Raw genomic sequence first — 128,771 nt, 5'->3', positions numbered from 1 at the left:
TCGGCAGATGCTCTGCTTCACTGTGCATCAGATTCACTGATTTACCAACCAAAACACAATCAAGTGATGGAAGTTTGGAAGTACAACACTTTATTTAAGTCAGTGGCAATAACTCTTCAATACTGTAGTTTGTTGTCATTTTCATATATTTAATGACCCTAAATAATCATTATCTGATTCAAAAAAATATCTGTATGTGCATATATACGTATTACCTGTATGTTTATATGAAGCAAGAATAATAAGATGCGTCATGTTTTAAATGAAATGCAACACAATCTTCCACAAAACCTTTGATTTCTGTCAATATTTTTTTGAGAAATATTTTCGCTACAAACACATCAATGTATAAATATACAGGTTGTGGCTCATTGTTTTTACATTCACAATTTAATTTAAAGTCAGCATAAATGATTTCTGACATGTCACATAACAGTTTAATATAACAGCGTCATTTCATGACCAACAGAAACCATTAACCCTTTAAAACCTGAGGAAAATGGCTTGATTTCTCTCAAAGAAAGGGAAAGAAGGCAATGAGCAATTTCACAAAGAAAATTACCCCAAAATTAGCAAGAAATTAATCAAAACTTAAAATTCCATGAAGTTAGCAATAAACATAAGAAGAAAAGTAAAATTACAAAAACAGGAAATTTCCCCAAGTTATCTGATAATTTTCTAGTAATTATCTCCCTTGCTCACTCCTTCTCTCTGTTTTAAGATATTTTTCAAGTTATTTTTGTCACCTTTACAAATCTGTGCCAAGTTAGTTTTTTTTCCCATGTTTTTGAAAAAATTCAAACCAATTTGCTCACTGTTTAAAGGTTTAAATGCTTCAGAAAGGAATGCAGCACAAGAAAACAAATATCTGTTGATCCAGCTTTCAGAGGCTTATTAAACCTATTTGTGGCAATTCTTAAGCGTTCAAATCCACTTGTTTTGCCACAAATCTCTTAAATTGCCACATAAATATTATGCAACAAATACAAGTCCACTCTACAGGTCACACATTGTTGACCTGCTTACTGTGTGTGTGTGTGTGTGTGTGTGTGTGTGTGTGTGTGTGTGTATGTGTGTCCCTGCTGCGCCATGTTTGTCTTGCTTGACATGATGAGATAATGACTTGTTGCCTGCTCAGAGGCCTCCTGCTGAGTTTTCTTAAATGCTGAATGTCAAAACAGACATAAATGCATGCGCATATAATATGAAGAGACACCTACACGCACAGACGCAAGCACACACACACACACACACACACACATCTCGACTTCTGTGACCTCACCGTCCCTGGTATTTACATCACTGAGCTCATTAAAACTTTCAAGGATGTCTTTTGCAGAATCATCTTGACACAGCAGCTGGTCCCTGAATAAATTAGCATCATGATGTGGTGTTTTCAGCAGCTGAGACACACTGTGGACATGTGGAGGCATCAGTCCGCTGACGACAAACACTCCACGACTGAGATTCTCGGAGTAGAAGGTGTAAAAGACACCGTGTTGCAGCTGAGAAAACGTGCTGTTTTGCTGACAGCACCGCACACTTGATTGACTTGCAGAATTGGAGCCGCGATCCATCCAGAGGGGGGAAAACCTGTGGGAGCTGCACGTGCATCGCCTTTGTTTGCATGTTTCTGTCACACACTGAGCAATCTCCCCGTTTTCCTCTGTGTCTCTCCTGTCTCTCTCCTGTGGTATTCTGCATTTGGTACAACATGGCTTTACTTAACTCACCCTTTTCTCGTTTTCCATTCGCAAAAGTTGTAAATAATATTCATTCAAAGTTCCAAGCAAACTGAGATGGGACTAGATGGTGGATTAAAACCCTACAGACCACTGATTGGTCGGAGAGAATCGTGACAAAAAGGGTCCGTTTACACGGCAAAGGTTCTTGCATGAAGCATAAAAGCGAAAAAGCAAACTTTTTGCTGCGGTTTCGCCTTTCGTTAACATGACAGCAGCGTTTTGGGGGCCTAAAAACTTTTGAAACCTGGTTCCAGAGAGTAATTTTTTGAAAACTGCACCCCTTCTGTCGCTGTGTAAACTGGCAATGTGTAGATCCTGTGATGAACTTCTCCTCATGATAACACTCCAAGAAGCATGGCGATGGATGTTCAAAACATCAGCAGATTTATTTCTGTTGCAGCCACAGCACTAGCTGTCATTATTTCCAATAGAAGGCAACGTAGGCGTTTTACGCAAGCGATAATGGAAAGACAAGCCCCTTATACGTGGGAACGACCACATATGAGGGATTTCTGGGAGATTATAGTCCACGATTTCACAGAGGAATCGTGGATTCAAAACTTCCACATAGCCATTGCATCATATGACCTATAAAAATGAAAAAAAAAAAGTGTTTCCATTGCATTTTTGCAAAATATGGCTTTTTCAAACCACTTGAAATACCCCCTAATGTGAGTGTAAAACTATTTTTGAGATAAATGGGAGTTTGTTTTTTTTTAATTTACAACATTTCCATTCTGCGTATTTTATATATTTTTATATCGCGCAATTTGAGGGCTAATGGTTCCTTGAACATGCAGTCATACAGGTGCAAACAAAATATTAGGCTGATGGGTCCAGTAGTTTGCAATTTGCTGCGGACAGACTGATACGCACACACGCACTGATACACATGGACGATCCCTTCTGGGATTCAAAAGTCATCCAGTAGTTTTCGAGACACTCAGATTCACAGATATGAACCTCACACTGACGCTGGAGAAAAACTCAGAGGATCACCAAATTTACGTGGATTTATCATCAGGGAACCAAGAACGGCAATTTATCCAGTACTTGGGGATAGCCTGATAAACCGACTCATCCACACTGGCGTTCACAGAGCCATAGCGCCACTAAAAACAGGAACACAAATTTTGATCAGTCAGCTGAGGGACATAAACAGCCCTCCTGCTTCTTTTTCTCCTCAAAAACACAAAAAAAAGTTATAAAATATCTGGATAAATAACAACAGAGCCGTAACGCTCTGCTGCTGCAGTCTCCATACAGCCCCCATGATGAAAGGCAGCAGGGCGCTGGGCACAGATCCAAGCCTCTTAAACACGTCCAAACGGAGCCTGGACATAATTTTTCCGTCACCATGGCAACCCGGAGTCAGCAGTCACTAAAGGGTGACCCGTGAGGGCAGCTGTGGGGGTCAGATTGCTTTCTGTGGCTGTATGTCCAATCCAGCGACGGTTACTGAGCAGGCGGGGAGATTAGAGGAAGAAGCTCGGATCAATACTGGAATCCTGATATCTGTCTCTTTTCGCCTTTTTTTCACTTCGTGTGTCTGTATTAAATACCCTTCAGTTATAGAGTTGTTGACAACCTCTTGTTTTGTTTTCACTTTCACTTTACTATCTTGGTATGGATGAAAGTATCTCAAATTTCACACCAACTGTGTCTTTCCCGGAAGTCGACCTTGTTGTCATTGGTGTGGATGCGGGGGCGGGGTGTTGTTGTTGCAGGGGAGAGTTGTTGTTCGTACCGGACACACTGCAGAATGAAAGTCCTTTGTGGGTTGAAAAGGGACAATGTTTGTGGGAGGGCTGGATTAGTTGCTTTAGCTTTTATTCCCAAAAGGTCGTAAAGCTGCCACTTGGCCTTCGTTTAGAGCCGAGCCTGCAGGACTGAATGGATGTGGAGGGATTGAAGCTTGACTCAGTGTTTCACCCTCGGGGCCGTGAGTGAACAAACGTCGCCGCTGTATTTCTTAGATGTGAAGAACACAGTGTCACAGTAGGTGGGGCCCCTGCGGTTGTATGAAATTTACCTCTGAGGTGACCCCGCACCAAAACATATGGATATAATCATCCGTCTTTTTCATTCTTCGCCGGCGGCTATAAGACGTAATCATTTCCTTTTTATTTGTGAAGAAAGGGAATCACATCAGGGGTCAGGGAGCATTTAATCATATTCATAAATACACTAAAAGTCAGAGTGAAGGATGATTCATCGCTCATGGGAACCATGAGGAAATTATGGGCCTCCTATTCTCTGTGATTTAGACTGTACGTCCAAACTTTTCAGCGGCAAGGGGGATTTAAAAAAATGACCTCATGGATGATTTCATGCTTCCACGTGAGCTCTCAGAGGGTCGAGATTAAATCACTTTTTAAGAACTTTGTTGATGCCGTTTTCATAAAGCCATGCACAATAGTGTCATTTTGAACATCTGATTTTGGATTATTATACACCATTGGGAACTGGAAATAAGATTTTGTGACATATTTTCTTCTGTCTTGATTTGGCTTAGATTAATCAGCCCCAGTTTCTAGAGGACAATGTTGGCATTGTATGTTTCTGTCAACCACCTACATTTGTACATTACATCAGTTGACTTGGTCACGGTGAGGTGGAGGGGATGTTGATGGCATAACAACTCGACGGATGCCTGACAAGCTGCAGACCTCTTTTTGAGACCAGGTTGTGATCTAACGAGTCATTGCTGAAATTACCTTGCATGGCCTCAAACAATCTGAGTCAATAGTTCCCGTCCGTCTATTTCCATTTGTAACAACCTATCAGCAGGTAGCACCATGAAAATTGATTGTTTTCTACAGAAATCACTGCTTTGTCTGCTAGAAATGTTAACCCCAAACCAGATATTTTAAACCAAAACATGATCTTTTCCTAACCACAAGAAGTGGTGTTTGTGCCTAAACCTGACCACACGTTCACCAGGTATCCATAGTTTGCAGAAACGTACAATGTCAACATTTTATCTGGTGATGGGTTGAATTAATCCACTATACTCCCACACCGCCACCCAAGGTCTACCCCGATCCCACAGTGGGATTACCCAGAAACCCATCTGGTGCTTGCCAGCCAGCAGGGTGTACATGATCAGTTCCCAGTGGCCAAAAAACACCAGCTCTTCTTAATCCCGACTATTAACACCGTTTAAAACCAGACATGCCTCCGAGCTGTAACCCAGATAGCTGTGGATCAGACGTGCTGTGAGGTGCTATATCAAGATCAGAGCTGTTTATTTGTGTCAAGCTGCCAGTGGGCGGATCTGGGAATGTGCTGACCTGGGAGTATGAGGCTTGATTTAATGTAATGGGATGATCTGATATGGTGGAGTGAGACAAAAATAATTAGCGCTGTTAAAGATGGACTCAGAGATCACACTGTGACTCATCGCATGCTGAAAGAAGAAGCCACAGGACGAGCAACAGTGGAGACCCTCTCCCTGTTTGGACTTACATGCAATAGATGTCGTGTGGATAGAATAAAGAACTATAATTACCGCCTCACGGTTGTTTGCCTCCACGAAACAGTCAAGTTGCATTTACAGTTTACATCCATGTCAGTGAAAACATGGATACCTAACACAGCAGCACAAAAGATGTATACAATCAGCACAGTTTCAAGGCAGACACCCAAGATTAGTGTCACCAACTTAGAATCTGACAAAGTTGAGTAATGACGAAAAATAAAATCTCATCATTATATCCTGTCAGTTCAGTTTATGACTAAATGATACAATCCCTCGCACACTGTGGCATTTGTGTGATATTTTCCCACAATCATCACATGATTTTGTGAGTTATGGCCAAAAAGGTTGTTGTTGTATGAGGTCACAGTGACCTTGACTTTTGACCTTTGACTGCTGAATTCTAATCAATTCATTCTTTAGTCCAAGTGGACGTTTTTACCAAATTTGAAGACACACCCTTAAGGCCCTCCTGAGATATTGCGGCTACAAAAATGGGACAGATGCAGGGTCACAATGACCTTGTTAACCAACTTCTAATTAGTTCATTGTTGGGTCAAGGTAGAAATTTGTGCCAAAATTGAAGAGGTTCCTTCAAGGTGTTCTTGAAATATCTTACCTGCAAAAATGAGACAGCCAAGGTTACTGTGAACATTGTGCACCAAAATCTAATCATTTCAATGTTAAGTGCAAGTGGATGTTTGTGCTAAATCTTAAGAAATTCTCTTAAATCGTTCTTGTGGTATTGTGCTCATAGGAATGACACAATCACAAGGTCACAGTAACCTTGACCTTTGACCTCCAAACTGTGGATGTTTATGTCAAATTTGAGGAAACTCCCTCAAGGCCCTTTTGACATATTGCGTTCACAAAAAAGAGATAGCTACAGGATCAAGGTAACCTTGACCTTTGACCACAGCCTTCTAATTAGTTCATTGTGGAAAATTGTGGACTTTTGTGCCAGATTTGAAGAAATTCCGTCAAACTGGTCTTCAGATTTTACATTCAAGAGAATGAGATGGATGCAAGGATACAGTGACCTTGACCTTCAACCACCAACTCCTTATCAGTTCATTGTTGAGTCCAAGTTAACATTTGTGCCAAATTTCTATCAGAATATAAAGTTGTACAGTGCAAACTGGGGCGCCAACCTCTCAAACAAGCTGACAAAGTGTGGATCATTCCAAAACATGAGCAAATGAAAATTGTGCCGGATCATTTTACAGCCAACAAATTCGAGGTGATATAGTTTCAAGTGAATGACCACATCCCCTTGTGGGGATGAACTCAGCACTGTAGTAACTGGAGGACCGGGGTTTAACTGCGGAGCCTCAATAGAAAGAGACGCTCCTCTTTATCCGAGCATGATGCCTGTTCTGGCTTGGAGCGGCAGCCTGACAGTCTGGCCAACTTCAAACTCTCAAACAGTGAAATCTTTGATAAAATAACACGAGTAAGTAACAAAAGGAATGCTGTGACGGCTTGTGAAAGACCGGAGCATGGCTGGGATGAACAAAAAGACCACTATGAGCGCCTCATTTGGGAGACCAAGCCCCAAATACCAGATCTGATCCGCATGGGTTCCCCTTCACAACCTTGGTTGAGATTCCTGGGTTCTTCTCCACAATGCAGTGTTCAGTCTATTGTGCAAACACAATGAGTATTCATAACTCCAATATTCTTTAACCCTTCAACACCTGAGCAAATTGGCTTGATTTCTTTCAAAAACATGGGAAAAAGGCAAAAAGCAACAAAAGAAATGTCCCAAAATTAGCAAGAAATGTATAAAAAGTACAAAGAAATTATCTAAAAATGTGTAAAATAATAAATAAATAAATAAGATTAAAAATAACATTGGCTTGAAAAAAAGTGCTTTAAAATTATAATAATTAAATAATAATAAAACATAATTTCACACTATGACAATTATAAACAAAGTTTTTCCCAGACTTTTTTCTTTTTTAAAATAATTTTCTAAATCTACTAATTTTTTTTGTAAATTTTGGAACATTTCTTGCCAAGATCCTTGTTGGCTTTATTTGGCTTTATTTGTGTTTTTGAAAGAAATCAAACCATTGTGTTCAGGATTCAAAGGGTTAAATACTGAGTTTGGCATTTTCTTTTTGTTTTCACGGTTTGTGTACGAAGGTATGATGATTCTGCAGCTTTTCCATTTTTCTAATGAAGCTGGTTTAGGAAATATTGGTGCAAATAGCATCTTCAGCAGAGTAACTTTTATGGCCTGGCAGGAAAATAAATGGATCTGGTCCATAATGTGAACTGAGAGTCTGATGAGGTAACGAGACGCAGGTGAGCAGGTGAGCTGTGATGTAACTGCAGGGCTGATGAAGGAAGTGGGAACAGGAGTGTGTTTGTTTGGGGAAAAGTAGGTTACTAAACACTGGCATTATGGCATTTATGCACAACTTTGACCAAATAAGTGCACAAGCCAAAACACATCATTTTTAGTTTTCAACTTTAAACTCATGAGGATAGAGGTTTGTGATACATCCGCACAGAAAATACTACAAAAATATTGAAGAAGTGCTACAGGAGCTCAGAACCCATCTAAATGTTTAACGGACGCATTTCCACGAGCAAAATTAATCTGCTGATGAAGACTGATGAAGATGTGGTTTAAAGCTCCAGAACAAGCAAGTAAGTGGACTTTGAGTTGAGATTAAAAAAATATGGATTTTTATAATTTCCTTAATGGTTATTTTACTTAATTTACTTAAGTGTTAAATGTCAAAACAAATCTGCGGTGCTGGAATAGTACATAAAAATATGTTGTTTAACATTTTAAAAAAAGACACAAGTGACTTACAACCATGTCAATTTTGTGACAAACACGCTTTATAGTGCAATGGATTTGCAGCACAGAGCTTCTTCTTTGAAGTGTGGTTAGACCTAACGGACTGTTCTTAATTTGTCAGAGGGGGGTTATTTTGACCCTCCTCAAAGCTCCAAATATCTTTCCTTGAGCCTCCCTGAGCGACTTGGGGAAAATGCATGAAGCTTTCGTCCCACATGTTAAAAGGACCGTCGGAAATGTGAAAATCCAACAATAATTTCTGATTTTACAGGTCATAGTTGTGATAAATTGTGTCATTTTAGCAAATTTTATTTTAGCGTGCATGCATGTTTGGAAGGCAGGTTTAGAAAAAAGAAAAAAAAAATGGAAAAAAAAAATAATTCACCAAAAGGGAGAAAAAAAATCTCCAAAAATCAAAATTTTTTTTTTTTTTAAATTATTAAAAAGGAAAAACAAAGTTGCCAAAAAAATGTTTACTCTTATGTGCAGACCTAATGACTAAGGACAGATCTGGGCCCAGTGGTTTTTAGACCCATAATTTAGAAAAGAAAGTAAAGGAGGACTAACATGAAACAGACAGTCTTTGACTGTGATCAACCCATCACAAGCAGAGAGAAAAACCTTCCCAACACGTCCGGTCAGTAGAGGATGATTTGTTTGGCCATGAGCTCCACAGCTCACGTGCAGTTTCACTCCCACGTGTTCCCTCTATCTGTACAAGGCCGAGAGGAAAAAATCTCATCGCCAGCCCATTTACAGCTGGTCCTGTGTCCAGGGGGGAGCCACAGCACGGGGGTCCCACACTTGACAGAGCTCTGATCTTGATCTGCCAGGCGGGACGCGGTGTCAACAAAAAGCTACGCGGGGAGAGACGAAACAACCTCGAGGATGGAGGAGAGTTTAAGGTGGATTGAGTCTGTTTTTCTTTTATCACAGCTGCAGTTAAATGCATTAACAAGGTCCAGATGTGTCCAGAATCACTCATTCATCAGTGTTATATACAATAAATACATCAATATTTTCATAATTTTGTAGGTCATTTTCTTGTTTACTTTTGTTTTTATTTTGGCTAATTTTCAAATTTTTGTTCTAATTTGGACCATTTCTTGCAATGTTCTCACCATGTTTTTTAAAGAAATCAAACCAATTTGCTCAGGTTTCAAAGGGTTAAGTATTTGCACTTTATACCTGTGCTCCACTACACTCCAGAGTGAAATATTGTACTCTTTCCTACACTGATTTGACATTTACTTTGCGTATTAAGACTTTACAGCAGAAAAAAAAACTATTGAAGATAAAAGCCAATAACAGAGACATAATTCAGCCCTCTATCTCATCCAACGTCCCTTTACATCAGGGACACTGTATGTGTTTAATCACGTCTACTGACACCCTCTGTGGGTAAGCGACATACACAGAGTCCCTTCGAAGTTGCTTTAATCCTGTTACATAGACCTGCAGCTGGGAGTGTTGTCAGGAATCACCATACGAGACCAGCAGGTCACAAATAACCCTAAGTCCCGTCTAGACAGGACAGCTAATGGACTGTAACACCCTGCATGTGCAGACCCATGCCCTGCCAAATCATTAACGAATTATGTGTGAAAGACTCGAGCAGGAGAAGAGGAACACTTTATGCTCTTCCTGTCGATATAATCAGTTAAAAGGTGCAGTTTACGAGAACTAGCTCTCTGTTGTTAGTAATTAAACAAGTTTAATTATGAGTTCTGCCCGGATACATGCACTGTCATTTTTCTCTCGCTAAGTCTGGAAGCTGTTCTGTTTTTAGCTGCACAGATTGGCATAAATCTCCACATCGGCTCCCAGCATGTGCGCATGCAAAGAGAGAGCGGTTAAAATGTAATTTTGATGAAAATGTTTGAATGTGTTAATCACTGTTCGTCAGACTGCTTTACCAATTGGGTCGTCACCCTGTTCCCAGAGCCATATGTTCTTGACATAAACTATAGAAGATGGCTCCCAATTCAGGGTCTGCAGCCTTCGGAGGCTGCATTCAAAGGCCGATTACGTCACAGCGCTGCGTGAAGGCTGTCCCATTTGGTCACAATTCGAAGGCTCCTCCTTACGCAGCCCACAAACGGACCTTCTTTTCCCTCTTTTTGGAGGACACATCACTACTATCCTTCACTGCGCGCCCGCGATCTTCAAAAATAATTGTCATAATGGCGGCACAGAGCGGAGATCAGAGCGTTGATTTAAGTTGATGTGGGTTTTTACAGATATGTTAAACTTAGAGGGACATTAAAATCTCATAATTTCCTTCATAATACGTGACGTTAGTAATGCTAACACGTAGCCACCTAGCATACTAGATATGGGAATGTAGAGCCAGCTCGGCGCTGTCGCCCCGCTGAGCGAGGCTCTACCGCCCGGAGATAAATCAGCTTCCGACGCAGACAGAGGCACTTCTCCTCCTCCAGCAAAATTTAAATAAAAAAAAAAAAAGAAAGAAATAAAATCATTTCTTTGCTTTAGTAGCCCCCCCCTTCGGAGGTTCCTCCAAAGTAGTCGCCTCCGAAGGATGCAGACGCTGAATTGGGACACAGACATAGACTCTATTAATAATGGACGTAGCTATCATGATGTCACACACTGGTTTGTCGACTCCCATTCTGGTGCCTTGAGTTCGGCATTTCATCTGTCACAATCTTGTTTTTTGGGATGCAGAAGTGACCATATATGGATGAGAGGCTGGTGTTGTGGAGGAGCGAGGGTTGGATCCATAGATTTATAATAACACCTAGATAGCAGATGCTAATATGGTACCGATTCATCTCAACCATAAAGATAGACGACACGCCTGCAGTTATTCCCGCTATCCTTAAGTGAGGTTAAAATATCCAAAACAAGGGTGTTGCCATCTATTGATGGTGATACCACGGTGGGGGAGTTCCCGCCAAAACACCCATTTGACCAATCACGAGTAGCTCCATTGAATGCGAGTGCACGGATTGGCTGTTACAATCGTCAATCATGCCGAAAAAAATCACCCTTTTTGTACCGAGCTTATTATAAAAACAAATACATGAACAAACATCAGGGTGATGGGAACTACCTTCAGTGGTAGAGACCATCTTTGGGAAAAATTTATTTGGCGTGTACCAAACTTTTTTTTAGTTTGGCCTATTCACTAACATGGAGGGGGCGGGCTTTATGAAATATACTGCAGTCAGACACCAGGGGGCAATAGAGATCAAAAGCTACACTTTGAGGGTGCTGTCATGTCGTCCATCTTTATATACAGATCCAACAGAGTAACTCGCCTGGTGCAATACGCTGAAAAAGTTTTTAGCTTCCGTGTTTACTTTCGCTGTATGTAATCCACTGAATATGCGCACTATCCCATCAGCCCCGCTCGCCTCACAGACTTTGTGATGATGTCACAGATTTTCAAAATGCTTTTCTTGGCTTCAGAAACATAACAAAAAGTCAAAGAAAAGAAGAAAAAGTACAAACATAAAGTCATCGTTGCCCTCAAAATCTCCTGTAAACTTTTCTAATAACAGTAGTTTACGTACTCGTGTGAATGTTTGTAAACATGTGTACCCGTTAACTCTACTTTTATAATCACCAAATTTTATAGCATTTTCATCTTAATGAGCTTTTTTTCTATTCTGGCATTTGACACTAAAGGATGCTGGGGAGGCACACACGACAAAAATCTGAAGCTGAACTTGAACCCGAAATGCCCCATTTTTAGCGTGCTAAACATATTAACGTAACTATTTCTCAAAGTAATCAACACAGTATGTAAACAAAGGACAGAATATATTGTCCTGCAGATCCTGAGAACTCATCAGTGTCAAACTATTTCCACATTTTTCTGCCTTTCCTTATCATTTTCAGCGGTACATTGTTGATGAAAGAACAGAAAACATTTCCTTCATTTCCCTCGTTATTTTTCCACATGGTGCAACGTGCTGAAACGCAGCAGAGTTGGCACCAGTACTTTTTGTCTTAGCGTGCAGCCATATATATTTATTTTACAGTGACACCAGGGTGCACACATGAAACCATCATGCCATTTCCAAGGAGGGAGGGGGGCACTGTGCTTTCTTTTGTCTGTTGCCTGAGACACCCCCGCTTCCATTACTATAATACGAGAGGAGAAGCAGGAAAGTAAATGGAAAGCCATTGTGTGAATGCTTTTCGGAATATGTCCCATGGCACACATTTAAATCACCCTAAATGGAGCATCCAATGATCTGTAACTGTGCAGAGGAGATTGACTCAAACAGCTTCCGCCGGCCCTCTTTCATTAGGAACTTATTAAACCTGAATGGAAACTCGGAGAGTGCAACAGTAAAAAAAAAAAAAAAAAAACGAAGAAAGAAAAGAAACGCCTCAGGCATCAGTTGAATGCGACTAAATACCCTGTCATTCTGTCAAGGGCAGGCTGCAATTTTAGGGAAATGCAGAGGATTTGAGGACTGCAGCGTGGCACTTGCTTTTACTTGAGTATAGTTTTATTACGGCAATAGAGGCCACGATTTGCCATTCCATTCATTATTCACCAGCTGTGTTTTATCTACGCACATACTGGGATTTAGGCTATAACAGCTGGGAGGAAAAACTGCACGTTATCAGGAAAATACACTGAATATCTAAATATTTGTTGTGGGGAAGGAGAATAAAATGCAATTTGTAGCCGTGAGCGAGCACCTGGGCATCGGCCAAAACACTGACAAACATGAAACAGACTTTGATTGACCTTCATCATGTTGATAGAAAGCCAGAAAACAAATCTTAATCATATTTAGAAAAACATTAATCTGCAATGTTCTTAAAATTCATTTACACCAGTTGGGTCACGCTAAATAACTCATCAGATGTTATAGCTGGTTACAGCCGGCTCATTTTGATTTATCCAACAATAAAAGATGTAAGACGTATAAAGTGCTTCCTTATCCAAACGATCCCTGCTGAAAAAAAAACAGCTTGACCAGCTTATGATAAGATAAAATAAGATAAGATACCATAGGATATGAAGCCTTTACTAACACTGTATGTAAATACAATGAAATCGTGAGTGCCCCTCTCAGCAGAAAATACAAAAAGAACACAAAAAAATTTCACACTACAACACATACACATAATCACCAATCCTAAAACCAGTCATAACACAAGGGCAGGGAAAAGTGCGTTAGTATAAAACATAAAATAAATAGAATACATAAAATGACACATATTGCACAATTAGCAGTAGTGTTGCATGTCCACAATGATATGTATGTCTATAAAAATGTAAATGTTAAATGGGTTACAGAGTCATTATGTGTGTTGGTGGAGAAAGTACCATCTTATTTGACCAGTTTAAAGTACGTTGGCGCATGATTTTGGTGGTTTAGCCAGTCATATCAGCTTGTGATGGTCACTCTAGCTGGTTTATCCATTGAGGTTCCAGTAAGATTGAAACCAAATCAATGAAATAACAATTTCATGAGGGGGAAGTATGAAGAGCAAGAGGCATAAAGTAATCAAAGAGCAGGAAGAACTGGGTTAGGACCATCCAAGACCATCTTCAACCAGCTAAAACCTGCTCAGTAGTGTGTGAAGCCAAAAAAGCTCTTTTTCCACAGAATGAAAATACCGTTATGTTTCACATTATGGAGTCCGTAGAGCGCAAGCAAGAGTGACTGAGCTGCTGTTTAGTGCTCCTTAATATTGAATACAATGATTTCATCTTGTCGTCTTCTAACTCTAGTAGACTTTTGAATAGTTATTTTGCTAATAACGAATAGATTGAACCTCGAAATGAAAATGAAATGAGTGTGAAATGAGTGATTTTTGGGCTCAAGAAAACGTCTTCAGTTGTTTACATACGTCTCTTTTACAATATAAGTCTGCGGGAGAACGTTTTGATGGTCACTTGATGGTGTAATTTCACTATTGGCCACCATGAAAATGGGCTTTAAAGCTGGTGCTTTAGCCGCTGTGGCAACTCAAATTCTGCCAACACAAACCCAGAATTCCCAGTGGGCTTGTGGCCAGCTGTGTAACGCCAACAACAGAAGTGTGCTGATCCATCTGGGACTCAGGGTAGTCCAGGATCTGACCCCCGGCACTCAGTGTCGCTCTGGCTGAATTCAAGGCCCCTTATGTACTGTTTTGTGTTGGTCGTCTGTTGGCGTTAGCAGTCTCTACCTCTTAGCTAATGTTAACTAGTGTTGCACTCTGTTAACGCTGTAGGGGAGCTAAACAGGGGCACAGAAACACGCATAACATCACATAAAATTTGGCCCAAGTGCTTTAAAAATCAAGTTGCTAGAGGCAACAGAAAGTCTGGGAAAGTCTGTTTTTAATTCATAATACAACCTGTTCACCTGTTGGCTACAAAACACGATTAAGTTACATACAGAACCTGTAATAAAATCTAATTTTTTATTCCTGGAAGCAACATTTTCACATCACTGTCAGTGTAAAGCTGAGGGCTCGATGTGCATCGGGGACAACAGCTCAGAAGGTGAAACCGGAGGACAGAGGAGGTGTGCATCGTATTTCTGGTCCTGGATGTGTTGCCTGGCGGTCGCTGCGTGCACGGGGGGAGAGATGACAGGCAGCAGAGGCCAGCAGTGACACTCGGTGCATATGCTCTCCTGACAGTCTGACACTGCAATGCAGAAACAGAGAGCGGAAGAGAGGGGGGAGGACGCAATTATAGGTGCACGCTGACACAAATAACTCTCGTTCTGTGGTGTAAAATTACTATTATTAGACAGACTCACACTGACATGATTGAATGGATATTAAGAATGCATGAAGAGTTCCCAGGTAATTTTCACACGCTGGGAGGAAAGATGTACTCGTTCGGCTGGTGACAAGTACATGTACAGTATGATGAATAATAGACAGAAAGGTCTGAATATTAGAACTATTATGTTCTTGTTGACACTCAAAATATCTGAGTTAGCTTTTTTTTAGAGTAGCTGAAACTATTATCTCTGTATTTTCAGTATTTTATTTTTTTCCATTACAATCTCAAATTCCACCTTTATTTAAACATCACTGGCCCACAGCTGTGAAGCCGGACTTTATGTATGATTAACCCAAAATTTACTAACATGCCTGCTGTATGTTTTAATATCAGATGAGGACGTGTTAATTATTCCAGAGATGCTCAATTATTTTTATCATGCTATATTGTGAGATTTTATTACTTTGTTCATCTGATTTTGCAAAAAGACTCCTGCTGTGGTCTTACCTCGTTTGCCTGATGATGGTCGAGTACCGAAACGTTGCAAATAAAGTGATACTGCAAGTTAGACAGTGTGCGGGAGTCCTTTTGCAGCTTTTCGGTCGATCCGTCCCTCTGCTGTGCACCTGTCTCATCTGACAGATGTGCAAAGTGTTATTTTGTGTGAGTTCATCTGAGCTCGTCCCTGCATTCATGTGCATATGGAAATGTATCACTGAGAAAGAGGCTTTGCATGTTTCCAAACACCAAAAGCCTCATGGGAACTGGCCCGCCAGTACATATCTCTCTGATTGGATTAACCTGAAGCTCGTCACGTTAGCCTCAGTGTGGCAGCATTAAACATGATTAACCAAGCTATTTTGGGACTGTTTCATCAGAAAAATGAGATTATATTGTTGTTCTTAATCTATCTACAAGGAACCACTTTGGCTTTGCAACAGTTTCTGTAAAATCAGACAAACTTTCTTTGAAAATAGTTTAGCAATGCTGCAATAATATATCAACCATTTCACAGCAGTGGTAACAATAGGCCATGTGAATAATATGCAAAATAAATGTAGTAGAAGAAGAGGAGGCACTGGGCCATTACACGCTGATGAATTATAATTGGTGTAAGCACAGTTTTGTTCAGGGCAAATTCCTTTATTAATAGTTTATAGTGTATGAGTGCACCACTGACTGAATTTAATACAGTTTTTGGGCCAATAGGAATACAAGCGTGTTTCCTGCGAGGCTCACGGCTTCTAACTTGCCTTCAGGCAGGAATCAGGGCCGCTCAGGGAGCACGAGTCAGTCTTTCACTCTGCAGCAAGAAACAAACATCGGGCTCATGTTTTTATCCCAGAAGTAGGTTGCTTCCTCTAATCTGCCCGGTAACAGTTATGCAGTGTGCATATGTATGTTGGAGTTGTGTGTACGTGTGTGTGTGTGTGTCTGCGGGGTTCGGCTGTGTGCAAGCATGCATAAGTGTGCATGTTTGCATGTGCAGCCAACAGTGAGTGGGCTGAGAGGAACGGAGGAGGAGGAGGAAGAGTGGGAAGAGTAGGAGGAGGCCAGTGGTAAAAGCTTCAACAAAAGCTAAAGATAGTACAGCGCTCGCAGGCACTCAATGAAGCTTAGATTTCTCTGTCAAGGTTACACACACACACACACACACACACACATGCAGGGGGACAGAGGGACCACAGCGAGGGCCTCGGAGAGCAGGAGAAGGCCTGTTTCACACAGAAAAAGCGAAACAACTGAGCAGATAATTGAGATAATTTAAGGGTTAATGTACATTTTTCAGAAAAAGCTTGTGCTAAATAAATATTTCTGATATACCGTAAGATAACAGTATGTTTAATAAATCACTGTCGGCAACACTATTGCATGTAGAATGGGAAAATTTTAGATTTATAGTTGGATATTGATTCTTAAATTAATCATTTAAGACCCTAAAATGACATTACTTTCCCTACTGCTTTGAGATGCCTTTCACAAGTATTTAAACCTTTGAACCCCAAGCAAATTAACCCTTTGAAACCTAAGGAAAGTTGGCTTGATTTCTTTCAAAAACATGTCATATGGCAATGAGCAACAAAGGATTAAATGACCCAAAGGAAAAAATAATTTTTTAAAAAAGAAAAAGAAAATTACCTAAAAATATTTTTTTTAAAAAGAAAAAACGAAAGAAACCTAAACAAACAAGGAATTAACTTGAAAAAAGTGCTTAGACATTATAATAATTTTGTAACTTTTTTTTAGTTTTTTAATTATGATCATTATGAATATAGTTTGCCAAATGTTAAGGGGAAAAAATGCTAGGGAAAAACTATATTTACGATTATTATGATTATTTTATTATTATGATTACAGATTTAAAATTATGTTACAAAATTGTTATATTTTTTAACAAGCACTTTTTCCAGGTAATTTCCATGTTTCTTTAATGTTTCTTTTCTTTTATTTTATCTATTTTTTATTTGTTTGTTTGTGTAGGTAATTTTCTTGTACTTTTTACTGATTTCTTTCTAATTTGGGGAACTTTTCCTCTTTTGTTGCTCATTGCTTTCTTCCCATGATTTTGAGAGACATCAAGCCAATTTGCTCAGGTTTTAAAGAGTTAACCAGTTCAGCTGTTGACCTACCTCAGGAAGAAGTTTCCCTGTCTGGGTGGATTAACAGCATTCTCCCAAAACATATTCCCTTATTTAATATTTTTAAGATAGTGATAGTAGTTGTCTAAAATCAAAAATCTCAGAAGCAGGGGACGAGTGTGGGCACATCCAGGCAAAAAATACTCAGCTGCAGGCACAAAGGAGGTCTGCACACTGTCGGGCTCCTAATCCAAACAGCTGGAGCCCAACAGTGTGCAAATCTCATTTGAGCCGTGCAGTAAAATCCAAAATCTTTCATGGATGTTCAGTTTAGTTGAGGTCAGGTGACTCTCCATGATTCACATAATTTCCCTATTCTGTCAAGCCCCTTTTTATATGAATTTTCCTTTTAAAGAGTTGCTGTGGTATTTTTAAACTTGGACCCTATTTTACATGTTTTTCTGTCAAAGCGACCACTGAAAACTGTATTTTTTTAAAAAATGGGCCAGTATGGAGCTTGAACAGGCTGTGAGTTTTATTCTGTTTCAGTTGACTTTAAAAGTGTCTTATATGATGATACAAATATTGATTATCTAAATAATTAGGTAGTTCGATAGAGAGATACTTGTATCTTGTATTTGTCCCGGTGGGGAAATTGTTTTGCAGCAACAGTCACTTGACATTTTCATATATCGACATAACAAAAGTAAACACATCAGTAAAAGTACCATACACTTACACCGCACCTTACGTGATTAGACAAAAGAGATTTTCCTATTTAACGAAAAGGTTTATCTCTGTGGGGATCGTTTAAATGTTGTCGGACATTTAGAATAACAATCTGAGCCTTTCAGTGACAAAAAAAACACTTTAATGGACGTAAATTGATAGTGAAAAACATCTCCAGGGTGGTTACATTGCAACCCGTTTTCCCGCCGCCATCTGCAGCACTCTTACTTAATATTGGACCAGTTTCAAAAGTTGCTGTTCCCATTAGTCACTCAGACACAAAAACGTGGAAAAATATGGTGCAAGTTGAGAAATACCAAATTTACCCTGAGATGTTCCAGCTGTCTGCATATCTAAACTGTCATATTAAGATTTACGTAAACTTGAAAAAAGACTAAAGCTACATTTCCCCTGTATAGAAGTGTGTAACATATGTTCGATTGCATTTATTTGACTCAACATCCCCACAAACCCTTGAAGACTGTTGATTTACGGCGCTGCTGAACAGAACAATATGGCAGACTGCCTGGATTCTTATCAGCCCTGCGGCAATAAATCGCAACTTCACACTGATCTCGACACGAAGATCCTCAGTCAACCGTGTCTGAGACGGTCCAGGATTTAGAGCTTCACGGTGGATGCAGGTCACCGGTCGTCCGCTCTAGTGGCCTTGAGACACCTGGTCATCAGTATGTCCTTATACCTCCACAGTGAGCAGATTCTAATTGATCACATTCGGCACGCCGATCCTGCCAAACATGAGCGTTAAGTGCTGAATTAAACAGAAATTACATCAGCGGCAGCAGTGACACGCTGATCTACTTCCCTTCAGCCACACGTCAATACGTCTCGCCAACTCCATCCAGCTCACTAATAGGTCGGGTCTAAAGATAGAGGTGAACTAATGGACGCTGTCCAGAAAACTGCACACGGCCACGAGCTCGATCACAGGCAGGTCAAAGCCTCCGAGGAACTCCGTTTAGTGGATTAGTAGCTTTACAGTGGTCGCCTTTAACAACCAGCTTTCCTCAGAAACGGGATAAAACGCTTGTGTATCTTGGAAGACGTCTCGGCTTACCTCCGACACACTTTTGTTTCGTGGTTTACAAATGACGGGATCAGATTACACGGAATCAGCTCGACACAGGAGACGTGGGAAAATAAGTGTGTAGTGTGTCGTAATGGAGGACAACCAAGCAGCATCTGGGACGCCTCGTGTCCTGAGAAAAAGACGATCACAGCAGAATTATTTCAACCAGTTTCACAATTTTTAGGACATGATGTTTATACAGTACGTGTAATCTCCAAGCCAGGAAGTTTTTACCAAGTTAATCCCGCCCAGTATCCAGTTACATCTGTACTGGACGATTGTACGTCTCAAAACTGACCTCCAGTATCAATGTTCAGAAACGGAGATCTGAAGCATCCTGTTCTCATTTTGAAGTCACAAATAATGCCGCTTCTATGGTGATTTTGGTGTAAGATCCCAAAAGACCTCTTTGGTACGTCGTTGGGAAGCATCAGCTGAGAACGCAGTCAGACAAAACCGTTGGCAGTGTTATAAACTGCCGCCCGACAAACAGAAAATGTAATTTAAAGAGCATGAAGATCCCTACTCACGAACAAATAAACAAAGAAAAAAAAAGTATTCATGATTTTTGTATTAAAATAGTATTTCTCAGTTGGTAAAATGGAGTTTTGGGCGCATGCAGACTTGTTTAGGACTTGAAATTCAACATTTAGGACCTGGAGCTCGACTTGCAACTTTTTAGTTGTAGAACTAAACCATCGTGTTTTTTTAAAACCTAACCACGTAGTTTCATTGCCTTAACAAAACCATTAACTTTTATAGTCTAACGCTAACGTCACGTTGTGTTTAAAACTGCAGCCGTTACAGGTGATATTTGTCACTCTGGCAGTCAGTGGAAATAGTTAAGAGCGGTATTGATCCTGTATCAATGTCTATCAGCAAAAAAAGGGAACTATTTTCTTTTCTTTGCACAAGTCCAGACTCAAATCGTTTTCAAAGCCCTGAGAAACACTGGAGGTGGTCGCAACATAGTGGCTCTTTTAATATTTTTGCCACTGTAAGAAAGACTTTTTGATGTAATACTCAATTTTTTCACTTTTACAATTTTTTTTTTTTTTTTTGCATTTTTGAAGAGCCTGGATTCCTGTTTATCCAGACTCAACTTTATCACCTTTTTCAGAATAATTGTCACATGTATTGTCACATACATGTTGTTTTGGTGCACAATATACACAAAACAAGAGGAAATGACAGGAAACATAAAAGCAAGTTTTTGCAAAAATCAAGAAATATAAAAATATTAACCAGAAAACAAGCATGCACAGAGGTCATGCATGTTTTTATGCAGGTCATGTAGTTGTGAATTTATATATTGATATGTAACCAGATTATCTGTCTGATGTGAAAACTGTTCAGTCATTGTGATATAACGTGATCCAGCGAGCTTACATAAGAGCTGCCGTGTGGATTTATGAATTTTATATCATCACACTGTGGCTGTGGATTCACTGAACCTCCTCGTCCATGTGATTAGTGACCCTGTCAGCTGAGACAAACAGCTCGCCTTGTCTTTACACCCTCAGACTCTTTTCTCCGAGGCGTCATTATTTGATCAGAGATTAGCTAAGACAACACAGGGTGGCTGCGGTTATCACATTATCACCCTCTGTTGTTGAAATAACATTAAGCCCGATCACAGTTTGACAAAGAGGCCATTGTGACTCGAACGCGGCCGTAAATCGCATTTCGTAAAATGGAAGAAATCCTTTCCTCAAACACTGAGAAGACTGAGGTTTATTTGTATTTGCTGTGGAGCGAGAGTGTTATCAGTTTCCACACATGTTAATGGGTTAAGCGCCTAATCACTGTGAGCTTATACAGGTCAGTGTTTAATCGTGGCACAACCTTATTTTAGTGAATTATGGAAGTAGGTTATGAAACAGTGAGTTAGAGGGAGGAGAATCCAGGCAGGGTTATAAACTGCAGTCTGTTTTATAGGTTTTATAGGCGTCATATCAAGGACTCTGCTAAATAATGAATTCATGTGCCTTGATTTATGATGTTAATAATTCAGATGATTGGAGAGGAATTTGAAAGGAAGAGAAATATGGTTGCTCTGTGGTTTTAGAAAAGTCTAAAAATAGGGATCCTCCATTTTCACTTTTTTTTTTAATAAACAAGCTCTATTTTTATGTTGTTTTAAGCACTCTGGCACCTTATGTATACCAAAAATATAAAAATAAATACCAGTGTGAATCACCATTTTTATTATGAATTAGAAAATGATTTGGGAGCCACCTGACACCCCATCAGGGACCAGATTTGGCCTGTAAGCCATAGGCTGAGCATCACTGATATGTTGTGTACAGGATGTATTGGTTTAACATACAGACAGCATCTCAAAGCTCTTCATTTGTGTTCTGTATTTTCATTGTCATTTTAAACCAGCAACGTTTGTTTTCTCGGTGGAGTGCAGACCTTCATTTTAATTAACCACGGAGGAAAAACACAGTCAGACAAAAGGTCACTCGCTGACCAGGCACAGCTCCGCATTTACAAGTCACATCAGAAACGAGCAGACTGCTCAGACCGAAAATGACCTCCCCTGGAAGAAAAACACCCGAGGTCGGGACCTTTTTCCTCCACTGTGAGATTAATGTGGGCACAGAGCGGCCACCCAGAAGAGTGGACCGAATCACCACGACACAGCAGACAGGCTCGATTATACGCAGAATAAACACACAAATAAATGCATGCAAACACTTGGAGGCAGCCAAGTGATCTCCCAAATTATTATGTCCCTTTTACACATTATCTTATACTCTAAATTATTTTGCGATCAATCTAAAGGCATCAGCATCCAGATAACACACCTCTCCACAAGTTTAATCAAGGTGGCCAGTCAGGCAGATGGTTATATCAATCACACTTCACAATTGTTGTTCCCCTCTTCCTATAGAAACTTCTATTGTTATATCTCCTCCAACATAAGACAAATAACCTTCTACTGACTGCCTACAAAAGCTCCTGGCTGCAGCCGGACCGAGCGGGGGTCACTGCGAATAAAGGGAACTCAGATTGATTGAGACGCACTGTTTCTGGTATGAAAAGAGCTCAGGGCTAAAAGGCACCACGTGCAGATATGCATTACAATAGAGCACGCATGTAGAGAGGCAGCTTTAAATGATAGAGTACAGCACATGCAGAGACCATCTGGATAATTCAACTAAAGGCTGCTGCTGGCTGGAAATCTTGCATCTACAACTAAGAAAAAAGCTTTAATTTATGCTTTAATGCTGCCTTAAAGGTCCAGTGTGTAGGGGGAGATATTGGCAGAAATGAGATATAATACATATATATATGTGTGTGTGTGTGTATATGTTTATATATCAAAGGTTTTAAGAAATGACTTGCAGATAAAAGTGAGTTCAGACCATATCCATGTGAAAGCACATTTTAAAGTGTGTTCAAAGAGGGATTTTAAAGAGGATACGTGGATGTAAAGTAAAAAATAGATCTCTACTGGTGTTTCTCGTACAGTGGTGGGTGTCATTTTGTAGAAGGAATACTGTGTTGGTCAAGAGAAGGAAAACCCATCAGTGCATGATCCACCCACGCAAGTTTTGAAGGAGATTTCAGTCTCTGGATTGACATAAAATGCAAATCTGCCCACTGGATACACCAGCAAAGGAACGTCCTGCATGAAAATGTATATTACATGTTGAAAATGGGCCAGTTTCCAATCTGACCTGCTGTATGTGGCTGATGAAGATGCAAACAAAACCCAGTCAGAATGCTTTGAGTTCGCTGAAGAAAATTTGACAAAGATTACCAGATTTCTGTGTAGAGAATAATCAGATTTAGCTCCCTTCAGTCCCTTCAACCTGTACACAAAAAAGTTCAGTTTACCAATCAAAGCTTAATCATTGAGTATCTTTTAAAAAAAAAATAAAGCTGTAAGCAGCATTTATCAGGGATTTTTTCCCACATACTGAAATTTCCTTGATAATTTTAGACCAGTGATGTCCAGAGATGATCCCGCAAAAAAATTCAGACAATTGAACCAACAGTCTGGGACAAATTCAGGGAAATAGGATTCAGAGAAAAACCTGAAAATTCACAGAACGTAACGTTTTACATGCAAAGGACCATCTGAGCAAAGATTCAGATGGATTTAGAGATTAAAACTGTGAAACAATTCTGGCTCAAAACCAAGCCGTTTTTGAGGTTATTGCGAAAACGTACATTTGATTAATGCAGCGCCCCCTTGAGGTCAATGAGCATCATAATTGTGCTTGAAAACTTGGTGGAATTTGCAAATATTATTCGTCAATTTTGTTGACTTTTTGTGTTATGATTTTTGCAGCAAGTAAACTTTTAGTGGAAAAAAAAAAGAAAGAAAGAAAGAAAAGAATAATTAGAGCAAAAACAATTAAAAGCAAAAACAGGCATAATAAATAAAAATAAAAATAAATACATAAATATATACCACCTATAAGTATCCGTTTTTATAAATCTATACTTACAGGTGGGACTCAGCTGTTGTTGCTCTTATCAGCCTCTCACAGACTCCATGCAGGTTTTCTGTATTAATATAACAAAGCTAATATCAGATATTATTCAGATCTGGGTCACTTCAAATCAGATTTGAGTGCTGAGTGTAACTCCGCTGCCTGTCACTGATAGCTGATTTGCAGGAGGACTCAGGTGGTGGTCGTCCAATTATCTGCTCGTGCAGCATCATGATGCAGAATGAGGGAAGAGGAAACTGTCAATAAAAATGCCTCTAAATCAATGTTAAGTCTTGACTTCTCACAGCCAGATGGGACTCGTGGTCACAACCCCCCTACCAGTAATTTATCTATTCTGCATTTTTATTTTACATTATTGCTGCCTGCTGCTGTCCATTGTTTGTTTAAATGGGCGGTTGAAAAAAGAGCAGATTTTGTAGATTGTATTGCAAAACCTCAGTGCTGCTAAGAATAAATGGAAATTTCCAACAACTGCATTTGAGGATGGTGCGAATGTTTAGTTAAATATAAAACAGAGTCCTCTAGAGATGACGTTTTTCTGCAAGCCAATGCGGAAGTTAGCGTCGCCCTGGTTCCCTCGACAAAAAGACTGTGGGATTTTTCCATTGGATTTTGGATTATTGCAGAAAATAAACTGTGGTAAATTATGGTACTTTCATTTTTTGTTCGGCGAGATTATCTTCACAAATTAACACCCCTTTTAGGATTTTTTAAGCCTAAATGCAATCACCAGAAGTAAAAAGCGAACATAAGGACTACAATATCGTCACATGACTTCAGGTTGCCATAACAACATGGCTGTAAAGTCCTGTACGGCTTAATGACGTTCTGTTGTCTCTTTTAGCACCTTAAGACACATAAAACCTTTAGAGCTAACAAATGGGATATTTACTGACATATTTTATACATCTTAAGCATTTTTCCCCAGTGACTGTGACCGTTGAAATCAGATATTCTCAGTGCCTCATTCATATGTGGAAATACATCAAATATGATTCGGATATCTGCAGTCTTTGGTCTAAGCACACACCCTGACATTGCAAATTATACGTAATTGAAAACGTGACAATGGTTTAATGTGGTAATTAGATGTGTTTGGAAACCGAAAAATACAGCATTGGAGGACGAGGGCTCAAGCTTGTGGTCAAATGCAGAGTTTAACTGTTTTAAAAACCTTTGGGGCGAAGAAACTGTTCAGAAAATATAGGGTTTGTATCGAAAGAACACATTTATGAGCACATTTCCATTTATGCATGCATGTTATTTCAAGTATAAGCAAAGTTTAAGCAGGTGTAAATGCAGATATCGGATTTGAGTCATTTTTAAGAGTAGATGTATGCACTTGGTCCAAAAAATGGCATATAGGCAACAAAGCAGAATTGGGCATCAAGATTTTTGGTGTAAATCCAGTCTTAAAGTTAACATGTTTTTTACATTTCAATAAATAAAATTGAATATGTGATAATTTATCAAATGTGCAGACCGTGAACTACGTACTAAGGAGAAATATGGAACCAGTGGTTGGACCAGTCGGGAACCACTGAATTAAACTGGATCAGTGTCGTGCTCCCTTCATTTACCATTAAACGTTTTAAGGCCACTGTTACAATGGACACACACACACACACACACACAGGTGTGTGCACAACGGGGAGCTCAAATTTTTGTTCCACAAGATCTGTTGTTGCCATGGTGTTGCACTGCATCTCCTTACATCGCCATGGAAACACAAAAATGATGACTGGCATGGGGCTTTAAGTGAAATGGGTCAAGAGCATCCAAGTTGAGTCGAACCAGATTTATGTGTAAAATGTCTCGGTGGGATTTACAGCCCACCAACGGCAAACAGCTAAACCCGACCCGCTCAGAGTCTGTAAGAAGATAATGATGTAACCTCCCAAAATCACTCAGCGCACAAGAAAACAAAAGGCTCAAATGTTGCGTAAAATAACATCTGTTTGTCAAATTAATCCACTTTAGATAACTTGCAAACACTTGGTTCACATGCACCTCTGCAAACTGCACTCTACAGATGCAGTGATATGCATTTAGTTGAAATGCAGTTGTGTGACATTGCACTTATTTTACACCTATCTGAAAAAATTTAACCCTTTAAAACAAGAGCAGCTTTGCTTGATTTATTTAAAAGTGGTAGAAGGCAATAATCAACTTAAGATGAAATGACCCAATAACTAGCAAAAAAATAGTAAAAATTTACACAATAAATAAAATTAGTTTTAAAAAATCCTGAAAAGAAAAGATCTGAAAAGGGTGCTATCAAAAATAATAATAAAATATGTGTGCGCAACTGTAAGATGAAATGACCCAATAACTAGCAAAAAAATAGTAAAAATTTACACAATAAATAAAATTAGTTTTAAAAAATCCTGAAAAGAAAAGATCTGAAAAGGGTGCTAAAAAAAAATTCTTTAACATAATTTTAAATATATAATTAGAGTAATTACAAATATAATTCATGAAGATTTTCTCCTACTTTTAAAAATTTATATTTTTCTAAATCTAATAATCTTGCAATTTGTGGAACATTTTATGTCAAGACTCTCGTTGCCTTTGTTTACCCCCCAGTATTTTCAAACCAGTTAGCTCAGGGTCCAAATGTTTAAATACATGTAAAAGGCATCTGAACACAACACAAAAAAGCGATGTCGTTCCTGGTTCAAAGGGTTAACACATATTTTCCAAAATAATTCAAGTTAAACTGAATTTGCAGAGACATATACAAGCCTAACAGTTAGATGAGATGAGATGAAAACCTTTTAATCTGCACAGGTCAGCAAACCTTCATTCACGAGTCGTTTTTACTGGATGAGATCACTATTATTTTGCGGGCCACTGGCTGAACATGACTGAATGCACCTGAATTATTTTGACTCATTAACCTACTTTAGAAACAGCTTGTTCACGATGTTACAGCGGAGAACAGCTTTCACGTGCTGCACGGAGATTTAAGCCCCAACTCTGATGAAACACACCTCAGTGTGATTATTACTCATTTGTTTCTTATTTTTCACAGCGCACACGGTGATAATTGTTTTCACCCTTGCTGTGCCTCCTGAAATCACAGTTTGAAACGCTCAGTTGTGGAATCAGTGTGTTGATTTGATAGAAATGTGGCTCCATCTTGTGGTTGTAAATATTTGGTATATACTGTGTGTGCTGGTTGAGCAATTTAAGACTTTTAGCTCAAAGTAACGTGTATTCACTGTAGTGAGATCTAATTGAAACCTCAAAATGTCCTCAATATACTGTCAAAAATCAAATTCCAGTGCGTAATTTCCACTTGCATTTCAGCTGTTTTCAGATTTGCATTAATGTCACATGATGCATACATTAACACAGACTAAAAATAGTATTTCTATACAGTAACATCACCACCAACAGGCTGAATACATCACCTACTGAAGCCTTGTGCTGACATCTAGGGGTGGGCAGAAGAAATACATCCATAAAGATGTATATAAAGCTAGAAATTGTGTATTTCAGACATAAATAAATAAATAATAATAATAATAATAATTGCAGATGTACTATTTTCTTGTCCTATTTGCTCTCGTGGTTCTCTTTTCATATTATTTGATTATCTATACCGTTTATGCCACATTTTATCACCATAAAAATATATAAATATTCCACATTTTATGGATTCACACACATTTTCACTGACAAAATTGCCAAACTTTTCCATGACTTTTCAAGGACCCATTGTATATATTTTTTTTCTTGCCCTACTTGCCTGTAACTGTAATTTCAGCAAGGTGGCACACATGACGGGAGAGACAGAACTCAGAGAGAAATTAAGAAATGATGGTAAACAAACGTCACACATGAACACGTTTGAGCATTAAATTACATTACGAGGGAGGTAATTCAAGGAAAATGACTAAAATTTAAAATTCTCAAAAGAATTCTGACTTTTCCAGGTTTTCCATCTGTAAATCTGCAAAGTGTGTATCAGATAAATGTAATTGTATTAGTATTAGTAATTGTATAGTTGAGTAAAAAGTAGAAAATAGCAGAAAATGGAATAACAAAAAACCTCAAAATTTAACTTTAGTACAATACTTGAGGAAATAATACTACTTTTCCACCAGGCCCAATTCTAATTCTGCAAATATTGTCATGACAGGGATTAATAATTTTTAAAGTGCACATACGTGGTCCTATAATAAAGTAGAGTGCCAGTGCAGTATAGACAGTACACCTGTCTAAAGGTGTGCATGAGCATGACAATTGTGAACTGAATTAGTAAACATGCTGCACTGCATCGACATAATGTAACACAGTCTGATTAGGATTTTTTTCAGGCTACTTCTGACAAGAATAAAGCAAGAAAGCAAGAGGATCTACTCTACAAATCTTCTCCAGGCAAATAATAAATGATAAAATCGGGAAATAAATAAATGAATAAATCTTAGCTCTAGGCATTGAGGATCAAAACCAGTGTTCAAAATGTAACTTATGCTCCTACAAAACATCAACATTCCCACTTTTAAAAGAAAAAGACCACTTGTTGTGGGTCCAGCACAGAAAAAAAATCCAAACTGAACTTATATCTTCATTATTTACCCACAAACAAGTCATCTGTGAAGCAGGGACTTATGGGTAGATATCATGTGCCACCTGTTTTGTTAGAAAATCATCCAAAATGCACACTGTGCCAAATTTTAGGATGTTCCGAGCAGCCTCTGAAGGCAGCACGCTCTCCTCTCCTGTCACCGCTGTCCTCCTCGGGTCCAGCTCGTCTCCTGAGTGTCTGCCTGCCGGTGGGGTGTGTCTGCTGGAGGTGGTGGTGGAGGGAGAGGCAGCGGAGCGGAGGCAGCGGAGGCAGCGGAGCAAAGTCAGCAGCAAACACACTGAATACAACCGGAAGCTGCAAGATTTTGTCTTTAAAATAAAAGCACTGCAATGTCTGCAACTGACATTTCTTTTTCAAAAGGCCAACAAAGGAGAACTGACTGGGTATGTCTTATTGTGAAACATGAACGCTTATTATTAACAACATTTAAGAAATCCAATTTAAGTCCCTTAAAAAACTGGGAATGTCACCAAGTTGAGACCAACAGTTTTTAAACAGTCAGATTATAGCCGTTATATCTAAAGTATGTGGACTTTTAAACACAACTGTGTGATTGTTGAACAACTCAAAACTTGGCCATTAATATGATGCTATAATAGCTTCCACTCCCTGCAGGGATTTGCTCCTATTCAACCACACGTATTGATGAGGTACAACACTGATGTTGGGCAATAACCTCACAGTCATTTTTTATATATTTTAAAAAAAAATTATTATTGTTATGTTTATAAATATTTTTATTATATCTATTATATATATTTTTTAGCTTAGCTTGTTATATTTTCAACTGCAATAGTGACTTAATTTTGCAATAATTCTCTGCAATAATTCAAGTGATGCAAGAGGCTACTCAGATACTCATGATAATATACTTTTCAGCATCCAAATTTACTGTTGGTTGCACAACTCTTGAATGCATTATATACATACATACATATATATATATATATATATACACACACACATATATATATATATATATATATATATATATATATATATATATATATATATATATATATATATATATATATATATATATATATATATATATATATATATATATATATATATATATATATACACATACATATACATATATATATATATATATAGCCATGTAACATAATACACACATTTTTAATTTTCTAAAACTTCACCAAATAGTTCCATACATTGTAATGTAGCAAAATGCACTTTAATTTTTTTTTTTAACATACTTAGGATAATATAGATATATTTATATTCTCAAATGTTTTACATACTTAATGTACACATTATATATGTATATATACACACACACAAAAATATATACATACACATATACAACACAAAAAAATTATGTTTTTTGTTATTTTATGATTATTAAGTATTTCTGATTTGACTGATAAGTAAGTGTGGGCTACTTTGTTACATTCAACCACGTGTCTACTGTTTTTATAAGTTTTATAATTTATAATCACGTTTTATATGGTGCTAGTTTATTGATTCTCGCGCTTTTATGAACATATTTAAGCTCTCTGTGCAGCGCTTGTCAAAAATATTGGTTTGCTGTCGTTTTACTTTGAAACTCGTGACAGGAACTCTCCGCTAAACCTCCCTCGCGCTTGACGTCATAAACTGTAGAAAAAACGCTCGCGCTTCATCATCATCATCATCACCAGACACCTTGTAGAAGAGAAGACAACCACGCGCACGACTCACGTGCGGAGGTAAAATGCAGCTGAATAACGAGACGAGGCTCGCGAGTTCGGCGCTGTTTGTTATCTAACATTAGTTTGGAGAGAGAAGGAGGCGGAAGAAGGAGAGGCGCCATGAAGAAACACCTGAGTCCGACCAAACAGCAGCAGCAGCCGCCGGCGGAGGTCCCCCCGGCTCCCGGCGGAGAGGTGACCGTCCAACAGCTCAACGAGCTGCTGTCCAACGGCAGCGGCTTCTACAGCCTGCCGACCCAGCACTTCAACGAGGTCTACCCCCGGATATACATCGGCAACGCGTGAGTCACTCAGCGTTATTGTTTGACACTGACAGGTGAGCTGTTTTTTTGTTGTTGTTGTTTTTTAACCGAGCAGACACGACCATGACAACAGTGTCGCATGTCCGGGGAGCAGGCGCGCAGGGCGGGCTTGTTATTTTGGTGTCTCCGCTGTCATCATGGAGGAAGCGACAGCCTGTTGTTGTCAACAAATTGTGTTGTTTGTCCTCGAAAATGCAGCCAGCGGCGACGCGTCGGCGGTCACACAGGTGGACTCTGTAATTCTGTGGTGTTATGTTAAAATAATAATTTTCATATTTACTGTTTTAATTCATAAACACACCCGGGATCGCACACTGAAGGACGGACACAGAGACCTTGTTTTTACTCAATGAAACCCTCCATCATTAGTATCACCGCCGTGTAATCACGTCCTCGTCGCTCCACACCCTGCTCTGGGCTGCAACAGCCATCACATATCAGTTAAAATAGATGTATATCTGTTTTAAAATACATTTTCATTCATAAGATGCTCTATAAAAACAACAGGCGGTCTCGTGGCTCCTGCAGAACAAAGAGGAGCACGTGAATGTTGTAGTCGTGAGTGAGAAGATGCACGTATCAGTGAGGTGAGCCTGATCTCCTGTCAGTTACACCTTTTTAAGCATTTTACACCTAAATACACACTAATAAATCCCAAACCTGCCTATAATAGTCTGAGTTTTTAGGAAAATAAATTATGAAATCCTGAGAACATGAATAACTTGTGTAGTTAGAGATAATAAACCTGTTGTGAGGCCACCTGGAGCTGACTTTTTAAATTTTTTTAAGTAAATAGTATAAAAATGCGATCGTCTTATACCAGAGAGGAAACAATTAGTCGATTAATTTTCGTTTATGACCAGAAAACTAATCTGCAAATATCTTGACATTGGACAAAAGGTTGGAGTGAAAATTAGGGCAATGAAAATTTTAAATACTTAATAGTGTTATAGTTTCTCATGTGTGGACATTAGCATTTTGGCGTTTTGCAGATGTTGGGTTTTGTTCTTCTTAACTCTGCAACTAAATGTTGTTATTCTAAGGTGATGTTGGATTTTGGTTACTTAACAAAACAACTTGAAACCAATAAAATATCAGCGCCATCTGTTGTCTGCTGGCGTTTTCAGCTGTGGAAAAAAAAAGCTTTGCTGGAGCCTTACTGTAAAATAATGTCATTTTCTGAATTTACCTGTTCTAGCGGTTCTGTTATTTGCCTTTATCCACTTAGTCATTGTATCCACGTTACTGATGACTATCAAAAATCTTGTTGTGTAAATATCTTATGAGAGCATTTCTAGTCAATTAAACAATGTAATTGCAATATTGATAGAAGTATTTAGTCAAAAATAACATGATATTTGATTTCCTAGATCCCAAAGTTTGTCTGACTGAGACTCCAAAATCCACTTACACTCAATTTACTGTAACGTCATCAAATTTTCGTATTTTTGTCTGTCTGAAAAATGACTGAAACAGTTAACGAATTATCAAACTTAATGCAGATTTCTCATCATCAATCATGATGAATCAACTAATCACTGCAGCTCTAAATCTAATAATAATGTATATCTGGTAGTTGGTTATAAACATAAACACGACATAAACATTTTTTGATAAAAATTTCTTATATTTAGAAGTTTATGGCTGCAACCAGCAATTGTTTTCATTATTGTTAATTTAATTTTGATACATCAGTAAATTATTTAGTTCACAAAATGTGAAAAAAAAAATTCCATAACAATTTCCCAAAGCCCAAAGAGATGTTCTCAAATTTCTTGTTTTATTTAACCAACAATCAAACCCAAAAACCCAAAGATATTAGTTTATTATCACATGAAACAAAAAGAAAAGAGAAAATTATAATTTCTTGGTGTCTGTCTTTGCTGTTATGTACTTTAGTTCCTGTGCTTTCACCTGTATCAGTGAGAGGTGCTGATGTATCATGTATATTAAACATGGCGCACGGCCGATCATAAATCCTCGGTTGTTGGTTGACTGGATGCTATCGGCTTTGTAATGAACATGCCGACCATTTAGAAATTTACAGCTCGCCGTTCCAGTAAAACCAGTTCCTGGTACTTCCCGCACAGATTGTGTATGAGATGTATTATGCACAAATATAAATACACAACAGTTCTTACTGTCAGTACACTTACAGTATTCGGAGGGGGATATTCCGGTCATGTCACGCGGAAATAAGATTGTTTTTATCGGTATGTAATATCAGTTTTTATGAAGAATAATGCAGTGGTTGTCATGACAAACCTGTTTGTCAGGTTTTTCACGCTGTATTCTTTTAGCCATCCTTAGCCTTGAACCTGGGCTAACTTAGTCCGTTTTCACACACACATTTTTAACCCGGGTTAAGCTTAGCCCGGGGCTATATGATCCACACTGCACCTCTATGAGCTCTGGTTCAAGTGTCAGTTTTAACTAGGGCTGCAACAACGAATCGATAACACTGATTATAATCGATTATTAAATGTGTCGCGGGACTGTTTACGGCACATGCAGATGGGGTCTCGACAAAAAACGACGTATGTTCAGGTTTAATTCATCGATTAATCGAAAAAATAATCAACCGATTAATCGATTATCAAAAAAAAAAAAAACGTTACTTGCAGCCCTGATTTTAATATGTAACTAATGTTAACTTTCTTAAATTCTGCTATCATTCAGCCCAGTTTCACTCTGGCAACTTTTAGCCCAGGATTAGGTCCTTTTAGAGGAGTTAACCCTGCAAACTCGGGGTTAACCCCCCTCCAGAGCAGGGCCAGCAAACCTCAGGCTCAAGTCAGGTTTAGCACACCTGGCATGTGTCGGGATTGAGTGGTTAAAAGCCTGAGTCTAAGAGCAGTGTAAGAAGTCTTACAGCAGAGTCTTACAACTGAAAACTTATAATATGATCTATAGCCTGACTGATACTGGATTTTTGAGGCCGATACTGATATTGATATTTTGGATTTTAAAAATTCAAAATATCACCTTCACACCTGGAAACCTGGAAGAGTCATGGAATTAGTAAATGGCATTGAAAATTTTGCAAAAATCTTAATAATAATAATGGTTTTAATAATAATAATTATAATTATAATAATAATTATAATAAATATCTTAATTTACATAGCACTTTTAAAGTTTAAGTACAAAATGCTTCCCAGACTTACAGAATAAAAATATCAGACACCCATGTAGCCCCTCCCCCGCCCCCCTTATGACATAGAGCACAAATATTAAACAACACTGTGTACATGAACAGATGGGGTGAAAGTACAAAAATACAATTTCATAAATAAGTAAAATGTAGATAAGCGAAATAAGCTTGTATAAGCAGATATTTTTGTATATGCAGCATATAAAGGATTTCTAATAATGTACCTGAACCCAAAGTTGAAATCTGATCACAGTACAAAATAATTTGGATTTAATTGTATCTAAATTCCAGATATTTTCTTAATCTCACTTTGGACTGACAGAAAAGAGTTCTTATTCCTGAAACGGACATATTAAAAAACGTTTTGGTGTTATTTGTACCATATTGGTATCAGTATCAAATATTTATGGTACTTGTTCTGTCTTAGCACATTTAAGTAAAAATAATTTTGCAATGAAGAAGTATTTTTTGGCAACATAACAGGAAAGAAGCCACAAAAAAACCAGAACAAATCTAATTACGTGATTTTTACAAGTTTCTAACAAAAACAACTAAAAAATCCTACAGTGCACAAATATCAGAAATCATTTTCAGGTTTCAAGTGTCAAACTTGTCAGAACACCCAGTGAAGAGAAAAAGCCCAGTTACAGGAAATGTGATATTTAAATACACTGTGCTGCGCTGTAACGTAATCTAAGCTTTCACAGAGCAGCTCTTGATCTCACTGTTATGGATTCATGGTGGAGGACGGGTTCAGGGACGCCCCTGAGAGACGTGGTGTCTCTGTGCAGTCCATCATTTGGCTCCGGCCGCTGCCAGCAGGGTGGTGGAGGAGTACAAGCATATTACTGTACCTCTGTACATCAGAATCACTCTGAATATGCCAATCTGCCCGGGCCAAGTCTGCAAACAAAGAGCTGGCAGTCGAGCGAAGCTCAGCTGAGGCCGATCAGACCAAACTGTGGGACTCGATGTGTCTCAGCTTTGTTTTTTGATGTCCGATGAATGAATCATGTTTTTGTGATCATTTAAAGTAATGTTTTTCTTTATTTAATGACCGGGTTCAGTCAGGCGGGGTTATTACTAAAACATTTTGGCGTAAAAGTATCAAACGAGTACAAAGGGCAGTGTGGTGTAATGTGATATCACAGATGGCTCGGGCAGAGCGAGCTGGTATTGATTGTTGATGAAAGCCTGCATCTCGTCCACCGCTGGGACCCACTGAGCCTTTCTGCTGATGTGTCCTGTGTATTATTCGTACACGGTTACGACTTAAATTGTGCAGCTGGCCCAGATCAAAACAAACGCACCGATTAACACAACATATACAGTACTTGATATACTATGTGTGCTGCAGCGATTCGCACACTTATTCGCTTACAGTTCATGAGACTATGAGCAAAGACAGAAAGCTTTGCCCTTGAAAATATTCATCAACGTCTCACATCCTCCAGAGGGAGTTGGGCCCATGAACTATTTTAGGCTACGATCTATACTTTAAAGCAACAACCAGGACAGGATTTAATATAGGATTGTTCCTCAGAGTGACAATTGAACGCCCCGGGCTGCCCACGTCAGTTACTCAATCTTAAAATTGTGGTACAGTTTCAAAAATAGTATGCAGGCCCTTACAAGTAATTCATTTTTTGTGTTTTTTATATGTGAAAATATAGTGGCAGCATGAAAAAAAGTCATTTAAGGGGTAAATGTGGTGAAAATGAATGAATATTTGATATTTGCAATTAGGACTAATGTAGGTTAAAAAAAAAACCTCAATGAAAGCAGAAAATAATTTATTTTATAATTAAAGCCTGATTTTGAAAAGGGCTTTTGTATGCAGAGCGGTATGAGTTCACAAGAAATATATAAAAATCAATGCTGCTGCAAATCAATGACATATCCTAGGCTGTGATCATCAAAAAAATCAACTTTGCATGCAGTATATTGAAAATAATTCATTTTTTGTGTTTTTTCATCTAAAAACATAGTGGCATTATTACAAAAAACCTTCATTAAAAGGGTTAAAATTCTGAAAATTAATGAATATTTGATATTTATGATTAGCACTGATGTTGGTTTGGGAAAAGCGATACAAGTGTGTGTAATACTAAAGCGGGCCCTAAGGGTTAATTATCCAGAAGAAAAGTGTATAAAACAGACATCTGGGACGGGGAAGAAAAACAAATCTGGGCTCATCTAATTGAATCTGTATGACTCCAACAATAGAGTTTTAAAAATGATGATCTATCAAAAATTCTGGCACTTTGATGAACAAGTCAGTGAAATCCCCTAAATGCATTATGAGCGTTTTTTTTCCAGAAGTCAAACTCCTTCCACTGTTCTCAGATCAGTCGTAGTCAGCACTATGAAACCACCGCGCAGCTCAGGGACACACTTAAGGTGTGGTTTGTTTGCTTTGAGGAACACTTTGGCTCTTTGTGAAGCCGGTCTTTAATAATGGATGTTGTGGGACTGCGGATCCCAGGGTGGAGGAGGCTGGGACAGGCCAGGTAAAAAAATTAGAGGGAGCCTGTGAACTCGCTTGAACCGGAGCGCGTGCCTCTGCAATGTGTTGTGTACAGTCTGCTTCCACATGCATCGATGCACATTACTTATGTTGCATTGTAAGCATTTACTCAATCATTTATGCACATACGTCTAAATATACGCGGACGTACTCTGAATAAAAATGCAATAATATGAATGTGAAGGACTCTGTGCCCTGCAGCTGACACACGAGCAGATGGGCCGTCTCATCCCTCCTCCAACGCCCATAAAGCAGAAATGGTGGCAGGGAGGATTTTTTATTAGTCCTTGCAGAGGGGGCTTTGCAGCCGCCACCTCCAGGGAGCTGTCCAGGGTCACCTAGCCTCGCCTCACCAGCGGCGTATTGACTGTAAGGAGATCTAGCAATAAAAGCTCTCAGCGCTGTCAGGGCGAGCCGTTTACAGCAAGATTTATCTTCCTGAGGTCTGAATAAAAATAAAGCAAATATAGAATAAAAGCTTTTTGCTTTTATAGTTTTTAAAAGTGTCTATTTGCACCTTGTGAGAGTTGTCCCGCTGCAGTCGGCTGTTTACGCTCATCCCTATGATGCGTTATTATGGATCCTGCTGTGTGCAGATATTGGTTTTTACTCGTCACGTTGACACGTCGAGGTCCGAGGTGGTTAGGATCAGGGCAAAGAGGTCAGGGTTAAGGCTTGTACCAACTAATCTGAGGTATTCTGTGACATTACAGGGAAACTTCACCCCACAATGAACATTCAGTCATTTTTTACTCACCCTCATGCTGATGGAAAGTCGGGTTAAGTTTTATAGTCCACAAAACACTGCTGGAGTTTCACGGGGGAAACGTGTTTTACTAATCTCCCAAAAAATTTAATCAAATAGTGACAAGGATTCAAACGTTAAAAAGATACATGATAAAACCACAAAATGTCTCCGTACTGCTCGTGTGAAGTAATCCAAGTGTCCTGAAGCCCAGACATGCCGGTTTGTTTTGAAAAACGTCTCAAGCGTCATGTTTTCTTCCAAGTTTGGAAGTTGCGTACATGTGGTATCTACACGCTAGCGTTTACATCCCCCACACAGATAGAGAGAGACTTGTGGAGTTAGCAGCAAGCAACAAGTCTTTTTGTTGGATTTAAAAGGACTGTGTATGGGGGGCTTCCAGGGAGCATGTAAACACTAGTGTGCAGATACCGAGAGCTCTCATTGGTCTTCCGTGAGCTACAGGATACAAAAAGTCTAAAAACATGACGCCAGTGACTTTTTTCAAAACAACTTGGCACGTCGGGGCTTCAGGACACTTGGATTACTTTGGACGAGCAGTATGGAGATATTTTGTGGTTTCATTATGTATTTTTTTAACGTTTGAATCCTGGTCGCCATTTGCTTCAGTTGTTGGGGAGATGAGCGTAACACCTTTTCCCCGTGAAACTCAGACAGTGTTTTTTGGACTGTAAAACTTCCATCGGCATGACGGTGAGTAGATAATGACTGAATTTTCATTTTGGGGCGAACTATCCCTTTAAAGTGGTAAGTTTATATGAAAAAAGTGAAATGTTATGTCAGAATTTAGGTCATGCATGACACATTTACTGGCTTCCTGGACTGTTTTGTCCAACTACAGCCTGAACTTCCACATTTTGATATTGCCCACCACCTCGGACACAAAAAAAGGCCTGTATAACAGATTAAAAAATAAATGGATGTGTGGAAACTAAACTAAATATTATACAATTAAAACAAAAAAATGTAACAATAGTATACTTACAAAACTAACTAAAGGAAAATATATATAGGAAATGTCTTTAATTTTATTCTGACAGTTTTGTCAAATGTGTCAACACAGCAAGTATGAAGATGCATTGGTGCAATTTAAACAATAAAAATGAAACAAGCACTCTGGAAACTAATCTGAGCTGAGAACCAAATTTTGAATAAAAATAAAAACTGATGAAAAATACCAACTAAAATAACTCACAATAAGTCATTATCTGCGTCTCCATCAGCTGCAGAGTAACATTATGAGGCAGTTTTTTGGTGTTTGAACATAAATTCTGTGCAGCTAATTAATGACACTAAATGTGTCATAAAACTTTAATGCAACAAATACAAAAGAGGCATTTTATTTAGAATCAATGGGCAGTGCCTTCGGCCAGGTTGGACCGCAACAGTGGACACAGGCATCGAGCCAGGCAGACCGAGGCAGCCAAAAACCCCAGACTGCTTTGTTACGCTTTGTTTGCAACAACTACAATACTGCATATTAGGTCAACGCAGAGCAAAGCGAGTACGGCAGAGCAGGAGGACAGATTTATTGTTTCCTGGAAGCCAAATGCATGAAGATGGAGATGATTAACCATTTCTTTGTGTATTTAGTCCTGCCTTTTTTAAACTTTATTTATAGTTTCTTTATAAATATGTAAAAATCTTGTTTCGCTTGCCATTATATTTTTTCTCCTTTACAATCTCTCTTTTCACTTTTTATTTTTTCTGACTGTGTTCACAGTTTTTTGCCATTATTCTGAAAAAGACAATATTCCTACTGAGATGTTGACATGACTAATAAAATCAATATTAATTAATATTAATTTCCCCACTGCACGACTAATAAAGGATTATCTTATCTTATACGCAGCTGATTAATGTGCTCTAACATGTTTATAACGTCAAAATAAAATTTTGCTTCTTTGCATCAAACTTTCAGAATTATCAATAAATTAGTTGTACTTCATTTTTTTATTTACTTGTTCATCTATCATTTATTCTGCTTCTTTTCTTTGTTTTATCCCCCTCTGATGTGATGTCGTCTTCTTGTATTATTTCTTATATTATTTTATTGCTTTTATTCTTAGATTTTTTAAAAACTTTATTCATTTAATGCTTTAACTGCCTTTCGAGATCTGCCTTTTTATTCACCTTTATCCGTTTTGTTGGCCTTCTGTGTTCGTATTTTGTTTTTGCCTTTTTGTTTGACTTTTCTTGACCTTTCTTTGTTTGGCACGTTTGTTGATTTTTATGTTATTATTTTGCTGCTGCCGTTGCTTTGTCTGTTTGTCACTTTGTAAACATCTGTTTTTCAAGGTTAAATAAAGCTATTATTATTCATAATTTGGAATAACATGCATAAAAAGACACATTTGAGTGCAACATGCAGACGTGTTTCTCCAGCTCTCAGCAGCAGATACGCAGTTTTTGGCTGTGTATCGAGCTGTGATGGTGCCAGCACAGAGCTCACTGAGGTGCATGCAGAGCGGTCGTGAAAGATGCAACCTACATTGTCAAAATATCACTTTAAAATAAATTGTGCTGACACGCTGCTTTGCCGAATCTGTCAGGTGTTATTATTAGTGCTGTTATTTGTTTTGGATGTCTTGTTCTGCTGCTGAACACTCATCATTTTAAGTTGTGAGAGAACTAAAAAAGTTTATTTTATCATCAACAGAGGTTTTCTGTAAGTTTTTATTAGTGTGCGGACTTTGTTTCAACATCAGCAACTTGCGAAAGTGATTAAATTAATGTTTTTTTTTTCACTCTAATGCTGAACACACAGGTTCGTAGCCCAGAATACAATGCGTCTGCAGAAACTGGGAGTGACGCACGTCTTAAACGTGGCAGAGGGCACCTCCTTCATGCACGTCAACACCAGTGTGGATTTCTACGCCGGCACGGGCATCACGTACCACGGCATCCAGGCCAACGACACGGAGCAGTTCAACCTCAGTGCCTTCTTTGAGGAGGGGGCTGATTTTATCGACAAAGCCCTCGCACACAATAACGGCAAAGGTGAGTTTATTTTGAGCTTTTACGTGTATAAGCTGTGATCAGCTTCCTGCTGGCATGTTTTGCAGAGCATGATCACATCAGCTGACAGGAAGTAAACGTGGACCAGTTCCTGTGAAACAGTCCATTTAGGTTTTAAGGAGCATTCTTTACGTGCTGTACAGCACTTTTGGAAAACGCTCTAAATTGGGGTTTTTACTGCAGTTTGCACCACACAGCCTCTTGCCTGTTTTCGGTCAGCTCTGCGTTGTCATGGATACGTTGTACATAAACCAACAAGTGAACCACGTGTGAGAAAACACTTGAAATGTATGAATGACTTGGATGTCAGCAGGTTTTTGGATATGTGCAAATTGAGCAACCTTTTCAAGAGGGAAGCTGTGTTTGGTAACTAAGTCCGCTACTGGAGAAAATCATGTTTTAATGCAAAATGACCAGAGTCATACGTTAATCGGAGTATGCATGGCTGCAAATAAACAAGAACATTAGTGCAATACCCAACTCTTTTGCAGAATATGGACAAAAAAAAACAATTTTGTGAATGTAAATTTAGTCATTGTTTCCTAAACACGATTGAACTAGACGATATATTCTTTGTCATCGACTGTAAAAAAGTTTAGTTTTTAAAAATAAATGAAAAAAAGCAGCATTATTTTGTGCATCTTCACAAAGCATCACTCTTGCAGTATGACCGGTAAACTCCAGTTTGGAAGAAAGATGGGATATTGGCAGAAAATGTTACACCACTTGTTATCAGTATGTGCAAATGCACCTAAAGCCCAAAGAGAACAGAGAGTTTACGTCTTAACAAAACCCCTCAAAGGTGGATCAGATCAAAGAGGAACACGGTGTCGTTCTCACTTCAGCAGCTCCGGCTTCAAAGTAATTTGTCTCCACAGGTTGAGGCGTGAAAAGGGGCTCCTCGTGTTGCCCGTCGAACAAAGGATTCAAGATTTAAGGCGTCTTTTAACGATTCACTCTCAGTTCATCGCTGTGGATCTTCAAGTGAACGCAGGCGATAATTGTGACGGCCCTGAGCGTCTCGGGCTAAATCTGACACACTCCTGAGCCTTGCTCCATATTCCGTTATCAGATCACGTGGAAATGTTCCTGTAGCACCTCACCATGTCCTATAATTGATTGGTTTAACAGGTGATGTGACACGTTTGGACTCGAATAAAACAATGTATGAGAAATGTTAAAAATGCAAAAATCAAAGGGGAGTTAAGTCTTCAATTAGTCATGATATACCAACAAGGTCAGATGTGCTGTATTTTAACATTTCACGTGTGTTGTGCAGCATTTTTGAAAGCAGAGTGAACTAAAGGAACAATCAATCCCAGGAGTCTCACAACAACAAAAAAATCCCTGCTCTCCCAAAGCTGCAGCTAAATGTAGTCGATTTGTCACCACACGTGAGGGATGTGTTAAATTAGTTTGCTGAACTCTGTATTTCCCGGCACGGATTTATCGTCCACCTCGGCACAGAAAAGCATCTTAATTGTCGGCAGTTTGGCGAAGCTGCAGCGACAGTGTGGTAAATCAGGAGCGACTGTAGGAGAGCGGAGGCAGGATACCAGCAGACAGTGTTTCACCTCCTCCCTGCTGCAGTCTGACATTGTGCTCTGTGCAACATTATCTGTGACATTTTCTGACCTCTTTGCTGCAGCTCTGAAAAGGTCACAGGTCTTTTTTTTTTTTTTTAATGAGGAATCGCATGGATGCGTTGTTGCTACGTGTCCGCCATAAAGAAGACACGAGGTTACTGTGTGTTACAGGAGGCGGTCATGTTTAGGAGCTCACGCCGCACAGTCTCAAAAAATATTCCAGTGAATTATTCTGTGATTAATTTATCTAAATAAATCGAGTACATCAGTTTTTGCTGTGAAAGTAATTTTTAAAATTTCATTTCAGCTGAGTTTTGGCAGATTTTATTGTAAATGTATATCAGTTCAAAATGACGGTTATTGGTTTCATTAACTTCTAATAAATGGCAGCAGTGCTGAAAAACAGTATAGGAGCTTATTCAGATATATGCAGTGAACTTGAGACAAGCGATTACCCTTCTTTTGTCATTTTTTTTCCATTTATTCCCATTATTTTTGCACCTTGTTTTCTTATTATACTTGGCACCTTGTTTTTTATTATTTAATATTTTTATATTTGTAATTATTTTTTGCTATTATATTGTTCATTTGCTCCTTGCGCTGCAAATTTCCCCACTGTGGGACTAATAAAGGATTATCTTATCTTATCTTATCTTATCTTATCTTATCTTATCTTATCTTATCTTGTCTTATCTTATCTTATCTTATCTTATCTTATCTTATCTTATCTTATCTCTTATCTGTTGACGCTCACTTCTGTTGAAGCTTTTGAATTTGCGTTTTTTGTTAATGCATTTTTGTTTTCCAAATTTGCAAAGAATTTTAGGATTAACTAAGATTTAGGACAATAGGGTATGCAAAATATCAAGAGTGAAGAGTGCCCTCTGCTGGACAACAACGAGAACTATTTCCAGCTGTCTATCAGCCTGTGAGCAGGTCATCAAAGTTTCAGTACTTGATTTTTCTCCAAAAAATTCACATTAGGAATTAGAAGTGACAGCTCCGCTAGCGAGTGAGTGATGGAGTGAGAAAATGAGTGAAGCGGTGAGCCAGAGATCCTGCGTGTCTTAACAAGAGGATACAGTGGAATCGGCATTGATCGGCGGCAGGCCGGTGATTAGGTGCTGAAGAGGTCATTTCATTGGCAGAGGAGGAAGATTACACTACAGAGCGGAGAGAAGAGAGAGATGTTGGGGGTAACGCTGAGAGAGGGACACAGAGAGGTGTCGGGTTTCAAATAAAGTGCAGAATCTGCAGATCTGACCCGAACATCAGCTGCTCTGTGCTGCTCGCCAAGTCCGAGTCCTCATGGGGCCTCAGGCTTGTCAGTAATGAAATGTGAGTTGGATAGAAACAAATCTCAGACAGCAACACAAACAAGACAGGACTCACACAAATAAACACACGGACATGAAAACACAAACACGGAGATCATGTGTTCAGTGAACACACACCGAGTCTTTGCGCAGGATGTGTGTGCGGTGAAGATGATTGACTTTGCCGAGTCTGCAGCAGAGGTCAGGTCTTGTATTTGCATCTCCTGGCACAGAAGATGCTTCGCTCTGCAACTTTGATCGCAGCGTATGTTCCCAAACCGCTCTGACTCGTCTTTGTTTATTTGTTTCTTTTCTTTTTCCTCGATTTTTCTTCCTCCTCTGAGTGTCAGAGTTAAAAAAGCCACCATGAAGCAGAAATTCTGTCTGCTGTAATTTTTTTAACATTATTTTGTTATTTAACGCTCTGTGTGGTTCTTTAACCCTTTAGGTTCCTTATTCCTAATTTTTATAATTTTGGCAGTGTTCATGCATATGGCACACTTTTGGCAAGACTGTGTATTTTTGTTTAATCTTGTAATCTCATTCAAAACTGCAGTTTTTGATCCCACAGAAGCATAAAAACATGCATTGTATTATTTCTGGGTGTCGTTCTGGGCTTTTGACTTGTAATTTGTCATTTTTACTATTTTCCACCTGATTTTGTCATTTTTTTTACCATATTTGGCATATGGAGAAAACACATGCTATTTCCATTAGTTTCACTGGCACAATCAGTGTTGCTGCAAATTACTGTATCCCATATCCCAGACTGTGATATAGTAAAAAATGAAAAAAATCTACTTTCCGTGTAGTATATTGGAAATAATTCATGTTTTGTTTTGTTTCAAACAAAGTGGCATCATGACAGAAACCTGGCATTTAAACGGTTAAAATACTGAAAATCCATAAACATTTGATATTTATGATTAGGATCGACGTTTGGTTGGAATAAAATAACTAGAAAAGTAGAAAATAATAATGTGTAATATTTTTTTAAAGCTTGATTTTGAAAGAAAATCAAAAACTAAATTAAAATGACAGTAAAAAACAAACAAACAAGGCAAACTAGACTTGGAAAAAAGGACTTTAAAAATATTATAACTCTGTAACAAAATTCTACACATGTAATATTATAATTACAGTTTTTCCCTTAGCTTTTTTTCTTTTTTCTAGCTTTTTAAAAAAAATAACTCTAAATCTACTAATGTCTTGCAAGTTGCTTTGTGCCTTTTTCCCATGTTTTTGAAATAAAATAGCTCCAGTTTGCTGGTTCACACGGTTACATGAGAGTATATATTACATGAGTTGTTTTTAAGGAATTACGTGTTCAGGAGGAGCCAGCTGATTTAGGTTTGTTGCTGTTTGTTTGTTTTGGTGTTTATGTGTCGACACTAAGATACAGATGCTGCAGAATTCTGCGAGCTGCATCCTTTAAAGTGACTTATGATGAGACTCAGCATTTTCTCCGTGGTGTTTTTAGTGATTCTGCAGCACTCATCTCATTGTTCTGCTCTCTGTTTGCGTCCTCCAGGGAAGGTGTACGTACACTGCAGAGAAGGCTACAGCCGCTCCCCCACCATGGTCATCGCTTACCTCATGCTGCGCCACAAAATGGATGCCCGGATGGCGGTGGCCACCGTGAGGCATAAGAGAGAAATCGGTCCTAACGACGGCTTCCTCCGCCAACTGTGCCAACTCAACGAGAAGCTGGCGAAGGAGGGCAAGCTGAACGGGGAGGTGGGCAAACTAAAGACCAAATGAAAGCAGGACACACCCTCTGCCCTGTCTCCCTCCCTCCCATCACGCCTTTCACAGGCTTCAGCTGCTCTCGGACCCCCACCCTGACCAAACCAGCACCCATCTGACACACCAAGGGGTATTCTGAAACACACACGTACATGCATTTGTCTGTGTAGATAATTATTCCACATGCACACACACATTTTCTTTCTAATCTTCAGTTCACGGCGACAAAGAGTGTGATCTCAAAATACTTTTCCCCTTTTTTAAAAACTCGCTGCAGGTCCCCCAAAGCAGCACCTGAAAGCATTCCCACGAGTTAAGAAGGTGAAAACTTTGCCCTGATTTTTAAGATTTTTTCCTTAAATAGAAGATTATAGCACAATCATTCCATAGTTTTCCACTGCCGGGAATATCAGCGATGTCTCCGCAAGCAGGAGTACTCTATAAAATTCCAAACGAACTTTTAGATATTAACCACGCAGACGAAAATAAGTCCAATATGTGAATGGATGGAGGAAAATCCCAAACATTCCATGAAAAAAGTTTTGTTTGCCCTCTTGATCCTTAAATTCTCTCCCACCTTTAGGGGCAGATGTTAAATGCACAAATGACTCACACTCTGATGCAAGCTGTAGCTCTGTGTGGCATTTTCAATCCCCGACTCCGCGGCCTCTAGTTTGATGGCGGTATATGTCGTGTCTCTGGGAGCAGCAAAGGTCAAGCCAATTAAAAATAACGAGCTGCTGCAGCGCGGGGTTGCTCATGTAGCGGGACATATTTAGCTGCTGATGTGACGAATGTTCGTTGGAGCTAAATGTGACGTTTTAGTTTGTCATCGAGCTGCACACGAGACAAATCTCGTTTAGTAAGCGTGCGCAGTATCTGAGCGAAACACTGGACTGAATACCCCCTTTAAAAAAAAGCCTCAAATGAGCTATTTTACAGTATTTTATTTTCTAAAGTGGTTTATTTACAAATTCAGTTTCAACCTGCATTAGAAACAATAAGAGACATTAAATTTGAAGATGCAAAGGAAATTTTTACGCTTGATAAAGACAGTTAGTCGAAACACAATCTGCTGGTTCAGTTTGTGTGTTAGAGGCAAGAGTTATAATGGTGATAAACACTTTTTAATAAGAACTGTAACAATATATATATATATATTTATGTTGGCAGACTTGAAACCTGGCGAGAGACGTGGGGGTTTTGGGACGACCCGCACGTCACTATCAGCCTGGTTTCAAGTCTGCCAACATACACTCAGCAATTTACGCGTATCGCTACAGGTGCCACCAAAGAGAAATAAACACAGAACTCCAAGGTTGTAGCCTAAAATTGAGCCTTTGTAGTTTTGACTGTTATCTGAATAACTATGTGAGAAAAAGTGAGAAAAACTGCAGATCAGTTTGGCAAATGTGGGAAAAAAAATCTTTCTTTTTTTTTTTTACAAGATTTTTATTGATTTAAAAAATAATAATAATAATAATAATAATAATAATAATAATAATAATAATAAGGACTGATAGCAGCTAATAATATTAATAAAAAATCATAAAATTTGACAAAAAATTTAAATGGGGGAAAGACAGGGTAAAAGAAAAAAATATGCATAGTGGAAAAAAGGATGATTTTTTAAAATAGATTTTTTAAACAAGCAGACAAAAAATAAATTAATAATAATAGTAATAAAAATAATGTAATTTGACAAAAAATAAAAGGGGAAAGAAAAGAAAAAATATGCATAGTGTAAAAAAAGGATGATTTTTTAAATAGATTTTTTAAACAAGCAGACAAAAACTAAATAAATAATTAATAATAATAATAAAATTTGCCAATAATATAAATGGGGCAAAGGTCTGATGTGGAAATAGTTAGATGTTCCTCAGAGGAAAGAGACTTGTTGTCAGTTGTTGTGATAATAATTAAGTCAAGTCAATTTTATTTCTAGAGCCCATTATCACAAAAAGACGGTTTGCGAAAAAAGAACCCCTGAAACACTTAATATTCATAACATCCCCGCATTACAAAAGGATTTACAGTAAGTTAGGGGAGTTAAAAGCTGATTTCACCAGTTTACTACCTTCAAACTAGAGGCCTTTATTTGTAGCGGTCACATGCATCACCAGGGGACGATGCCACCCGCTCTCTCAACAGAAAGTTCCAGTCATCACGCCAGAGAGTCGTCCACTGCCAATTCCCTGACACAGCCATTCGGTCAGCATCCAACGCCACTGTTTCATCAACAGTCTGTCAGAGGTCCATGCACAACATGTCTCACTCCTAAGTGTGTGTGTCATACAGTAATTTATTATGCCTGACTTCATGCGCACACCGGGTCAACTTCTGTTCGTAAAACATTGCGATATATGTCAATACCCCCATCAGATATATAGAATGTAATCACATCTAAGTATTCAGGCTGTAGTTGTTACATAGGCAGCAGTAGTTCAACAATACACTTTGAAAGTATTTATTATCGGCCGTAATTCTGTAAAGTAGACCTAGAGGCAGGAAGGACGGCGGCGGCGACGGAGTGATTTTAAAACCTGTAACAGGTCACTCCTCAAGAACTTTTGAGACAAATTACCATCAAAGAGCAGGAAAGTCACAGCTGTTGAGCTGGATGACCACCAGCATCACTCAGAGTGTCCGTAATTCAGCCACCATATCCACCACAGTGTCCGCGGCCCGATTCTTGGACGTCTTTCGTTCCAGGTCTCAAGTGATTCGGGCATCCTGATGCGGCTCGGCGTATTACTTCCGTTGTGCCGACTTTAGGTCGAAGCTTGACAACAGCCCATAGATACCCACCCAGAACGGATGTGGCCCAACTTATTTCTTCTAACGTTGAATGAATCAAAAACAATCGCGGTCCAGAATTGTGCCAGTATATTTGGCAGAGTCGGACAACAGGACGCAGCCGAACTAATGTCTTCTGTCTTCTAATTTTGGGCCAATGCTAGGTCAGGCCAAAACACTGGCCTGATTCTTCCGAGTTTGGGCCGATGCTGGGCCAAATCATTTTTGGTAACGGCCTGGTGATGGCAGTGCCGGCAGCCAGAATTGGGCCAAATAAACTGGCCAAATAATGCGACCCGATTCTAGGGCGTTAATTAATCCAAATCCCACCCAAGGCAACCGGATGCTGCTGGACTTATTTCTTCCAATGTGCCAAGTTTGGGCCGATGCTGGGCCAAGTCATTTTTGGTAACGTCGCAATGTCAGCAGCAAGAATTGGGCCAGTTTATTTGCCTTGATTCTGCACTGACATTCGGTCCGAGTCTTAGCCGACGTAGGCAATTTGAAGCAGCCCAACTTTTTTCTTCAGACAAGCCGAATTTGGGCTGATGCTCGGCCAGGTCATTTTTTAAAACGTCGCAATGTCGGCAGCCAGAATTGGGCAAGTTTATCTGGCGTCATTTACATCCCGGCGAGGCTTATTTCTTCTGATGTGCCGAATTTAAACCAATGCTGGGCCGTGTAATTTTTAATAATGGCCCAGTGATGGCACTAAATAAACTGACCCGATTCTGGGACGTTATTTATTCCAAGTCTCAGCCGAGTCGGGCAACCGGATACAGCCCGACTTATTTCTTTCGACGTGCTGAGTTTGGGCCAATGCCGGGCCGGGTAATTTTATCTGCCTGGGTCACATCAGATTGCATATTTCTCCTGAACAAACGGCCTCGGGCATGTTAGCATGAATCCAGGGGGGATAGTCGTCTCACCAGAGAGGAGAACGTAAACTAGGTTGTCTCACCTCATTAATGGCACTATTTATTCCTCCTTTGATATATCTGTATACATATGAATATATACATGTATACTGTATATACATATTTAAGTGTTGACATATATGAATGTATGAGCAATGTGTCTATAACGTGTAGGTATCGTCGGTATGTCTTATATATCATGTTATATTTGTATATGACATCACAAAGTAGCTCCTCCATTGTTTCTGTTCCACAGTGGATTACATGTACATTCATATTCAGATATAATGTACATGTAAAATGTGTTTGATTGTGATGTTTCTGATCACAATTGTGCAAAACTTGCTTACGATAGCAGGGTTTTTCCAACCCGGGATACTGAGGCATGTGATCATCGTGTTCGCTAATGTTTTGTGCAGTTTTAAGTTTCCATGGTAGTTTATTCATAATGTACAGCAAGATGCAGGTGGCAGCATAAGATGGATCAGATTTTCCTGCATATGACCGCACATACATGTCATCATGGATGCAGGATGCACTCATTCAGTCGAACGGTCATTTGGTGCTGCGAAAACATTCACGGCTCTTTCTTACTTGACAAGAGTTGGAAGTTTTATGTGAAAATCAATATTTGGGTTTCTTTGCATGACAGTTGATTCTCAGGCTACACTTTTCATTTCGATGCAACTTTTTGAGCTGCAAAGATTAAATTTCACTCATTAGCATTCGCAGGCTGCAGACTCTCCACCAGGGGGAGCTCTTTGATTAGTCTAATGCAAGTTTCACAAAAATAAGGCTCTTTTTAAGACTAAAATGTTAAAAAGTTAATAATTCTGAGATTAGGGCCATGTTTCTATGCTAACAATTAAAGACACCCACTGACTAGTGGTACCAAATAACAAAAAAGAGGAAACCATTGCTCATAATTATTTTAACAATTTTAGGAAGAAAGTAATGAGAAGTGATAGAGTTATTTGAAGTAAAATATCTTTATAACTTGAATTTTTCCAGAAGGCAAACATTTTTTGCCAGAGTAAAAGGAGCTGAGCAGTTCGACACATTTCGCGAGGTAGCCTCATTTTATACTTTGAAATTTATGCTGAAATTGTGGAATATTAATCCATCTTCAAATGGTAAAAAACTAAAACAAGTTTGTGCAACGAAAAACTTTAGTCTGAATATTATTTAAATCTAGGCAGCAGTTAAAGTTTGCCTTTGTGAAACTCAGTTTTACATGTCAACTGGAGCCACCTACAGGAAAAGAAACAAGATTTTTTGGACGCAGATGTGCTGCTGCTGCCACCTACTGTCAACAAAAGTAGCTGCGTTTTTAGTATTTATTTTCTAGATGATTTTAATATTTCCCTTTCTATACTGTCTGATCTGAAAGTCAGACAAGTTTCTCTAATATTCTCGTTTTAAATTTGAGGTGCATTAAGTTGCAGAATAAAACTGATGTCGCTCTTTTCAGGATCAGATTTTTCAAACCAGACAAAGAAGTTTCCAAAATAGTGCTGAAACTATTGGAGAATAATCTGCTACCAAAATCACCTGATTGTTTAAATAGTTTTCCAAATACTTAATGGTTCCAGATACTCCTGTGTACTTATTTTCCTTTTATTAAATCTATATTTGGCTACCTGATGCTTTACATACCAAGCAGCTTACAGAATAGTAAAAAAAAATAATCATCAAATCAATCCATAATGAAAATAATTAAATTAGTTGCTTCTTTAGTCCTATCATTTCAGTTTTACAAAGCTTGGGACTGTGAGGATTTCGTGGGTCAGTGGGGAAAAAATCCTGCAGACTCATGTGCAAATACAGCCAGTTGTGTTTATACAGCGATCTGCTCTCATAAAACCCAATCTTTAAGTACAATCTCAAAACATGCATTGAAATGTCAAGTGTTGCCGCAGCCTCTGACTCATTATTGGCCCGGAGGAGAAGTCAGAGAAGGGAATATTAGCTCTGGGAGTTAGAAACGAGGCTAAACTGTCTCAAACTCTGCTGAGTGAGAACATGAGTGCAGTTGTGATGGCTCTCGTGGGAGGAGGGGGGGGTCACAATGTTGCACCGATTCTGGCTCCCAGTGTTGGTTCACGCGCAGGTTGTTCCCGTCATTCGGCCATTGCATGCACTTGAAAATGTTTCAAAAAGCAACACACTTGATTTCACACATCTTGCCTCCTGCTTTGTGTCTGGCAAGAGAAATCAGGTGCAGCAGTTCACATTTGAGACAATTTTCAAGTCTAATTTAGCGCATGTGTCACACTGCATTTTTCCCACCGCCTTGTCATGAACCCCAAACCACAACGAAGAAGCTGAACAGATTATACAACAAAGACTCTGTGCCCTCACACGAACGCATTAAACACCAAGATTGTCTTGTGCCAAGTGACCTACCGTATTGTACAAAAAAACCTTTCTACGTTTACGATTGGCTTTTTTTTGTCGTTCACATGGACTGGGGTTTCACTCATAAAAATATTCACATCTGCTCTACAATACTGCCCTCCTTCTGAATTCACAAAAAGCAACAACTTACTCTACACAGTTCAGTTTGTCTCTAAAATTTGAGAATTATTGGGGTCAAATCGGTCCAGGATGAGGGTATGTACTTTATAGCATCAACTGCCTACACCAACCTGCTTATTGATTAAATCATTGACAGTTTTTGGCTCCTAAGAGAGGGCCTGGTAACTAGCCATGGTAGATGTTTTCTGTCACATTCTGTATTTTCACGACAAAATTGTAGAAACGTTTTCCTAAAAAGAAAGCGTCTATGATGGCTACACTCTGCTGGCTTCACACTCTTTTTATGCATCGAGTAACAGATAAACACTGCCACCTGCTGTTCAACAAATCAAGTTAACTGATAATAATTTGACGTCATTGATGGTTCAGGCTGTTCTCATGCACTGTTCGTATGTATGCCTACGAAAAGAAATGCACCAGAACTCATAAAACTCGAGTAGTCGAAGGCTACGATCGCCCGATCGATGCACGTACGGGAGTAAAGAAGGTAGTACTATAAAGAGTGAAAGTCTGCGTACGGAGGTCGGTCGGGGTCGGTGGATGGGTCAAACAAACACAGGACTTTCTCTCGGGAGACTGGTGTTTGTGTCCCGTGTGAAACCAAGTGAACTTTGAATTATTTTAAGGCACATCATCATATGTTAGTGACATAACTTAATGTTAATTACGTAATGACGCACAATCATAATTATTTACCTAAACATTACCTACATAACTTTATTTTTATGCTAAGTTCATCATTTACCATGATGTAAGTACTTAATTTTAAGTTAAGATCTCAACTTTAAGTACATAATATTTCAGCCGTGGCTGTATTCTCAAACCAAACCTACATGACTCTACATTCCTAAATCTAACCTACGTAACTTTACACTAAGTACGTAACTTTGCTCAAGTACAAAAATTCACGTTAAGTACATGTCTTTATGGTACGTACTTGACTTAACGCTAAGTCCGTGACTTTCAGTGAAGTACATAACGTGATGACGCACAGCCATGATTCTTTTCTTAAACCTAAACTTACATTCCTACACATAACCTACGTAACTTCACATAAAGTGCGTAACATAACGTTAAATACGTGATTTTATGCTAAGTACTTTTCTTTAGGTGCATAATGTGAAGACGCCAAACCACAACTCTTTTCTCAAATCTAACCAAACTGACTTTACATTCCTGCACATAAGCTACATAACTTTACCTGAAGCGCTTAATTTTGAGTTGTATACGTAACGTGATGACGGCCATGTTTCTTTTCTTAAACCTAACGAGGGTATGAAAGTAGAACCAGACTCCAGCCAAATGCTGGTAAAATGTGCAAGTGGCTGCTCGATTTATTTGGCAAAAAAACTGTAATCTGCCGAGTTGCTGGTAGATTTTGGAATCCAGCAGCTGCAAATGGACAAAAAAATGTATTTCCAACCCTGAATCTAACCTACGTGAGTACACAACTTAGAATCAAGGGTGTAACTTAACGTTTAATGCTTAATTTTAGGCAATGTGCTTTAAGTACGTGATGTAAAGATGCCAAACCACGATTCTTATCTCAAACTCCGTGACTTTACATTTCCAAACCTAAGCTGCATATCTTAGGTATTTATTATTAAGTATATGCTAAGTACCTACGTGATGTGATGACGGCCAACGATAATTTTGTTCCTAAACCAAAGCACTAATTAGCTGGGTACTAAATTACAAGATATACAAACAGTCATATGTGCATTTTCGTAAGATATCATACGAACCGTTGTATGAGGATATGCCGAAAAGTTACAATCAAACCACGTTTTCAATCAAATGACACTTTTTTTTCTTCCTTAACGTGAAACCCTGTAAGATTTCCTTTGTTTTGTTTAACAAGGTACCAGCATCGTCTGTGGGTTTACTCCAGGTACTTTATGTATTATCGAGAATGTCAATTGTGAAATGCCATTGATGTATATTGTTATATATACTGAGTATGTAACACGCACTAAGGCAATTGTGAATTGCTGCATTTTACCGTCTTAACTGGCCTACTATATAGATAGGACATTGTTTGATATTGGATCTAGTGAGCTGAAATTGCAGAAACTGACTTCTTATTTTCCTCAAAGTTTAGTTTGTTTTTATTTAGATTTGTCCTGTTAAAAGGATGCAAGTTGTTGTTTTTTTTCTCTGCTAATAAAGAAGGCTATATTTTGTACAGTAGGAAATCATGAAAGCGTGATTGTGACCTACTTCTAACCGTGATGCTGACACAGTGCGACTTTATCCGTGATGTTTTTGGATGAGTCATCTTTAATACCTGGACCAGGCAGTAATTGTACTTCATCCATCGTGCAAGTTACCAGAGTGGAGAAAAGGGAGGGTTAAATAATTCAGAGAGAGTCAGGTAGTTTTTTTTTTTATCACAGAAAAGTACATTAAATTGACTTTCGGATGGTCCCAAGTGGCCTATCTCCGCCATCTGCGCTGAAGTCTGCAAAAACCTGAGATGCTTCAGCCGTCTGTGACTGACAGTCGATATCTTACATCATGGAAACTCATCTGGCTGAACTTATCTAAACCGTCCATGATGCAATAAAGTCCATCCGTGCGGTTCTCTTGAGAGCGCTCAAACAAACACCGGAAATTACTTACAAATACTGTTTGGCCCAGGTAAAGTGCAGAGCCGCCATCGTCTTCTTCTTCTTCTTGCTCCCATTCTGATAAACGGCTTACAGCAGGAGTTTTAGCACAAACGAGCCCACTGCCCGACTCCTCCCGGAGTCCATTACACACACTCACATTTCCGTTCGTGTACAGATGTCTCGGAGGACATTGTTTGGCTGTTTTTGGGTATATCCACGTATACATTTGTCACCGCCAGTGACATCTCGACGAACACAGCACCCCACCCGAAGCCTTACAGTAAAGATCAATTCTTTCGATTGTTTTTCAGTTTGTGTATCTCACTTCACGCAGCAGGAAGGGCGAGCTCCCTTACAGGATGAGACATTGTTGAAGTGCACTTGATTTTAAATTGCAATGTTATTTTTCTTACCTTGGAGAAGTCCCTTCTTTCTTATGTTTAAGAAATAAATGGCTGAGGTATTAACATCTTATCATGAGTGGCGTCTTATTTTGACAAAGTTTGATCGATATCTGTTCTTCATCATACGTGTGTGTAAACACTGTTCATACATGTGGAGTATACAGGTTCTCCTCTCTGTGCTGCATAGTGGTGGAAACACACGTTTTTCCTGCCATGACCAAAACATCCGCTGTAAAAAAGGTCTATTTAACCCTTTTGAACCTGAATCAGCATAATTTTTCTTGTGCAGCGTTCAGACGGCTTTAATTAAAATCTTTGAATCCTTGGCAAATTGGTTTTATTTCTTTCAAAAACATAGAAAAGGGACAATCAGCAACTTGGTAAAAAATGCGAGAAATTAGTCAAAGGTGACGAGGAAAATGACCTGGAAAAAAGAGAGATTGAGAAAATTATTAGAAGATTGTAAAAATAAAAAAACTAGTAAAAAGATGTACATATATATTAAATAGAATTATATTTTTAAAAAACGATGTTACAGAATTATATTTCTATATTATTTTAGCACTTTTACGGGTCATTTACTTGTTTTTGTTTTTCACTTCTCTTTTTTGCTAATTTTCAGGAAATATTCTTGTTTGTTTATTCTGTAATTTCTTGCTCATTTTTTGGGGTTAATTTCTTGTGAAGACGCTCATTGCCTTCTTCATATGTTCTGAAAGAAATCATTTGCTCAAGTTTCAAAGTGTGTAAGGAGAAAAGTTTAGAGAGGAAAACCCACCGCCATGTCCAATATTGTTCAAAAAGTACATTATATATTCAATCCATCTTATGGACTGTAATTTAATCAATTTTTTGGAGCTGGTTTAAATTGTGAACATGTCTGACATAAATCTAATTTGACCCACGACTTCAGTTTTTCTAACACAGCTGTTTTTTTGTTGTTTTTTTTAGGAGCAGAGGGGAGGAGATTTAAGGAGGGAATGAGGAACAGGTGTGGATCAATCAGCACATGGGAGAAGTTTGTGTTCACGGCTTTCTGGCAGACAGCTCTGTCTGGCAGAAATATTTACATGTACCATGATCTTTTTCCAAAACCTAACCAAGAAAAGCTTTTTCTCACAGAAAAAAGGCACATTTCTCCCAACAAAGAGCTCAGTCAGAGAATTGGGAACAGGTGTGCAGGCAGGAGCAGCATCAGGTGACTGACGGGAGCAGAGGAGGCAGGAGGGGTCACTGCTGCTCAGAGTCTGCAAAGAGTTAAATGTAAACAGCACTTCAGTCTGGACCCACCTGGATTTTTATTTTTTTTAAAAAAAAGGAGATTTTGCAGCAAAATCGGTGGCTGTGGCACAATCAGAGGATCCACTGGAAAAGGTAAAATTAATCTGCATCAATGTTTTTGGTGTATTTTAGTAACTATCAGTCGATTATTTGATTGAACGTAATCTTTTAAACAGAAATGTTAAATATTTGCTGTTTCTAGCTTCCTGAAACCTAAAATTTGCTGCTTTTTATTGTCATTTGTGATAGTAAATTATTCTTTCGACTGCTGGTTGGACAAAAGAAATCTTTTGAAGACGTCACTTTGGGCTCTGGAAAATTAATTAAATTAAAGACTACCTGATTAATCAGTTAATCCTGAAATAATCACAAATTGATTGATAATGGAAGTAACTATTTGTTGCAGCCCCATTTGATTTGTATATTTGCACCTTTGACCAACAGCAAGCCGTGTCGATGGAGCTGAACTTTGAGGGGACGGAGAGTCCAAATGGACAAAGGTATCGTCATTTTGCTTCACTAAACACTTTTGTTTTCGTCATTTTCTGAGTTTCCCAACCTGTCAGTAACTGATACTTGTATGTGTAGATATATGTGTTTATATGTAATATATTAACAGAAAATGAAGATTAATGAGTGAGTTGGAGAGAAGAGGTAAAACTGAATAAGCAAATTTATTTATTTAAAATAAATTTAAAAAAAGGAAACAGAACTAAACACCTCATAGAAACTTAAGAGTCCAAACCAGCCTGACACACGTCATTCATGCGTCTGTCGCTGCCGTTTGTGGTCTCAACTGGAAAAGGCGCTTCAGCATTTCAATGCACATTGAACTTGTATAATTTCACCACCAGATGGAGGCAAACTTCTGTCCAAACTCTCCATCTGAAACAGCACTGACGACCAAAGACAGAAATAGATCAGCAGGGAGAGAAAACGAGAAAAGCAGAGGGGACGCTGACATCAAGAGTGGGAATAAGACGACTTAGGGTGCAGAGAAAATCCTTCTAAGTCTTTCCAAGTGTTAACGTAAATGCTTTTTTATGTTTAACAAGAACGCAGCGACACACTGGGGACGGACTTGTGACACAGCAGGGTTACCGTTAGAGTAAACTCTCTCTACCTTCTGCGCTGCTTTTTCTCTCTCCACGGTCGCTTGCACAAGCAATTATAGCAGACCAGCTGTGTGGTCCCTCAGGGGCCCCAGTAAATCGGGACCTCCTCCCTGCTCCGGCTGAATCAAACTTTCACTGAGAGTTCAGAATTTTAGCACGAAAGCAGAAATTTTCTAACTGTTAAGTGTAGAAAAGGCTGACTTTGACTTTATTTTATTACTAAAATTAAACAAATCTACATCCGTAACTCAACGCCGCCGTGAATGATGCGGAAATATGCCAGGTACAGCATTCATGAGGGAGGACCACGGCTCAGGAAGTAGCTGGAGTAAAATGGAGGGATTATGTGTTGCCGCAGGTTATAGGTCCCTCTCTGATGCTTATTTGAAGGAATCCAGGATGCTTGTTCCCAAAATCTCATCAATAACAGCGCGGGGCCCCGTGTGATGAAGTGCCATTTATTTCAGCTATGTGCAGCGGCCAGTTTTTTGGTTTCAGGGTGGAAATGTTTATAGCCAAAGCCGGAATAAAAGCAGACAAGTTCCTGCGTTCAGTCACATGTGCTGGTGACTCCTTAAACATCAGTCTGGAGAGGAAGGACACGTTTAAAATTGGATTTGTTTGCGGTTTTGTTTTAGATTTCAGATAAATGTCAAGTCAAAATGTCATGTTTTAGCTGAAAACTCACATCTGTTGTTATAAAAAAAAATTGTGCTGCCTCGTAGGTGTGGGCGATATAGAGGTTTTTTATTTTTAAGGTATACCAAGGAATTTAGAAATGCTGAATTTTAGGGATAGTTCACCCAAAAATGAAAACTTTATACCACTTTTCATTACAGCTTCAATGTTTATCTATCTGAAAAAATATTAATATGTATATATTAATATTTAAACTCAAACATTCCTGTTTCGCTTTCAAAATAAAAGCCCTTTGACAGTGTTTCTGTGGATAAAATCCACAAGTTGTTGACAAAAGGCTTTTTTTGTGAAAGATTTGCATAACCGTGTTGATGATGACACAGTGGCTAGTCGGCTATATTATTTAGTGGAGTTTCATTTTGGAAATACAGTAGTTTTAGCAGCAGGCGGCTCTGCAGCAACAATGCCGTCAGTGTGAACATCGCCAAGCCGCATCCGTGCAGCAAGGCAGCCGTCACGCGCTGCTCATGCAGGAGGCGTATCACGAGTTCAGGAACATGGCTGAAGTTTCAGCTTGTTGCGATCTGCACTGCACTAAAACCTGCACACTGTTTCTTTAAACTATAACTAAATCAAAGTATCATGTTTTAGCACTTTTTTGTCTTTTGTTTGTACTGAATCAGCGTCTCATTCTTCCTCGTTCTCACGTGATCTCAGAGTCAGTCATCACGGCTCAATAATGGAAGCTTGTGTTCGGCATTTGTTTATGGGGGAAGTGATTCATTGGTGAGAAACAGGACGTTGCAGATAGTGAATTTTTCTGCCATCATCTCACTAAATAAAATTATCAGTCTCCTTTGAAATTTTTATCGCTTGTTGACTCATTTATCCCGTTTCCCTCCGGCTCTATAAAGTCCAGTTTTCAAACTCCCAAACTCACTTGCATTAGTCGTCTCTTTTCCTCCATATGTTTGGGTTCATCTGACTACTTAAAATATGATTGCAGTCCCTAAATTCGCCTTCCTATAATTCTCCGCAGCTTTTTCCCCTCATACGAGCCACTCGGCTTTCATCTTTGTCCTCAGTTTTAATGGCTTTAAGAAATAGAAAGCATATGATGCTCTCTTTAAATCGTCATCTAACATCTTACATTCACAGTCGCAGGATTGAGAGGCAGCGGGGTGAAGAAGGAGAAACGCACATCTGTGGCGCAGCGCTAATTATTAGGAAATATTGAGGGGAGAAAGAGAGAATGGGCTTTGGAGCCGAGCGATCGTCAGATCCTTTTCCAAGCGCCTGTGCCCGTAGTGGTGTTGCTTGTTTCATCTCCGTCTCTCAAGTGCTTTTACTGCACTTGCTGTGCCGAATGTTGATCCGTTCAGTGTTTATACATCAAACCCACACACAGATATGGCGATAAAGCTGCCCTGTCAGGCCCAACAAAACGGGTAACGAGTAGTTTTGTTTTATGAATCAGTATGTTTCTCGTCCTGAAAACTTTGCGTGATTTATGGGGATAAATAAGGAGAGACTTTTATATACTTGGTAATAATGATGGAAACTACGGTGGCTGATGAAGGGCAAATCTGCTACAAAATAAATGTCCTATTGGACCGAAACGCCGTGTCTGTGACAGCATGTTATCTCTAAAGCAAACGCCCATTGTTTCGAGGTCTCGTTTCACCGAAAAGTCATGGTGCCTTCAGAAAAACAGATCTTCAGGGGCATCTGGTGGCTCAGTGGACAGAGCAGCGCTCCATGTACAGAGGCTGTGTCCTCACTGCAGCAGCCGCGGGTTCAAATCCAGCCTCGGCCCTTTGCTGCATGTCCCCCCCCTCCTCCCCTGTCACACTCACGCTGTCCTGTCAATTAAAGGCAATAAAAGCCCCAAAATAATCTTTAAAAAACGAAAAGAAATCAGGACTTTTGGAGCGGTGAGTTTTTGCATTGACTGGATATCCAGCGTGTTTCTGCACATTTGTTGAAAAGATTTGTGTTCCTGCTGCAGGCAGCAAACTTTTTTAATTTGGATTTTTTGCATATGTGTATCCAACGTGTTCTCATCCCAACTCGTAACATGCTGCATCTCTGTCGGTGGATTTCCGCGTCTACTTATGCCGAGTTAGGTATCCTTCTGCCGTTTATGCTCCGGGGGATGCTGCTCCGGGGATGATGGGACACGTGGTTGTATTCAGACAGCAGCAGCATGGATGGTTAGGTTCAAGACAGGAGAGCACATGGTTAAAGTGCAGAAAAGAAAACATCACATTGAAACGGGAAGCAAACACCGCACTTCCGTATCCGTTGTACTTCTTATATTATGTTGTTACCATCAGCGTTTCAACCTGACACTGACCTGATTTATGCACATCAGCAGGTGCCATCCACCAGCGTAAAATAACATCACGACCAGGAGCTGTTTGACGCGTTCGAAGTGAGAACGGACTGGTGTGTCCTTTGTTTCATTCTGTGTCCCCTCTCTAAATTTGAAAGTTTTTGCACATCCTTTCATGTAGCAGAACTCTTTTTTTCCTCAGCAGCAACAGCTCCACCTGTACCCAGAGTGTGCTCAATGAATAACCGAACGGTACATATTGCGCTCCTAATTAACAGTCCAGCTTCGACATTGGAAAATCAAAACGTGGCGGCAGATGTTTTAATCGTGACGGGCCGCCACAAATAAATGAAAGCGTGGGGAACCCTGATGTGTGTTTCTGATTTTGCATTGTTTCTGTACAGGTTGTTTTTTTTCTCTGCTTTTTGTAGCATGGCATTTCATTTAAAGCACGTCATTGTGTTTGTTGAATTTTCGTACGTGTTTTTGAATTGGAATTGTTTCTTTAGCCGGAGCATGTTTCTCTGAATAGAGGTGTTTTGGGCCGTTGCGGCACAGTTGCCCTTGTGGGCCACCATAGAAAACTCTTTATGAGAAACACTCGACTGCTGTGAGAGGATCATTGTCATAAAGTTACCCATAAACCAAAACATCCTCGTAGAGAGCTGCGGTTTTCAGAGCGACACTTAATAGTCCCAGAAAGAAGTTGGTGACATTGTTGAAACGCAGACCTCCTTTTCAGCTTTGAAACAGATTTTGGTGCCACAGTATTTGTTCAGCGCTGTACATCATAAAACCACTGTGTCACCAGAAGAAAGGTTTGTGACTGCGCAGGCATGGCGCTCTGAATCAGTCACAAAATTAAGTATTCCCCAAACCATTCACTTCTTGAAAATAGCTGCTCATTATAAGCATGCAAATACAGCAGAGCGGGTTGCTGTTGTGCTGTTTGAGCGATACGTTTAACTTAATCAGCTCCAGATGGTCTCAATAAGTATCACCTGCTCAAAGTTAACGGCCTCATATTCATAACTACTCAAGCTTTATACTGTAACACTGTGCACTTCATTAATACGCATGTTAGCGTTTTGTCTTTAAGGCATCATTTTGGTATTTGATAAGTGTTTTTATTTTTCCAGTAAAGCATGTGTGTGCAGCTTTTTTTAGTTTTACTCAGCTTGCTTTGCTTCGGGCTTCTTTTGCAAAATGACAGGAGGCCAGGGGCCAATCACAGCAGCCGCATACGTGCTTTTTGGGACATTTCTTGGATTTTAGGATGTTTCGATTATTTTGTGACATTTCTAGAATGTTAGGATGTTTGTTAGATTTTAGGACATTTTTAAGATTTTGGGATGTTTGTAGGATTTGGAGACATTTCTGGGATCATGGGACGTTACCAGGATTTTAGGAATTTACAAGGATTTTGGGATGTTTCTATGATTCTGGGATATTTCTAGGATTTTGGGACTTTTCTCCAATTTTAGATGTTTCTAAGAATTTAGGATGTTTCTAGGAGTTCGGGTCATTTTTAGGATTCTAGAAAGTTTCTTAGATTTAGTGAAATTTCAAGGATTTTAGGAGGTTTCTCAGATTTTGGTATGTTTCTAGGATTTGGGGTCATTTCCAGGATTTAAAGGCTGTCTCTTGGATTTGGAACATTTTCAGGATTTTAGGATGTTTCGAGGATTGTGGGATGTTTCGAGGATTTTAGAAAATTAGGATCTTAGCTTCCACTGATGAGGCATCATGAAATCATAAAAACGTGACTAGATTTCATCAAGAGTGTGTGCAAAATACACCTTTTACGTGTTCTTACATCACATTCAGCAGCACTTGCGTGTGTGTGGACGGGATCCACCCTGTTTTAGAAGAATACCATTGAAGCTTTCATGCAGTTTTCTTTCAGCTGTACCATGAAGATGATCAAATCCACAAAGCATGCACCCATTCTTTCTCCTAGACTTTAGTCATACTTTGTAAAAGGTGCAGGAAAAGCAACATTTGTGTGTAGAGCGAAGGCTGGACTCACTCAGGAAGCTGCACAGTGGGTGGGCTTGGATCTGACAGCAAATCTGCAGCACCTTCACGTGACGAGCCGAGGCACGACCTCTTTTAATGCCTCTGCTTTTAATTAGCTTTTATTGGATTAAATACCAGAACGGTGGATTATTCTCGCATGCTTGTTATCTTGTTTTATTAATCTTGTAAAAAATAAAAAGAAAGTTGTGAGTGATTGTCCCTGAAACTAACCCTAGACAGAGAGCCGGGCAGCTGAGCCTGGTTGTACTTTCATGCTTAATTAGCACACCTTGCAAAGTATTGTGGGAGATTTTGACAGTCAGGAAGCCTTGGCGCTGAGGCAGAGTTTTGATTCACCGCCCACATATATCACAGCGAGCTTCTGCTGATATTTTTATAAGCTGATATTTTTTTGTTTCAGCTTGAAAAACCACTTGTCAGTCATCACTTGGCACCTGATGCAACACTGGAAAAGCTATAACGTGTTTCATAATGTGCTTACATTACAGGATACATGATTGATGATTTGAGGATTGCATAAAGTAAAGTTAAATAAAATTTGACAGAGTTTATAACTTTGTGGAAAATACATATATTCTATTTACTCTGGTGCTGAGAGTGAGGTAGATCAACACGACTGTCATGTCTGTGTGTGAATATGAAGCTGGAGCTGTTAGTTTGAAGCAAGTGGAAACCTCCAGGGCTGATCACCCAAGACACATGATAATATCAAGCTTAAAGCAAGCGATAATATTTGAGGCTTAAAAAATGAAGCCAATGTGGAAGCGCCAAAACTGCAGTTCCCCTAATGGCCACTAGAGGCTGGCTCCAAATCAGAGTCAGCCCACATTAACCTCCATGTTAAAATGCCCAACTTTACAGCAGGAATAATGATGTGACAACACAAAACACCCACAAAAACAGCAAGGTTTTATTTTTTACATTATCCTATTTTTACATTTGTCTACAGAATAAAGAAAGACAGTTCAGAGGTGTTGGTAGGCAGTGGATAGTTCGGTCTGACCTGGCATTTGTGCGTCTCCACGTGTATCCAGATTAACACGCGGCTATCAACTCTTTGCCCAGAGACGGCGGATCTCGAAGTTACCAGCTCAGCTGGCAGAAGTTAACCGCTTTCCCGACAAGTCTCTAGTGCACTTGCTCTATCAGCTCCATGATAAAGAAGATACAAGTAATTAAAACTGCAGAAATCAGGTCTTTTCCAGCTTTGCCCGTCACTGAGTAACTGTCATGTTAACAATTTGGGCCCCATTTCCAACTCTTCATCCAGTTTTCTTTATCTTCATCACAGGAGGCTGACTGGTCCACACCACCGGTGGTTTGATACAAACTTGACGCCTGACAGGGTGGATTAACGTTTGAGCTCTGGATCCCTCAATTCTCACGTGATCTCGTGCATCTTGAGAATCCAGCTTGTGGTGCAAGGTAAAATCATTTCACAAAACACTTTTTTTTTTGTTGTTGCAGAAATGGGTTAGTCAGAGATATCGTGGTAAATACTCTAAAAGTTGCAGGTTTAAAAGAGTGTACTTTGTGACTCGAGTTGCTAGCTGCTGCATTTATCTGACTCAGAAACTCTTATCTTCCCAGACTTCACATACTGGACCTTCCCCTTAATCTGAACTGTATCGTCAAACTGCAGAGTCATAAAATGTCTAAATATAACCTGTGTAGCAGACATGGAAGCAAAGAGGGTAATTAACACTGTTGCACAGGCCAGGCAGATAAACGACTCTACGACGTTAAAGACACTGTTAAAGTTCAATAATACATTTAAGACATTTTTTTTTATTATTATTATATATTATTTGCAGTGTTAGAAACTGTTATTATAGTAGTAATATAATATTTGTTCATTTATGTTTGGCATTCATTTGAATCTAAAGAATAATATATATAGTGGCGTTAAAAAATATATTTTTACCTCCAAAATGCAGTGGAGTAGAAGTTTAAAGTAGCATAACGGGGAAATACTACCTTAAAACTGTGCACAGTACTTGAGTAAATACACTTAGTTGCATTCTAGTGTTGCATACATTTATATATGGCTTAAAATGCAATAATGTTTTTGCACATTGGTCAAAAACTGGCATTAACAGATCCAGTTGCTTTATTTAAAAGCATGCTGAGACCTACAAAATCAGCAGAAAACACACTGGGCTCTTGTTTGTGTGGATGTATGTCAGAGAGCGAAACGTACTCAGAGATAGAGATAGCAGTCTGCTTTGTGTACTGAATAATTTGTTGGGTAATTCCTCTCTCTGCTAAGAATAGCACCTGCAGCCGGCTGGCAGGCAGCGTGCTGGCGGTGCGCGGTGCACGGAGAGGCTCGGGGTGGTCAGCAAACAGCTTAGTGTGGTCTCTGAGGTCCGGCCAGGCTCGTTCCCACAGTTCCTACTACTTGGCTGCGAGGCTGTTTCAATGGGCGTACTTTCTATTTTGATGGTTCTCGAAAAAGCCCAAAGACAAACAATGGGAATGGCTGGAGTCTAATTTCTAACAGCCAGGGTTTAAATTCTGTTTTCGCGCGTGGAAACCACATAAAAGATCAGAGTGGCTGAAGAATCCCACTGTGGACTTTGAGGCTTATCGTGTCTTGGCTTCAGCTCGGTCCGTCACCTCCCTGTGACCTCCTGCGCTCCTGAAGAAACCGTCGCAGCTGCCAGCAGACAAATTGTTCTTACAGCTAAAAGTCAGCGTACAATCTTCGTCGTGTCTCTGTTTAATCCAATGCTTGAAAACAAGGAGTGTTTCTGCGTTCTCTTATTGTTCAGCTGAGCAGTGATAAATTATTTTCATTATGGGACAATGCACAGATATGGTTTGGAAAGAATTGTGTGTGTACAATATGAACAGTTGATAAATCAGTTGTCTGAGCTGTTGGAGAGCTCTGGTATTCTCCACAGTGGGATATACAAAGTGATACAGAGCAGAGCCACTGTCAATAATGAAACACTTTCAAATATGTCCAGGGGTCGATGCACGGCAATTGATCAACATTACAGCGCTCTTTGTAGTCGTTTTTAGATTCTTTACACGTGTACGGATCAGGGGTGCATTGGAAATGTAAGCAAAAGAATGCATTTGTTCTGAAAAGAAATTAATCATTCACTTTGGCGTCTTCTGCTGCATTTGAAATGCCAGTAAGGCGGTTTTGTTAGAAAGAATAATGCAAAATTAGGAGAGAAAACACATGTAGTGATTGTAGAATTGCGGTCAAAGCTGCTTCCATGAAGAACAACAGAGGCAGTGGATGGAAACGTGCGTGACTTGAATTTTTGACCATTTTTTGAATATTTGGTGTTAATTTGCTCTTAATTAGGAGAATTACCGCCTCATGATTGAATGTCTCTGCGAACCAGTCAAGTTGCACTTACAGTTTACATCCACGCAGCACAAAAAGATCTATACAATCAGCACAGTTTCAAGGTCAGTGTCACTAATAAAGTATCTGCACCAAATTCCTATCAGTTCATTATCATGTGGACGTTTTTGCCAAATCTGAGGAAATTCCCTCAAGGCCTTCTTGAGATATTGCCTTCATAAGAATGAGACGGATATTGTGTTTACAAGAATGTTACAGACAGAGTCAAAGTCACCTTGACCTTTGACCACCAAAATGTAATCAGTTTCTCTTTGTGTCCAATTTAGTGTTTGTGCCAGACTTACACAACAAAAGAAAAGAAATTTAAAATGTTCTTGAGATATCGTATTCATACAAGAAATGCAAGGTTGCAGTCACCTTGACCTCTGACTTATGGCTGTCATATTGTTATCAGTCAATTCTTGATTCACAGTGGACGTTTGTGCCTAAGTTGTAACATTTCCTTTGAGGTGTTCTTGGTTGTGTTTAAATGGATGAAGTAGATAATGTATAATAACCTTGACCTTTGACCTGTGACCACCTAAATCTAATCAGTTCATTGATGGGCCTAGGTGAGCGTTTGTGCCAAATTTGAAGAAATTTCCTCAAAATCTTCTTGAGATATCTCTTTTACAAGAATGAGGTAAATGCAAGATCACAGTGACCTTTGACCACCAAAATGTAATCACGTCATCATTGAGTCCAAGTGAGCGTTTGTGCCCAATTTGAAGAAACTCCCTCAAGGTATTCTTGACATATTGCGTTCACAAGAATGGGATGGACAGTATTTGAAAAACATTTCAATACAAGTGCCATTACATTACCTGAGCATAGCAAAATAGGTAAATACGAAGTGAGATTAGGAGAAAAAACATGTAGTGTTTGTAAAATTGCGGAGAAACTTCTTCCATGAAGAGCAGCAGATTTAAGACTGGGAGTACAGCCTGTTCACAGTCTATAACTTATAAATGCAACTAAATAAATCCAGATGTGCAGCTACTTGAAATGTAGATATGATACAATCTACACTCCAAATTCACAAACGCTGATAAATATCAGTTTGTCTACATGTAACCACAAATTTTCCACAGCAGTCTGCTTTGTAATTTTATCTGTGTTCTTCAGCTCAGATTTGTTCTGTCACATGTGATACATTCTTGTTGTTTTGAAGCCTAATTTGTGCGTAGGAGTTAGTCCAATTTGTTCTTAGATATACAGTATGTGACAGCTTTCAAGTGGAATAAACCACACTGGAGCATCAGGATATCTATCATTGAACCACAAGGAAAGAATACCAACAAATATTCAAAAAATGCCTATATTTAGCATGTTTTGCGGTCCATATAAATATGCAGTATATGTGGGTTTTGCTCATGTTACATTTTATACAGATTCTGGTACTCTGCATCGAGTCGAGATGTTGTAATGAGTGTCACATGTAGTTTGAGTTGTCTTTTACTGTGTTTTCTAAGGCCGGCGTGAACAACTTATCAGTAGGTGAATTTTCATCATGTTTTTGAGCACATCTTCATCATTTGAGATTTCACTGTTGTTCTTGCATCATCTTGTTGCTTCCTTTTCGTCTGTAATAGTTTAATGGCGACAGACTGGAGAGCCAGTGCCTCTCTGATAAATCCAACTCTTAATATTCACGTAACAGTAGTGGACGGAAATGTGCATTTACTTGCATTTTCTTCCAGCAATTTCCTGGAAGTCTTGTTAAAATTTGCACTGAATGCTGAATATTTGAAAATGTTAGTTCTTTCAAAATTACCTGACTTTCCATATTGACATGTTTTAATTTTTTAATGTTTGTTTTGCAACTCAATCAAGGAAAAAAAACATATGTTTTTGCAAATAACTGATACATTACATTTGTACATTATTTTCTAGTGGATATGTTGAAAGTTTACATTTCTCAACAACACGAGTGGAAATGTGGTTGGGTTTAGTGCACAAAAAATACTTGGTTATGGTTAGAAAAGATCTTTATTTTTGTCCGAAACATCCACGTTCGTTGGCTCAACCTCCAGCACTGAAAAATGAAGCTAATGCAGAAGTGCCAAAAACTGCAGTTTCTATAATGGCCACTTGAGGCTGGCTCCAAAAAAGAGTCAATCCCCAGTGAACTCTGTGTTAAAATGCCGAACTTTACAGCAGAAATAAACACGTTTACAGCCTGGTACCAAAAAAGGTTTTGGTCTCTAAAACTAATTTCAACATTCATGAAACTTGTATGGGATGGTTTTTTTTACATAACTTGTCTGTTTTCATTTAATGGGACCCCAAAGTTACGTATATTTGAGTCAGGGGCCGCTTGAGTGACAGGCTGTCTGTGAGGCTTCATACAGTCTATAGCTCTATTCACGTGGGACTCGTCTTACGTGGGGAGCTCCGGTTGTTTGTAATAATTGAGGAGGACGTCTGTGATTTTAATTTAATGTCTGTAATTTGTAAGAAAAAATCTACGGCAAATAACCTACAAAATTTCAGCAAACACAGAGGTCATGTGATAATGTTAGTCCATTGTGAAGTGGCATCTCTTCTTAATTAATAATGTCAGTAAATTCGAGTAAAATACAGACATCCTTTATCCCGTACGAATGCACCACATGAAACACAGACATGGGGAGGTTATTTCTAAATTACACAACTCGCCGGGTAATCGTAGTTCCGAATCAATAGAGTTTTTGGGTCCGAACCGCCCCTCGCTCCTCCACAGCTCCATCCTCTCATCCAAAGGTGGTAACTTCTGGCTCCAAAACCAAGATGGTGATGGCCGAAATGCCGAATTTGAGGCTTCAAAACGGTAGTCCACAAACCAATGAGTAAGATCATGGTAGCCACGTCCGTTATTTATACAGTCAAACGTCACGATGTGTCGTTAGAAAGCATCCTGGTTCTATGCCACAAATGACTGCTGGCAAACGCCGCAAAGCGTCTGTTTGTTGGTCTTGATCAGTGGTCTGCAGAGGTTTGGAGCTCAGCAGCCGTCTCGCCAAGGTGTCACGCCACCTTCAGCTCCACGTCCTAATGACAAAATCAGCTCATATGCTGCTCTTCAGAGACATCTGATATGTATGAAATGTGCAAATGTAACATTCGTGGTTTGCAGAAATGTACAATGGAAATGGAAATCTAAACAGATTTAATGCCAGCGTTGAGTCCTAAATAGTTTTTCAATATGCTGCAGACACATGTTGGTACCATAAAAGTTCTTTACCAAGCCCTACTCAGCACTAATGCTATGAAAATATATGAATTTGACTTTTTAAAATGTGGCAGGGTCACAGCAGCATGTCGCCATTTATCCCACACGTTCACTCTCGCTCACGGTCATAAAGCTTGCACTGTAATGTCATTCGAAGGGTTAATGCGGGAAGCCAGAAAGCTGAACTCGAACCTGCTCTGCATAATTGTGGCGGACACTTTATGAATAATTCACCGTCTCAAACGCGGAGTCAAACACTGCAGCGTTTCGAACACACGGCGCTGTAACAATATCCCCTTATTTACTTTCACTGGCCTGGGATTGTGTTGGAAAAAAAGTTTGTTTCTGACCTGTGTGATCAAGTAGTTAACAAACTTGTCCGATGAATCACACGAGCAAACGCAGAACACGAGGAGCAGAGACGCTTTGTTTATGGACTGAAAACACTGTTTTTCTCCATTTCCATAAAAATTACACTCTGCCATCCTCTGCAGCGCTGGAGGCTTTCTCGCAATCTGGGGAGCATCTGATTGTTATTTGGACCTCATTGTACTGTTATCATGATAAAAAACAGTGTGCTGGGGCCCAAGGGCTCCATAAAGAAACCCAGAGAGGTCTAAATTGAGACTGGGACTGACATCGGTCACGACGTCGGCGAGAAGGCTGTAATCAGAGCTGGCTTTGCATAGACAGTGGGACCATCCATCGCTCACTTAAAAAAATTCTGGCACGACCTCAGAGCTTGAACACAATAGGAGGACATGGCAGTCTGCTCCAGTTACTTTGAGACCTCTTGGATCATGAAATGAGAATCATGTTCGACTTCAGCATTACAACACAACCATCAATACTTGTGAACATGAACAACCCTTTCCCAGATTCAGACAAGTTGGACAATCGTTCCCTGGAGACACACGATGAACTCTAGTACAGTGCTTTTACCCACTAATGCATGAAGCTGAAAATACTTCAAACTTTTTTTTATGTCTACAGTGGAAACACAAATTCCACATAATGAAGGTTGGTTCCTGGCATGGGCACGGGGGCAATGCCCCGCTATCGCCAAACAAAGGCCTCTTTAGCCCCCCAAAATTCTCACTTTGAGCATTTTTTGTCACTAAAGCAAGGATACTCGACTTACTGATACATGTCTCTAGGATTTAAGGTAATTTCTCAGATTTTAGGACAATGCTATGATTTAGGTTGTTTCTCAGATTTTAGGGTATTTTTCAGATTTTAGGAGACTTCTCGGATTTTAGGACATTTCTAGGGTTTCAGGACCTTCCTACTCTCATCTTCTATTTAATCTCCTCTTCTCTCCTAGATTTTTTTGTCCTCTTACCGTTCTTCTGTCGTATCCCTTTTCCTCTCTTCTTCCTCTCCCCTTGCACATCTATCTTTTTTTTGTCTCCCCTTTTATCTTTCTCCTCTTTTTTATTTTCTTCTCACCTCCTAGTTCCCTGTCTTCTCCTGTCCTCTTCTCTCCTGTGCTTTCTGGACATTGGCTTAGCTCGGGGGATCCTCCACTGGCACTTTTTTGACACACAAGCTCCATTTTGATGCTGTTTTAGGGACTCTGGCACCTTATGTATACTAAAAGTACAAACACAATTTTCCCCGTGTGACTCACTTTATTATTATTGTGAATTAGTAAATCGTTGGAGGGCCACTGTTTTGGACTGCGATGGACAAACAGTTCAGCTTTACAAACCCTGATTTAAGGCTTGCATAAAAGTCTGTGGACCGTGAGGAGTGTGTGTGTGATTATGGGAGCATTTCTGTGCCTCAAATGAAGGGGTACGAGATGTGTCAACGCAGAGATATTGACTGAGGCATAACGGATATTCCCCTCATTTAAGACTGGCTCTATCTGTTTATTTCAGCCTTTCAAGCTTCTGACTCGTACCTTCACTTAAAATAAGCCCAGTGTGATGGTGATGAAGCTTACAGTCTTATCTTTTCCCCTTCACAAGTTGATTCTCCCTCCAGAGGGCAGTGTTTGAATGAAAGAGCCTCCATCTGTCAGCACTCATCACATCACTGGGCTGTGACGGACGCCAAGAACTCGAAAGGAGAGCGAACATGCAGTCCCCGGTCCATATTCAAACCAGACACGAGGAGATAGAAATATTGAATCTGCGGATAAATTTAAATCATGTACGCATGAATTTACTGCAGCAGGAAGGAGGTGACAAAGGTCAGAACGACCTCTGCTATAGTTTGACGTAAGGATGATAATTAACGTGAGGAGTTAATGGTAACGGAGCAGGATGAAGGAGGAGTGTGAGGCGCATGTTGGAACGACTTTAGAGACGCCGTCCAAAATAAACCACCTCAGAAACGCCTAGATGCTTTACGGACACGTAATGCTGCGGAAGTCATTAAAGGAGGAGGAGACGCATTTGTTCGCTTAATTCCAACAATAACAACAACACAACTGTGCTCCTCGTCTCTCCTTTCCCCTCCTGTCTGTCCCTTTTATTCAGTGTCCTCTGATTTGTCCCCCCTCTACTCTTCTCTCCTCAGTTTTCTCTCTCTTAATGTCTTCCTCTCCTCTCTCTCCTGTCTGTAACTTCCTCTCCTTTCAAATCACTCTTCATCTCCGTTTCCTCTTTTCCTTTCACCTCCCTCTCCCCTGTTGTCTTCTCTTCTACTTTTCTCTCCCATTCAATCTCCTCTTCTCTCCTATATTTTCTCCTGTCTTATCCCTTTTCCTCTCTTTTTACTTTCCCATCTCACATCTTTTTCCCTTTCTCCCTATTTTTCATCTCTCTTCTTCCATTTCAAGTTCTCTCATTTCACCAACATTTTCCTTGTCTTCTTCCTACTCTCATCTTCTATTTAATCTCCTCTTCTCTCCTAGATTTTTTTGTCCTCTTACCGTTCTTCTGTCTTATCCCTTTCTCTCTCTTCTTACTCTCCCCTTGCACGTCTATCTTCTTTTTCTTTTGTCCCCCTCACCTCCTAGTTCCCTGTCTTCTCCTCTCCTCTTCTCTCCTGTGCTTTCTCCTGTCCTCTTACGATACTCCTTCCTTATCATTTTTCCTCTCTTCTTACTTCCCCCCCCACCCTATTTTTTCCTCTCCTCCTCTTTATCTCCTATTTTCTTCTCTTTGCCTCCTTGTCCCCTGTCATCTCCTCTCCTCTCATCTCCTATATATTCTCCTGTCCCTTCATCATTCTTCTCTATCAGTTTTCCTGTCTTCTTACTCTCTCCTTTCACCTTTTCCTTTCTCTTTCCCCATCCCCTATTTTTGCTTCTCCTCACCTCCTTGTTCCCTGTCTTCTCCTTTTATCCTCTCCTCCTCACTTCCACATCCCCCTACTCTGTTTCTCCCCTCCTTTCCCCTCCTCACTTTCCTCTTTTCTCCTCTACTCTTTCTCCTTTCCCATTCCTTTCATCTCCTTCCTCCCTCTCTCTCTCTCTTCCTTTTCTTTTTTCTCCTTCTCTAGTGTTTAATCACTTATTTCCTCTCCTCTCTTTCCCCTCACCTCCATCATTTTTCCTCCATCTCATTTCTCCTCTCCCCTTTCTCCTCCTCTATTTGATCATTTCCCTCTCTTTTTCTCCTGCTCTCCTGTATTTTGTCCTCTGCTTTTTCTTTCCCTCCTAATCTCATCTTTTTTACCACACACCCCTTTTCTTTGCTCCTTTTTTTACCCCCCTTTTTCTTCCCCATCTCTATCTTCCTCTCCTCTTTTCTCCCTCCCCCTCTCCTTTTCTCCCACTTTCCTCTTGTCCCTTTCCTTTTCTCTCTCCTCTTTTCTCTTGCCCCTCACCTCTATCATCTTTTTCTCCCTCCTCTTTTCTACTCTTCCTTTTCCCCTTAATTTTATCCTCTCCCCCTTTTCTCCTGCTCTCCTGTATTTTCTCCTCTCTTCTTTGTCTCCTTTATCTTGTTTCTCCTCATATATTTTACTCCCTCGCTCCTCTTCCTCCTCTTTTTCTCAACTATCCCTCTTTTCTCCCTTATTTTATCCTCTTCTTCTCCTTCTCTCCTTTCTCCTCCTCTCATTCCTCCTCACCTCCACCCCCCTCCCTTCCTCTCCTCTCCTCTCCTCCTTGCACATCCCCTCCCCTCTCCTCTGCTAGTTTCTGAATGAACTTCTCTCCTAGGTTGGACCCTCCCACTCAGTGTAAGCGCTTAATTATCATCTTTGACGAGAACTTGCGTGGGCTTAAATACCGCGCGCGCTGAGGGTGGACCTGACCAACTTGTCCAAGCGGGCATCTCTCTCTCTCTCTCTCTCTCTCTCTGAAACACACACACACACACACACACACACACACACACACGCACGCACATTCTCTCTCTCTCTCTTTCTCGCGCGCGCGCGTGTGTTTTATTATCCTCCTCGTGCGTCTCTCGCCTCATTCCCACCGCAGACCTCCAGACCGAGCAGCATGCAGGTGTCTCTGGCTCTCCTCGTCTCCAGCTCGGTGCTGCTGCTGCTCCAGGGATGCTGCACCGCCGTCCGGGGATGGAAGGTACTAAAAAACGACGCCACGGAGATTTTACCGGAATACCGGGAGAATTCACGGACACCTCACGAGGCGATACTAACGGCGTCCAACAACAACAGCAACACTATGAATAACAGGGCGAAAAACGGCGGGAGGACGGCCAACACAGTCTCCTACAGTAAGTACTCATTCAACTTTTATATATTGAAAAAATGAAATTTATGCCGTTCTTTTGAGGTTATTTTGAACGAAACAACTTTGAGACCTTATACCTAATTTTGTGCAATATTTAAATTATTTTATTTGTATTAATTTGATGTCTTATTTGAGGCCTCGTGCGTAAAATTGAGGAAACTGATATAAAATATGTTTGCTGTGTGTATGCCTTTGTATTATACATATGAAGTTATAAATTTAGGCTGTATATGAGGTATGGTTGCTGGTCTTCTCACATTGTAAGCCACTGCATGAAAATGAGCAAAAGCAGGAGAGCTTGAAAGTATTTTTTTTTAATTAAATGTCTTCTTCTTATCATTAATATTATAAATGGTCGTTTTGTATTATTTTAATTATTTTTATTTTATTTTTCAATATAAAAAATGGGGTTAAAAAAATGTTTAATTAGACTTGATTGGCATTTTTTAAGAATGTGATAAAATCAGTGGATTATTTTTACTTATTTTATTTTGGACATTAAAGAAATATGTGGTTCAGACTGGTCTTAAATCTTAAATCTTAATTTAATGCCTCAAAAAAGGAGGGAGAGAGAGAGGGAGGATAAATTTGACAGATTTTCCTGTTATTGAATTTGACATTTTTACTGTAAATTGTTTAATTAGACTTGATTGGCATTTTTTGAGAATTAATCTGTGATAAAAATTCTTTAGAGATTATTTAATCTAATTTAAATTTATTATTAATTTAATTAATTTTAAATGTGTTTCAGGCACACATCTTGTGGTCACATCAGTAGATCTGACCTTAAAAAACACACAAAGACAACCTGCCTTCGCTTAACTTCATTCTCACACTGATTTCCTGATTAAGAGCAGCTCGTCTGTGTGGGAAGGGTTGTTTTCTCACTTAATCAGCTGCCAGAGTCGAGAGTGGCGAGAACGGCACGCATTCTTGCGGTTTCTTTCCCTACAACACAATCTGAAGCGGAGCATTCAGAGACACATCAGGGCTCTTTTCACGTTGTCTTCCAGGTTATTTCCTCCTCTCTTTATACTATTAGTCAAGCTCTACTTACGCTATAACCATTTGATTGCAACAACATGTCCACCAAACCCTGCAGTTTGTTCTTCAGGGGATGTGTCTTTCTTTTTTTGTGGAAATTGCTTTTTAAATGCAACACTGCCTTTTGAGAATGATTCCCACCTGTGGCGATGGAGCGGTGCGTGCAGAGTAATGTCATGGATTCAACATGGGTGGTGCAAAATTCTCACCGATTTTGTTTAATCAAGAGCTCTCGAGGAGGAGAAGATGACTGGCTGGATTAGGAGAAGGGCTGACCAAAGGGAGATTTGCAAGTCAAGATGTGTTTGTGTGATTTTTGTCAACACGCGTTAAGAAAGATGGTGCAAATTTTCTCCCCCTCCAAAAAATAAAAGTTGAAAAAGCTTGTTTTCATACGGATAAGCAGCATATGTGTTGAGGTTCATGCGGGGAGACGAAATCTCCTGGATTATTTTCTTCATCCATCTCTCAGCTTTTGTCCCGGGTCGTCCTGCTCATGCTCCCTGTGGGGTCACAGCAGAGGCTTTAACCGCTGCCTGGCCGCCCTCCAGTCCTCTCCCAGGGCTCGTCTCCCACCACCGGGGGAGAAGAACGCCGCACGCAACCGTACAGTAGTCTAGTGTGCAGGGCCACCGTCATTAGTAATGATTTTTTCAGGCTGACAGTGAAGCGCAGAACAGGAAATGTAGTGGAAAAGACACAGTGAGACTGGATTACAACTCACTGAACAAGACAACCTGACTTTCTGCTGGTAATTTGCACAAACCGCTGCCCAGCGGAGGCATTGTGGTCCCTTCGGCGGCGGCCACAGAATAACACAAGATCAAGTTCTCATGGGGAGAGAAAAAAAAGGAAGTCACCTCACATAAATCCTTTGTTCAGCCCTTTTTTTTGCAAAGAAAGCCACAGAGGAAAACAGATCCCTCCCTGAGTGTATCATTTCTTAACCGACTGTTCCTTTGCCCCTTTTTTTACACACTGCTTGTAAAAAAACACAATAACTCATGCGTGCGGCTGTTAAAAAGCTGCGTTGGATTACAGGCTGAGCGTCTCAAATCAGTCTGGCAGATGTCCAGTTTGTTCAAAACTGTACGGTTGCGTTAAAATATCCAGACAGCTATTTACTCCTCCATCACCACATACGTTTCCCCGAGGGCCGACGCTGTATGCCAGCGTTTTTCTTCCAGCACAAACCTCCATTAGGTTTGATTGAGCTGTTTAATGGCCCTCTGGTCTGGATTTGCTATCAGCTGATTGCTGCCAGCTGGATCTCTTTGTCGAGCGCCGTCGTCAGCTAATGATCGCACCATGAATCAAGTTTAGAAACTCTGATATGATCTCTCAAGTCTTTACTTAAATGTACAAATTGTTCAGTTGAATTTCCGCGTTTCCCACAGAATTAGAGTTTATGTGTGGCGGTAGCTGACGACGGAGCGGGCGACATCAAATTTTCCTTTTTTTCTCTTTCTTTTAAATGCCTGTGTGTCCGTTTATATTTATTTGTGTCCCCTCTCTTCATTCAGAGGTTTTTGTGGGTCCGTGAATGCAGCATAGGCGCAGCTCTCCGTGAGCTCTTTTATTCTCCAGTTTGAGGAGTTTGAGTCTCAGGGTGGATAATTCAGCCCGTTCTTAGTCCAAAGTCATCAAATACTGCTGCTTTTGCAGTGATTTTGATGTAAGATCCCGACACCAAAAGCCACCTTTCGCATCCGCATAATTTGTCATCAGCGAAGAATGGTATGGACGTAATATAAGGAGCACAAAAGTGTATGGGTCCAACAAACCCCAGACTTTCATTCAGGACTCTGGTGTTTGCTTCCTGTCTGAATGAGATGTTTTTGTGCCTCTGTCCCATAATCCTAACCATCCGTGCCAGCATGTGCGTTTGTTGACGTCCTGGCGCTGGTTGCCATGTGCCTTTGTTGCTTAAACATAACCACGTGCTGCATAATCCCACCATGTGCTTTCGTTGACATCACGGTAACAACATCCCGAAACATCAACAGCAGACGCAGAAGGATACCTATAGTGTAATGTGTAGACGCCAAAGTCCACTGCAAAGCGGCAACATGTGGTGACTTGAGATGACAGTGGGTTGGGATAATTGATCTTTCGATCAGTTCAGAGTTAATCAGATCGATGGATGAGAGGAACAACTGCTGCAAAGTTTTAGACGCAGAAGAATGAGCAGTTATGTTTCACTTTCGCTGCGCCTGACATTCTGCTGCTCCATCTGTGCCCAGAGTCAACGGATTTTCATGGAACTCGTATGAGATCCTATGAAAATGCACGCGAAACAGTTCGTATGATATCACACGAATTAGAACCCTACAAATGATGTAATTTATGCACAGTTACGGAGGTTAGGTTTAGGCAATAAAAATTACTATGGTTAGGGTTAGAAAAAGAAACACAGTGAGGACGTGCCCTAAAATGACTCAGAATTCACATGAATCCGAACACACATCCCCATGTTTATATAGCACTTTTCTAGGTACTTAAAGATGGTTTATATGAAATGAAAAATAAAATAAAGAATACAAAATACTGAAAGACTTGTTTACTCCCATCAGCACAATAACTAAATAACTTTTAACCGTCGCAGGCCGCCACAAATAAATGAATGTGTGAGAAACCCTAAATTTGTAAAAGTGCATTTTTGCAGTGGTGGGTGAAGCACCTGAAAGCCATACTTGATTAAAATTACAGATATCCTACCAGAAAAGGAGTTTAGCAGAAGTTACAGTCACCTATTAGAATATTACTGGAATTAAGTAAGTCATTAAGTATCTGATATTTATTGTATTTAAGTATCAAAAGTAATTTAATTATATTAATCATATGCAAGTATTGAAAGTGCAAGTACATGCTGGTTTTAAAAAAGCAAGCAGTCAGAGTTTTGAGAATGACTAAGTTTTAGATAGATTGATAGATAGATAGATAGAGATCTATCTCTATCTGAAGAAAAACGAAGGTCTTCTTTTTTACAGAGTAACTAAAATGCTCAGAGGAAATGTGGCCGAGTAAAAGTGAAATTTGACAGAAACATAAAAACTCAAGTTAAGTTGGTCTCATATCATGCCAGGATTAAAATGAAATACAGTTTGTATCTGGCTTGTGTTGTTTTCATGTAGAGATAAACACTGTCAGAGGAATTTGCACACACTGGAATCAGACGCAGCTGCAGCATCGAGGCGGTTAACCTGCAGAGCATGCGTTCCAGCATGCGGCACTTCAAAGTGTTTGTTTTGGTCCGCGGCCACGAGTGTAACTGTGATATTCTGCTCTTCGTCCCAGGTGCCTCGGAGCTGAGCTGTCGGGAGCTGCGTTCCACCCGTTACATCACCGACGGGTCTTGCCGCAGTGCCAAGCCCGTCAAAGAGCTGGTGTGCTCGGGCCAGTGCATGCCGTCACACCTCATGCCCAACTCCATCGGCCGCGGCAAGTGGTGGAGGGGCAGTGCCACGGACTACCGCTGCATCCCGGCCCACTCCCGGACAAGGAGGGTGCAGCTGCAGTGTCCCAACGGCAACACTCGGACTTACAAAATCCGCGTGGTCACCTCCTGCAAGTGCAAGCGCTTCAGGCCCCACCACAACCAATCAGAGGCCAAGGAGGTGCCGAAGACGCGAAACAACAAGAAGCACAGTCGTTTGCCTCAGGACAGAAACAAGAACAACACGCCGGCACTCTTGGGCAACTCGTACTGATGTTCCTCTTCAGGACACCAAAGCACACTCACACACACGTTACACAACACACGTCTCCTTCAGATAGGGAGGAGGCGCAAAAGAAATTACAAAGAGAGCAAATTCATAAGCTAATGGGCTGGTTTTACGTCATCAGTCTTTTATTTTTCAGCCACTTGTTCAGCATATTTGTGAACTTTGCTGCTTATTTGCATGACAGAATGAGTCTGTGACTGGTCCGGAGATGTAGCACCACGTCAGATAATACGAAACAAGTATCTGATCACCCCAACAGCTCCAAACCTCCCCGGGCTTGTCCTCCACGCAAACAGATTCCATTTAATGAGAAGTCCTCCCCGAGGCTTCGAGCCCATCTGTACAAACATCCAGCGGATGCAGAGCTACGCCACAACACATCCTCTGTTTAAGGCTGAAAAGGTGTATCTTCGCTCCAAAGTGGTTGTAATCCATCTCCTTTTGGCCGTGTGTGTGTGGAGGAGATGGTGGCAGCTCTGGGGGCTCTGACGGTGGGATGTTGACAGGGTTTGGCCTGTGCGGCGGTCCAGGCAGCGCTCTGACAGCACACTAAAGGCCTCGCTCATCAGGACAGCCCCACAGAGCTCTGCAGCCCCGGCCAGGCCTGTCAGTTACAGCCGTTCCCACAACTAGATACAAAGAGACGGAGAAACGGAGCGGAGAAGCAGTTTTGACACCACGGGGGCACTGGGCACTCCTGTGACTCCTCTTAATTACTAAATGAGCTCATTCCTGTGTTATTTGAGTCATAAAAAGCCATTTCCTCTAGACAGTTCCTGTTTGCTGGACAGAAAAAAGTGCACATGTGTGTAGGAGGCATCAGAAAATTGAGCGTGGTTGTGTTGTTACCTAGGGGCAGAGCGCTCCAGCAGCACGCCCACACCCGAATTCTTTTGCAAACAGAGCAGCGATCGACCGTCCGAAGCCAGAATCCATCCGCTGTGTTCGAGACACTTCCACTCCCTCTCTGCTCCCACTCTGTAAATAGCTCAAACAGGAAACATAGGAATAAGAATAACATAATGGAAACAGTTTTTATCATTGTATAGACTGAATCTGCAGACAACACAACCTCCTTCCTCCGAAATGGGACTGTGTACTTCATGAAGAATATCACAATGTTTCCGCATATTGTCCGCTCATATTGCTTCCTGATTATTTTTTTGGTTGTCTAGACTGTGTTGACAATGTTTGCATCTTTTCCCGATTGTATGTTTTGAAATAGCAACTGGAAAGGGTTTGTCGAGTAAGCTGCAACTCAGTCGCCAGAAAAAAAGGTTGGCATTGTACGTTTCTGCAAACCACGGATATGTTACTGTTGTACATTATGCATCAGACACATTGAAACTTAACATTTCGTTATGTTTTAACAATGCTGTGGTTAAGCTGTTTATTGTCATAAAAAGATCATATTTTTTTAATAAAAACCTAACTAACTCAATTCTGGCTGGAAAAGCAGCTGTTACAAAAAATGTCACTATTCCAGCTGGAAACACAGTGATGTCTCTGTTTAAAACAACAATTTTTTGTGGCAAAATCTCATTAGGAAAAGCAGTCAAGTCTTAAAAACATACACTTTTGTGGAACTATACCCATTAAAAACGCAGCGATGTCTCAGTATAAAACAACTGCTTTTAAGTTACGGTAAAAATCAACTGCTTTTTCATGGCACAATCACAGCTGAAAATGCAGCGATGTCTGTAGAAAACACACACTTTTCATGCCAACATTCTGGCTGGAAATCAAGCGGCGTTTCTGATAAACAGCTGCATTTTGTGACACTATCCACGGTGGAAATGCAGGGATGTCTCGGAGAAAAAAAGGAATGCTTTTCTTAGCATGGACTTGAAATACAGCGATGTCTCTGCAAAAAACAATATTTGTGGTGGTATTCTGGCTAGAAATGCAGTGATGTCTTGTTATGAACACAACCCCCTTTTCGTGGCACTATTCTGGCTTGAAATGCAGCAGTGACTGTTAAAAAAAACACTCTTTGTGGCATTGTTCCAGCAGGAAAAGCAGCTTTGTTTTGGGAAAAACAATCATTTTCGTAACATTATCCTAGTCTGAAAGCAGTGATGTCTTTTGGTAAAAAAACAGCTGCTTTTCATGGCACTATCCTAGCAGGAAATGCATTCATGTTACATTAACAAAAGAACTGCTTTTTGTTGCACTATTCTAGCTGGAAATGCAGTGATGTCTTGACAAAAACAAAACGTTTTTTTGTGGCACTATCCTTTCTGGAAAAACAACGATAAGTTGGTAAAATAACAGAAACTGGTGGTCTAAATTCCACTGGAAACTTAGCAATGTTTTTCTAAAACACAACCGGTTTTGTTTGCCGTTGGTCTTGGACGGTGGCCTGCAGCTTGGCAGGCGTCTCATATACTCTGTCAGAAAGATTTATGACATGTACGAAACATACAACTGTAACATGTTAGTGGTTTGCACAAACATACAACATTTTCTCCTGGCGACTGCGCTGTGATCTGAGAGCTGTGATTGTACATATCATACCTGTGTGGTTTCACTGCGGCGGCGCCCTCACCTGACGGGCTGGTAAAGAGAAGCAGGGAGGGGCTGGGTTGTTTTCTACAGACACAAAAGAAGGACTATTATAAAGAATGAACTGCATATTTATTTTTTATTTCCACATTTAAATTATTTATGCAACCTTTTGTAGTAAATGATAGCCATTATTGTCATATAGTATGATAGAGACTTTGGAAATGAAATACTGTACAGAACATGAATAAAGTAAAGGCAGATATATTTGAAAGAGCTGGTGTATTTGTTATTATTCTTTCATGGAGTGTTTATAACCACTACATGAACTTTAATAAATGGGTGATGACACGTTTTAACCGAAAGTGGTGGTGGATTGTAACAAAATACAGTTTTCAGGTACTGTCCTTCAGTTTTGAGTATTTTCCGTCTATGTTACATTATTGTCCTGTTCACCTAAATTTTGTGAAGAAATATTGTACTTTTCAGTTCAAAAAGTTATTTGACAGCTTCAGCTTCTTTGCAGAGTCAGATTATTAATTCAAAATACAAATCAACATTTGAATTACGATGTGTTTTTTTTAGATTAAGATTCCCAGCAGTATATAAAATAACAAATTTGAGCTCCACCTTTACCAGCTTTAACATTACACATGAATGCATAAATAGTTATAGTAAAATTACATAAATCATTCTGAAATGGGCTATTCTTTTACTTTTGATACTAAGTGTATTTTAGTACTAATACTTTGTACTTTTACTCAAAAGTTTTGAATGAAAGTCTTCTACTCGTAACTTAATACTTTTTTAATGCACTTATTTTGAAATCAGAAAGTAATTATGCCAACTAAAAAAAATAATTCAACAGGTTATCACTTGAAAACAAAAGGTTGTTGTATTTAATTTTCTCAAGAAAAACAGCTAATTGAACGCTGTCGTTCACAACGTGATATAAGGAGCTGGACACTTCCTGTAGGACGGTGGGAGTGGACGTGTATGGGTCCAACAAACCCCGGACTTTTACCCAGGAGTCTGCAGTTTGCTTCCCCTATGAGTGTTGAGCCAAACCATGACGTTTTTTCCTCATGTGCTCATGTGCTTGTGTTGCACAAGGACATAAATGTAAATCTGAGGTGTTTAACTGACATAAGTTTATTTTGAAACGGACGAGCAAAGCTGTGTATTTTGAAAAGACACAATGCATTTAACAGGCGTGAATTGACACGCTGTTCCGTAACATCAACAGTAAATGGCCTACAGGATAAAATGATGAAGTGACATTTTATACCCAAAAGGTCAAAGGTCAGCTTCACTATCACATCGTAATGTTCTGCAAAAACACTTTCCTGGCCATAACTGTACATCATAACTCAGGAACAGGAGAAGACACAGTTGGACAGATACTGAATTGGTGACACTAATCTTGAAACTGTGCTGATTGTGTCGATCCTCTGTGCGGCGGCGAGTTGCGTGCGAAGGAAGCAGCCATGTTTTTTACAGACATGGATGTAAACTGTAAATGCAACTGGAGGCCTTTAACCATGAGACACTAATTCTACTTCTTGAAAGAGAAAAAGGGGGAGGTGTGCCCTGCGTCGCCCCTGAAATCTACACCTATGTTGAATTAAATAGATTTTCATTTGTTAATATTTTTGGCTGTGCTTGTGCATATGGCGTACATTTTGGCAAGATTGTGTATTTTTGTTTAATCTTGGAATTTCCAGCACAGAAATGATTATTTCTGAGCGGCACGTGGGCTTTTGCCTTGGAATTTTGCGTTTTTTCAGCTGAAGACATAGTTGCATCATAACAAAAACTGACCATTTAAAGGGCTAAAATTCTGAAAATGTATGAATATTTGATGATATAATTAGGACTGATGCTGGTTAAAAAAATAACTCAATGAAAGTAGAAAATAAATCATATTTTTTTAAAGCTTGATTTTAAAAAGCACATTTTGTGCTCAGACTGATACGAGTGTCACATTAAAGCGGCCCTTCAGTGTTGAAAAAAATGCAATTAATCACAATTAAGTACTGAAATTATGCAATTAATTTTGATTTAAAAAATGAATTGTTTGACAGTCTTTATGCTTGAAATGCTCAATATATAATTTCAGTAAAGAGGTAGTGAGCATTTGCACATGCATTCATGGGAAATCTGATGTCTGTGCAAAGAAATTCAGGCAAATAGGAAGCTGAGGTTTGCCACCGTCGGGAGCTCGGCTTTGCAGAAGAAAAAAAGGAATCTTGACTCTTGAGATCTCCAACCTCTCTTTGTTTATGAGGATGGATTTGAGCCACGGTCATCATTCAGCAGCTCTCCGCCTCTCTTCCCTTAAGGCTTCAAGCTTGATGCACTGCGTGTTTGCGAGTTCAAAATGCATCCCTCTCTGCTGTATTTGAGCGCTCTGTGGATGCCTGTCATATCTGGAGCGTACTGTAGCCCTGCCAGCGCTCGCTGAAGCTCCGGACTCGCAGTCAAATGGGGAGTTATGCAACCCAGGCGCAGAAAAGGTACCAGACTAAATGAGGTGTTTATGCTGGGTTTTATCTGCAAATGTTATTTTTTAATCACCGGGACAAGAGCTCCCTCACAGCTCCGAATAAACTGAAACACAAAACAGAAAATCACTGTGGCAACTGTGGCTGCGAGCTCGTCTTTTGTCGTGCCAGTGGAGAACAGTAGATATTGAGTTTCACTACATCATCCATAATGTGCAGTCATTATGTCATTTTCAAGCCCTGTTTTCCAAGAGAGAACAGACATGCCATGCTTTCTCTCCACTGCATGGACGAAGTTTCCCAAGAAAGTCGAGCACACATGCTTCAGAGCTGCACGTAAACAGCACCTTAACGTATCGATGCTGACAAAGCATCTGCCCCGTGTTACTGCGTGCACACACGGCGACCTGAAGGTGACCCTTGCAGACCTGAGAGGGGCCCGACAAGTCGAGCATGATCTATTCCCAACAAATGTAACAAGTCTACGACACTTTGCTCAGGCCCCGACGTGAGTGTCATCGATGAAGTTTTGGATACCAGGTGCAGGAGTCCCCGAGGGTCCCTGCTCTGTTACAGGACTCAACACACACGACGCCAAGAGTTCACTAACAGTTCCTGCTTGACTCATGGTTTCTATAAGGAATATTTATAGAACTGACACACTGACCACAATAAATGATGACTGGCGTCCAAATGTGGGAGAAGAAACGATCGGACTGCTCTGCAGGAAAAGAGTTACGCCGTGTTCAAAACACCTTCAGTCACACTTCATGCGTACATTTCCTTTCAGCTGACGGTTTCTTTAAGCCGCCTTTTCACTGACACTTCCAGCGGCGGAATAAAATCACGACAGTACTCTTGGAGTTTGTGCGTGCTACCATGATCGTAAGGCGGTCGGAAAACTAAATCCGAGCTGTCTTAAAGATATAGTGTGTACGATTTACCATAAAACTTCAAATAAAAGTCCCAATTAAACCCCCAGTCTCTTTTGCTAACCCGGTGTGGCGACACATTTTGACAAATACGCGCTTGTCTCAGTCAGAAGTCTGGTTCCCATGCACTGTGGATGAATATGAACATTCAATCGTTCAGTTAATTTGACACCGCGAGCACCAACGAAAACCGGTATTACCGGCAGAGTAACCAAGAAAGACGCAAACACAGAGGTTATACTATTAAACTGCTGAAGACTATATTTTTAAAGCTAAGGAAAAATGTGAACTGAATCATATTAATAATTACATATTTAAAATTATTTTATATAATAATAATTGTTAGCATTTTTTCCTTTCTCGTTTTTTTTTTCTTTTTTTTTGTTTAGGTTGTTTGGCAAATTTTCAGGTATTTCTACTGTACTTCTAAAAATAGATTTCTTGCTAATTTCTGCGCCATTTCTTCTTTTGTATCTCATTACCTTCTTCCCATGTTTTTGAAAGTAATTATTTTTTAAAAAATCCATTTTCCCAGTTTTCAAGGGTTAATTAAATATTTTGGCTGTATTTTCCCATCTTTGCTGAGCAGAGATGCCTGTATACGCCTGTTGAGTTAAACAAATTAAACAAATAAAATCCAGGGCTGTTAACTGAGGTTGGATGTTAGTGGCATCTAGTGGTGAGATTGCAGATTTTCATCCAGCTGAAACTTCTCCCGGTTAAAATTCCTTCAGTAGTCGTTGTTCAAGAGGGTTTAAGGTGGATCCAGATTAATATTGCCTTTTTCCATGTTATTAAAAGAAATCAAGCCTATTTTCTCAGGTTTCAAAGGGTTAAAAGTCTCTTCGAGGTCCTTAAGTGTTTAGTAGGCATAAGATAATCACGGTTTACCAGCAGAGCTTCGTCCTGCTCTCAGCGCATCTGATCTCCTCCCGCCACGTCTTCATTTTAACTCTGCCGACCGAAGAAAAAGACCTACGTGGAATAGATGTTGCATGTTTCTGTTCCTCCCTTTGAACTCCCATAATGAACGGTGAAATATCTAATTTCAGCTCTGTGCAGCGCGGAGCTTATTGTTTAGCGTGCAGCCAGAGAGTTGTCTAGAAGGGAAGCCACTTGAATGGCTTAAGCACTGTCAACACAGACCTAACTGATGTCCTGCCAAACGCAGAGGAGACAGTTAAATAAAATAGATTGTATATCATCTGCAAATAAGGCGCTCCCTGACTGATGTGTGTTTTTGCCAGTGGTATCCGTGTCACAAAAGCAAAGAAAACACCAGTGGAAACTGACTTGAGGTGACATTCATAGCATGTGAAGCACTTTCTCTCACATGCCAAAAACTAACCCCAATAAAAGTCTTTAAAGTGTTGTGTTTCTGGTCAGCCGCCCGCCAATTGCTTAACAATCTTGTAGCTTGTCCAAGACGTTTATTGAGATGGAATATATTTACCGAACTCACCAGAACACATAATTTTTTCGTCAAGGATTACATAAATGCCTCGGTAGTTTCACCTCCGAGGCCCTTCGAGTCAAACTTTTCCAGGAGCGGATATTATTGCTTAAGTCAAACACATGTGGACGATGACGGATGTAGTCGGAGACGGATGTTTGCGCTCCTCCAACCACTCCCTTATCAGGTCATGAGCGCTAATAGCTTAAAACAAATGGAAACCAGAAGACATGTCTGGCGGCCTAAAAGGAACGAGGAAAAGTTCAGCTAATTTTGTGTTCCTCAAACGACGCAGGCTTTGGAAGGTGGATAGTGTTTCCTGCAGGCTGTGAGTGTAATTCTCAGCAGGGAAAAGAGAAGCCGAGGTCAGGACACAGGCGGGACCTAACGCGTCCTCCGATGTTAAACTTCAGCATCCAAACTGCTGTTATTCGCCGAATCTAAAACCCGATGACGAGGCAGACTCGAGAAGTCGGTGACACTTTTCCAGAGATGGACAGTAGCACCACACGGGTCAGGGGGCTTCAGCTGAGCCATGTAAGCCCCGCTCTGTCAGCCGAGGCCAAGCATGTAGCGCGGCGAGCCAAGCATATGTGCTCAGGACAACAGGAGGTGCAGAGGATAGGAAACAGCGCTGTCAACAAACAATTCTAAACAACCGCAGCAAGCCCCAAGGTTGTGGAGGCAGAATGCATTTCCTTGCTTAATCAGCACCTTATGGACTTTGTGTCCCGTGGAAATGTATGAGACGCTTCGGCTCTGAGATTAAAAAAGTGCTGAGTAACTTGTTATGTCTCGCCTGCACAGTCAGACACTTAAAGGTCCCATATTATAATCATTTTCAGGTTTATATTTTGTGTTTTGCGTTTCTTCTAGAACATGTTTTCATGCTTTAATGGTCAAGTTACACTTTATTTCTCTCATGCCGACTGCCTGAATACACCTGGATTCACCCTCTGTCTGAAATACTCAGTTTTAGCACCTAGCTCTTTAATCCCTCCTCCCGAATAGCCCAGTCTGCTCTGATTGGTCAGTGTTTTCGGGTCTTTTACATCTATATTTTAGGCATTTCTGCAACATAACTGCAGCTGAGGAATGACTGTAACACTGTAACAGCAGTTTCAACCTTTATTTAATATATTAGTGCATGTGTGCGTGTGTGTGTGTGTGTGTGTAAGCAAAATAAGAGACATTTTTTAATTTTAAATATAAAAATTTTGGCTAATATAATGTAAATATGATATAACATGATTTAATTTAATTTTAATTTAATTTAATTTAATTTAATTTAATTTAATTTAATTTAATTTAATTTTTAATTTAATTTAATTTTATATTTTTTATTTTTATTTTTTTTTTTCAAATGTTCAGAACTTAATAACTTAACTTATTGTGTGAACAAATAGATTCAGGTTGCTCATTTCATTGGTCTTGATTGTTTTTGGTTTTTGTTTTGTTTTTTTTGGTTTTTGAAGTGATGGTGGTTAAATATTAATATTTTTAAAATATTTTTATTTCGTAGCTGTTCAAATTCAAAGTAAAAAAATACTTGAGTCTCTTATTTACTTGCGTATGGTTACATCATGGTAACATCACAACTTCATGGAAGTCCTCGCATGTCGTTCTCTGCAGATTTACCTGCTATATAGTGATGAAGTAGACATGGAAATAGTGGTATGTGTATAATTTTGTGTGTGCCTGAGGGGGCACGTAAAGGCCACTCAAACACGTGTAGTATCGAGAGTTTACACAAACTGTCTCTCAGTAATTATCTTGAGGTCAATGAAACTGACAACTCAAGGACAGCTGACATAAGCAAAGGTCAAATTCTGTACATACAAAAGCAATTTAGACGTCTGCCTACGTTTGACGAGTTATAAACTGTTATGTCATTCACGTAAAACTGTGAAAAAGCAAATCTAATTTTAAAAGCATGAATAAGGATATACAACAAAGATATTTCCTCCTGGCAGTACAGACATCCTTCTGGGTTCTTTTGCTGAAATAGGAAAATACATTAAAATGCTATTAACATTTATAATAACTAATAACTTAGAACGCAGCCTTGGAAAAGAGCCTAACATTATATGTGGCTAACTTCATAAGTTAACATAAGGATGGTAGTTTTTCAAAGAACAATATAATATTGTCTGGGTTTTTTTTGCTGCCTTTAACAATATAATTTCACATCAGTTCGAGACTTTTGCCCCCAAAACGTCACAGCTCGACAAAAGAGGCAAGTCACTGTTCGATCAGATGTATCTTACAGCAGGAGGAAACAATTTAGAGAAAACAGATAGAAAATTGAGGAAATGGCTCTCTTCGAAAGCTTTAATATATGTATTTTTTTCTGCACTTTTTTTTTCTGACCACCATATCTCAAGATCACCTTGAGGGAATTTCTTCGAATTTCGCACAAACTTTCACTTGTACTCAAGGATGAGTTCATTAGATTTTGGCAGTCAGCGTTCAAGGTCACTCTCTCATTCTTGTAAACGCAACATCCCGAGAACACCTTTGAGGAAATTCCTTCAAGTTTGGCACAATGTTCGAGTAGACTCAAAGACTAGCTGATTACATTTGGGTGGTTAAAGGTCAAGGTTAAAGTGACCTTGCATACATCTAAATCTTGTGGACACAATATCTGAAGATGGTCTAATGGGAGTTTCCTCAAATTAGACACAAACGTCCACTTGCACTCAACAATTAACTGATTAGAATATGGTGGTTTAAGGTCAAGGTCAGGGCATTGTGACCTCATAAATCATGTTTTTGTCCATAACTCAAGAGCCATGAGTGTCCACCTTGAAACTGTGCTGATTACATTTTTGTGGTTAAAGGTCAAGGTCAGAGGGACCTTGCATACATCTAAATCTTGTGGACACAATATCTGAAGATGGCCTTGAGGGAGTTTCCTCAAATTTGACACAAACGTCCACTTGCGCTCAACAATTAATTGATTAGAAAATGGTGGTTTAAGGTCAAAGGTCAAGGTCATGGTGACCTCACAAAACATGTTTTTGTCCATAACTCAAGAGCCATGAGTGTCCACCTTGAAACTGTGCTGATTACATTTTTGTGGTTAAAGGTCAAGGTCAAAGTGACTTGCATACGTCTCATTCTTGTGAACACAATATCTGAAGATGGCCTCAAGTTTCCTCAAATTTGACACAAATGTCCATTTGCGCTCAACAATAAACTGATTAGAATATGGTGGTTGAAGGTCAAAGGTCAAGGTCATGGTGACCTCGTAAAACATGTTTTTGTCCATAACTCAAGAGCCATGAGTGTCCACCTTGAAACTGTGCTGACTGCATAGATGCGTTTGATGCATCAATAATTTCAGAGACTTGGATATAAACTTTAAGTGACTGTTTTTTGGAGCCGATCAACCACGCGGCGGCATTTCTATTTTTTTAATTTAAATTTATTTTCTGGCCTGGCAGTTCTACTCTTCCATAAAATGGTTTTAAAGTTTTAAAAATCTAATAAGGTGGAGGGTGGGTCGTGCATTTCCCCCAAGTCACTTAGGGAGGCTTAAGGAAAATTATTTGTAGCTTTGGGGAGGGTCAAAATAAAAAACATAAAACGAAGTCACACTACAGACACCCCCCCTGACTTGGATAAATAAAGAACAGTCCCTAAGGGGATTGAGCAGCAGAGCCAGAGCAGCCAGAGCAGTGATATAACGGCACAGAAATGAGTTTAATTTAAACAGGACAAAGATGCTGCTGTCATCGCTCCTGTCCAGAGAGCTTTGTCATGATCATTATAAAGAGACTTATGAGTGGAGGGGAAGGGAGGGACGGTTCGCCAGTCACGGTCTGGCTGGCACCGCTACGTTAATACAATCAGCACCATTGTGGTTAGCGATGATGACATCAAGAGAAGTGGTTTGATTCACTCTGTGTTTCTCTCAAAATGCGAGGGGAGGTTTTGGTTAGAGACTGACTACTGCCTGTCATAAATCTGTTTCTCATGGGCTGCATAATCCCCGACCTGCCATGTCTACCACCCACACAAATACTTTGCTCCCGTTTAAAAATCATCCGTGGCAGATTTAATTGCTTCTGCGCGTCTTAAACCCCTCAAAACCCGGATAGACATTCGTGTGCTGCATCCAGATGCCTTTCACAATCTATTTAACCCTTTGAAACCTGAGCAAATTGGTTTGATTTCTTTTGAAAATGTAGGGGGGGGGGGGGGGGGGGGGGGGGGGGCAATGAACAACTTGGGAAGAAACAAGAAATGGGTAAAGAGTGACAAAAAAGGGTTTAAAAAGTTATTTTAGAAAAAAGTGGAGAAATCAGAAAAAATAGGGGAAAATGTCCAGAAAACATTTTTTTATTATCATTATAATAATATGTTTAAAATTATGTTACAGAAAAAAATCTATTTGAAAATATATGTTATATTGTTAATATGTTCATATATTTTTTTCCTCCTTTTCTTTTTTTATTAAACCTTTAGGTCATTTTCTTCTTGGTTATGTTTTTTTTTTTTTTTTTTTTTACTTTTTTTAACCTCACTCTCAGGTCATTTTCTTGTTTTTATTTATTTATTTATTTATTTATTTATTTATTTATTTTTTAAAAACTTTTTTTAACCTTACTTTCAGGTCATTTTCTTGATTTTATTTATTTTTTTTATTTATTTTGTTTTTTTACTTTTTTGAGCTTATTTTCAGGTCATTTTCTTGTTTGGTTTTTTTTCTGTTCATTTTTAGGTAATTTTCCTGTAATGTTTTTGTTAATTTCTTGCTAATTTTCGGGCTATGTCTTGTTAAGTTGCTCATTGCCTTCTCCCCACGTTTTTGCACGATATAAAGCCAATTCGCTCAAGTTTCACAGGGTTAAAGGCAAGGCGAGATTTAACGACCTCTCTTCTCATTTTTTATTTTTCAGAAATGCTTGTTGAATTATTGAAAACATGCTGTAGCTCAAGTAGGGTTTTTTTTTCGCCTGTGTGCGAGTTTCCCATGTGGTTTCCATGTGGTCTTGTTTTCAGGGTGTGTTCCCGCCTGTGTGCCAGTGTGCTTGTACAAAACGGTTAAAATTGAAGAGACAACTCGGTCCATTACTCAGTAAGTTTGCTCCAACACCATCTGGAGATGACATGGCCGCTGATAGGAACTCCTGAGTGCCACAGAGTGAAACAGACATATTTTAGACATGATGAGAAGAAAATCACGGTAAAGTCATTTTGTGCGCTCCACCCTGAGACGGAGGGAGGGCCGGGCTTGTCAAGACTCGGGTCACTGTCTTTGGAAAGTGACCAGTTGACAGTGAGGCGTGAAGTGAGTCAGCTCATTTCGTTCGGATTTAAGCAAACCAATTACATGTGTGGACGTCAAACGGCGAAATGGGAATTGTCGTAGCGGCTGAAACTTCTCGAACATGCCGTTTGTGGTTTTCTTCTGTCAGCCTTCATTTGAAAAACATGTTATTCAGTCTTTTAAACCAGCTTGTGTTCATTTTTATCCTCTTTCTAACATGTTAGCCATACAACGTATCCTTATAGAACGGGTCTTACGATATTCTACGAAAATACACACAACCGTAGAACCATAAACCAAAAAATTGCGCCGCATGAAGAAAAGTTACTTCCTTGACATACAGTTACATGGCCGTTACAGTCACAGGTTATAGTGCAATTAATTATTTTTTTTCAAACTGATTTTAATGGAAAATCTCTATTTTAATTGCAGATTTTGTTATGTCATTTTTAAAAAAATTAATTCTGTTTTGACAGTTTCTTGCAATGATAAATGGTGTAATTTTGGCAGTTTTGCACATTTTCTTTTAAAAATAAATAAAATAACAAAAAAAGAGATCAATCTGCAAAATAAAAACAACATACAGCCATTTATACCCCCACAAGCCAAAAAATAAAAAAACATAACTTGCTTAAAAAAATATTCGACATGCCTTCCCCTTTTTGCACCACCCTCTTTCTCGTCATAATTAGAGAACAGTCCCTTAGTGAGTGGCCCTACTTTTCCTGGAGGAGGATGTCTGGTGTATCTTTAAAAACCACAGACACCACGCTCAGCTCACTGGCATTGCAAAATAGACCGTGCAGGATTGAGAAGTAAACAGTGGCGTATTCTCCTTCCCAGAACAACAAACTTGGAGTTTTGTCCCTGAGGGTTCATGGCTACTTCCACAGACAGCCCGGTGCCTTTGTGCTTGTTTGTATGTTTATGTCATAGTTCCTCAGCTGCGGAGGTTATTTTAGGGCACTAGTGTAGCGTTACAGCGCTGCATCTTTCACCCTGACCTTGATAAAACTCCTGTAAAACACACATGGATACAAAAAGCAAGTAAATTCAGATTTTTCCCCACATGGAAGCTGTTTTATTTTTGAGGCCCGGTGCTGATTAATCAGCCGTCAGGTTTTTTTTCTTTTTTTTGTAATTCTGACCTCCTTGGACCAGCCCAATGCAATCAGCTCCAAGTACAGAGGAAATTGCTTCCTATCCGTGTTGCTGTGGGTGCGCGACCCAGGAGAGGCTGAGGCAGATATCTCCAAAATCTCCCCCAGCTTAGGAGAGTTTAAGATCGGGATCAATTCAAATCTGCAGCCCTTATCAGATGTCAAAGAGCCTCTGGAACTGTACGTGTCCCAGTCCTGACCCAAACTGCAAAGAAGGTCCCTGAAAGGAGGGACGTAATCACCTGTTTAACATTGCGAGAGGCTGTTTTCAGTCCACGTTTTCTGAGAACATTTTTTAATATTTTTTCTGATATTCTATACTGTGACTTTTTTATGTCTCTTTCCTTTCCCTTTTAAGACTTTTTTGATGACTTTTTATGACATTTTTACAATGCACAACACTATAACTTGTTTTTTACAATATACAATACAATGAATTTAATGACCTTACTATGACACACTATACTATGACTTTTTTATGATTTTTTACTGATTTACTTTTTTTTAACTTCTTTATGACATACAATAGTATGACTTTTTTTTTTTTACTTTTTATGGCATGCATACTATGACTTTTTATCACTTTTCAGTGGCTTTAATGACTTTTTAATAATATACCATACATGACTTTTTATGGACTTTTCTGACTTTGTTTAAATAAAATATTATACTATGACTTTTTAAGAGTTTTTTCATGTCCTTTTTTAGGACTTTTTTGTGACTTTTTGGCTTGTGCCCTCACAGACAGAAGTTCCTGAATCTCCTCATATTTCAAGTCTTTGTGCTACTTTTCTTGTTCTTAAACCACTGAATTTTTGTTTTGTACATCATCGACATCATCAACACGCCCACTCTGTCACTGTGAATTCTCCGGACAATGACCATCTCTGTTCACACGTGGGTTCAATCAGACATTACACGGACTTTGTATCAGGTATTTTGGCAGAGTAAAGTCCGTTTAACGTCCAATCAAACCGATCCAGACATTTGTGCTCTCGCATGCAGCTCCTCCGAGTAATATCTAGATAATTTCAGGTTGGGGTGATGCTGAGGTACGTAACTTGTACAAACCACATGCAGAACCGCAGTACACAGTAACACTAGAACCAGTAGTAACAATAATGGCAATTTGTTAAGTTTATTTATGATTATGATTTACATTTGCTAATGATTATTTCAGACAGCAGTGCATGGTTGCCTTTAATTTAAATCCCCCCTCGCCTGAAAGTATGTTGTTTCTGTGCGGTCATAAATAATGTCTGTGTGTCTGGCCTCGTGTTTTTTAGTCAAACAGATGATTATGGGAGGATCCATGAACCCTCATACAGCCATAAAGTAATATTTTCCTTAGAAAAATTGTAATTTGTGCTTGTCAGCTCTCACTCTGCTCGATAAACCACAGCATGATTGATCGCTGGGCATGACTATCACACTTTTCTCAGTCGTTCTCAGCGAAGTGTGTGTGAGAGCAGAAGTGTGATATTGGGGCGTGGGCAGAATTATAAATGTTATGGCAGCAAAGGCTAATTGTTCATGAGAAAGTGTCTCTTTTTATGATTCACAGTCTACCATCTGTGTATCTGCGGAGAACTTTTTCCCTTTAAAACATTCAGCATCGTCTCCAGATTCTCACCGAGATCAGTGGAAGTCTGGGACACGACTCAAAAAATAATAATAATGATGATATATAACTGACGGCCTTTCATCCACAATGATGTGCTGCTATCGCTTTAACAAAATACAGAGGGTGACAATTTCCTTTCTCCTCTTTTCTGGCTTTCTCGGTTTCGTTCAGCCGAAATTCACATGCCTGAATTTCACTGTTGCTTGGCGAGGCCTTGGTCCGTTTAATGTCGTTATCGCGGCGCCTTAGTCAGCATATCTGACCCAGCAGGAAGGTACGCAGAGCGAACAGTATGTTTTCTACCTCCGCTGAAGAGGAATTAGACAGCAGGAGAGTTGATTCACCCAGCAGATGCCTCGGGGCCCTTTTGCGGACAAGCGACCTAGAAGAATATAGATAATTAAATGCATTACAAAACCATCTCAGGCTTCTGTGCATGGTGCCTCAATCACAAAAAAAATACATTTTAAAAGGAAAATTCAAACCGTATCATTGACTTTGGAGCTAAACTTGCACGTCTCTGCACTATTTTGCTTACAGAATATTTTTTTCTCCAACAAATTTGAATAACACCAGCTCAACGCCAAATGCCATACAACTGCCAGACGGGAAGGCCAAACACCTTCTTGAAAAATGGCTGCATCAATGCGGATGAGGTTTTTACGACATGATCGATCATATTTTCGCAGCAAGTTGGCGAGAACAAAGCATACTCAGAAATGCTCACGATAAATAAAACCTGATTGCTATTGTGTCAACAGTTAATCACCCAGAACAGACGCTGTGTTTTCCCTCCAATCTCTGCGTTTTAAATGATGTGTGTCTCAGATTCAGTCTGGAGGCTGATGAAACGGGATCGATGTGTTGAACTGAAACTAAAAGAAAACACACATGAGCAAGCGCAGTTCCATTTACACTTCCAATCATACTTTTTTGATTAAATGTTTTGTAAGTTTGCACCCTGCAATGCTAAAAACAAAACTTGTTTTTGAGTGAAGGGGAAGTCCAGGAGTGAAGAGACACTTATTGTGCAGTCCTTTAAAGTTAAAAAAAACAATGCAGACACTCTTAAAAAAGCCTCGCTGCAGCCAACAGTCCAGCCCCCGTCAGACTCTGTGACCAGACTCCAGATCTGAAACGACTCAGGTCAAAGTTTGAGGCACTAAATATCCACCCAGGACCAGCACACCTCCAATATCTACACTGGCCGGTCCAAAAACGTCTTTTTTCTTTTTTTGTGGCTACTTTTCAAGTATTTTTTGTAACATTTTACCAATTTCTTGCAAATGTTTTGGATCATTTCCTCTGAAATTGCTCATTGCTTTTTTCTCATGTTTTTTTTAAGAGGTCTAGTTTGCTCAGGTTTTAAAGGCTTATCGAAGAAAATACATTTGTCATTTTCTTTTGTTGCTCCAGCAGTTTTTTATATAACACACCCTGCCCCTTAATCCCAACAGTCAGGACAGTTTACCCCTACATGTGGACTTCCAAAACAGCGGGTTAGGGGCAAGGGGTGTCTTGGGATTGAGCCTAAGTGCCACTTTGCAGGTTGACAGCCCCTCCAGGGGTCTGAATCAGCAAATGGACGATGATGAACTTGATTGGAAGAGCAGATCGGCTCAGGGTAGACCTGGTGGTCTGCCTCGCTTCCACCTCTGGTTTGTCCATATTACAAACTGCAATCACTTCCCATCTCCAGCAGAACTGTTACAAGCGTGCAGTTCATTTCAATGTCAGATGTCTTTTTCCCCCCACCATGTAATGGCATTCACTGCGCGGACAGAGAGGGAGAGCGCTTTCTGCTCCCATAAATAAGTCCGAGGTAGGCTCCGGCCTGTTTCATCCATCACTGGGCTGAAGCTGTGTTTGTAGAGCAGGAGGGAGCGCGGGGGGGCAGATTCATCCATGTTCCCAGCAGCCGTCCCCCCTGTGGGAACTTCACGCTGCCATTAAACACCTCATGGCAGCCCGTTAGCTATCGGGCCAGCTGAGCCGAAGAGAGAGCTGCAGTCCCACAAGCTCTCCTCTCGTCCCCGCGGATGTGTCAACAGGTTTTTCATTTAAAGTTTTAGTGCACATATCGGGCACATAAGCCTGCTGATATAGGAGAAATGGAGGCACACATCCTCGGTCTCACAGAGAGTCACACAGGTGTTAATGTAGGATGTGAGGTGCAATGAAAAGGTCACTGCAGCTTTGATTTGTTCCAATAATGGAAATAATTGTTCACATACAGCGTAATAATGATACTATTCAAGCAGATTTCAGAACAGCTGATGTGACTTTAGTGTCAAAATGATCTGAAATCAGCTCTTGTGGCTGTTTCTTTATCCCAACTCTGCTGTACATTTGGCTGTATGGAGCCTGCTGGCCGCGCCGACACCCAGCCACGACAAATGGTTGCAATTTTCTTTTTTTAAAGATTATTTTGGGGCTTTGCTTTTAGCCTTTATTATTAGACACAACAGATATAGGAAAGGGGGCAGAGAGAGAGACGGGATGACATGAGGCAAATGGGTTTAGGATGGAATTGAACCTGCGGCCGCTGCAGCCTTTGGACATGGGGCTCCTGCTCTAGTTGAGCTAGTTGGCGCTCAAATATGGTGTGACAATAGATAAAGAAACGTAGGTATGATGAGCATCTGCACGGACGTCATATTGGGGAGGTTAAGATCCGCAAGTAAACAAACACACACGTGTAATGAGAGATGCAGATTTCAAAACAAAATTGACTGTAATTCGTTTGATTCTGAACCGATTAAGTCCGAGGTAGGCCTGTTTCATCCATCACTGGGCTGAAGGTCTGTTTGTAGAGCAGGAGGGAGCACAGGGGCAGATTCATCCATGTAAATCGTTTAATTCTCAACTGATTTTCATGCAGTTTAGTTTGTTATAAGCATCAGAGAGTGGACATGATTGTGGTTATCTGTTTGAATTCATTTCAGTTACTGGTGGCAATCTGATCAGCTCTATGATAAAACAGAAATCTTCTGAGTAGCCACAACACTGCGACACGCAGGAACTGATTTATGAATAATCAACATCCAGCGATGCAGTGCAACAAAGTACATTTATTCAAGTACAATGCCCCCTTTTTGAGGTACTGGCACTTTACTTGAATATTTGCATTTTCTGCTACTTTAAATTTCATGCAACTTCATTTAATTCAACACCATACTTCCACCACTCTATAGAAACATTACGCACCACTTCTTAGAGCAGCAGCCAATGAGGTATTTATGTTTCTATGTCAGAGGGTGTGCCACCCAGAGATTTTTCAGTGGCCATAAACATGACCTATGACATCACTGTTCGAGCTATTGACAAGTCCTTTGCAAGTTAGCATCATATTAGTCGGAGGGTTATACTACCCAAATCTGAAACGAATCAGATGAACCTTGCATGAGAAGTTTGAAGTTTGCATCCATTAAAAAAAAATGCAGAAAATTGAAAATGGCTCACACTCACAAAATTAATGTAAAATTACATTTTACAACAATTCATTTCATTTCAGTTTATTCATGTATCGATCTTCTATCGTCTTTCATGATCAGCATTTCTGATTTTTCATCATTCATCTTGACAGTAATCGTGAGGTCATCTCAAAGTGAATCCATGACGACGGCGATCCCTCGACAAACACAGATGACCTCTGTGATGTCAGCAGGCCGCTGAAACCTGCAGTGGGAGTCTGAGGGGACGTGATAGCGTCTAACATGCCCTTAAATCACCCGCGGGAGAAAAACGAGGTGGTTTTTATGAGGGAGTGGAGCGCAGGTGTTGAAATTGACAGACTGCGCTGCAGAGTCCCAAGCTTTTAAATGCGTGCATCTGGACTAATAAAGCCCTCTGTTTATAAAGAGAGGGCCGGACCCAGATATGCGTGTGCTTGGTTATCATCACTTATCACATTATTAAAATATCAAAATCAAAAACATAATTATTAGCACAAGAAACAAACATTTCTGCTCCAAAAAAGCCCAATAACCAGTAAAATTCCCCCAGCTCAAGTGTTCCTCCCCACCCTGTCGTGGGAGTGGTGCAGCCCGTTTGATCTCACCTCGCCCCGATTAATTAAAGGAGAATGCCGTCGACTCTCAGGGTCTCCATGGTTTTCACACAGCCATCCCAGAAAGTCAACTCGGAGTCGACAGCATTGTGTTGTTGAGCAAGAGTGAAGAGGTGGCTGCTTCCAGCACTCCTTAAAACCACACTCCACATGCCAGGGATTCCTCCTGACCGCACCACTGGGCAGAAGCAGATGCTTGATTGATGAATAGACTTCGTTAAGTGTGTTTTCTCCATCAAACAACTGCAGCGTCTTTGAACTTTGTGACGTTTATTATTTTGGTGATTTTACCCTTCAGCATCAGGCGATCAAGTTGTGTAGCTTGTAAAAAGCAAAGATTTACGCCAGTGAGGAGTGTGTTTATGTTAAACTGTTTATTTTTTCTATCTATCTAAAGACTCTCTGGCTTTGGAGTCATAAATAAAGTCACTTTTATTTGTGGAGCTGAATCTCACACAGGAGCAATTCACATTTCTTTACAGAGTGATAAAGCTGTTGAAAAATAGCAGAAAATAAATGCATAAATAATGTCACCAAGTCACAAAATATTTTTAAAAATAATTCAAATGTTGAAAAAAAGTATGCAGTTAATGTTACAAAATACTTAGTGAAGGGGAATACAAATCTAAATCTAAAATAAAAAAAATAATATATATGTATATATTATTTTTTTTTAAAGTCATGCATATGTAAACAAAAAAAGTTAAATAATTAGTTAAGGGGAATAAAAAATATATAACTTTTTTTTACATAATACAAATGTTTAAAGAAAACAATACAGTTGCTAAATTAGATTTAGTTAAGGGGAATAAAGTTTGCATGTATAGATTGTACTGAAGTTGTCCAGAAAGGGTAATAAACATCTGTCTGTTGTAATATATATTAATTACTCTTTATTAAACAATTTGTCTGCAGTTATGAATGTAAATGAAGTTTTTAATGAAGATGCTGTTCCTATGAACTTTCCCCACACAGGAAAATAGGAAGAAAGTCAGAAAATGTAAGCAGAGGGCACAGTTTCTGTAGATAGATACACTGCCACGAACAACTAGTGGGTCATAAGTGATGACTGAGAGGGATTACTTTTGCATAATCTCTAGAAAACACATATCTGCGTATGTAAGCAGAACCGTTTGCAGGTAAAAAGTCTTTGTAGTGAACAAAAGAGTCAGAACAATTTGCAGAATGCAATCTTGGAAGCCACGATTAAGTTTTATATTAGCTTTTTTAAAAATATTTATATGCATTTATATCCAAATATATGTTTAAAGAGATTGCATGAAATGTTTTCTGGATTTGCATGAAGTTGTTAATCGATTCAGTAAATAATGAGCAAAGCACAAAAGAAAAAGTCTTGGCCAAGATGAGTGCTGGCTACACATCTCCTGAAATATTGGCCATTGCCCCTGAAAGACTTTATTGTTATCAGATGATAGTTGATGAGTTCCAAGATTGACTTTTAAATGCGTCTGCATTATATTTTAGGAAAATCCTGCACAGTGTACCTTTAATAAGAGGTTAGGTAATCTGCCCAGATGCTGTGCAGCCCTGTCCCTGAAGGTCAAAGGTTAAACTTGCCAACACTGGACACTTTCAGTTTTCTTTGTTTTTGATGATATGATCTCTTTTGTCTGTTTATATGTCCCTATACTTGCCTTCACTTGTTGTGTTATCACTGCATTTCACAAAAATGTTTAAGTTTAAAAAAAAATTAAATGGAATTAGTAATAATAATATAATAGTAATGATAATAATAATAATGTTTATTCAAAGCCAAGAATAGATCTTATTAATGAATAATAACAGATAAGTTCTTTGTTTATAATTAATTAAATTATTAATCAGTGTCTACAATGTATAGATGCCCTTATTTTGTATCCTGTTCAATATCTGAGACTTTGCAGTCTTCGTAATCGCTCATTTCACTGAGGCCGAGAGGAGAGGAAAGCACTTCTCCTGCTCTGTGAGGGAGTGTGTCTGTCTGTGGGATTGACTGCTGGAGTATAAAGCATCTCTCTGGGATCCATCATGCGGCCTGACAGTAAGGACGCGGCCCTGGACCGGTGACAGCACCCATAAGTCTCCAGCGGGGCCCCTGGCAGGCTGTCTCATGACTCTGTGCAGGTGCCTCCTGTCCCTGTCGGAGTCGCCAGCCAACCAGCCAGTCAGCCCCTAAATGGTTCTTGTCCTCCTCCTCCTCCGTCTCGTCTCGCATCGTCTTTAAGCTCCGCTCCATCACGTCACTCAGTAAGATGTTCCACAGCCATGGAGGGGCTTAGCGAAAGACGCCATGTTTAGTCATTAGCGAGCAGGAGATCTTGCGTGCCGTATCGGATGTCACATCTGACAACAACTAGAGAGAGGAGCAGCATGTGCTTGCGAGCGACGGGATAAAAGATCAAAGACAAAAGCATACTTGTGTTAACCTTCAGTCTGGTGATAGCACAACATCAAGAGTACGCTGCTAAAATAAAGATGCACTTCAAAAGTTGAAAGTGATTCATGGTCTGCTGTTAGATGCATCGCTGTCCTAAAACTAATAAGAGAAATAGTTTTGCATTTTAGGAAATTTGCTCTCTTGTCCAAAAGATCAATATCACTGTCGCCAATCTGTTGTCATTCCCAAATCATCAAATACTGACGCTTTGTCACACCCTTCGGTGTCTGATAGAGACTGACAGGAAATCCTATACGTATACACAGTTACACTTGACACAGAGCTGAAACACATTATAACATAATTAATGTGGTAAAAGTGTCGCAATCGGGTTAAGGCAACAAAACTACTTGGTTAGGTTAAGAAAAATGTTTGGTTTAGAAAGTTTTGGGTTAAAATAAGTACGTTTGGGTTTTTTTGTAGTTGTTTTTGTTTTTTCAAAGACAGTTTGATAATTTATATATTTAGTTATTTTTAAGTTTTATTTGCGGGTATGACATACAGACAGGGAGGTATGGGTGGCTACAGGTTAATAACACAGAAAATCAAAGCAGGGAGATTAACTGTAGTTGTGCTTGATCAAGATTTGAATGATTATTTTAGGGAAGCCGAGATAATTTGGCTCAAAAGGTGTGTGCAATTACTTACATTTGTGCTACAAAAACAGTACAAAATAATAATAATAATAATAATAATTTTAGAAACATAAAAAAAAAACAGAGAGAGACAAAGACATTATTATTAAAGAACAAAAACAGTCAAAATTTTGTAATTTTCTCTCTTTTTAAAAAAAAGATTAGGTTGGAGGGCATTATTGCAAATAGACAGGAATTACTTTAAGACTATAAAAGAAAACTGAATACATTAAGCCCATGTTTAGAAGACTGATGATCATTATGACTGTGTTTTTGTTTGTTTTGTTATTTAGTGATATCAGTCTTTTTTTTATCTAATTCTCGGCAAGAAACAAGGGCTATTCCTTTAAACCAAAAACCAAAAAAACAGGATACTGTTTTTAGAAAAACTGACACACGTGAGATCATTAACAAGAAGATGCATCTTTTATATATTTGTTTTCTTTTTTCCTCGTCCTCCATGATTTGATGTTTGATCACCTGGCATGAACAGGCGTACTGATGAGGACTCAGTGTACTCTTTCGTTTTTGCAGTCAGACAGCTGTCCAACAAATAAATTATTATTACTCTTTCACTTGATGCATCCACAGCTGCGATTTGTCAAAAAACAGGAGGGCTGTGATTTAATATAAATAACTCAACAAACAATTAGTGCATTTCATGGCTTTCCAAACACCAGAAACACGCCTGTATACACACACACACACACACACACACACACACACACACACACACACACACAGTTCTTATAAAGGCACTGGCATGTCATGAGCGTCTATTAGCCAACTGGGCTCAGGTTGTAAAATCTGGTTTGTAAGGAAACAGACCAAACACTCAAATGTCCCACTGAGTCTGTAAAGACCTACTCAGAATGTTAACAGAAAATCACAGCTTTTTCCAAAAAATGCCAAAAACACAAAGGGGGTCTGGGTACTTACAGTTGCGTAGCTGGGGTAAGAGAGATCATTGCTAATTGCTGTAGCCCATAACGTTGACAGATGTCCTGACAGAGAAATGTGCAGAGTCTGGAAATGATCTAATTTTTTGCTGTCTAATATTAATTTACACGGTTATTAATTTAACTGGAGGCATTTGTGAAACAGTGAAAAAGTATTGGACAACAAATCTAAATGGTAGTGATCAGAAAAAAAGTTACGATATCATAAACAAGTTTAAGATATTGTAAAAATGAGTGAATGCACAATGGGAGACTGAATTCACAAACACTACCTGTCCAGCTTGTCCAAGATTAACATTTCTTTCCCAACAAAGCACAACACAGTATTTAATATAGTAACGTCCACAAAAGGGAAAGCAGAAAGTGTAAAACACCAACAGTTAGCCCAACAGAAAATATTTACACAAAATATTGTATTAGCATCATGTTAGCATCAGATAGGTCGACTGTAAATAAAATTAAATCGATTCCCCGCCTGTCCTCATTGATCCTGCTGCCTGCTCCTACTGGATTCGTCTCCTCCGCTGCCTGCCTACGTTCACAATTTCCCCGCTCGAACTCTGAACTATCGCCTGTAAACCTGACCTCACCCCAGTCTCTCTACAAACTCTGCTTGAACCCATGAACTGATAACTGTCCCTACTTACCTGCAACCCGATTATACTCACCTTTGCTCCATTTAACCTGCCAAAAGATTAAATAAACATTACCAACTACTCACCTGCTCTGTTGTGCTGCAATTGGGTCCTACCTCACCCCGTTACAACGTGGACATCAGTTAACATTAATACCATATTACACTTTACATGTGATCAAAAATTGATATTTAATGTGTTAATTAATAAAAAAGTTTCTTACTATTGACCAAACATTGACTTTTACCCACCATGTTTATAAATTCATAACGTCTAGTCGGCAACTGGTGTTATAAAATAACGTTGTTATCAATGTTAGTATACTCGCCTGGCATGCTTTATTGTTAAAAGTTTGCAGCTAATAGATGCATATACTCAAATGTGCAACTTCTAAAAGTAAATGATAGTTGCTAGGAACATTTCTGCAGCCCTGACATGTCAGGTAAATTATTGAAATTTCTCTCTCATAATTCTGACTTTGGAGGTCTGTTCATGAGTTTGTACTCAGTAAATCAATATTTCTTAGGAGAACATGAAGGCAGTAAAAAGGTCTCATTGTGGCGCTGATGTCATTTGTCCGTGGTGTTAGTTCGTTTATAGCCTAGTGTTAGCTCAAAAGTCAGCTCAAGCCTTTGTGAAGATTATCTTGCTGAACTGGACAGTGTAGTTTTGTTCATAAATGTTTCTATGTTTGTAATGTGAGATGGGTAGGCAGGGTATTGTGAATTAATCTGCTCGTGAATTTGATTAATTTGTTGGTGTGTATGCAATCATGTACAAGTCTGTGTTCACATTTTATTATTATTTATTTTAACATTGATCAGTTAATTACACATGTCAAAAAAGTACGTGATTCAAGAAACAGCTCGCAAGTTGTTCTTGAGCTCTGCCTTTGAAACGTGTCATGTTGGGAGGATATTTTGCCTTCAAGCCAGCTGCAATCCAAATATTTTCTGAGAGATTTCATTGCCCTGAGGCGTATTTCTGCTAAATCACAAACACCCCGAAGGACTGAATTAGCACAATTTAACAAATCTGAGCTGTAATTACACCTTTTTTTGCATTACGTAATGCCGCTGAATAGAACTGATGTGGTCGAAATAATAGTTTGTTCAGCGTTTGACTTTATGTTACAAGTTCAGCAAGTGGGGAAGCAAGATGCTGCACTGATGTTTGCGCCATGAAAAACACGCATCCTCTTGTGAGTAACAACAGAGCGCCGTCCAAATGGGCCGTCGTGTCGAAACCTTAGATCACCAAAGGGAGAAAGAAATACTTTTTGCAAGTTAATGTCTTCCTTTTGCAATATCACACACACATCCTGAGAAATAAAGTGCCATCTGACTCCGCTTGTATCTACGGTGCAGGATCAAGAGGATGAACTCAGGACGGGTCAGATGAGTGCGTCAAGACAGCGTGGTTTTTGACGGTGGTCATCGAAAAGGCGCTGCGATATCCATTAGGAGTAACGGCTCTGCGGACAAAAAAGAGCGGGGTGTCTCGGAGGTGCTGATTGAGCCGGCAGATGGAGTATAAATTATGATGAAAAGGCATCAGCAAGGTTGACCCCCCTCCATCTATGCTTAATCTGCAGCCAAGGAGAGATTTTTATTTTCCTTGCAAGATCAGGGGAAAAAAACGGCCGGGGAATCATTCTGCTAAACCCTCGGTTGGCAGGCGCTGTCTCCGAGTGGTTCAGCATCTGTTGCTTTATTTTCCAATGGAGCTCGCAGCTTTTTTTTTTTTTTTTGTTTTTTATGCCTAAATGATTTCTTGCACCATGTGATATTGATTAATCTTTCATGATAGCAGCCTTAATTCAAAAAAAAAAAAAAAGTCTCCCACATCTTGAGTCCAGTTTATAAAAATGTTCTGGCATTGAAAACCTGAGGCGCTATCAGTTTTAATAGAGGTCAGAACATCTCAGATGGAATGAGTACACGGATAATAGCTGGTCCTGGTCTGAAATGGTCCGCTCTTGCCATGTTTTGGTAGTAAAGTTTAGTTCAGTATCGTAGCAATTAAACACAGGAGTCGTAAAACAGAAAATGATACGACAGTAAAGAAATACCAACTAAACAGACACATTTACTGAAGGCATTAAAATATCACAGCTGGCCTCTAGATCCATCTGAAACTAAAGCAAATAGTGCTACCAAGGCTGCGCAATCCTCTGAATTTGTTATTTTAATACCATAATAAAATATACAGGCTGAAAGGACAGAATACAAAATCTCTCAGGCTACAGAAGTCTGCAGAAGAAAATGTTGGTATTGTATGTTTCTGCAAACCACAAATAAAATTTGTATCTTTTGTACGTGCTTTATCAACAATATTTTTATAGACTTGCTTTACAAGATAATTTCATAAAAAGCAGTAGTTTCTGCAGAGACGACATCACTGTTCCTGCCAGGATAGTGCCATGAAAAGTGGTTATTTACCATGACATTTCTGCGTTTCCTGCTTGGATAGTCTCACAGAAAGCTTTTTTTTGTCAATACATCACTGCATTTCCTGCCAGGAAAACAAGCATGAAAAGCAGGTTTTATTACTGACACATGGCTGCCTTTCTTGCAAGGATAGTGCCCAAAAGAGTGATGTTTTTTTGCCAAGACATTTCTGCCTTTCCTGCCAGGTAAATGGCATGAAAAGTGGCTGTTTATTATGGAGAGATTGTGTCTTTCCTTGCCAAGATCATGCCATGAAAAGTGTTTTTTTTTTTTTGCTTAGACTGTGCTGCTTTCCTCTCTGGTTAGTGCCACAAAAAGCGATAGTTTATGTTGAAGCATTGCTGCTTTTCTTGCTGGATTTGTGGCCCCGAATCAGGTATTTTCAATCTTTTATTTTATTTTTTTTTAAATCAGGTATTCTTTTTCTTAGCATAATCAAGTGTATTTTGTTCCCCATCCTACCTGCTGTGTTTTTGAAAGGTAAAGTTTTAAAATCAGCTTCATAATAACTTGCAAATGTAACATATTCATGTTTTGCAGAAACCTAAAATGCCAACATTTTTTTCTGCTTGTTGGATTGCCACACCGGGGGATGACATAATTCTTTTCACTTCCACAACCTGACTCAGAAAAAAAAAAATAAAAGGGCCGAAAACCATTTCCAATCCTGCACAGTCAGTTGCAGTGAAGCCTGACCTCTTTCCCTGTGACTCCATCCTGCACCTGTGCAGCCGAGGACCTCGGGGACGGTCCCTGTTCAGACCGTGCATGGGGCCTCGGGCCTCCCTGTCGTGTCTGATGAATGTCGGTGGGTCCCAGGGTCCTCTCCCCGTAGGTGTGGGTCCGCCTCCAGAGGCCCGATTAAAACGGCCTGCGCTCTCAGCTGTGTTTGCTGCTTGTCAAACAGTCTGGTTTACGGGCTTCATTAGTGGAAGAGGTGGGTTACATATGGGGAGTGTGTTTTACTGCCACTGGCTGTCTGTAAAGTCCAGAGATCACGACTTGTCTGACACTCCGTAAATCAGCCGAGCTTGTGCACATTTCTGTACAGTCAAGAGCAAACCGGATGGAAAGAGGAAGACTGTTGTTGTTACAGAGCAGCTTCAAGAAATGTGAAATGCTTCAAACTATTGCCAATACAAAATGCATTACTATAAGATTTTATGATATGTAATCAATGTATGCACAAACTATTTTTATGGAAAACATCTTTTGGGTATTTTTATGTGCATGCACGAGTCAGTAATTAGTTCAATCTGATTTTTCTCTGCTGCTTCGCTTCAGTCCTGAGGGTTTACTTCTTGTTCAGTATGTGTGGCTTAGGTTAAGCTCTCTGCTGACGTCATGCTATAACAAGACATTTGCATAGTTTGATGCTTTCAGTCACTCCATTACAACTATTAATTTAGTGTTCCCAACATCTAAATGGGAAAAATGAGGCAGTATAAAACCGTAAGCATTGTTTTCAGTGGCTGCAGGAACTACTTCAAGTGTTTTTATTAGCATGAATTCAAGTAAATTAAAAATAAATTGCAAATTTTCCATTTTTTATTGTTTTCTGTGACAGTTTTATTAATACATACTGCATAAATCTCAGACTTCTGGTGTTATGGAGCATAAATGCTCCCCTCTTCCCTCTCCAGGTAAATTAAAAAGGAATAAATAAATAAATAAAAATAATAATAATAATAATAATAATTTGTCTTTACCAAAAATACTGTTCTGTTCCTTCGGGTGACATTATGGAAATGGAATAATTTCATAGTTTGAAGAAGATGCATTGAAATGCTGGTGTGGTTTGATTTTCTTGTTTTTTTGGTACATTTTTCTTTCAAAATCTTCTTTTTCAAGTGCAACATATCTAACCTGTCATACAAAAACAAATGCGGATAACAGTTTTTTGTAGACATTTTCAAGTGTATTTGTAGAGCGTAAAATAAAGCATTTAGCTGCCTGCTGTCATATTGTCAGATTGGATGACAGAAAGATTTTTGGCCATATTACTTTGAATGTATCCAGCTTGTAAAAGGCTGATTCGTGGATATGAGTTTAAAAGAAAAGAAATCACTGCCTGAGCTCGCAAAATAGGTTTTATTGCAGGTCTAACATATGCTTCATGCTATGAAATAAAAATTTATTCATATGGTTATGATAAAAAAATCTTAGAAATCCAAGGTCAAATGAACAGTTTCCATGGATTAACCCCCTCACAGCAACATTGTAGGCTTTTTTTGCTTAAGTTGCAAATGCTATAGTAAAAAGTCATATTTGCACACTTGTAAACAGACAGTTGCACAGGAGAAGAAAAAAAACAAACTGTCACACGTTTGTAAAAGTAATGGTTATTCTGATACTTGTTACCTGAATTTCAAACCACTTAAAAATTACTTGGTACTTTGATAGTAAAATTTATAACTAGAAAAATAAATAAATATTAAAAAAAAAGGCTGGAAATTCAAGATTTCCTTCAAGATCCACTACAGGCATGTTTTAAAACTTTAAAAAAATACTGACATTGGAATAAAAATATTTGTTGGATATGCCTATGGTTAAAACAAATTATAGGATTGCACCAACTTCCTCTCTGAGAAATCTTACATTTATGTGTATGCAAGTTCCCACATCACACTTTTATATCTTAATGTCTCAAATCTCGCTCTTATGTACATGTGCTTGAAATTATAACAAAATCAAAGACTTAATCGTGGAGAAATACTTTTAGTTTAAAGAAAAACTTTATTGTTCAACCAACATGTTTCAGTTCGTGGCCTTTTACAAATAAAACAGATATAGAATAAAGACAACCAAGAGAGAAAAGTCTCAGAAGCAACAACCTGAGAAAAATATCAGAAAAGACCAAAATGTGATGAAACTCTGTAACCACCGGTGCCTGTGGTTAACATATTAAAGAAAAGTGATAATGGTTTTACAGGGTGTTTAGAGCTCTGCTGACATTACTGATGACACTTGTTAATGAGACAAAGGTCAGTGAGGAGACGGAGGTGCTGACATTTGCTAAGTTATGTCTGCAAAAGAAATCAGCAGCATTCACTGCTACACAATTATGAAACATCTGATTTAATGCTATAAAGAATATAATGGAGTTTAATCTGATGAGAGGTACAGCAGGACAGTTAGTGTCTTAACAAACTAAGAATAAATCCAACTCAAAATTAAGTACAATATAAAATGTTAAATAAGGACCAGTGGTGGGATGTAACAAGTTACTATAGGCCCAGTGCACTTATGTCCAATTTTAATGTAAATGTAAAGCTACCTGACAGTATATAAAGTAATTAAAATATAAATCAATTATCATTTTTTGGATTCTAAAAATGTTCTGAGAACAGTAAAATGCAACCAATAGTGTTTTAATAACGTTTTCAGCTGCAAGTTTTATTTTAGTTACCAGAACTTTCTACTTAAGGTTAGGATAATATTAAACATAAACATGTTGTTGTTGTTATTATTATTATTATTATTGATCATCACATCACACTTGACATTTTTTTTTTAAAAACAAAAAAAGTCTGTAATGAATGTTGCTTTGGAAATGTTCTCTCTTTGTTCTCATGTAACATTGTGGGAACATTTTATAAAAGCACATTATATGATCTGTCACCTCAACATCACCAAAACATCCTCAGGATGTTACAGTTATAAAACTACATTTTAGTCAGCATTTAACCTTTCAGGAGCATTATTTGAAATGATAAACATCCTTTAAAATGCAAACATATTTTAAATTTAATTTTAAATCATTTGAAATAATCTTTTTATCTTTAAACCTCTTGTCTGCACTTTTGCTGTTTTTAATGATTTTTATTTTACAATTTATAAATAATTTAGAAATGTATTTTACCTTTTATGTCTTAGCTCTTTACTCCTTTTTGTAAATCTGTATCTTTTATTATGTTTTCATATTTTGATATAAGCAGCTGAATTGCCCTGTTGTTTGAAATGTGCTGTACAAATAAAGCTTCCTTATTTTGACTTAAAAAACGTTTAAGACTGGCGGAAAAGAAGCAAAGATGGCGGCTTCATACGCACGGAGATGGGGACAGAGGAAGCGGGCTAAAGGCGGCAGTTGGTCGGTTAAAAAAGCGGCAGGTGGTCGGCAGGGTAAATATCGTCCGAGTCGCCGTGAGTAAGGAGAAAGTCACAGTTAAGTGTCGGGCGTTAATTTTTTTGTCGCTATCTTTGTTTGTTAGCTGCTAGGCTAGGGCTAATTAATGCTAATCGCGAAGCTAAGATGCTAATTGCGTATATTAGTTATAACGGCAGCCGTTAGCTTTCGTTAGCTCGTCATTTACAGTTAGCTGGTTTAACTGGGGACCAGTACCAGCGTGATGTTGGACCCGATAATGTCAGACAGACTGGGACAGTTGTCCTCTGGTGAAGATGATGGACCTCTCAGGTGGTGGACACATTTTTGGACTTATATTTGGTGAAGATTTTAGCGCCCAGCAGCAGCGACCTGATAACGTCCGTGTCTTTGACACCCAAACCAGCTGCAGGACAACAAAACCGTGAGTTTGACATTTTATTTACTTTTTAAAGTGAAGATGTATTTACTTACCACAGCCTTCAATGTTGTTTTTGTGATTGTGACAGACTGTCTGGGTAGCTGACATTACAGCGAAATATTTTTTGTTCGATGTTGCATGAGTATTGTAGTCGTATATAGAAAGTAATGAAGTAAATTTACTTAAGTACTGCACTTAACTACAGGTTGTGTTGCTTGTACATTTCAGTACTAAAGTGTCATGCACTCTATACTTCTACTCCATTACAGTTCAAGATAAATATTTCTTATATTTTTCTTTGGTAGCTATGGTTACTCTCCCAATTAGGCTTTTGCATTCAAAACATATGAAAACTTACAGAATATGATGCATTGTTATACATTTAACTGGCACCTCTGTGTACACTTTTATTTTCATTCTTGTTACAAATATTTACATTACATCATATCCTGTTGCATCCTGCCTATCTATGCAACCGCTGATTTATGTCACTTCATTTTTTTTGTTTGTTGTATTTCATCCTTTATTTAATCTTGCACCATTTATATCCACATTTCTTGATTGTATTATTGTTTTTACTTGATTGATATTCTAATGAGAGGTTCATATATGAATTGCAGTCTGCAGAGGAGTGTTTTTCATTGGCAATGAATGTTCTTGCAATTATTGTTCACTTGACAATTAATGTTGGACGTTGAAGTTGGGTTCAGACTTTAGGATGACGTAAACATTTCCTGTCTTCATAATACTGGCCAGAGTAAATGTGATTCATGACATTATCCCAATGATAATCAAAAAGTGCTTAAAACTCTTTAAAGGGCATACTGAAATCACTTACCTTTTATTTTGTTAACACATTTTTATTGTATCAAAGAGAAGATGCACAACTTTTAGTGACCATCCTTTTAGGTGTAAAATTATCAAACAATCTGATACAGTCAGGCTTTTCAACTATTTAAAATGGCATCATATCTTCAGTATGATAGCTGGCAATGCTTTATTACATATTATTTGTATTTTTTAAGATTGTTGTGTTTGTAACCAGTTTTTGTAGAGTTTTGTTTATTGATTATTGCCCAGCTGAATGATCACCATAGAGCTTTATTTTGATATTTTATCTGACATTTTTCTAACAGCTGAAGTTACATCATTGAAACTTTATGGAAATTTTTTTTGGACAGCCTGATAATAGTAGTTGCCAGTGGCTACACAGCGAAATCTGCTTTGTTAGCTAAAGTTTTAGAGCATCACAGAGAAATTGAAATATGGGAAACATTTCTTCTCAACTTTAGTCAACATACAATTTTACAGCAGCCTGGATGCTAGCTTTTTTTAAATAAAAACAGTTTGTTTCTTTTGACATTATAAGTTGTTAGAGTGCTCCATTGAATTTCAATAATGGAAAATAGAAATGGAAATGTTGGTTTCTCTATATGAAGGTTGGTCAACTGTTGCAGTCCTCAGTGTTCTCAAATTGAATTATTTGACCTTCACCAGAGTGCTTATTATATCAAGTCCCACTGCCACAAATCTAATATTTGGACTTATTGGCTAGAAATCTGCGTTCTTACCAAATATCTCTCCTAATGCTGTGGGACATAAGAGCGCCTAATGCCAGTGAGTGAATACACATGGGAGCAAATTTGTTCCATCTCTGGGAGATTTAGTCGGAGGTAACTTTATATTTTCTGTGCATTTCTTGCGGTTAGCTGTCTGACTGACGCGACGGGACGAAGGAGTCACAACAGAAGCCCTCATCTGTTCTACTTAATGCAGACTGACTATTGGCTGTGACTGCCATTTTAATTCTCACCCAATCAGGCCACTTTCGCTATTGAAGTGCTGGGAAATAGTGATGCACGCTGTACGGCCCGTGCCAGCTATGGCAGACGTGCTGCTCTGTGGTAGCAAAAGCAGTTATGTTTCCCAAGACGTATTTCAATTTAATGATGCAAGGAAAACGAGGGCTTTCCCTTGAGCTTACTTTTTGACTATTCCTATTTTTCAAGCAATTTCACCTGTCCACAGCTGGGCTCAGATCGCAAAATGATGTTGTGCTGAAGCATGACATCGATGTCTTTTAGGGTTTGTTGTGGAAAACTGGGAAACAAATGACTTCAGTCTCAACTGAGGCATTGAAATACCTGTATGTGCTGTCACTAAGGGGTTTTTAGTGCCTTGGAACGGAGCTGACAAGCCAGCAAATCTGGCAACTTCTGCAAGTCTTTGCCGGTTTTCATCATCCACTTTCCTGGTGGTCTTCAGCCGACCAAGTCAACGCATTCAGCCGTTTTAAGTGCTCGGAGAAAGACCTGGCAGGAAGGCAAACCTGGCAAAGTGGCTTTTCATGCAGAGACAGAGGAGTGTGTGTGGCACTGCATGGTACGTGAGTGTGTGCATGGCGGAGGGGAGGGCGTCTAGTGTGGGAGCAGGCAGCTCTGTCGTGAATTTAAACAGTTCACTGAGGACTAAGCACTGGCAGGCGAACGTACATCTGAGGTGACGCGTCATATAAAAAAGGCAGCGAGCGTTTAATCTCCTTTCTCCTTGAAAAAGAGCAGCTCCTTCTTTCGCCGAGTTCCCAAAAAAAACACTGCATTCTCCAACAACGCAGATGGGGGTTGAATAATTCATGGCAACGCAGGCAAAGTGTCCTCATGCTGCAGTTCTATAAAAATAATCCCATAACATCATCACACTCACCCCGTTGCTTGCGGCGTTCAAACAAGCCAGCTGGGAGAGGTCGACTGGCCTTCAAGCCTCATGACTCAGACTTCATTCACTGGCCTCCTCTGGTCTTTGTGAGGAGAAGTTTGCAGGAAAGAGAGAGGCATTTTGATAAAGAAGAGTACAGATTTTAGGTGATTTTGATGATTTGAATGTGTAGATGTGTTGCTGCAGCCTGACCACATTTATGAAAATGCTTCACCTAAAGCAGAAATGATCAAAACTACTAGGTTTAATGACTCTCCAGAGGAGGACAGTCTCTGTTTGTTGTGTGACTTAGGTGATACTGAGAATTGGTTTATTTTTCTGTTTTGTTGCCCTGTCTGTGATGACAGGAAATTTACTAAAATGTCATCAATTCTTCTACTCCAGCATTAGCTTAAAATCATGTGTGGACACCCTCTACATAAACTTGATTTATCACCTGAAGAGCCAATATCCAGAGCTGTGACTCGCCAGGCAACATATTTTTCTGTCAGTGTCTTCATAATGACAGGATTGTCGACCTCAACAAGTCTCTCTTAATCCATTCTTTGAAACACAGGAGAGATAGCGAGAGGTGAGGAGATTAAGTCGAAATTACACAGTTACACATGTTTGTGTTTCGTGCAGAATAAAAGTCTATGTGTGGCAGCAAACCTCCCATTTTCATAATTTTGTGAGTGTCCCTTTTTTTGTATCACTCTGTAAACCCTCTTTAAATTTGTACATATTTAATGCAGTGCAGACGGCTCTCTAGAGTTCTTTTTATCTCTCAGCAGGAGTTTGTGAACTTTGAGTTGTTGCATAAATAATAAAGATCTGTCGATCCCATCAGAGCAGAGCTGATAAGATTGATGGATGAGAGGAGCACCCGCTGCAGAGAAGAGTGAAAGCAAAAAATAAGTAACTATTCAATTCGCACTTTCAGTGCACCTGATGTTCAGCTGCTCCGTATGTGCCCAAAGTATGCTCTGTGCTCTGAGAGTGTGGTATAATGAATAATGGAATGAAGTATAGATGACAACAGCACTCTCAATGAAGGGTCCAGCAACAAAAATTTAAAATTAGAATGGAGGATGCTTTGATTGTAGTGGGCTGCCACAAGTAAGTGAATGTGTGGGTAAGCCCTCATGTGAGGCGGGATACACAGGCAGGGAGCATGTGGGAAAAAAATGTATATTTTCAGGTGTGGCAAGGCTGGATATAGGACGTCAAGCGTTGAGGGGTGGCGCATTCACAAGTGCCAGCATGCACTTTTCTGTAGCCAGTATAAGGGTTGTAAATAGAATATATTAGGGGCAGCTGTTTTGCTTGTGCTACTCGCTGGTGGTGTATTTTAGCTTTGAAAGAGAACTACGCCCAGTTTCAAAATTCATACAAGTTATTCTTATGTTTTAAGACAGTCCAAAAAAACTGATATAACATCAGCAACTCCCTCCCAAACCCTGAAACTAGAGTGCCAAAACTTAAATTTGTGATTTCATAGCGTATAAAATCTGGAGCTGCTCCATAGACAATGAATTGGACAGATGTTCTAGGTGATATTGAGAGCACCCATTGTGTTACTCTCTGGTTTTTGTGTTTGGAAGAGAGTATCTCACATTTACAAATACTGACCAAAGTTTCCTAAACCATGGTCATATTAGAATTCTCCATTAAAATGATGTGCCCTTTTAAGTGTCTACAGCCATATAAGTGGCTCCTTCAGGCTGTACTTTGACACAACAGTGTTTTGAGCTAAATGCTTATGTCAGCTTGCCTTCATGCTCACAATGCCAATGCTGATATCCAGATGATGTATGTATGCTCCCCATGTTTGCTATCTTAGCATGCTAAAATTTGCTAATAAGCATTTAAGACAAAGCGCAGCCAAAGCTCATGGGAAAGTCATTAGTGTTGCAGGTATTTGGTTATAAACCAGAGTATTAGACATGATAAAGGCGCTGGATTATTTTTGCAAAATATGCAAAAAAAAAAAACCCTCTTGTGAATGTGATTATTTGGAAATATATTTCGCTAATTTTTTGCATTAATTTTCACAGAAAAAAAACTATGTCATTTTTGCTGGGGTCTATCCCAAAGGCATCTTTTTAGAGCCACAGTGCTTAATTTCTAATGGTTTGTTGTGACACATTTTACCTTAATCAGAAACACTGCAGCTCTTGCGATTTTGGTATTGCACTTGGTCATAACGCAATTTTGATAATATTAAGATGAATTGTACAGGTTTATGCTAGATATAAAGTAAGAGGATCAGCAAATTCATTTGGATGTAATGTCTGGGAAAGATTAATATTTGCACAAATTTAATGGCAATCCATCCAGTAGTTATCAAGATATTTCAGTCTCGACCAAAGTGCTGGACCAACAGATGACATCCTTAGATCCACAGAACTAGCATGACTAAAAACTTTGGACTGAAACTGTAAAAACAAGGAGAAAAGAAAGATAAATGCTACGTGTCGGCAGAGAGGAGATGGACTATGTGTCTCCTGAAGTGTCTGAGCTCAGCTTCCAAGAGGGCAGTGTACTTATTTTGGCCGTTTCTGCTCATCTTGGCAGAAGCAGCATTAACAGTTGTCCACCCTTTCCTTTAATGTCCATCCAAAGTCAAGTTGAACAATTTCATTAGAACAGCACTTTGCCCTCTAGGGAGACAGATAGGGAGACAGCTGACAGGGATGAAAAAAGCCCCGGCTGATGATGGAGGATGAAAAAGCAGCCAAGAGGAGGAAAGAAGAAAAGGAGGTGAAGACTGAATTGGTCCGATATTTCACCCAACCTGACAGCGCTGTTGTTACATGCACTCAGTACAGTTAACTTTGATTTTTTTCCCCTCACAACTCCTTTATTCTGGAAAAGTGAAGCGAGAGGTGAAACAATGACAAACTGACGTTTCGTGGCTCGTTGCCAACGTCCCCCCACCCCCCCCCCCCCCCCCCCTGGAGTGATGTGATCTCCCCCACCGAGGATATTAACAGTGACCCCTCATGTTCATAATGTGACCCATGAACAACCTCGCTGCTCGATCCGCTCAGTTTGTTCCAACTCTGGTCAATTTATTCAAGGTTTCCCAATGTGGTTACAATAACACGAACCCCGAAAAGACATTTACATTGTGATAATGTTACGGGCCAACTGCCTGGGAGCAGTTAGACGTATGCGCAGTCAAAAGCATGGAATCATTGTTTAACCCCTTGAAACCCTTAGCAAATTGGCTTGATTTCTTTCAAAAACATGGGGAAAAGACAATGAGCAATGGAACAATAATCGACCCAAAAATTAGCTAGAAATTAGTAAAAAGTACCAAAAAATTACCTGAAAGTTAGTAAAAAAAAAAATAAAAAAAAAAAAAAACAAAAAAAACCCAAAGAAATGACCTATGAAACTTCTTAACATACAGTGATTTTTAAATATGCAATTATGATAATTAAATCGTTTTTCCCTAGCTTTTCCCTCCCTCGACATTTTCCCTAACTTTGTTAAAATAATCTTCTGAGTCTTATAATTTCTTGCAATTTGTTTAATATTTTGTACAGTCAAAAACATGGAATCATTGTTAGAAAGTTAGTAAAAAAAATGCACAAAAGAACAAAATAGAAAGCTGTAAAAACAACAACAAAGAAATGACCCTTAAAAACTTCTTAACATACAGTGATTTTTAAATATGCAATTATGATAATTATAATTTTTCCATAGCATTTTTCTTTTTCCCTGGACATTTTTCTCTAAATGTTTTGCATTTTGTTGAATATCTCTTACCAAGTTGCTCATTGCCTTTTCCCCCATGTTTTGGAAGAAATTTGCTCAGGGTTCAAAGGTTTAAATACTTGTCAAAGGCATCTGAAAGCAGCACAGGAAAAGACGTTGCTCGCATTCAAAGGGTTAAACATGGTTATTATTGTTTCTATGCGGCTTAGAAATATTGCTGTAATGCTTATGACACTGTCTTAATGATCCCCAAAATGTTGGGATGCTCTTTAAATAAAAACACAATACAGAAATTTGTACATATTTTTTTATCTGTGTTTAATTGACTACAGCACAAAGACAAGATATTTGATGATCAAATTTATAAACATTGTTGTTTTTGTTTTGAATAAACAAAATTCCTGCAACACATTCCAAAAAAAGCTTGGGATAGGGACATCTTTTCCATTGTGTTAGATCAACTTTTTCTCACTCAGTAAGTGTTTGGGAACTGAGGACACTAATTGTTGAACTTTTGAAAGTGATATTCTTTCCCATACTTGCTTGATATACGACTTCAGTCACTCAACAGTTGGAGAGTTTCTCAGATAGAGAACCTCAGGAATGAGTCCTAAAAAAATGCACTTTCTTTCAGGTCATTTACCTGTTTGTTTTTATCTTTGCTTTTGTGTGTCAATTTTCAGATAATTTTTTTGTATCTTTTTACTCATTTGCTGCTAATTTTTGGGTCACTTCTTGTTAAGATCCTCCTCCCAAGTTTTTTAAAGAAATCAAGCCAATTTACTTAGATTTCAAAGGGTTAAACTTCAGATATCTTGTCTTTGGACTTTAGTCAAGAAAGAATTAGTCAGAACAAATTTGCAAATCACAGCGCTCTGTTTTCAGTTATGTTTTACACAGCTTCCCAACTTTGGGGTTGTAAGAAAACACTTTAAGCTTGATGGCCCATCACTTTTGATTTTGATCTGCATTGATTTGTCAACTGAAATACAGTCTGAACACATCACATCACCATAAAAAGTAACCATCGTTCGCGGAACAAATGATCACTTCTCCAGACATGCAATACCGTAACTTGTAATTAAACTCTACTGATAAAAACACTTCAAAAGCATTTCTGTTGCCAGTGTTTGCACAAACAGGCAGCGCCGTGGTGTGAAAAAGTGGCTTTACGAGCACATTAAAGCGGATACAGTTACAGCACACTGGCTTGTGGTCCAAATCTCTTAAATGGTTAAAACAACAGTTGGGTTTTGTGGGTTTTTTAAAATCACCCCTTTCTCTGGCTTGAACTCGGGTCAAAAGAAAACCATGGCACACTATGGTTGAACTTGAGTCCATAAAAGGAGTTCAGCTAAAAGCCGTGCAATTTATGCTAAATGGTTGTGGCTGAACATGATATTTTCTATTTCATTAGGGCCGTTTAGTAATGTAAACCTGCAGAGAGGTCCTCATGGACAGCTCAACAACAACCGTGACCATGATATTCAGTCATACTTAAAGAGAAATCTGCAGTTAGTTAATAAAGACCATATTTATCCTCTGAATTGTAATTATTGTTGGAAAAAATAGGGACGCACTGGGGAGTAATGTTGTATATCTGCTGAAGAAGAGTGATTGAACTAATGTTCTTTATTTCAGTAAAGGACTGGGGCTCATCCAGTTTTCATGTGCGTACGAACACACACTCATAACGGCAGCCACATCCGTGCGCTCGAGCCCCATGGGCCAGGGTGAGTCTCTTTCTCTTTGTTCTAGCCGAGTGCCTGATTAGGAACATCAAGCATAATTTCCTAATTGGGCTGTCCTAACCACTTTCATCTGGAGGATACAAGGCGAGCAGGTATAGCCGTAATCTAATAACCACGATCGTGCGGCCCACTCACACAGACACATGTAACAGAGGATGTTCGCCCTGTGACTCAGCCTTTTCCATGGAAGAATTGAGTTATCATTGCCGGCATCATCTCTCTCCCCCTCCAGCGCTGCATGGCCTACAGCAGATCCACTGCTGTGTGCGGTACCTGCTGCAGGCACCCGCATCATCAGCATGTGGTGAAGCTTATTGCGCTGGAAGCATATTTGGGATATTGTGTCCCAAAAGCTGTTCTAGAAATAAATCAAATGAAGTATAATGTAGTGTGCCAAAATACCAAAATTATGACTTTGATATAAAACCTGCCTCAATATCTGGATTCTGATACCTTAAACTAGGGGTTTACAGATATGAGTTTTTCAGGGCCAATATGATACCGATTATTACTGCTTATTGAGACCGATAATTGAATGAATTTACAAGAAAAATTAATATATTTCTTTGGGAATTTATAATTTGGAATATAACAAGCTCTAACACAAAGCTTTGTTTAATATGCAACTTTTTTTTCTAAAGTTAAGTGAAAATTTAAATAAAAAAGGAATTAATAAAAATAGCTCCCTGAGGTTTTCCAAGTAAATGTTCCTCCCATGCTGACACTTTCGTTGCATGTACTGCAGACTGCCTTCCCTGGTGTCGGTTGAGTGTTATATGCACACTTTTTCATTAATTCATTTTATTGGCAATCATTAAAATAAAACGCTGATACAGATAATTGGCCAAATGCCATATATTAGCCCTGATAATCGGTCAGGCTGATAATCTGTCGACCTCTTATATATTTAAATAATTTTGCATCACATTTTGCTCTGGCCTTTTCAACATAATACGCTATTATCTACATGAAATGTAACAAATGACTGTGTGAAACAAAAAAGGCCATTAACAAACTCTGCTTTGCCTTTTGATTATGTTAATTTAGGACACTGACTTTATTGGACTCTTGTTTCTTTCGAGTCTTTGGCTCAATCCTACTTTCTGGTATTAGTAAACTGTGCAACACTAGTGTGATATGAAATGGACTTTACAGAGAAAAGGTGGTGCATGGATCATGTTTGTGGTAATCTAAGTCATTACAAACCGTTTCACAGCAGATGTTTTAACTTGCCATATTGGGGAAAGCACAGGTGAAACTGGCTCAGTTTCATTAAGTGTACCAGTAAGCTATTCCAGTAAGCCAGCATGCACAATAAACCAGAACCTCCCTAAATGGAATGCAGCAACCACAAAAGTTATTAAATACACCTGTGCTTTTCTTACTTTGATATGTCAAAATGTCTGCTGTGAAAAAGTTTATTGCAACATTCACCTAATATTTTTTATTTCAATATCTTCTAGATCAAGAATGTAGTAACTTATCAACAAGGAAAAGCTGCTCATAAAGAGTGTTTTAAGAGCTTTTAGATTAATGTCAGTGACGAGCCAACACAGTATTTTCTACCAGCCTCTGCGGACGTCTCATATAAATGTTGCCTGGCTTAAGTATTTGTTCATGAAACTCCAAACTTTCTGTTCAAAACCTCCTCGGGGACAAACAAAAATGCTCACGCAAATAAATCAGGCTCCATCAAATGCTTTGATAAATGAATGTAAACAAATGCAAGTCAGATGTTTTTTTTGGGAGGGGGGGCATCGAGGGCGTCCACAGAGGGCCCTAACCTCATCACCGCAGTAAAAAGCTGATGTCAGATAGCTCCTCTAAATGGACAGCAACTTCAGAGCTGTCAGTGTGGACTCAAAAGCGTGATTGAGTCATCTCTCTTTGGGGCCGTAGCTTCATATGGCACACATGTTCTACACTTACACAGGGCCTCATACATCTATCAAACCCGAGATCAGAGTGTGATTGTGCCTCGAGTGCGTCTGTGTTTGTGCGTGTGTCAAGGTGTCTCTGTGTAGCTCTGTAGCATACATGTGCGAAACATACGCAACCATATGAGAAAAAGGAGCAAAGCTTTCCCGTGGGCATTAGAGGAATGCAGATGGTGTAGAGAACAGAGGGGGTGTTAGAGTGTGTATCCCTTTTTACCCCCCTCGTGGTGGTTATAGATGAAGATAGAGAGAAAGGGCGGGGTTTCAGAGGCTTTATCGCAGGGCTACATCTTTTGGTTTAGCAGCGCTGACGTCCCTTGGAACAGTCTCACGACCAGGGAAAGCCGTGAGGTCGAGGCCAAACCAATAAACCTTCGCTATCTGTACCTCCCTCATAACCTTGTCCCACCATCCCTCCATCGCACGGGCTCACACACTCGTCATCCCCTGGCTCTCTAAATAAGGGCATGTCGAGTCTGTCAACACTTGGGAGCACAGAGGAGACTTACAAATCAGGAGGGAGTAGACAAAGTTTTCTTTGCAACTGTTTTAATCTGATAAAAGCAGAAACTCCTCAGTCGGGTTGTTTTTAGATTTGGAGTCTTGCTCTTTTGTCAAGTAGTATTGTTTTAAAAATACAAATGAAAGTGCATACAAACGCATGGTACACAGCCATAAAGGTAAAGTAGGCGTCTCGTGATACCATAAATTTACTAGGTGATACCAATATCAATGAATTCCATGATTCTTAATACCAAATTCAATACCACGGTAAAAAAAACCAACCAAAGTTATAAATCCCAGCTTATAAGCATGTATTCCTTTTAATAAAAAAGATTTAAAGTTAATATAATTTTGCTGTATTGTGGGGCATGGTGGTGCAATGGTCAAGAGGATACTGGTTTACGCCGGCTGGGGCCCTCTGTGTGGATTTTTGTTCTTCCTGTGTCTTCTTCCTGTCTTTTCTCTGGATTCCTCCCACAAATGCAGTTAAGGTTAATGGGTGACTCTAAATTACCAGTACATCTGAATGGTTGCCTTTCTCTATGTATCACACTTGTGATAGCCCGTTTTTCAGGTTTTTGGTGCAAAATGCATATCGACGACCTAAAGATATTCAAATTATAAAATCAGGAGAAATTAAGCATTTGACAATTAATTGATTTCATAGAATATTTTATACATTTTCTGAGTTGAGTTATAGCTGGAAAATACTTCCCTGTCTCCAGGGAAGAGAATGTGAACAGTCCTGGTTTGTTTTGTTTTATATGTAGGATCTATGTGCTGTCTTATGTGATGCAAAAGATCCACTCCAAGTCTGTTTGAGCAAACCCATCACACCTTTAACTGTGTTCAACTCCAGAGATGTTCATGTGTGAATTTGCTTAAATATAATTCCAGTTTAGTCAATGAACCCACTAACAATGTTGTCACTTATGTGCTAGTTATGATAGTGCTCTTTCTTAATTTTTTTTACCAATATCCTGAACAACAGTGAACAATAGAGTCCATCCATCTTGCAGAATAGTGGACTGTAGCACAGGAGGTGTGTGTGGGGGAGAGCTGGGAGTGGCAGTTTTGAGGTTTGTAGTTTTGACAGTTGATTGATGGATGGAGAGAAAGATGTGAGGCAGATACATTTTGTGGCCAAATTCTCCCTAAATTCTTCAGCTGCCACCGTGTGCAAGCATGGCAACATGGGAGTGACCCACAAGCATAAAACACCCACGGACACAAGCATGTTTTCCATGCGTAGATGAACCATGTACGTGTACCTACAGTAGTTTACAGTGTGTGGACATTTAGTCTAAATATTTGGAGTGGCTGTCACACCGGTCACTGGCTCTATGTACCTGCAGGGTTTATGTGTGCTAAGAATTATTCTACTCTGACAGACGGAGCTTTTAGTTCCGATTTTAAGGTGCTTTGGGTTAATAAACTCAAGCTGCGTTATGAAGCTGCAGCGTCTGTCGCTCATGCCAGTATACACTCTGTCCTCATCTCACTAAATGCAGGGCGTTATATTTGAATGGAGGCTTAGTCCTCTGCTTCAGTATGGGGGCTTTAGGTTGATTCTGTGTTTTTCTAGCACTTAATGAAAGAAAATATAGTAAAAGCAGGTCCAAATGACACCAATTATCACTACCAGAAACTGTAAAAACAGAAATTATTGTTGGATTTTTAATGTTCTGACACATCATGTGAGAGGAACGCTTTTCCCTGATAGTTTTTTCATAAACTTGACATGGTCGAGAGCCACTTGCCGTACATTCAGAGTGGACCAGCGACCCACCAGTTGGGACCCATTGCTCTATCAAACGGTTGAGCAGGATGTTAAAGGGTTAAGGTGCTCGGGTTAATAAACTCAAGCTGTGTTACGAAGCTGTACCGTCCGTCCCTCGTGCATGCCAGTATACACTCTGATCTCACTAAATGCAGTGCTTTATGTTTGAATGGATGCTTAGTCCCCTGCTTCAGTATGGGGGCTTTAGGTTGATTCTGTGTTGTTCTGGGACTTAATGGCAGAAAATGTACTAAATGCAGGTCCAAATGAAAACCAGGGCCTTTTGTCAGTGTTCATTACATGTCAGCCCTCTGCTTCACCTCTCCCATTGGTCGCAGAGAGCCAGTAAACTGCCCAGAGACCACGGGCCCTTCTTAGAAATCCTGTTGAACCATCACAATCCTCCCCAAAGTGTTTGCATTCAGAGTATTACTGGTCAGCCCCCATCAATTACATTCTTGGCAGTCGCCGGCAGTGGAGCCAAATTTATTTAAGGGTGGTGCCCAGTTGAGATACTTTGAGGAGGGCTTTTAAAGATTTCAAGGTACAAGGGAGTGTTGTGCTTTGAACTGTCCCCTTTATCATTTCAGCTTAACATCCATTAGAATACCGCAGACATCGGTTGTGATAGATACTCTGCCCAGAAACACTGTGCTCTTTTTTTTTTTTTTTTTGACATCTTAAAATGATTACCAGGGTTAAAGAGGCCCTTTAACATTAGAGGAGGGGGGGGTGTAGAAGCCCTCCCAGGAAAATGGCACATGGCTTCACGCTGTGGGAGTCTGGCACGTCAGTTGACGCTGCTCATGCTTCGCATTAATTTCTGTAATCAAGGCTGCAGAGAGCCTGCTATTTCAGATGCAGCTGATGTCATGCCACACAACATTGCACATAAACAGTGTCACTTCACACTCACTGATGTCGAATAAATACTCTAACAACGCCTCTGGTCTGAAGAAAAAGGCGCTCTAAGACTGACTTTATAGTTCAGTGAAGGAGACAACAGCAGCCGTTTCGGAGTATCTGTTGACCGTGAGGAATGACCCCGTTGCCTCCTGGATGCTTAAATGCCACTTGATCCTCTTCTATTCTGTTTCTCTTCATTCTTCAAGACAACACCCACGACAGGATGTCTGATTTGTGTCTTTCTCACTCACTCATAGAATTAGAAATGTTTCCACAGCCCGGCTCATGTGCCTGTTGTGCTGCACTTTGTATACCTTCACTTCCCACACACCTGAATCACATTTTCCTGTGTTTGACGCCGTGTTTGTTCTCCCTGACCCGCCCCGGTGATGAATAAACAGTCTACCGTCCTTGCCCGGGGTTAGGTGTCCTTGTCTGGATGATTTCTTCTGCTTCTTTATCCATGTGTGTTTGTGTGTGCGTGTGTGTGTTCACCTATGTGTGAACACATGTTCGAATAGGGCTGTACCTGACTCAGTCAACTCAGTTGAGTTGGATTTTGCCGTTTGATACAAATATTCTACTTTTCTGGTGTTTTAAACTGCTGTTATTTTTTGTCAGTGTGTGTTGAAATCCACATGGCTGCATTCATGTGAGTGTATGATGATTATCAGTGCCTTGTGCATATAGATTTTTTTAGGTGGCTTAAACTAATCAATAAAGACAGAGTTAGCTCTGCACAGTTTGATTACATGTACGTGACACGGCAGTTTTCTGCCTCGAAAGTTATTGTTTAACAGTTATGATTGTGATTTTATATCATGGACTTAAAATAATTTAGATCTATAAAGCAACTATCTGAAAAGGGGCATATCTCCACCTGCTGTGGAGGAGTCGGACAAACTTCTATCAATAAATTGATTATGCCCCGGTGCTTGTAAACTGGGACAAGGACAGTGGTCCAATTAAATGTCCTAATCGAGCTAAAACTGTAGCTCCACAAAACTGTGCATGGAAACGCACTGAGTAATAGAAGAAGTGGTGCTGATATTGTTGGTTATTCATGCTGACTTCAGAGCACTGCTGGCACAAGGAGAACGGTGACCCGAAATGTTGCCCAGCTCTTCAAGTCAGTTTGTAAGTTTTTCAGTTTGCCAAACTGAGTCCTTTTTTCTATAATCTTGTTTCATTTTTTAAGTTTTCCCTTCACTGTTTTAGACTCTTCCTGTTGTGAATCACTGACTCCAGCTCTCTCTGAATGGCCTCCTCTCCCCGGCAGTCCAAGAAAACTTCATATATAAATGCCTTTGTGTGTGTATAGATACAGGAGGTGCTAGCGTTCTGTGCAAAGTGTAATGAGAAAAGAGGATTTAGAGATCCCTGTGCTTTTGAGTGGCAACTAGCCATGAACATCAGCCAAAACAAACCCATATGCAGGTTGCACACTGGAAGTTCTTTTGTCAGGAATCTGTGATCACTTTTTCATCAGGCCAGTATTTACACTGGTGCAACTCCAGCCTCTAATTGAGTAAATGGTACAATAGCTTTCACCTTACCTTTTTCAGTCGCTCAGCAGATCCCTGGCGATGTTTCGCCTCATTTGAGATCTGGATGTGAGCATTACTAAATCTTTATCCCCTTTCCGTCTTAAACAAAAAATATTCCACACCTGCAGTTTCACCTTTGACTAAACCTCTCAAGTGATTTCCCATGAAATCTGTGTGATGGCGGACGCCAAGAAAAAGCATTTTAATTTGTATGCAAATTATCACAAATCACGGCTGGTTCTGGCTCTTGTTTTTTTGCAAGTAGACTTAATTGATGATCATTATGTTATGCATACTGCTGAAATTGGCACTGAAATGATTGAATTCCACCCTAAAAAGAGAGACTTTTTCACATTGCACTACAGAGGCGTCATTATTTCCAGCATCACAGAGGTCTTGGTCTAAGAAGACAAAGTATGTTTTCGTTTTCTACTGATAGATCTCTCTGCTGCCCATTTTCTTGAATCAAAACAATGTGGGTAGTTTGTGTGAATGAACTGAGGCAAGCTTCCTATCGTCTAACCAGTGCTTGGATATCCCTCCTTTTCTGCCGACAAAACTCCACTGGAAGACTCACATTGATGCCAAACATGTTGTTTTTCAAAGTTTCATTGCCTCTCTGTGCTGTTGCTCCAACTAGGCCATACATACATACATCAAGAGACGGACCCTCTCTTTGTCTCTCAAACTCAGACCGAAAACCAATCACATGGTATTACTAGGCAGTGGTTATCGGATATAAATCAAGATGTTACTCAGCATTCCCACGGCCATGAAAAATCTGGAAAAGACATGGAATTTCACAGTTAAATTTTCCAGGCCTGGAAATGTCATGTTAATGAAAAATGATTTTTCAAAAACATATGTTAATGCCCCATTTTGCTGTAATAGTGAGAGTTTTTGAACAGGAAATGTGCATCATACTTTATCCTGCACAGTGAAAATGAAGGCCAGATAATTCAACGTTAAAACTAACCAGCGCCTCTCAAATATTAACCAAGCTCCTGTTACAAAATTATTTTCAGAAACATGTCTTAGTGTACCGTTTAACTGTAACTGATTGTTGGACTGGTGCGGCACATTGCATTCTGGTAGTTGTAGGTTTTTTACTTCTTGAGCCAAGGTCTTTTACTAAAAGGCCATCTTTCCATTAGTGAAATGCTTTTTTGAGGAGGTTGTCCAAAGCTTCATAAATCTTAATTGATGGCTGTGTCTCGCAGAAGCTCAGCAATGTTGGGACATTTAGCTCCTGTTAAAGCAAGATTAAAGGATAAAACCAGCCCCTCTCCCTTTGTGTTTATTAACCAAACATGGTTTAGTCAGCCTCAAATACACTGCCAAATTAAGGAATTCGGATTATTAATGATTCAATAACACTGCATCCCAGGCAGATAATGGTCTTGCCGACGCTTGTAAAGGCTTGTAAGTAATTTGTTTTCTGAGTCAAAGATGGAATCAACACTTTCTGTGGGAAAACTAACTCAAACGTTCCCCCTGTTCCAGCACTATCTTAGCTAAAGGAATGTGATTCTGTTTAATTAGGGAGCACGAGTGGGCTCATGGGAAGCCCCCAGTTTTTAATTACTGGTCCCCATGGCTCCCTGGGCTGCCTCTAGCTGGTTGGGGGTCAATGCTACAAGGCCCAAGTCATAGTGCCATGCTGCCAGAGGTTACCAGGGCCAGCTGGTTCTCAGACAGAGTGTGTGTGCATGTGTGTGCATGTGTGTGCATGTGTGTGCTTGTGTGCATGCGTGTATGTGCGTGCGTGTGCGTGTGTGTGTATGTGTGCCAAGTCCAATATCCTCCTTACCCTGTCAAAACTTTTTTCAGTGGATGGCATGCTATGGGCCCGCTCAAAAAACATTTTCAAAATATTTGTAAACCTAAATGGCTTCAAATATTTGAACAAGCAGACATGAAAGGTCGACGACCAAATCAGCGGAGGAGCCGTAAAGCCGCGTGAGCCCCTGCAAGATTAGTTAAATGAGCGATTCCACATGAGTTTCCAAATATTTTCAAATGTATTTTTCTAATACGGTCCAGCTCTCATTTGTTTATGCCACCGCCCAAGTAAACAGCAGAAAACTATTTGGCCGTGTCACAGATTAGAAGTCCTTCCTCGGATTCAAACTTTGATGTAATTAAAGAGAAAAAGGCTTTGGTTTAGTGCGGTCTGTAATCCAAGAGTTATATGTACATGAGTGGCTTATTTTACAAGAACAGATACCACAAACGCATATGGCAAAAACTGCCCATTGTGCAAGAAAACGTCTCATGTCTCTGACCCGTGGACTCCTCTGGGTACTCATAATAATGTTGAAGTGGGAAAATAAAACCAGATTGACCATTTCACAACATTAAGCCCAATCAAAAGCATGCTCTAACACATGAAATAGTATTTGGCCTCCTTGTCTTTGAGCAAGGCACAAAAAACCAATTTCCTCCAAATGTTTTGCTTAGGGGCCGTCAGTAGAAAAGTGTGGTTGCACCAGAGAGGCATGACTGTATCAATAAACCATTTGTGATAATATTTACAGTTGGCATTTTCTCAATAATAGCTTTTCAGTGGATTTGCAATTGTTTTCAGTGTTTCTGGTGGAGTACAGGATGGTCGTGCTGTGGGCAGATAAGAAACGTTGTTCTTCAGTTTCCCAGGTTTTCGTGTCCAAAGAGAACACACAATTTGTTGGTGAAACATGAGTAAAACATTGACATAAATGTTGATTATTGAGTGTTATCCTCATGAATGTGTAAATAAATACAAGTGAGTAGTTGCTTAAGGCGTATTTACCTCCCTCAGTAATCAAATCATGTCTTCTTTTTCTTTTTTTTTTTTAAGAGGAAAAATTAGGCTGTGGGGAGTTAGCTCCGAACTTAGCGGTAAAAGTTAGCCTCACGCTGTAAACTAACCAGGCTCCCTTAAGGTGACCTGTTAAGGTGGATCAGATTCACTCATTGAAGTGACAACCTCAGCTGCTCCTGGACAGATAATGGGGAAATGGCTCGCTGCTGAGTCTCTCCTGAGTTAGGAGACAGTTACTGATTCCAACTCAAAATTTAGATTGCTGTTTTTTATATTGGTTTATGATTTTAAGCTATGGTGTTACATTTTTTTTTGCAGCATGGTTAAGTTTTGTTTATTATGTGAACTTGTAATGTGAATTTGTTAATAGGTTTTTTGTATTTATTCAGATTTAACTGTGCTTTAAACCAATAACAGGTAACATTTTACTCATATTAATTGTCATTTATTGCTTTATGTTGGATTGGTTCAGGCATCGTTTAAATACAAGTTTTGTTTTGGCACTGGTATTGGAAGAAAAACAACATACAATAATCAAACCTAATTCAAAAACAACACAAAGTCTCCGTAGTCCAAACCAAGACAACAAACTTTATTACTCCTTTCAGCTTTGACAAAGGCAGCGCATACCAAATCCACTTCTTCAGTTCTTACGTTTCAGAATAAAAGCCCTAGCTGCATACACTGTGTAACTGTTTACCAGAGCAAACTGATATTCACTTAGAGCCTTTTGCAAAAAGGAAACTCAGTAAAATAGTTTACAATAACTTATATTATCCAATACTACGTAACAGCCGACCTCAGACAGACTGCCACAGCAAGTCAGTACGATCCTGATAATTTATTGTGAATTTTTAGTCAAAAAATGTTGCAACTGTCGCAAATTTCCATCACTGCCAGTCTGAATACTTTTGATGTGCAATATTCGCAGGCAAGTATTTCACATTCTCGTGTTGTTTATTCACGACACCCCCGGTGTGTTAAGGCCTTAAATGTAAAGAAGGGTGCTCATGAAGGGTCCGTAAATCACAAATCACCAAACTTGTGTAAAAAACCCTTTGAATTTTGGGTGATTTGTCTTATGACTCAGTGTGTCTGAGGCCAGCTAAGTACAACTTAGCCTGAGTGACACTCGTAGCAGTGGGCTGGTGGGAACAGATGAGCAGAGGTCAGAAGGTCTCAGCGTTCAAACATATTGACGATGCAGCTATTTGACCTGACAATCTACCCATCAATCACCTCCTCACATGCGAACATGAGCTCTGTCAACGACATGTTGACACTTAATGAACCTTCTCAAAGTAAAGTTCACAGACACTCACAATGGAAGCTTGATTGATCGCTATTTAATGAGGTACAGGTAGTTAAAACTAGGAGTAACCACTCGGAGAATAATGTTTAGGTTTCACATCAAACAACAAAAATAACATGTAACATAACACAAAAATGTTTACTTCTACCCCACAACTGTGTATTACAATGTTGATTTTTTTAACGAAGACTATGACAAAATTTATTTGTCAACAGCCAGACTAGGGGTCATACGATATTGGTTTTTCAGGGCCGATACCGATTATTAGTGATTAATGAGACTGATAACAGATGTTTGGAAACAATTTGCATTTACAATAAAAATGAAAATCTTTCTGTCAATATTTAGATTTTGGAATATAACAAACTCCAACACAAAGCTTTGTTTAAATGTCTTCAGCAAATACTTAATCAAAACTGAAACTTTCAGCATCATTACAGACACTTCACGGCAACTTTTTTTATTAAGTGAAGATTTAAATGAAAAATGAATGAATAAAAATAACTCCCTGAAGTTTTTACAAAGTAAAAGTTCCTCCCATCCTGACACTTTCTTTGTACTTTTTGATTAATTAATTTTATCGGCGATCATTAAATTAAAACACTGATACAGATAATCGTCGGCCAGAGTGACAATCTGTCCACACCTACTCCAGACTAGCATGTTGCATATTCAGAAAGAATTCAGGCTAAAGTTAGTTAATTTTCTGCTTCTTTACAGTTTGATCAGTAAGTCAGAGTTTACAATGAACCTGAAAACAAATCCCAGTTGTCTCAAATCAGTTATTTGTGGTGTTTGAGAACATAAATATAGAGATTTTGAGCTTTTCAAACTAAATTTTAGACCTATTTTTTTACATTTTCTCTAAATAATTATTTTTTATACAACCTTTCACCTTGATTCTAATTTGTACGACTAAAACTATGAAGTATAAAAATAACTACAATGTGATTTAAGCTTATAAGCATTTTCGTCTCAAGACAAAGACCAAACCTAAAATCGCTGTCAGAGTTTACGCTGGTGTATAAGCTGTTTATTGGTGAATAGAGTTAGAGCTGAATAAGCTCTTAAAGTTTCTGCGTCGCAAACAAAAGCGTTATCTTCCCACAGGCAGGCCGGAAAAACAAAGGGGGTAAAAGAGAAATGAGGGAAAGGATAAAGGTGAAAAGCTGACTGCATCCGATGTTTCTGTTGAATTTCCTCCCCAGACACACAAACACACACACACACACACACACACACACACACACACACACACGGGACAACCTGTTCCAAGAGAACCATTGACCTTCTGCGTGAAAGCCTTCAATAACAAAACGAGACATCAATAAGCTGAAAAACGATACTTTGCAAGCGGAAATCACCTCGGCGCATGGAATAGCCCCAGAATGGCTGTTTGGAGCACAATTGCCATAATACTGTGAAGGAGGGGATGTGCTTCTGTATTGTGTCGGCCAACAATAGCTGACTGTAAACTCACAGCCACACCACCCTATGGATTTAGCAGTTCTTCACAGGGCGGGCTATTGTCCCGGTCCCGAAAGCAGCCCTTTGTGGCTGAGGGCCAATGTGTGTCAGGTAACAGGTGGTGAAGATCAGTGGAGATATGAGAAATG

The 128,771-nt window shown here is 39.4% G+C and overlaps 2 protein-coding genes across 2 annotated transcripts; both read left to right on the top strand.

Annotated features, from left to right (window-relative positions):
• Positions 1-30,024: 30,024 nt before the first annotated feature.
• On the top strand, positions 30,025-45,515 carry dusp3a (dual specificity phosphatase 3a). Its single transcript, XM_042507818.1, has 3 exons — positions 30,025-30,216; positions 39,452-39,684; positions 44,136-45,515. The coding sequence occupies exons 1-3, from the start codon at positions 30,035-30,037 to the stop codon at positions 44,363-44,365; spliced, it is 645 nt and encodes a 214-aa protein (XP_042363752.1). The 5' UTR covers positions 30,025-30,034; the 3' UTR covers positions 44,366-45,515.
• A 26,370-nt stretch (positions 45,516-71,885) lies between these two features.
• Positions 71,886-79,810, top strand: sost (sclerostin). Its single transcript, XM_042507817.1, has 2 exons — positions 71,886-72,245; positions 76,604-79,810. Exons 1-2 carry the CDS (start codon positions 72,008-72,010, stop codon positions 77,014-77,016), a joined length of 651 nt encoding a protein of 216 aa, XP_042363751.1. The 5' UTR covers positions 71,886-72,007; the 3' UTR covers positions 77,017-79,810.
• Positions 79,811-128,771: the final 48,961 nt, after the last annotated feature.

This window comes from Plectropomus leopardus, chromosome 19 (genome assembly GCF_008729295.1).
Source record: "Plectropomus leopardus isolate mb chromosome 19, YSFRI_Pleo_2.0, whole genome shotgun sequence".
Lineage (NCBI taxonomy): Eukaryota > Metazoa > Chordata > Actinopteri > Perciformes > Serranidae > Plectropomus > Plectropomus leopardus.
This window is presented reverse-complemented; position numbering and strand designations above follow the sequence as displayed.

What these genes read in the sequence shown, in the direction of transcription:
- dusp3a (XM_042507818.1), top strand. Translation starts at nt 30,035, where the DNA reads ATGAAGAAACACCTGAGTCCGACCAAACAGCAGCAGCAGCCGCCGGCG. An exon ending in CGGATATACATCGGCAACGC is followed by an intron (nt 30,217 to 39,451) that starts GTGAGTCACTCA and finishes CTGAACACACAG; the next exon opens with GTTCGTAGCCCAGAATACAA. An exon ending in CGCACACAATAACGGCAAAG is followed by an intron (nt 39,685 to 44,135) that starts GTGAGTTTATTT and finishes TGCGTCCTCCAG; the next exon opens with GGAAGGTGTACGTACACTGC.
- sost (XM_042507817.1), top strand. Translation starts at nt 72,008, where the DNA reads ATGCAGGTGTCTCTGGCTCTCCTCGTCTCCAGCTCGGTGCTGCTGCTG. An exon ending in GGCCAACACAGTCTCCTACA is followed by an intron (nt 72,246 to 76,603) that starts GTAAGTACTCAT and finishes TCTTCGTCCCAG; the next exon opens with GTGCCTCGGAGCTGAGCTGT.